A 144,179-nucleotide genomic window follows, 5' to 3' on the forward strand; every position below is an offset into this window, starting at 1 on the left:
GCACCGTGCAGAGGGGCTGTGGAATCTTGAAGGAGATACCTTGCTGTGGAGCCTATAGGCAAGACCAGAGTCTGCTGATAGTCACCTATGATGTACTACTTGCTTGTTATATTATTATTTGTTCCTGCTTCTTATTTCAGATTCTCACCCCGTTGTAATAAGTAACTGTCTTCCCAGCCATCATTCCATATTGACAAGTAAATGTCATCCACGTTTGATTGACATCTATTGCTCCTGAATGCAAAAGTGTGATTTAGGAACCAATTCTACTTATTTATTTAAAACCATTCTTATATGTCAAATGTATTTGCCAGTGGGGTAACTCCCCTAACACTTACTCTGGGGCCCCTCTATTAAGTATTCTAAATTCAAGTGGTTTCTTCTTCCAGCTCTTCCACTGTTAGAGGTGGTGGCCGTTCTTTGTCATAATTTCCCCATTTTCCCTCCCCTAATGCATATCTGGGAAATCTGCTATGGCACCTACAGAAAGAACTCTGTCTCATGAAAACCAGCACTTTCGAAAATACCGCTTGCTTTATTGTAAGACTTTCAAAGGCCTTTGGACAAGGGATGACTTCTCCTGCACGTTGCATTTTTAAGCAAATGCAACTTCAAGTCCAATGATGGTGTCTCCTGAAGGGCTCTGCAATTGGAAGCCTCTAAGTCAAATGCTCATGCATGCTCTCACAAGCCTGCGGCACTTGTGAAAAGAACCAGCCCTCCTCCTTTTGGGCGGTGGGCAAGTTCATTTAAATCAAGAAATGTCCTTTGGTTTTTAAGTACACGTCACTGTTCTCATCTTATTTCATCCAGAAGGCTGTGGAAGCAAATGCTAAGGTTAAAAAAAAAAAAAAAGCACGCACATCTACTGTCTGGAAAATTGGAGAGAGCCCTCCTTATGTTAAAAGTGGCATTTTGAAAAACACCTGAAGCACTGATTGTGGATGAGCCAGAGGAGAAATGTTGTCATCAAACCTCCCTCCTTTCAACCTTCACTTCCACCTCCAACAAGAGCTGTTGGCACTGGGGAAATAGATTTAGGTGTGACCCTTGAGTCCTGAGAGCAGTTGCGCAGCTGTCTCCCTCCCCCTAGTATGACCAGCTAGGGCGCTGCCATCGTCTGGGTTAGACAAGGAAGTATTCAGGATTTCACTGTTCATCCCTTGCTGAGAGGGGGGAGAGGCCGAAAAAAAAAAAAAATCCCACATTGTCAGAGTAATGCCAAACTCTGTGTGAGTGGGATGAGCAGAGCAGATGCTGCAGAGAGATGCCAAAGCGGCTCCCCTTCCTCTGTGCCTTGGGTTCCTATAAATTGCTCCGGCGCGCGTTTGTCAGCCTCCTCTTCTCCTGGCAGGTGGTACCCAGGCAGAATTCTGCGTTCAGCTCTCTCGTTCAGCTTTTCGGCGGTGAGGCTCTCGCCGCTGCTGGCTAGCTCCTATCTCCTCTGTCCCTGAGCTTCTCTGAGCCGCGGATCCTGCGAATTGCCATTGCTCCGCGCATCTCAGGGGCCGCCCGACCCCAAGCAACCGCAGCCCTCTAGGGTTTGGGGGGGGGGGTGCGCTTCTGTTAGAGTTGTGGCTGCAGAAGAAAAAGAAAGAAAGAAAACAAAAGACAAGGACAGACGAACCAAGCCAACGAAAGAAAAGCAAGAAGCAGGGAAAAAAAAGGCAACTTCAGACGGAAAGTTGGTGAGAACTGGCGCAGTCTGCAAAAAAGGAAAAGTCGATCGCGGGCAGCAGCGGCATAAAAGTGTGAGCTGCTCCGGACGAGCGCAGCAGGCGGCAGCTGGCTCTGCCCTCCGGGTGGCCGCTCCGGCACCCGCCGCAGCCACAGGTGCGAAGGGGCTGGCAGGAGACGAGAGGGCGCCCTGAGCACCCCTCCCCCCAGCCCCCACCCCCAGCTCGGGACTTCAGTTCAAGTCACTTGGCGCCCTAGCTCCCTCCCTAGCCGCAGCCTCAGCGGGGGGGAGCAGGAGCCGGTGAAGAGCGACCGGCGCGCGCCCGCCCAGGGGAGTTGGGGTTCGAAGGGGGATTGTTTTCGGCTCTGAAGAGGTCCCCGCCCAACCTTCAAAATTTTGTCCAAAAGCAGACAAGAGGATCGGCCCGCGCTGAGCCGGCTCGTGGGCAGCAGGAGGCGCCTGATCGCCGCCGGGGCGCTGGGGGTGGTGATGGTGCTTCTGCTGGTCATCCTCATCCCGGTGCTGGTGAGCTCGGCCGGCACGTCGGCTCACTACGAGATGCTGGGCACCTGCCGCATGGTCTGCGACCCCTATGGGGGCACCAAGGCTCCCAGCACCGCCGCCACTCCGGACCGGGGCCTTATGCAGTCCCTGCCCACTTTCATCCAGGGTCCCAAAGGCGAGGCCGGTAGGCCGGGGAAGGCAGGCCCGCGTGGGCCCCCGGGAGAGCCCGGACCGCCGGGCCCCGTGGGGCCCCCGGGCGAGAAGGGAGAACCGGGTCGCCAAGGCTTGCCCGGCCCGCCTGGGGCGCCCGGCCTGAACGCGGCCGGGGCTATCAGCGCGGCCACCTATAGCACGGTGCCCAAGATCGCCTTCTACGCTGGCCTCAAACGGCAGCACGAAGGCTACGAGGTGCTCAAGTTCGACGACGTGGTAACCAATCTCGGAAACCACTACGATCCCACCACGGGCAAGTTCACCTGCTCCATCCCGGGTATCTACTTCTTCACCTACCACGTCCTGATGCGCGGAGGGGACGGCACCAGCATGTGGGCTGATCTCTGCAAAAACAACCAGGTGAGCGCGGGCAGGCAGTGGGGAGGGCGGAGAAGGTGCTGACAAGAGGGAGGAGACCCCGGAAATGGGGGTGGGAGCCCGCGGAGGAAGGGTGCGGCAACCCGGCTCTCCTGGCTAAGGCGAGGGGAACTCTGTGACATGCTGGAGAGGCGGGGGTCGTACGCAGAGGAGGGCGTCTTGCAGCCCAGACAGGGTAGTTTTAGGGTGCCAGAACCGTGCTCGGCGCGTGCAATTGAGAGCATAACCCTCAAGGGGCGAGAAACTGGGATCTTGGCTCTGGGGCCAACTCGTGAACTTGCAGCAACTGTCTTGCAGCAGGCCAGGAATCCCTGGTCTATGGCATTATCTGCAGTTTACCGTCGCTTCCAGCCTTTCTCTGAGAATGTAGAAGGTTTCAGAAGCCCGAAATGGGCGTGTCAGGGCTCCAGATTCAGAGGAGATAGACCAGCATTCCGGGGAGAATGGAAGGACCCCAAGAGCGAGTCTCAGACAGGGCTGCCCAGGGCTCAGACAGCACTCTGCGCGCATGTAATGGCACGGCCTTTGAGAGGCTTTGGGCAGTGAAACTCAATAGTCACTTTACACTCCAGTTAGTTTCCAAAGGAAGAACTGCTGGGAACAGAAAAAAGTTGCATTTACACTGTGACAGTATAGCAGCTGGCATGCAAACACAGGAAACCCCACTCTTGGAGTAGGAAAAGGAACAAGAAAGTGGTCCGGGAAGTTGCCCGCTCAGAGCTCAGCCCTTTCACCACCCACTATCTCCAGGGCAGCGCAGCAGAGGCTCTTCCTAATCCTAGCCTTCTTGATCACAGCTGCCTTGCTTGGCTTTGCATTGGCTGCAAAATAGCCTCAGATGAGCCTGAATCAGGACCTGCTCTTCAGAGCTGGTAGGTGGTGCCACAAGGGTCACTGGCTTGCAGTGTGGGCCAGGACTACTTTGCCTTTGTTAGAGTCAAGTCAGTGGAAAACCGAAGAATCTTTGATCTTGTAGCCGCAGGGAGAAAATACACTTCTAACTACCTGAAAGTATAATCAGACCTTCAGCACAGTCCAAGTAGCAGGCACCCGGTGGTGAGGCCTTCTTACTGGTAGCCAACTGTGCTAGCTGAGTTCCTGAGCCCTACACTTTGCATACTGACCAACAAGAAGAAAGATCCGCGTCCCTGTCATCACCTTCAAGATACCTAGTTTCACGCAGTAATTTTGACTTATCAAGGGCTGGTGTGCTCTAGGTCTTTGGTCCCCTGAAAATTCAGATATTATCTAGACCCAATTTTCCACTGAGCACCTTTAGGGCTTTTCTTTCCTTCCTTCTTTCCTTCCTTCCTTCCTTCCTTCCTTCCTTCCTTCCTTCCTTCCTTCCTTCCTTTTATTCAAGACTCATTTTAGTGTCAGATTTTTTTCCAAAGGTAAAAGATGACTGTCCTAATTATGATACACTTTTAAAAGGTATATTCTTTTCTGCAAATCCCTTCAAGAACATCCAGGACACTAGGAGTAATACAAAATTTTAAAAAATTAAAAATGAAAAAGAAAAAGAAAAAGAAAACATGGCCACCAGGAGGCACTGGCAGGGTTGTTCATTACAGCTATTATGCATGAAAACAATATTAAGAGAAATAAAAATTGTTCCCTGGACAATGGGGCTAGGTAGTTGCAGGAATGTGGCTAAAAGGACATGACTCACTATATGAAAATAGACAGGCTGTGTCTGGCTGGCCAAATGACTTATGAAGTGGCCCCCAGCAGGTAACTCTCAGACTCAAAAGTTAGGTCTGTAAAACACTACTGTACTAAAAATATATTTTTAGAGTCACTCATTAAAATGTACAAATGTTCCCATTTTGTCAACAATATAGAAAGGGTAATTTAAAAAAGAGCTGGAGATTGCAAACGTAAGAAGCCCCAGGAAGTAGCACAACAGAGTCAGATATTGGTGGTTAGATTGTAAAGTCTATGCATGTACCAGCGAGTAGAAGTCCTCAGAATATGAGTTCTAAAATTAAAAGGTGCATGTGTTTTCTTTTTAAGCCACTTCATTAGGGCATAAGTTGCTTCCTGTAACACTTGAACATTCAGGTCTATGGGAATCAGAAAAGCAACTGGGTAAAACACCTCTAATGCTCTTCATTGGCTGCTTGTCTCAAAAAGTGGGTAATAGGTAATTCAGAAAAATATATGAAGAGTGGCAAACAACAGCATGCACCTGAGTTCAGTGTGGATCATCTTAGAAAGTGATTATTGTGATATTACAGCTAAGGAGTTTTGTCTTTAGAATAAAACACTTTTGTAAAGTCTGGCTGCAGCCAGTGCCAAGTGGGAAATCTTGTGTAAAAAAACGTTTTAATTAATTTTAAAATAAGTACTTTATTCTTGATTTTCAGTCATAGTCTGTATGCTTGTTTATTAGTCACAGTTTCCCCCTCTGAGATGACTTAATTTGTTTTATAAAACATCAGCTCAGAGATCCATGCCAGAGTGATGTTCTGTGGATTAGGTGAATTTTGAGAAGCACAGATATTAACAATGAGGGAAGAATGCAGTGTTTCAATCTCGGAGGGAGCAATGTCTCTGGACCACAACCATATGAGGGCCATTTTATTTATGCTTTGTGTTGAACGCAAGGTCACAGATGGAAACATCAAAGGGCAATAAATTAACCTGATGTACCACTTAACCTTTTGTTTATGGTTCCACTGGAGTACAATGAAAATCAAATTACCAGAACATCAGCAACGATTAATTCAATTAGTAAATGTTGCCATAAATATTTTGTACAATGATAATCCCTCAATAATAAGACAATGCTAAAACTATACAGCTTATAATATTCTTACAAACATATCACTCACTATAAAGCAGTACATAAACCCCATGAAACCATTAGCTACACTTCATCATATCATTTGTTGAAAGCCCATCACAGTGCATATAAAAGGTAAAAATGGAGCTCAGATAACTTTACATAAATACAGGAAAAATTTCTAATGCTTGGATACTTGTAGTTAAAAACCTGAAAAAATAGTTTCTGAGCACAGTTAGGATAATGTCATTACAGTAAACCACCATAATAAAAACTAAATTGCCAGAAAATTAGTCATATAAAATAATTAGTGATAAGCCTTTCACTTAGAATTTATTAGTTATGGTAACAATGGATGGGAACTACATTGGAAAGAGTAATACTGTGGGATTTTATATTTATTTTTCAGAAGGAGTGATGATGTGCCATGTTAAATTAGTACTCTCTTTAAAAGCAGAGAAATGCATACTGAAGATAAAGCCAAGAAACTATATAGTTAACATTCTAAAAAAGATATTAAAGTGAATTTAGGCAGAAGTAGGTATATTGGGCCAGAAAGGATGCATTATACTCCCCCGACAAAATGTGGAAATCGGTGCACATTTAGGAATCTGAAAATAGCCTTCAGGGCGAACACATTACCTTCCTCAATAGTCTGATGGCTTCGAGGAAGAATTGCTGAAGTCAGTGGGATAGATATCAGAGCTTGAAATTCCATGTCCCATTATACTCTTAGAGTGTGATGGGTGGACAGGCTACTGACATCACGGCCACTGGCAGATGTTGGGTATTTAACTGGGAAAGTCCTGGACTGCCACATAGGTTAAAATGTTAGGAAATTTCTTTCTATGATAAAGCTACCACACTGGTTTTATTCAACAAAGGAAATAAGAAGTGCAAAGGATAACCTTCTAATGTGTGGATTCACACCAATGCATTAGCAGGTTTCTCTGGTTGTGCTTTCTGGACTTAAAATGGCAACACTTACTTCATTTAGTCTAAAGAACAAAGACCTACATTGTATATTTTCAAAAGGTTCCAGTCTCCAAATCAATGAGTCCTGGGTCCTAAAGTTTGCGTGTAGAAAACAATGAAGATGGACAACACTCAGAAAGCATATAATAAAATTGCTGTGTAAATGCTATTCTTATTAATAACAGCTGGGAAGTACATTAGTTTGATAATAAAGCAACATATTGCTAATATAGATAGTTGCTAGTTTGCATTTTAATTTTTTCACGTCCATTTAAAAATCCACATGTTTTAATAGTCAAGCCAGAATGATGATATTCTCATTGTGTAGATTTCCTTCACTAAGAATTAGTAACTAGATGAAATGAGTAAATGAAAGCCTTCAGCTTCTACAAACTAAAGATTAATTCCTAAAAACATATTATGAAGTCCAAGGACATTGTTACATATTGGTTAAAATGGATCACCTCACCAGTGGCAAACACATTTGAATCAAAGCTTTGAGTGTAATCACGCAGCATATTGGTTTCATTATATTAATGCTAGCATAGTGATGAGCAATTCTAAATCCTTTAAGCCCTTCTCGTTTTTTTGCTATATGATACTCAGAAAGGAAAAAAAATGTTAAAATACTACTCAAATTACATTCCAAGCGTAGGGTGTCAAAGAGCCTTCTCCTTTTGTGGCATTTCAGCATTAATGTGAGAACATATCTTCTCATGAAAATTTAATTTGAAAACCCACCATTTACATTCTGAAAGACATATATGGAAATTCTTGACTTATGTCCGATTTCTTTCTTTCTGCCAAGTGATAAAACCTAGCATATTATACCCCAAGCCATACATTATTACATAGTGCAGGTTTACAAAAGCCACTAAATCATTTGCTCTGCTGTTCAGGGAAATATCATTACAGTAGAACTGAAATAAGCCACAGAGTAGAAGACATGTTACTGAAATAAACCACACACAAGCCTGCCTTTTGAAACATTTTCCCATGGCAGAATCAAAATATGTCTAAATGAGGCTGAGGCATAGCTTGAGGAGGGGTGGTGGCAGAATGTCTATATGATATGATATGATATGATATGATATGATATGCAATTTGACTGTTTGCAAATGTTGATCAACCTACTAATGAAACAAAGGCAGAACATAAGCAGATTATAGTTTGCTCCCATCCTCAAAGCCAGATACATTGACAGTCTCATAAAAAGGAAGAGCAATTCAACAATAACGTCCAGCAATCCTAGAAAACTGCAATCTTAGGTCACACATTTAATCCCTTCTATAACTTTTTGTAACTGGTGAACTTAAATCGTTGGTTTAAAGGCACATATAATTAAATAATAAAAAGACACAAAAGAAGTAAAGAGAAGTTTTTGGAAATATGAGAGATGCAAACAAATATGTTTAAGTGAGTCACGCTGCGTCTGAAGTAGCCTGGATAAAAGGGGCTGTGCATGTGTCAGATTTCCAAAGCTAGAAACCGAAAGCTTTCTTCCTTTATTTTCCCTAGGTCTTGTACCACTCGAGATATCAGATGTCTAATAATTAGGATGACCCATTGAAGTACACAGTTAGTCGGGATGCTGTTATTTGATTTAAATTAAAATGCAAAACAATACTGCTATTTCCATTTCAAAATGTGACTGGATGTGGAGATTCAAGGAATCAGAAAAAGCAGCAATTGAAGAGAAAATTAGATTGGCATGCTTTATTTACAAGGACAGAAAGGATGGCAGCAATGTCCCTTATTAAAGCAACATTTTTTTTTTCTCTTTTCTCTTTCCAGTAACATAGTTGAGTTGTTATGGAAATTCCTTCTAAACCTATGGGACCAACAGCAACATCAGTGTGCTACATTGTATGCTATGGCTGCAAGTCTGCTATTATGTAAAAGGGGCAACTTAAGGATTCTCTATTTACAAACTAACTCTTGTCTGTTTCACATAGGTGCGTGCTAGTGCAATTGCCCAAGATGCTGATCAGAATTACGACTATGCCAGTAACAGTGTTGTCCTTCACCTGGAACCAGGAGATGAAGTCTATATCAAATTAGATGGTGGGAAAGCCCACGGAGGAAACAACAACAAATACAGCACATTCTCTGGATTTATTATTTATGCTGACTGATAATGCAGAGACTGAGCTTGCTGTTCTGAGTTTGAATGCTGGATTCGTATGGCTAACGTCAGTGAATCAAGGATCCCAGGGGGTGCCCATTGCTGGGCATCTCAGTTGTGTAAATGTGGGGAGATCAAATGCTACCTGACTCACATCTGTATCACTCAGACACATTATGTAAAAAAAGTATTTAACGCAAGATAAGCAGATGTGTGATCCACTACCGCCAAAGCAAATACTCCTTATTGTTAGTGTCCATGTGAATGAAGTCCTATATAGACCACAAATTTTTATAGAAAAATCTAAGACACTGAGTTATTTCTTCGATATCTATGATACTTTGGTGTACTGTGATCTTGCTGCTTTATTCACGTGTCAGCTTTGGTTCTTGTGAGTTTACCTGCTTATTATTAAGCTACTTGGAGTCTATTTGTAGTATAGGGAGGAGTCATTTTTCCCTGCAGGAGAAGGTCTAATTGAAGTAATGCTGCTTGTCCCCAAAGATACTGTTTGCCTTGTACTCTGGTTATCTTTAGAGCTAGACCTGGGAATGATTCAACTTGAAGCCTTAACCTGGAATTTTCTGGATTTGTGGAATTCCCAAGCCTGTGATCATTTTTACATTTTTTTCTTTTCATGTGAATTTTCTTTTCTCTCTCTTTTCTGGTGATGGTCTCTCTCTCTCTCTCTCTCTCTCTCTTTTTTTTAATAGAGATTGAAATTGTATCATAGGATTCCCCTCTAAGTGTGAAATGTATAATTATGTACGGTATTTAGAAAAAAAACCTATGTGTCCATTTCTTCAATAGAATACATTTAGACTCTCTTGAACAGTCAGAGAAATTTATTCTTTGGTATGAAGTCAGATGGAGGCTTTTGCCTTCTTTGGAACAAAAGATCGTTCATAACCTAAGGCACAAAAGTTTAACTTGAGCTACTGCATGCATCACCAAGGGGACACTAAGTAAGGCCTTCAAACAGTTACCACAAATCTGTAGCCTGAGGTTATTTCAAAATTAACAGTTTCACATAGAACCAACATGACAACAAAGTGTATATATTTTATATAAATATCTGCCACACACTTATTTATATACATATATGTTAGATGAAAATATTATATATATATATGGCTTCAGTCCACTAGGCACAGTGGCTGTACAGCTCAAAAATGAATTTAAAAAGTATATATGTATACACACAGAACCATGCACAAATTATTTGACTTATTTTAGATCAAAATATATTTTAGATGATACCAATACATAGAGTAGCAAAATAATAAAGGTGACTTCTCTTTCAGAGTTATTCAGAAAGTCAAATCGCAGTAGATTCCAGTGCCCTGTGTCACACATGAGACTTAGTTGATCCCATGGTAACTGTGTTCCATATGCAATCCATACTTTATCTGCATTCTTTGGCAGACGACTAATACAGGACTTTAGGAAGCAAGCAGCTCTCTCTTACAATGGTTATGAAACATACACATTTGAGCAGCCAATTAATTTTTCTTTCTGTTGGATTGAAGCTGATAGTGTAGTGCGAACCCATTCTCACTAGTTAAAACACACTGCCAAGAGCCATCTCTTAAGTGTAAGGGGAAGATCAAAATGCATATGAACATGTCCTACTCACACACAATTCCCCCTCTTACAGTGGAAAATCTGTTCCCCTTTCAGTTGCCTTTAAACATTCTTTGACAAGTAGATTTCAAAACCAGAGATTTAAAAATCTGCTTGGTTTACTGGGGAAGGACATTTGCATTTTTCCCTTTAAAGGAACTGGGCTGTTCTTTTGGCTCACTCAACTTTGGTACTTTTTGTTCTAATATACAGAGAGCTTGATCAGCTATGATCAACAGAAATAGCTTTAGTTTAGCAAACCTTGACTTTTCCAAGAGTTATGCATGGTGTTCCCATCTAAAGGTGGTGTTTGCTGTATTTAAATGCCTTGGTCTGAGTAACTGTCGTGATTTATATGATAAAAACACTTAGATCATTCATCAAGAATAGTGACTAATTTGATTTGGCCCTTCTGATATGTAAGGTAATTCACCAATGATTTGCTCCACTTTTAACTTCTATTTAACAGCATATACTTATGGATTGCAACCAAGGGATTAGAGATTTGTCTTGGGTACCAAATCACATATCGAGGATTCAAAGGATTAACTTATAAACTACCGTGTTCATCAATTAAGCATTTTAACTGACATTTTGAAAAGGCTTTATTAGAACAGAACTTCATGGCTGGATCTCTTCTAAAGAGTAGTGTTTACAAACAGACTGTCATTTCCCATAGACCTGACCTTTTCTTTAGATAAATAAGCATTATTTTCTCTGTTTAGGCCTGAGGAAAAAAGAAATAAAAGGTACATGAAATAAAAGGACTATATATAAGGCAAGCATTTCTCTTTTTCTTTGCATTATAACATGAATTAATTAAATTGTGGCCTTTGTTATAATAACTGTAATGATTCATTAAACTATATTATGTAATATATTTTTACTTTTATAATTGCATTTTTTTATAATTCACTATTGTTACACGTTCTTAGACAGATTTTCAAAAACACAACATAGTTAACAGTAAAAATGGAGACCAGAAAGCCAAAGTCAGAAAAAAAACTGATATATTTTGTTTACATAAATAAGTGGAAAACACATAGGTAACCTTCCAAAATTTCTTTATTGTTGTGAATTGGTAATTTTATTGCAGTCTCCTTTGGGAAAAAAATGTCTCAAAATTTAACTTCCCTTGTTGCAAAAGTGATTTTAAAATGCCATCTTATTCATTAAGCATTAATTAAAGAACAGCAGGGTAATTAGTAGGATCATCAATATTACAAGAAACATTAGGTTGCTCCAGAAGGGGGCAACTTAGCTAGAAACACTTTCATTTTTCTCAAGTAGTGCAGATCACAGAGTCAGGGTTGGGGAAGACATCCAAAATGATTCTTACGGGATATAGTTTTAAACTACTGTTTGGAAACATGCTCTTCTATATTTATTTTATTAAGGAAAGACAATGGGACTCACTTGAGCCCTGTGGCCCCCACCAGAGATTTCCCTGTGGTAGTTATCCAGCTTCTCATAGGAGAGAAGTGACCAGTCACCAGTTCTATGTAGACTGGATTAATGTCTCCAGTAGATTTGAAATCACCAACTATTCTCTGCTCATTGTATCCTCCAGGTCTGGGTTCGTGAACAGCAGCCATCCTATTTAAAAGTCAGCCATTGTTTAGGGTTTTCTATGAGTATCTTATCAAGTACCCTCTCAGTCAGACCTCTAAGGAGCATCTTAGGAACAATGTTCGTGAGGATGTGTGAGTAGCCGTGACCTCCGTACTTCATCAATCGATGCTTTGTGTGTATGTCATGTGCCATGAGAATCCGATCTTCATAGCCCTCATCCACTAGAAAATGGACCCTGTGTAAAAACATCAACTCATTACATAACAGTAGTTTTTCATGTGAGATGTTACCTTTCACTCCTATACTTACTGTGCTTGTAAAGGTTCTGCCTTTCACCATGGCATATGTACCAGGGGATTCTAAGTGAATACCGAGGAGGCGTTACTTCAACCTAGTATGAATGAGATCCCCGTTCTGTGCACACAGAACTTTCTACCGAGTCGTATCTCTGACAGTGTCTCCTCTCTCTAAAATGCTCATCATAGGCTCAATGTTGACTCTCCCTCCCCCAACCCAAGTCACTGGGCACTTGTGATTAAAATATAGAAACAAAAGGAATCTTCAGATGAGTAAAGTCAGCTGATTTTCAAGTGCAGAGTATGTGCTATGTCATTATACAGTCAATGGAAATGGTCTGGCAAAGTTCTCTGTATTTGAGCCATATGCTCCTCTGAAGTCTACAGGAAGTTTGACTTAGTAGTAGTCTCTTAGCATTAGATGAAACTGACCAAAGGATCTTAGTCTGTCTTCCTTGTCAAAAGGCTGCTAAAATAGCAAGCTGTTCCTTTAAATCTATCGTCAGTTAACTAAAAGACAGCTTCCTCACTGTAAAAAAAAAATGTAATCCTCTTTGCCTAGTTAAGAGCTGTAATCTGCAGCATGAGTCACCTCCTGACAGCCACCATCTGTATATGTCTGCACTCTGGACAGTGTCTGCCCCTGACCGCTGTGGGCCTTTGATGTCAGAGGTACAACTTGCAAATGATGGTTTTTCCTTGGGATGCTTGTACACAAAATCTCGTGAGCATCAAGAGTACCACATGCATGAGGTGGATGGATCAAGCTCGTCTCTGGGAGCTGACTATTTGATAGGTCTTCTGTTTTAATAGGAAGAGAGAGCATTTCTTGGTATTCTCAGGCACTAGTCCTGTTTAATAACTACTGTGATACTCGTGGGACACTACACACAAAAATCCAAGGCACGAAAATCTGCCCTCTGAGAACCTTTAAAATAAGTTACAATTGAATACTAGGCCGATTTAAAGGTCAAAGGAATGGAAGTGCCAGAAAGAAGATCTAATTTGGTGCTCAGTAAAGAAACAGAGTTCACAGGCACACATGAATGCCATGTCTGTTTTACAGCTGTATGGCACCTATTACATCATTAATGCCATTATTTGGCTTCTTAAAACTGATCCTGGAGTCCTGGTCTGTAGTTACTTTCTAACAAACTATATTTCAGGTGTTAGCTAAGGGAGTTTGATGATCATTTACCATACAAAGGGAAAAGCCTCATAGAAAACCTGTGCCATTCTGAACCTCGGAATAACATGAACGGAATGGAATGGGCAGCTTCCGGGGTGCTCTTGCTGTCTGATTGATTTTCCTGAGCATTCTCAATGTTTTACATCTTCTCTTATTGTCTGAGAACTGTAGTGCAGATGTAGCTCAGCAAAACAAGGTAGCTCTCAGGCTTAATGTACCACAGGCACTGGGCTCAAGCTCCAGCACTGCCTAAGAAAAAGTGGTGGAGGCACACAATCCCACTCCAGAGGTTGACACTGGAGGAGCTGCAGCAAAGGGGGACTACAGGCTCACCATTGGCCTCCAGCTACTTGGGGACCTCCCGGGCTATTTCAGACTTCTTTTGTTGTTGTTGTTGTTGTTTTCAAAATAACAAAGGAAAAGCTGGGGCATTCCTCTTCAAGCTCAGGGCATAGCTCAGTGGTAGAGTAGTTACTTCTCTGAGGACTTTGATGCATCATTACTATGAAGACATATGGTCAGACAAATTCCTGTGACATGCCTTTGTTCCACCTTGACACACAATAGTCTTAAGTTGGGAAGTTGTAGGAGAGAGTATGATGGATAAAATTGTTGCAATTAAAAATAAGAACCCTACAAAACTGTAACACTACCCCAGAAAAGGAGAAGAGAAATGACTCAGAAATAGAATCATATGCTGACCATTGGAATGTGCCTGGACATGCCTATGCCAAGGGTTCATCTCTCAGGGGATGGCATCTTGCAGAAGAATGGGAGTTACAAAGAAGCTGCCAGAAGGGAGGAACCACTACAGACGAGAAGACAAAAAAATCATAGCAATTATAGCATTACAAATGAGTTCGTGTTTTGCAAACAAATATTAGAGAGAGACTCCAAAGTGTGAAAAGGCAGAGATATAATAAGATTTGAGAAATGGAGCGTAAGATTGAAAACAGGTGTTAGACACAGAATTTCTGGTGCTGAGAACCAGAGGTAGGCAGAAGCGTGTATCTATGTTCCTGCATTTTGGAGACTGCAGACTCCCATAGCTGAGAGAAGTCTATGGATGAACAATGAAAAGCAAGTGCTCAACTGACAGGGAGAGTGGGGCTGGGGCACACACACAACCCCAGAAGCCGTTCAGTTGTTACCATTAGCTAGGTACAGTGAACAAATGCACAGTATTGATTTAAGAACAACTAAGCAAGAAATACACAAGCATACTTACAGCCTATACATATATTTTTTTATGTATACACATACATATTATTCAATATTTAATACTTAAAGTGCTTACATTTGGCTCAATGAGAAATAACCAAAACTAATTATTGTTCTTAAATTAATAGCCCAAAGGAGTTAAGAAGGATTAATTGGGAAGCCATCAGGCATTTTCCCACCACCATGTCCCCCTTTACCAGCCCCCTTTCCTGTTCCAGAAGGCCTGGTCGCCTCACAGAGGGCACAGTGATGCAGAAGGCCCACCCCCACTCAGCTTCAGGAATTAAAGGGAGCTCCAGAGTGGAAACTCTCATCTCCAAACTGAATTAAAATTATACTGAGGACACTCATCATGAAAGACTTATAGAAGATCTATTTGAAAAACAATTGGTGTGTGTGTGTGTGTATTTTGCTGGGAACCAAACCCAACACTTTACAACAGAACCCTGCATAGTCATTGCTCTAGCACCACGTTTGCTTGTTTTGTTTTGAGATAATGAAAGATGATGACTTACTATAGCGCAGTATTTTAAAATCCAAGTCTGTGGACAAAAGAAGGTTCATGTATGGGTGTGGCACAAATTGGTAGGACCTTAGAGAAACCTGTTTGTCTATCCTAACGGTGTTCCTGACTATGGAGATTAAAATTATGATATGAAATCAACTATAAGAAGCCACAGAGTCTGAGGAGATGGCACAGCAGGCAAAGCACTTGTTACATACGCACGAAGAGCAAATGTTCAGATCTTCAACACCCACATAGAGAAGGTGGGCACATAAAGTGGTCCACATGTAGTGCCAACCTTGGAAAGTGGGGTCGGCGAATTAGAGTAGCTGAATCCGCAGGCTTTGGGATCAGCAACAGACCTGTTCAGTATATAAGGTGCAGAGCTAGCAAGAAAGACACTCACCATTGGCCTTTGACCTTGACATGTGCATGCACATATGTGCCTCGTAGGCATGCATTCTACACAGACATACACAAAGGAAACAAAAAGAGGCAAAAGAATTTGTTTGCCAAAGAACTTATGCAAGTATCAAAAACAAGTAAGACAGTTTCATTGGCCAGATTGAGGATGCAGTTTGCTTATGTGGCATAAGCTTCACTTTACACAACTAATGTAAAATGTAGCAACCGGCCCTCTCAACCTAGTGGCACTGAAATGGAATCGGATTTTACTGTTACTGAGATCACTGTAGACACATGTCAATACGTCCTAGTCTAGGAACGCACAAAGATATTAAAGGTCACCATCCTCAGGGAGCAGCCTTCAGCTTCTTTGCTATAGGCATGGGTTTCAGGTATTTCCCTCAATGCTGCTGTGGACCTGTCCGATTGGTGTTACCTCTCTCTCTGCATGGGCGTCAGTTCTCAAGTCTAGTGTTTCTTACTCCCATCCCAGTAGTTTCCTTCTCAGATCCTACACTTCTGTCCTTGTTATCACAGGATCTCTGTTTCTGAAATCTTAGCCTTCCATTTCCCATGTTTCTGTTTTCTCATAGCTCTAACACTCATTCACTTCTTAAAGTTTCTAGCGTAACTTTTTCATTACGTCATTCCTAAGTATGTACATATTTCTTTATATGCCTTACCTCCAGCTTTGACTTTCTGAACTTCATTTCAGCCCTTCCATTGTTCCCCTGGCTATCAACTACACCTTTCAGATAAAAGCCCCAATCCTAGATTCCTTTATGAGTTCTCATTTAGTGCATCTACCCACAATGTTCCATGAACACTATCATCAATATTAAAAATATCTTTTGGCTAAATGGTCAGTAAATCATACAGCCATGCAGCCATGATTTCCAGCCTCACATAGGTCTAAGAAACACGCATCAAACCCAACAACTGTTCCTGTTCGTCCTGACCTCAGCAAGATCCTGCCTCTCATCTAGTCCTCCTTCCTATGGAAACAATCATGTATGCCTTGCAGGAAGATTGGCAAACACAATGGTAGGTGGCCCAGTTCTTGATCTTCTTGCTAAGGTATTTATCCACACCAACAACATTGCTTGTCTTCCGCTTTCCCTCAGCTACCTTCCTAAGCATCCCCAGCTTCCACCTATTTGTCTCCTTAGGAGTCTGGATTGATACTGCTTATCTTTTCAGTATTTTTGAGTAAATATTCATTTAATCTTTGTATATTCAGTACCAGACATTCCTATAAAAACTGCATAGTCCATTTTATAGAAATTCTATATCAACATCTGTGGATTAGCTTTCTTTCTTGGGCCCATTCTCTCTCTCTCTCTGTCCCTGCCAACTTCCCATCTTAGCTTCAGAAACCGTCCAACTTTGGAATAAGCTTCCCTGGGTTACCTGTTGTCTTCCAACATCGGCTTCACCTCTCTTCTCTCCACTGCCTTACTGTGTAGCTTTCACATACTCCACCCCTTTCTCAGCTCCTATTCTTCCCTCAAGCCTTTGACTAGACCATACTTACTGATTATGAGTTTCTTAATCTGAAATCCAGTGTTGAACCTTCAGCCGTGATCCTTCCTGATATCTGCTGCATATGGTAGGTGTTCAAGTCTTTGACTTTAAGCCTATTTTCTCACTGAGATCCATCACATTTCCCCTGACAGTATCAGCTTGAAAATCTTTCTACCTGTCCACAAGACATTGCTATTGGCTGTCTATTCAATATTGTGTCCCCAGGTCTCTCTTTTCTTTCTTCTCTCAATGATCTTATCTATTCCCAAGATTTAACAATCTCCTAGAAACTGATTAAGTCAACTCTATGTCTCAGCCCAGATGATGCTCTGAACTTCATGCTCCAATGTTAGCTATTATTTTAGGAATAGCAGTACTTAGATACTCCTAAACTAAAGTCTTCCTTGCCAATCTCAGATGGATTTCTCCTTTCAGATATTTCATCTTGGTTTATTTAATCTTCAGTCTTCATGCCATTCTGTTACCAAGACCAAACAATGTAGCTCTCTTTGACTCCATTGGAAAATGATTGCAGCTGTGGTTTTCCTCATTACTCTTTAGACAATGTTGGGAGGTTACACTGTATGGTGTTCATATATGGCATTTCATCATTTAGCTATAATTACCACTTTAATGGATACTTTTAATAAAGAATTTTCAATATCAGTTGTAGGAAACCTTGGCTTTAGTGTGATCAGCCCGAGGAAGGAAGAGTAGATTTCATTACAGGTAAAGGGGAAATAGCTTTCATTCTGCTCTTCTCATGGCAAACATGGGGTATTATCTGTTTCTTTTCAGCTGTCCATCTGCACGGAACATCTAAGGCTCTTCTTAGCTTGAGCCTACTTACTATGACTCATTTTGTTCTTGAAATAATATATAGAGATTTTCTCCATGGACCAGCTCAGACATAATTTTCTCTGCCGATGCTGCTTCAGCCTGCTTACTATGTTCCAAATCTTTGCTAATACTCACCCAGCTATGACATGCCAAAAGGGCTGGTAAAAGGGAATGTGGTGAAAGACTGAGAATATTTACCTTCTAATTCTTTTGTTATCATCAGGCATATCAATATCTGGGCTCAACTGGTAATTAAGAAGCTCCGTACCAAAGAGATCATATTCCAAGTAGCAGCCAAGTTGAGCAAACTCCAGCAGCTCTTTCTTATCAAATATAGACCTAGAGACAATAAGAGACATTGATGTTATTAACAGCATATTTTCTATGTTTATATATGCTGTGAATATGTAATGAATATATATATATATATATATATATATATATATATATATATATAAACTATAACTTTAGGAACTGGAGAGATGACTCAGTGGATATCATAAACAGTTGCTGCCAAGTGTGTTGACCTCAGGTTAATCCCCAGAATGCATGTGGTATAAGAAAGGAACTGATTTGCACAAGGTGCCCCCTCTGAACTCTGAATGTTCTCCACGGGATGAGCATGCTCACACAGACACTAAATAAATAAATAAATAAATGTCATTTAAAAAACCCCTATGAGGTGACCTTTATTCTGTTCAATTTCAACTGAACAAGGTCAATTCATTACCAGAAATATGGAAACCTATCTAGCCAAAATAATTTTACCATTCTAAAGTCCTTAGGAATTCCATGCTTACACTAATTTTTCAGATATTATCCAAGCAGAATTTTATAACACTCCAACAGAATTTTTTAGGATATATTCCATCTTCTAAAAATCTTTACTAGCCTGTATCTATCCTGAAGCTATCAAAGATATTTGATATCAGGTCTCACCAGACCAGTTAGACCAGTAATGCCAATCTGGCTGAATCAGGAAGCTCTTGATGCAAGGTGGCAGCAGGGTGATTTTCTTGAAAAATGGTTCTGAAATTAATTTCAAAGTGTATGTGGGTATCATTCCAACATATTTCAAAGGGGCAATATTCATGAGATTAATATGTTTAGGGGATTGGGGAGAGGAATTAGTTTGTGAAGTACTTGAAACAGAAGAATGAGGTCTAAGATGGCCAGCAACAAAGAAGGCTGAGTCCTGATACAGATGATCTGTAACCCCAGACCTGGGGGCAGGGAGGGGAGAAGCAAGGATAGATCCCTATGTCTCAGTGGCCAGTCTGCCTCCCTGAATTGATGAAGTCCAGTTCTGATGAAAAACCATGTCTCACAAAATAAGATGGAAAGCAATTGAGGAAACTCCTTAACATCAACCTCTGGTCTCCACATGCCCGTGTCCATACATACATGCCCAATATGTGCACACACTCAAATGACCACATACATACACCACTCACATATATGAGTATGTTCTCTGATGATTAATTTTGAAATAAAATTTATTACTTGTCAATATTTTATCAAATTAAACAGTATATTAAATGTCTCTCTAGTCTACGACACAGCCATGTAAATGAAGGGCAAGGAGAATATAGAAGCAGAGAATACAGACAAAGCATCAGAAAGCAGAGTAACATATCTCAAGAAATGTAGATTATAACAGCTAAGAAGGGATGCATTATAGCATCCCCAAATACCTTTGTAGACATTCAATCACATGTGGAAAATCAGGAAAGAATGAATACGTCCTGACAGAGTGCAGTGTGGGAAATAACTCAGAGAAAGAAACTCCATTCAACATGGTGTGAACGCCTAGAGAAAAATCCCAGAGAACAGAAGTGTTTGCTTGGGGGCTCAAACTTGGCCGATTATCCTTGTTTTGTAGGTTCTTACACACTCTGGCAACTTCAGGATCCAAGGATTAGTGCATGATTACACGTCTATGAATCTACTGCTAAGCAATCAGAAGTATTTACAGAGCCTTTCTCCCAAGCAATGGGATGATCAGTGAAGGTTCCATGAACCACATGTACAAGAGGTGCCTGCCTGCTTCCCTTGGGGTTTCCAGGGAGTAGACCGGACAGCTATAATGGCTGGTTCCTTTTTCTTCTTTTCACCAGTTTATCACAGTTTCATAGTATTGATTTAGTAGGGGACATGGCTAGGGAAATTTTCCTTTATACTTTGAAATGTGAATTGCCACTGTGCTAAGTTTTATTACTATAACCCCTTTTCCCACCTTCTTACCATGGAGACAAACTCATGCTTCCAAAATTACTAAGCTAAAGGAATATATGTTTTTCTGTAGTAAACATATTCTGTTTTTCCCAAAGAACCATGCTTAAAAACAAAATACTCACAACTAAAATAACTGGAGGGAGAAACAATTAAGTTTAGTGTTTTGTCTTTCGAGTCAAATCAGAATTAATTATACAACATGGGCAAGCTACTGAATGGGGAAGCCAGAGGGAGATGGAGGCATGGACAGGTCAGATTAGACTCTTGTTTCCATTCCTAATATTCCCCCATTTTCTTTTGGCCCAATGCTCTGGAATGAAGTTTTGTATATTTTAAGTGATGTATTAAGGCATATACTTAAACACCAACAATAAAAAATGCAGTAGGTTGGAACCACAGGAAAATCTTTAGTCTTAGTACCAGTTGAAAGTAAAAACCTATAGTCTGGGAAGGTAGCTCAAGCTGGTGCCTTGTTTGCCGAGCAAGCATGAGGATATGGATCTGATCCCCAGCATCACATCAAATGTCATGCATCATGGCAGATGCTGGTAATCCAGGGCTGAAGAGGTGGATGTAGACAGATGTCTGGAGCTTGCCATCTATCAGGCCTAGTCTAATGGCAAGCCCCAGTTCCAGTGAGAGATTTGCTTCAAAAAGCAAGGTGATCAACCCTTGAGGAATTACACCTAAGATTGATTTCTGGCCTCACATGCATGAGCATACATGCACAGGAATATCCAGATGTGTATTCCCCAGCAGCTGTGCTATTTTATAATCTTATCTAATGTTTTCCACAATTCTATCAGTTCTTGAATTCACAGATTAACAGGATAGGTGAAGACAATGTAATGTACTAATGTACTAAACTCAGTTCAAAGTTGGAAGCCATTCTCTTAGACATCATTATGTATGCATCTTGTCCCATTGCCATTATTTATTTACTTAGTGGAAAAACTAGGAACTATATGGAATGAATGCACACATAGCATTTGTCAGTTTTAAGCATGACATCTCATTTCTCCCTGACACCATCCTTAAACTATGTAAGGAAATCATAAACACCAAAGGGGAGAATATAGGTAAGAATGGGAAAGCTCTGGAAAGAGAAGAAAACGTGAGCTTATAGAGCACTCTAATTCCCAATTAGGAGCATAATTAATATGGTAAATATAATAGGTAAAATTAATCCTTTCCAGTTATCTTAGACACACTTAAGGGAGGAGAAGGAACTTAGTCATGACTATTGCTTTCTTTCTTTTTATGAGTCTCACATCGCTCTATATTCCTTTGAAATGCATCTACTTTCATCAGGCTAGACAAGATGGCTGTTTGTGATAGATGTACCACCCATATTAGCTGCCCCCACATCTTTCTCTGCCTCGATCAATGTTAACTCTACTATGGTTTGATTCAAGGGCATGCTCCCTAAAAGCTCATGTGTTATAGCTTGATCTCCAGTAGAAGTCCAGAGAAGTAGAACCCAGCAGGAGGCCTTCTAGTCACTGGGTGTCTTCTAGGCATTGTGGTGATGCCTTTGCAAGGAATATACTGGGATGTCAATCCCTTCTTCTTCCACTCTTAACATGGCCATGAGTTGAAGATCTTTGTCTTGCTAAGTGCTTCCACCATGGCATTCAGTATTCACAGAAGAGGAGTTTCAAGGAAATATATCCTCCTGAATGTGGACTCACTATCTTCATAACTAAGATCCTCCTCCTCCTCCTCCTCCTCCTCCTTTTTTTTTATCCTGCGACAGTATTTCACTATGTAGATCTGGCTGTCTTGGAACTCACCAAATATACCAGGCTGGCCTTGAGCTCACAGAGATCAGCCTGCCTCTGATTCCCAAGTGCTAGGATTAAAAGTGTGTGCCACTACATCTGGTGGACCCAAATTCTTTATAATTTGATTCATTTCACACTGTTGCTGTCTGTCATCATAGAATGAAACACAGAGAGAAAAATAAAGGGTCTAGAGACAAGATATATTCATTAGGAAATGTCCCAGTAACTTATTTCTTCCAATCAGTTACCACCTTCTGTCAGTCCATCCAGCTGTGAAGTCATCAATAGACTATGGGTGAAGTTACTCTCCTAGAGACTCTATCACTTTCCAATGGTTTCAACACATGGTGATCAAACACATGAGCCTTTAGAAGGAACATGCATATCCAAACTATAATATAGGCATTTGATAAAAAATGTATGTAATAAACACATCTCCATTATACAGACTGAAAAGACATATCTTCAAAAAGATAATCAGCTCCCAGTGGTGTTGTGAAGAAACTCAGACTTCTCTGTGTTCAGGAGTCCTGGTCTACCAGCCTCACGAATCCTGAGAATATCTGCAACACCAGAGAAGCCCTGCTCCATGCCATTGATTCTTACTCTGTGGAGAAACAGGCTCACCTACCTACTGCTCCTTGAATGTAATTTTCCTGTGTGAAACTGATGTTCAGTTAGTTAGATGATTTCCAGTGACTGGAGTTGTGTTATTGCAGTTTTGTTTGCACAAACAATTTTATTTCATTTGAAGAAGGGTTAATGCCAAATGTCAATATGGTTCCCTGGAAAAATGGACTCTACTTGAAGTCTGTCAGGTGAGATCTCAACTCTTCCAGCCATTAGTTATCGCAAAGGATCATTTGCTAACCTCAACCAGTCCTCCTCATCCCATAATTTATATCCATGAATAATTCTATATTCTTTTCTATTCTAACAGTCTTAAAATTTTAAGATAAGTCATCCAGAGTAACTTAAGGTCTATGGAAAAGACAGATGTTTTAAAGTAATAATTATGATGAAGTGTTTCAGAATTTTTATAATGCAGAAAAAATACAAGGTATTATGAAAACAGTGAAGGAAGGGATTCACTTGAGCTGAGTCTTGAAGTATCTCATTTACATAAAGCTTGGTTCAGGTGTTGCATAAGAGGTGCATAATACAGAGGAACATCTGTTAAGAGTTAAGAACAGAGTTTATTGCTCTTGAATGTAAGGCAATAGTTTATTAGATGCAAAGTACATCCATCCATCCATCCATCCATCCATCCATCCATCCATCCATCCATCCATCCATCCAATCATCTGTCTATCCGTCTATCTATCCATGTACCCATATGCCCAGTAAAACATCCATTTATCTAACCAATTAGTAAGAAATTAATGGCTTTCAAAGACAAATAGCACACAGTTCCGTCCTTTGAAAAAAATTTAGTATCTATAAAGGGAAAAAAAACACCTAAACAAATAATTGTTTTACAGAATTTACAGAGAATCATGATAACAGTACTTCTAAGAATGAGGCTAGCAAGAAAACAAAAGGCATCTTGACTGGTTTGGGGAAAGCTTTGATGAATTGCATACTGATGGAATATTCTTCCAAGTAGACACCAGGAGTGGAATCAGACAGCACCCTAGAGTGCCACATTTGTATGAGAGCCTGGAGGCTCAGGACACTTGAAACAGTTATGGGGAATTATGGGAGATCATATAGAGCATGAGGTCAGCACCAGGGACCAAGATGTTTAGGGTCTTTTTCTGAGCAGATGGTCCTCACTAAAGGATTTTAAGTCAGAGGGCAGGAATATAGTCAGGTTTGGATTTCGGAAGATGTGTCTAGTTGATTGTGGAGAACAGATTATGAAAGCAGGCTAAGGAATCGAGTCCTTTTGGGAAACTCACAGTAGTTCAGGGGACAAAAGAAGACAACAAGAGAGGAGTGGATAGGAAAAGCTGTGTTTGGAGATCTTCAGGAGGTGGGTAAGTGGTAGCATGCCCAGACTCCAGAGATAGAAAGAAGCAAGCAAGTATTGAGAGGGAACAGTAATGCCACTGGTCAGAATAAGCCAGGAGCACACAGCAGGAGTAAACCATGGGGCCCATCAGTACAGTGACTGGGATGAAGAATGAACTCAGGGCAGCTAACTAGTTGAATTAAGTCATTCCAGGAACATGGGAGGAGCAGATTTTGAAGCACACAATACACTGAAGATATAAGTATGCCACATGAAAATGTCATTACACAAAAAAAGAAACTAAAGTTTGGATCCTGCAACACATGGGAAGCACCTAGTCCCGTGCTTTCTCTGTACCAGGCATTCAGATCTATGGATTCCTGAGCCTAGAGATTACGAACTGTGAAAAGGACTCGGTATTGCTCACCAAGCCAGTACATAAGGAAGTATGGGCTGCATTTTCCATGAAAACATATACTCTTTTTGTTTGTTTGTTTGTTTTTGTTTTGTTTTGTTTTTTCGAGACACGGTTTCTCTGTGTAGCCCTGGCTTTCCTGAAACTCACTCTGTAGACCAGGTTGGCCTTGAACTCTTGATCAAATAAAGTTAGCAAGCCAATGCAAAAATAGACATTTGTATCTACAACTGATTAAAAACTGAGTTTTGATGAATGCCCACTATAAAAACTAATTACCAAAACAGTTATTTATTTATCCCCAACCCCTTGAACAGTTTAAAACCAATGGATACTTTGTACAAATAGAATATGTGGAATATTTAATTATTTTACAAAAGTTTCCAATAGCTACTTTAAATTACTAAACTCAACTAGAAATATTCATTTAATAGACTAACACAAATTTTGACATCTATGATGATATTTAAGCAAATATATGTTATTATAATCCAATGATAATAATCTAATAAGTTAATACTGAAGTCAGGCCTGGTGGCTCATGTCTATAATTCCAGAGCATTGAAGGCCGAGGCAAGAGAATGAAGACTTTAAGGCCTCTCTGGGCTACACAATTGATTTCAAGTTAGCTTGGGTAGGCTACATTGTGAGACCTATCTCAAAAAAAAAAAAAATCCTCAACATAAAGTAATTTGTGAACATTGTCCTCCTGTATGTTCTATAATGCTAAGGATAGCCTTACCCCAAAGGAAAGTTGGAACAACCTTTAATTTGGGGCAAGGTTCTGGGGACTGAACCCAGGGCATCACACATGGACTGTATTTTTCTTCCACTACCACTGAGAGGGTAGATATCAGTTGATGCATTTTAATTAATTAAAAGTAAATGTCAAAAAATACGAGGAACAAATACTGCCAACAGATTTTAAGACAATTTTCTATTTCCATTGAATGTTTACCAAGAATTTGAGTTTCATTTAAATGTATCATTTAGAATGGTACATTAGATTAATATATTGGTTTATGGTTATCTTTGGAAGTATTTAAAATATCAATTTACATGATTTTTTGTGAGATTCATTTTGGCATTCTATTATGGGCCAGCGTGATCAATGTTAGTGACTAACTGGGGATAAAAGCCAAGAGGAAAATAATTCCAACTGCCATTATCTCCATTTTAATAAGCACCTTCCACACTTCGCAGCTCTGACTGGTTGAGTCACTGTTTGATGACATCATAGGAAGAAGTGATGTCACTTAAAGCGTTATTTATGACTTAAGGTTTCAACAACAGGAATGGAAGGCCACCCTTGCTTAAATTAGACTAAAACCAGAAAGTGGCTCTGGATTGCAAACTGTAATTAAAACTTTTATTTGAAAAGACAACTCATAGTTTATAAACCCAAGGAAGAGCTTTGTGCCATGAACTTTCCAGCTGCCATACAGCACAATAAGAGGCTGCATTTTTCATGTTCAGGAGAATATGGTTAAGGGGGTGACGGTGTTGAGGACAGGGAAGATAAATCTCATAGACACGGCTATCCTATTTGTTAAAATGTCACCTTTCATGTGAATGGTGTCAGAGTCATGACAAATCACTTCAAGGAAAAAAATTACTAGTGGAAGGTTTGGGTGCGTAGAATATGCTGAGTAGAGCACATGACCAGGGATGCCTTTCACTCAGATATTGGCAGATCTACAAACAGCATTTAGAATACTCAAAATCGCCAAATGCCATTATAATATAATTTCATTTTATTAGACAATATGTGTACATGCTGGGATGAAAGGATGGACCATTTAGAGACTGCTGTATCCAGGGATCCGTCCCATAATCAGCTTCTAAACGCTGACACCATTGCATACACTAGCAAGATTTTGCTGAAAGGACCCAAATATAGCTGTCTCTTGTGAGACGATGCCGGGGCCTAGCAAACACAGGAGTGGATGTTCACAGTCAGCTATTGGATGTATCACAGGGCTCCCAATGGAGAAGCTAGAGAAAGTACCCAAGGAGCTAAAGGGATCTGCAACCCTATTGTTGGAACAACATGATGTACTAACCAGAACCCTGGAGCTCTTGTCTCTAGCTGCATATGTATCGAAAGATGGCCTAGTCGGCCATCAACGGAAAGAGAGGCCCATTGGACTTGCAAACTTTATATGCCCCAATATAGGGGAATGCCAGGGCCAAAAGAATGGGAATGGGTGGGTAGGGAAGTGGGGGGCGCTATGGGGGACTTTTGGGATAGTATTGGAAATGTAATTGAGGAAAATATGTAATAAAAATATAAAAAAAAAAAAAAGAAGTTGAGATGCCTTTCAGTTTGTGAGAGGCTTAACTGGACTTCATTCTTCTTTTCTTCTTCTGTGTGCCTTTTTAGTAGGCACACCTTAAATGGAAATCCACTATAAATAATAATAAAAAGATACTTGCATGGCACTTTAAGAATTAAAATAGTTGTTTTGTCTGGGGAAATGGCTCAATGGGGAAGAGCTCTTGTTGTGCAATCAAGAAAGGTTGAGTTCAAATCCTGAGGACCCATGTAAAAGGCTAGGTGTGGCAGCACACCTATCTCTGTGTATGGTGCTGTGGGGGCTGCAGACAAGAGTGCTGACTGCCATCTTAGTGCCATGTTGAGTGATAGACCCTGTCTCAAGGAGTACAGGCCTCCATGCTCACCTGGGCATTTGCACATACACAAATAATTTTTCTTAACCCCTTTGACATAGGAACAAACCGATGTGGAGGCATAACTAATTTACTGAAAGTCACTAAGCAAGCACATGAAACATGAGACCAGGATCCCAACCTCATCTCCTCTCCCCAGGGTCCAATCTATGTTGCATGAATGAAAGACTCTGGAGCCAATGCTATCACATAATTTTAACTTAAAATATATTCAAGTTTTGTATCAGTATGGGCTCCATTAAAATGTTTATTTCATGCAAAATGTATTACTGCAGTCCACATACACGTAAAAGCAGCAAAGATGTCATGTTAAAAGGTATCTAGTTTACCATGTATGTGATTCACACACACATACATTACACAGTGATATCCCACGTTACACAATGAAAACAGATGTGTCAGCAAGCATTAGTCATTATAGGAAATTGTTATTAGTAAATATTTTCTGCTAAAAATTTTCACTTGCTCATCCTTTGTTGTCTGCATCAATTTTTGACTCTGGCTAGATCCAAGCCAAATTGAAGGATTGTTTTCCCTGTATGTGAGCTGCCTATGGCACATGCTACACTTTGCACACTCATTTTTCCTGATGCGTTTTGTACAACATGTCTGCAAAGCATGTACATGCATCCTCCTCATTATAAGTGGTTAAGAAATGAAGCTGCAGCCAGGCGGTGGTGGCACACGCCTTTAATCCCAGCACTTGGGAGGCAGAGGCAGGCAGATTTCTGAGCTTGAGGTCAGCCTGGTCTACAGAGTGAGTTCTAGGACAGCCAGGGCTACAAAGAGAAACCCTGTCTTGAAAAAACAAAAAAAAAAACAAAAACCAAAAAACAAAAAGAAAGCCCAAAAAAAAGAAATGAAGCTGCATTTATAGGATTCTAAATGCCACAGACGATGGTGGGTGCACAGCCCTCCAATTATTCTTTTAAGAATGTTTCTGTACTATTTAGCAATACAAAGATGTTTTGTTCAATTCCCATTTGCTAGACATTTACTTGGAACTGTTTCTGAATGACTTCAAATTAATTCATTAGAACTTATGGGAATTAAATGGGTATGGCTCCCTGGATCCTGCAGAAGTATTTTTTTTTTGTGCTTTTCAAAGAAAATCTTCAGGTTAAAAGTCATCATAATTATAATTAAATAATCACTTTGAAAGGATTTCAGCCCAGTGTTTGATATATACATATGGTAATTAGTCACTCAAATATTTGTTGAATGAATGAAGTGATATTTCACTCTTTTCATTTAATTAACAGCATGGAAGGGGAAAAAGTGTCGGACTTGTATCCTTCCAAGAGTTCAGCCAATTTGGCATGTGTGATCAAAGGCAAAGAGAACAAAATATTTTTGGCCCATTCCTGAGTTTTTCCTTCTGGTCTTTCAGATACGCTTGGGTCAAATTCCTTTACCTTCCCCAGGGAGCAGTTTTCAAAGAGATTGACTCACTCTCTTGCTACCCTCAATTATCATGCCCCTAATCAGACCCTGGATGTCCATCAAAATTCTCTGGCTTGTTAAGTAGATATCTACAAAGATAGAAGATTTAGGCATAGCACCTGCCTGTTGCCCTCCAGGAAGTTTAGAATTTGAATTGAATAGTTGCTAAATATTTGTCATTTGGGCCATGGTTTGCTTGTTTGTTTGTTTTGTTTTAATTTTTTTCCACTGAGCTTGTTGCATCTACTCTAATATGGCATTCATGGTAAGCCCTGTTTGAAAATAAATGACAAAAAGAATAGCTGGGAGTGGGGAGGGCCATTCTTTAAAGCACTCACAACCTATAACAGACCCACCCAAAGGTGGTGCTGCCATCTAGAAATGCAGGTAGAGTTTTAGAAGGTGAAAAAATTATTATAAAGGTTAAATGGTGCAAAGCCATTCCCATAAAAAGCCCAAACAAGAACACAGGGGCTGCTGTTGTTGTCTAATATATTTTGACTTAGGTTGGCTATCACTGTCAAGACAGTCCCCACTGGTGTCCCAAAGGGTCAAATTCACTGCAGTCAACCTGTTTTTCAACAGACTCATGTGCCTTAAAGGAAGCAGATGGATAGGGGAGGCTTGGAACATAACAGACTTATAAAGTTGTTGCCTGTTTAATGACCTTAGGCTTGTAACCAGTGGTCACCTGATAACAAAGTGGTTTGGAGGTCTTTATGGAGATGGTCATCCATTAACTCTTTATTTATTTTATTTTATTATTTTATTTATTTTTATTTTTTCTTTTATTGGATGTTTTCTTCATTTACATTTCAAATGTTATCCCCTCTCCAGGTCTCCCCTTCAGAAACCCCCTATCCCATCCCTCCTGCCTCTATGAGGGTGGACCCCATCCATCCACCCATTCTTGCCTTCCTGCCCTGACATTCCCCTACACTGGGGCATCAAACCCCCACAGGATCAAGGGCTGGTCCTCCCTCTGATGTCTGACAAGGCCATCCTCTGCCATATATGTGGCCAGAGCCATGGTACTTCCATGTGTACTCTTTGGTTGATGGTCCAGTCCCCAGGGTCTCCATTAACTCTTCTTTCAGCATCTCAACTGCCTCCTTCTGATAATTGTGTAACAGGTTCTTATTGTGGGTGTGTGCATTTGTGTGTGTGTGTGTGTGTGCGTGCATGTACATCCTATCTATCTCTCTGATTTCCTGCCTGTCTAGATAAATCCTATGCAGATTCATAAACCTTCCAAAATATTTGACTTCTTCAATAGGATTGTGAACACACTAAAATATTTTTATGTTTGTGTTCTTCTAAATTAAATATACATTTGAAGGGAAAAAAAATCAAAGTAATTTTACAGGTAGTCAAAGCTGAAGATTACCCCACTCACTTCAGATCCCTTGTGTTATGAAGGGAGTCAAAGGCACAGCGGCCACCCAAAGCCACCACGTCCCAACCTTAACAGAGCACAGCTTCTGAATCTCCTGCCTTTGCCTAGAAATATGGGGGAGAAATGACATGGTGTTATGCTTGAGCATTTGATTTGGGGATGGGGTAGGGGTTAGAGGCGTGTTTTAGGGAATCTTTTTCTTTTTAAATGCCTATTACATTGTGTCCAGGCTCTTTTATGAGTTGTCCTCATTACAAAGAGCTGAAGCCCCTGCTCTTTCCTCACAGATCATATTGTATGCACTGTCCAGCTGAGCTCAGACAGCCTGTGGAAAGCTGACCTAGTCAGACTTCAGCCTGGTGACTCGTCTGCTCTGAACAGTCACTTCAAATAGTTCCCACTTCCTACATCTGCCTCCTGATCTTTTCTTGTTACTTTATTTGGTTTGTTTTCAAAAGCCATTTCCCTGGTTGCTTCCCCATGAAAATATATATATATGTGTGTGTGTGCATATATATATATATAGTCACACACTGGAATCCCAAATAATCCATACAATCTCTACCATGGGTGCAGAGTGGGTGACTGTCTAGGGATTGCCTCAGGATGTGCCAGAGTGCTAGGGTCTTGTGTGGTATCAGGCCAACAATTCCATTCAATTCTGGGCTATCTAAGAGGGAAATACTGAACTTGTAGTCAATGGATATCAGGTAATATATCCCTATCATTTAAATAAAAGTATACACATGTATGTATATATATAAAATGTGTATGTAAGTCTAGTGAAAACATATGTGCATACCACTAGGAAATAAATAATAGTACTTTTTATATTGTTTAATTTTTCATAAGCCAGGAAATATTATTGTGGTAACACAGGTTTATTTCACAATTTACAATGAAAACTTATTTTCTATTTGTGCCAAGCATAATTTTCTAACTTAATGTCTAACTGTGAAAAAGTAGGGATAGTTAGAGTCTGCTTTAAGGAGCATCTTGGTCCAGTTTCAAGCAGTGTGGCAGACTAAATGTTCACAGAAAACCTTTCCAACAGAGAATAAAACTGAAGGGAAAAAAGTCTCTGTTTTTAAATGCTTGGTAGCGACTACTGGTAAAGTTAAGACTCTTTCAGAGGCAGAAGCAATAGTGAGGTGAGAATGAGCAGCAAGGGAGTCAAGCAAGCATTATGGGAAGGGCTTGGAGAGCCAAGGATCTTGGGAACAAATAAGCAGGGAGATGGGCTTGGAGATACACAGGAAGCTGCCCCATCACTGACAACAGCATCTCTCCCTGTCCAGGAACAGGGAGAAATCTTGAGGCAAAGAGTTCTCTAGACTATATACTTCTCTGTCGAAGCTGATGTAGAGGAAAGATGAGAGACAAGTCTTGAGACTCTATAACCACAACTTTTATCCAGAAAGTGCCAGGGTGGTAATTCCTAGTGTCTGTCATTTTGACAGTCTCTCTCACCAAAACGGTAATCACAAAAAGCTACTTGTGTTTCCATTCATTTGAAATATTTTGTGTTCAGATTCATGGAGAGGGAGAGTAGAATGTTCTCCACTACAATCTGGAGGAGAAAGTCTCCTAAACTGGATGCTTCAAATATTTAAGGTAATAAATGTTATGTTATGTGTATTTGTAAGACAAACAAATCATCACCATCATCACCATCACCATCATCACCATCACCATCAGCAGCAGCAGCAGCAGCAGCAGCAGCAGCAGCAGCAGCAGCAGCAGCAGCAGCAAACCCCAGCAAAAGCATAAAAAAAGGGCCAAGAACGGATGTGCATGGCTGCAGTCTAAGGCTTGGAAGGCTGAAGTGGGAAGGTCTGGAGTTCTTAAGTCAGCTGAGCTACACTGTAAGAGTGCTTCAAAACCAAGTTTGTCTATGTAATATAGTTAACCTAAAGGTTTAGGATTAGCATTGGCAACATTGTTACATGTTAGTGTACTAGCAGTAGCTAAGCATCAGTTTACATAGTCAAGCCTCTAATATGACAGTTGCATGGCACACTAGAAAATCACGTCTGAATTTTAACCCTAGGAAGCTCTGAAAGTGACTTTAATGAGAAAAGGGGTTTTATAGATATCACTAAGAATATTTACCCAGTCTCATTCTGCTACATGAGTGGGTCCTAGATTCAATAGCAAATGTCCTTAGAGATGAAAGAAAAGACAGCCATACACCCAAGGCTGTGGGAAGCAGAAGTAGAAACTAGCCATGCAGCCATAGGTTGAGGGACACCAAGGCTGCCAGACAATGGAGTGAGTAAAGTGAGCATTCTTCCTGCAGCTCTGAAGTCTCGATGACATTTGATTTCAGACTCCTGCCTTCAGAACCATGAGAGAATAAATTTCCACTGTTTTTTGGGTTGCTTGGTGTGCTGCAGTTGTAGCAGCCATGAACACTATTGTGCCGTAATGGAAATACAATATTTACCACTATAGTAATAATTTCGGTTTCTGAAACCAAAAGCAGGCAGCAGTAACATAAACGCTTACATTTTTGTTTTCCTTTTAGGGTGAAACCATTTGTCCTTCTCTGTATTAATATTTCTAGATGCATTTATGCCCCAATTGTTGGCCAATACTGAACTAGCAGGAGTGACATGCTCATGACATCATAAGACAAAAAAATTGAAGCAGACAGTATTACCTGGATGATCAAGTACCAAAGAGTTATGGATGATCAAGAAAGTGCCTTTAAAAAATGTCTCAGATTGGATGTGACACACAAAAGGAATAGACTACAGCACTGATTTTCATTTATGCTCATTACAAGGATTCATAGACACTGTCTTCTAGGGAACTGTGGGTACAATTCAGTAGTAGTGTGTGATAATTGTATGTGGGGAAAATCATCTTCCAGGTAGCCACTGCAGATACCTACCAGATTAGTACTTCATTACTCTCACCACCAGTGATTTCCCACTTGACAATCCCCCAGTTGTACACTGGTCTACTCTAATTTGTACGGTGACCCGCTTACCTGTCAAGGTGGGACATGACTGTTTTGGAGATGTCTGCTCCTGCTTCTTGCAGTATACGGATGATCTGGAATGGTGCACCTGGATTCCGTCCAGGATGGATGATGACAGGACAGCCAAGCTGAGCCTGGGCATGAGCTGTAGCCTCAAGTACCTTTCTCTCGCTGTCAGTCAAAGGCCAGGAGCAGCCAATTTCTCCAATAACTCCACATTTGATGCTGGTGCCATCAGCTCCATGGAGAATTTCATTAATAAGGACATCTGTAAGCTAAGGAAGAATGAGAACAAGTTTATTTAATAGATTGTGAACTATTTCCAAATAAATTCATACTATACAAATTTTGGATGTGTTTAGAGCTGGGGAGGAGGAGCAGGAAGGATGAAGCCTCACAATTATGAAGATCCTGGTTCTATCCCTAGACTTCCCAGAAGAAAGCTCGGTGTGGTGGTGTGAGCTGTCAATCACAGCACTGGGGAGACAGAGATAGTTGTATCCCAAGGGCTCACTGGACAGCTGGTATAGCATTTTGCTGATTAGCTCCAGGCCAGTGAGAGACCCCGTCTCAAAGGAGATGAACAGTTTTCCTAAAGATGATACCTAAGGTTGTCCTCCAGCTTCCACATGCATGTCCCCTGCCATGCACATGCACATATATTAACACTACACACAGACACACTCACTCACACACACACACACACACACACACATACACACACATGTATGCATGTATGCACACACATCCACACTTAGACACACAAAAACCAACACTGACTTAGTGAGTACTGGATAATGAACATAGAATTTTTTTCTAATTTGCAAATTCAACAAGTTATTACAAGATTTATGATCTTATAGCTTGAAGATGCAGTACAGATAAAGAGAAAGACTGTGTGTTAAGAATGAAAAAAAGGAAGACTATACTTCAGGGATCATTTCTATAGTTTGTTACTAGAGAAGTTTTTCTTACTGTGCAGAATGAAATAAAGGGGGTTTCTTTATTTTAATCTGGGAACAGCACCTATAGATGCCACTGAATCTGTCAACTGAATCAAATACTTCTTTAATTCTATCCTACATTCCGCTTAGAAAACTCATAACACAATATTTACATTACTTGCTTCAAAGCATGGTTTGACAAGTATATTACCCTTCTCATTAGCTCAGTCTCCAACTAATATAAATGTATATATTTAAAAGCATATTGGGATATAACACAGATGAAAATATTTTAAAAGTCTTTCTAAATACTAACAGATATTTTACCAAGAGTTTACCTGACATTTTATGCCTGTGAAACAAGTTATGGGAGATAATATAGGAATACATACTATATGTAACTGCATGTAAACTGACACACATGTTTAATAAGAGAGCACACACATGTGCAACAGAGCCCTGAAACTTCTTTCTTTGGGTCCTTGCAAACTTTGTTCCTTTCTGCCCATTCTTACTTAATATTACAAATAAGAGAACAGACCTACTCCCATCCCTCCTGGCTCGTAATAAGAGAAGAAGATGTGTTGGCAAATGTACCAAGTCTCTGCCTGCCAAGTCTCACCCTACTGTGAATTTTCATTGCTGGTTATTATGAAAACCTGAGGGGAAAGCTGAAGCAGCTGATGGTGGGAAAACGAGGTTTACAAAGAGACTGAAGCAGAACCACTGAGCTCTGATAGGATTCATACAGACTGAGCATTAACACATTGGAATTGTTAATGACGAGTGTGTCCAGAGCTCCTTCCTCAACACTGGGAAGATACAGAGTCCGAATACTCTGGGGTCCAGTTACCAGATGTCTTGGAGAGCTAGCTATTTTTTTTCACGTATCCAACTACTTCTGAACCAATCGCATTTAGGGTGTCCTAAATGTATATACAAACAGCATTCTAAGTAGTGCTTTTTACCTGCTCCACTGACATGGCTCTGGTTGCTGCAGAGTGAGTTGCATCAACATAAAACCCAGCTCCAGCTATGATGTGGACTCCAGTCTGCTCTGCCAGCCACTTCAGTGTATGCACGTCCCTGCTGAGTCCAGTTGTCGTGTTCTCCACCAGGGCTCCTCCGCCCTTAGCCTTGAAATACAACAGTTCTTCTCTTATGGCTCCTACCTCCTGATTCAACTGAAGGTTCTCTCGATGGGAATAGGGATTTTTCTGAATCCAAAATAAATTTTTCATCATGATAGGTTCTTTGGAGGTGGCTTCGTGGCATGGAGGAGGTGGGCAGTAAAAATTGTCAAAGGTCATTGTCAGATGCTCATGGGTCAGGGTGCGTCCCAGTTGGCTGGGTTCTACAAGACCCAAAACTGTTTGTACTTTCCCACTTAAGGAAGACATTCCTGATAGTGTCTCAGGGATTTTCTCTAAAGAGGAAAAGGAAATATGGAATTAGAAAATTTAACACAAGCATGTAGTCTGTCAGTGGAGAGTGGGGGCTGTGGATATGCCAGTCGAAAGAATCAATGAAACTAGAGATATGACCTCATTTGTCATCTGCCCCAAGTGGGATGCATGAATAAAATGTCCCCAGTCCTTTCCATCAGGTCTCCTCTGACAGATCAGCTCTAACCTTATTTATTGGAAATATTTCTTCAGTTCAGTTCACATTCATATTTCATTTTTTTGGTCTCAGTTTTAGCTATGCTTTTGTGGATACTTGAACAAAAATCATATAAATTCCTCCTCTCTTTGTTACCAATAACTTCTATTAAAATCAGCCATGCATTAATACCATTTCCCCCTTCTTATCCAAATGAAATATACTGAGGCTTCTACTCATGGTACTACCCATTTGCTACTGAAGTAAATGAACTTCTGCTGACCGCCTGCTATATGCCTGAAGCATAACACAGGACCTCTAACCTGCCTCACTTCATAGGGGATGGCCACAAAATAATTGAGGAAAGAAGAAATGCATAACTAGGTTTATTAATGTCAAAAATAAGAACAAGCAAGCCCTTTCACTTTCAAGGGGGTTTATTGCATAGTGCAAACTGAAAGTGACCTTTCAATACATAAAAGAAAAACTTCACTGTTACAATGAAAGTGACTATGTTATCTGTGATGGTTAAAAGCTGAATGTCAACACGATGCAACCTAAAGGGAAACTCAGTGAGGAAGTGTCTTCACTGAGTTTGGGTATTTCTATAGGGAATTATCTTTATTACATTAATGGGCATGGGATGACCCAGACCATTATGGATGGCAACACCCATTCCCTAGGTAGGGGATCCAGAACTTTATGAGTGGAGAAATTGAGCTGAGCAGAAGCAAGCAAGCAAGCAAGCAGATGTTAATGAGCTTGCTTCTGTTTGCTTTTGACTGGGTATGCTGTGACCAGCTGTCTCTGCCTGTCTCTGTGACTCCTCTACAGTGATGGACTGTCATCTGGAACTGGAGTTAAAATGAACCTCTCCCCCTCTAAGCTGCTTTGTGTCGGGGTATTTTATCACAGCAACAGAAACAAGCCTAGAATGCTGCTGAAACAGGAATCAGCTGCCATCTCTAGAAGGAGCAAAAACCTCTTTATTGCTCACTTTATTGCTCATTATAATTATTTATTTATAATTTCCTTTCAGACACAAAGAGTAAGTATCTGCCCAGGTTTTTCTCTCAGTGACAGCAAGAATTCCTATTCCAGCATTCCCATGTTCAATGTGTACCCCTTATACAACAGACTAAATGGAAAAGGTAACAGTGGACTTGGTGAATAGACACACTGTAGCTGACGCCACCAGAGCACTGCCGGAAATGAAGCTCCACCCAGAGGACCAGGCAGACATGATCATGAGACTGGAAGAACAGAGTAGCTTTGAAAGCTTTCAAAGTGTTCCTACAACAGACATTCTAAAATTAGTTCCCCCATATCTCTGGAAGCCTTCTCTGTATGTGGGGAGGGGGGTAGTGCATCATTTTGAGCCTGTGCATGTGGAGATCAGAGGTCAACCTCGGGTATCAGTCCTCTGAAGCCATTCACCATGTTCTTTTGAGACAGAGTCTCCCCCTGGACTAGAGCTCACAGAGAAGGCAAGCTGCAGGATTCTACCTATGACTAATCCTGATTATAGGATTCCTAGTGTCTACTAACATACCTTTTCAGTCCCTAGGACCCACATACAATGTATTTGGGTTGTAGGGACAGAATTCAGGTCCTCATGTCTATAAGGAAAAGACTTTAACAACTGAAGCATCTTCTAGTCCCTTTCTATGATTAGCTGAGCATCTCGTTTCTCATAAATAAATTAGAGAATGTGCATCACTTAGGAATCAAAACAAGTAGGAATTAAGGCAAATGCAAGCGAATACTACACATAAAAATATTGTCAAAAGTGGAACATAGTCTATAGTCAACAGAGAGCAGAATTATTTTGCACTTTGACTACATCACTTCTTTCTACAAAAGAAAGGTTGTGGATCTGGTTCTGTTTTCTGGTTCTGTGGAAAAGGTTCTGTTTTCCCTGTAATAGGTCAGGGAAAAAGGAAAAGGTTTACAAATTATAGGTCAATCTTTGTCCAGCCACTTCAACGACATTGAACTTAGCTGTCTGGGATAGTTTACTGACAGTCATAAGTGCCTCATTCATATTTTTCACAGAGAACACGAGAGTTGTGAACAATGTGACTACTGAGCTTTGTTTGACAGTGTTCTTGTGCAAGCTATGCTCTGAACATTAGGCTGGACACATGGAAGCCAGGAGGAACAAAATGGGATCTGCTCAGAATTACCATACAATTGCCAGTCCCTGCCCAGGCAGTATATTTTTTACTGATGACCTCACTGTTCAGAAAAGACGAAGTGCATTGGAGGTTCCGAGCTTTATTCTTTTCTACTCAAAATAATCAGTATGTGATTACTCCTTTGGTAGAGGAGATCTCAGTACCATTAATAATAGATTCAACCCTCTTGGTGGGTTAATTTTCTGTTTTCTCCCTTCAGCATTACAGATGTGTTCTGGAAAGCCACAGATGGGGGCAGAAATTAGGATGAATTGATAAAACACGACCAAGTCTGCCACAAAAGTAACAAAGTACACACTTAATTGATGTGTATTTGAAAGAGCAACATGGTATGTTTCATCCTTACAAGCTGTGAGCCTTTGTAAAAAAAAATGTTTTTAAGAAATGTCATCCCTCCTGGGACACTCCTCTAATGCTCTCAGACACAGTTGGCTGGCTCTTCTGTGATCACATACGATGTAACACACGCTTAGAGCATAAGAAAAGATTAAGGAACAAAAAGCAGCCAGCACCCTTTTAAGGGAGAATGTATCTTTGAATGGAGCAAGACAAAGGTCTGGAAATTTTTGGTTTCAGTGTGGCTAGGGAGCCTTTTTTTCCTGTGTTCCATCTGGAATTCACTTTCCCTACACAGGAAGAGGGTTTTCATGCTCCTTCATCATAAGGATGCACACCTGTAGAACCAGCAATGACAATGGATGAGAATGCCACTGCCCATCTGTGCAGAGGGGAATGACCACTGACACAAAAGGAGGCTTCCAGCATTTTCCAGAGCTTCCCACAGAAGGTTCAGTATTGAACCTGTATTAGACAAGGATAGCAGGAACTATCAACACATTTGACAAAAGTTTTGTCGCACATCAACTGTGAAATCAGTGTTATGTGTGAAAGGATAGTCTGCAATTATTACAACAGCCCAGCCAGAACCCAGAGCCTATGGTAGTTAATCTTCAACTTGGAGATCTAGAATCATGGAAGGGTCAAGCTTTTGGGCATGTATCTGAAGGATTGCCTAGATTAGGTAAACTCAAGTGAGAATTCCAGGTCCAAATGTGGCAGGTCAAGGATGAACTAGCTGAACAGCACCACCCAGCTTTCTCTGCTTCTCTACAGTGGGTGCAGTATGACCCATTCAGGCACTTCTGCCTTGATGAATGGTATCACTGTAACCCAAATTAATCCTTATTCCTCAGATTGCTTCTCTCATGTTCTTTGCCATAGCAACAGGACAAGTAGCAGACACATAACACTTCTAATCTTTTGAAAAGTTTGTTTTTGTTTTATGAGACCAGTTCTAATAGCCTATACTAAGTTGAACTCATGGTGATATTCCTGCCTCAGACTCTCAAGTTTCAGAAATACAGGTATGTCTTCTAGCTCTTCTAGTCTTGTTGGACCTAGAATCAAAAGAGAACATTGAATAAAAAATAAAAACAAGAAGAGAATTAGAAAAGGGGACAACACTGTTGTACTATGCAGCTAAAAACTGAAAAATAAAAGGGATTTGATTACTTACAAACATATGCATATATTGTCTTTTATAATATTTATAAATAATTTGCTTGGTGAGTGAAGATCTGGTGAGGAGGAAGTTTCCGTTTACCTTTGGTTTCCATTTAGGTTTTGAGAGTTATTTTGGTCTGACTACTATGATTAAGAGTATTCTGTCTACTCAAGTTGAATATCCTCTCCAGTTACTCTGATGGTTAATTTATCAACTTAATTGGACTTTGAAGCACCTAGAATATTGGTAAATCACACACCTGGGTGTGTCTTTTAGGAACTTTCCAGACATAATTAGATCATAATGGCTGTGGCTCAGTAAACAGATTAAGCCCAAAGGGATTCATAAATAGTGGCATTGGGAGAGTTGATGGGGTGGGGCCAACATGGAAGAAGCAGGTTACTGGCTTCATGTTCTTAGAGGCCATAGCTTACCCTGGCCCCTTCCTGCAACTCTTTATGTCTGCTTCCTGGCCACAATAAGATGAATAGCACATTTTCTCAGCTGTGGAGTTCAGCATTACCTTGGTAATTGGTAGTGCTGTGGACGATGTGGTTTGAACTCTCTGAAACAATGTGATGTGTTGAAACAAATGATTCCCCTTCCTTGTGGCTTCTGTCTTGTTTTGCCACATTGATGAGAAAGTAATGGGCACAGTTGCCTTCTCATAGATTTCAGAGGAGAGAGGATATCTAGAAGTCAGGATGCCCTGTATGTGCAAGTGGGAGCTCTTAAAGCACATCCTATGCATGTTGTAGGCAATCATACTTTGCCCTGGACCTGACACCAGTGTGCTAGTCTTAGAGCTGACTGAAGCTGTTAGTACTTCAACTTAGATATAATGGCCAAATTGGCAAACTGACTTTTTTTTACTGACATGATTTAAAATTCCTCACCCCAACTTCCTCACAACAGTGAAAGGTCTGTTGCCTTTTATCAAACCCTCTGCTGAATTTCACTCACTTTCCTCTGTGAATAAACCTTTACTGATGAGGAGAAGAGATGGAGCTGAGGCCATGTCCCTGCAGAGACCTGTAGGGTGTTTCTATAATGTAGGGGGAAAAAATTCAGATGGTGGATTGGTCTGAAATGACACCAGTTGAGATGGCAAAAATGCAGAAGAGCATATGGGACTTTCAAACTGGACTCACTGGTACTAAAAAATACCCTGCAAATAAATGGCCCAAATATATCAACATTTCTATTTTTTATGTGTTACATCACAGTTCAGCAGTATACTCTATAAACACCACACTTAAAGATGACATTTGAGTTGCAATAAAAATATTTTAACAACTATACAATATTTTTTAAAGCTTGTTTGAATACTTCCATCATGTACAGGTTCAAAAGATGACACCTCTTCTCTCAAACAGCATGGGTCTGACTGCTGAACAATGGCAACCACAGGAGTCCATCTTGCAAACAACATTGGTCTTTTCTCTATTCCATGTACTGATGCTCGAGTAAGGAAAGCTTTAGTAGGGCATGGTGACTCAAGCCTGCCATCTCAGCTACTCAAGAGGCTGAGGCAAGAGGGTCTTAAGTTCAAGTCCTGTCTGGGCTGTAGTGTGAGTTCAAGGCCAGCTTAGTTAGTGAGACTTTGTCTCAAACTAACAATCAAAAAGAGCTAGAGAGCTAAGTCAGTGGTTGATAGAGCTCGAGGATGAACTAGCTGAACAGCACCACCCAGCTTTCTCTGCTTCTCTACAGTGGGTGCAGTATGACCCATTCAGGCACTTCTGCCTTGATGAATGGTTTCACTGTAACCCAAATTAATCCTTATTCCTCAGATTGCTTCTCTCATGTTCTTTGTCATAGCAACAGGACAAGTAGCAAACACATAACACTTCTAACCTTTTGAATAGTTTGTTTTTGTTTTATGAGACCAGTTCTAATAGCCTATACTAAGTTGAACTCATGGTGATCCCCCTACCTCAGACTTTCAAGACTCTGAAATACAGGTATGAGCTACTATGTCTGCATGAGACCTAGGTATCATGTCCTGTGCTAGAGGTGGGGGAGGAAGTGGGGAGAGAGGAAGAGCTGGAAAGAAATGCTATCAAACATAAGGATATAAATGGAACCCAGCACTCTTCAAAGAGATAAATAAAAGAAAGTAGCCCACAAAACAAATGTAATAGCTTGAGGAAAATAATTTCACTCACAAGCACATCTTTTTATTACCTGTAGACTTAAAAAGTTGACAATGTAGAAATATTATGAAAGGAGGAAACCATATAAGGGTGCATAGCTGAAGATGTTGCTTGGGTCTTAAATAACTCTAAGTCCATCAAAATGGGCCATGGGTCAACCCTCCGTGTCCCTTGTTGCTAGACTGTGGTAACTGTGTTGTTGATTTTTTTTAGTTCACTGTTCAGTGAAAAAACTAAAAATGTACTCTTATGAAGAAAAAAAAAAAAGATGAACAGTGGGGATGACAGGGGAGGATGGAAAAGTAGAGAAAGAGGGGGAAGAAAAGAAAATGGCATCTTAAGTCAAAATGAAGTATGACTTACACCAGTGACATTCTAGAGTCTGGGGAGTGTAACAGTCTGTCAAAACACTGTCTGGCAGACTCATCTTATAACCTTGCCTTTAGAAGAAGGCTCCATTGTGGATGCTGGAAGACGACTTGGGGGAAATGTTTTGATTTCAATACTAACATTAGTCCTGAAAGCAAAACATACATCAGTCACCAGACAGGCCAGGTACATCATTCCTGTTGCAGAGTATGCTTCATACTGGGACTGCAGGCTTTCGTTCAGTAAGTAGAATGCTTGCTTAGCAAGCAGAAGGCCATGATACTCTGGTGTAGTTCCTGTGCACACATGCTTGCACGCACAGGCACACCAAAGAAAGAAGGAAAGAGAGAGAGAGAATGTAAAGAAAAGAAAAAAATCTCTTCATTGAATTTAGTTCTCAGATTGTATCTCAGTCACTAAAAAACTTAAGTGTTTACACTTCATTCCTGGAAAACCACAAATTAATATCTAAAATGTGTAAAATATCTATATTCCTTTCTCTATTTTTATTCTTCTTTCTTTTATTTTATAAACCAGGATCTTAGTAGCCCAGTCTGGCTTAGAAGTCACTATGAAGCCTAGACTGATCTTGGACTCATGGAGGTCTTCCTGTCTCGGTGCCAGGATTAAAGAAATGGGATGCCTCCCCAGCATCTTCACACCACTTTACTTAGAAATCTAGTCTTGAAGGGAACTAATGAAGGTGGAAGATCAGTGGATTTCAGAGTCTGTAGTTTTTGGCTGTTTCACTAAACAATGGTGTTGCTTTGGAAGAATGGCATAAGTACATTGAATCTACTTTCCCAACTGTGAAAGATGAATTCCCAATGCAGCCCAAGCTTCGAAGGGGATGACTTTAAAATATATTTATACACACACACACACACACATACACACACAGATTGTAGCAGGATGGATTTCAGTGCCAGGCCCTTCAACATGTAAGAAAACTCCAGAAGAATGGGTTCTGGTCTCATGTTTCTACTCTGTGTGCTTGAGGAAAATTTAAAAGCTTCTGATGAGTTAGTTTCCTCACTTAAAAACTCATTCTTCTGAACTATGGCCTAAGATTAAAAGGAAAGGGCTAGCAAGAGAATACCCCAAAGCACTATTTAAATTATAAAGCACCATCTAAATGTTTGGAATTAGTATGAACTTTGAATTATTTCCCAAATATTTGCTTAGTATCCACAGCCAAATGGACCTGAACTTATTCTTTTTAAAAACTAACAATAGGGGGTTGAAGTTTATGAATCAAACTAAGGCTCTAATTTGCTTATAAATGAATTCCTGCACTTGAGACCGGGATTGTTGGACGTAGATTGACTATTGCGATTGACATCAGGGCTCATTAGGTTTTTGGAAATGCCCACCAAAGTGATTAGAGCCGCGGGAGGTCCTCATTAGCCACAGGGAAGTGCAAGTAGAAAGGCCTTTAAAATGAATGTGTGTACTACAGTGTTAGTTTCCACAGATGGCCTTCAGTGAGCATGCCTCCTGATAGCACCACGCCTGTGCAGTCCCCAAACACTCTGAATCTGAGCTGGCCTGACAAACTGTGACCTAAACAATACGGGGGAACTTATGGACTGACTGGATGGCAGTCTGATACCAAAATCTTACGAAGCATCTTCCATTGTGTTTTGGGGAACAGGGTTATAGTGTAAGAAGTCTGTTTAAGTTTGCATGTGAAGCAGCGGTCCCGAGAGTTCATGGAAGAAGGAGGCAGTCAGACAGTCTGCCCCTGTGAACTCAGCCCTGTGGAGGTAGCAGACAGTTGCATGACTGCCATAGATGCTTTTTTCCACAAAGATCCCAGTTGACTTCAGGACCAGACTCAGTAGAGTATGCTAAGCCCAGAGAGTTGTGGGAGATTATAAAATGACTATTGCTTGAAGCCTCTGCCTTAAGGTAGTGGGCTGAATCTTGAATCATTTGATCTCCAGACCAAACTTAAATACTAGAGTCCTCATCACCAGTGGTGGTATCCTGATATGGTGAGCTTTGAAGAAGCCATGTGGTCATGAAAGTCAGGCCCTCTGGAAGGAGACTAACTCCTTTATCAAGAGATCACAGGATCTTTGTCTCAGTTACCATGTAAAGGGATAGCAAGATGATAGGCCATTTACGATCCATGAAGAGAATAAAAATCTGCAAGGACTGTGTCTTAGACTCTAGGTTTCTAGAGCTATGAATTCTCATGTGAGACTCCATGCTTATCAGCTAAGACACAAAGTCTGTGTTACTTTGTACTTGAACACTAAATTGATGAAGAGAGGCAGTATGTTTTTCTGCAAGAGATAAACACATGTGGAGAGTAATGTTGAATACAGCATTATTTAAAAAAAAAAAAAACAAACTTTAATCAAGCTGTGCCTGGTGCCATGCACCAAGAATCCTAGCTCTGGGGAGACTGAGGCCAGCCTGGGCTATACAACAAAAGCTTGTCACAGAAAGCAAAACAAATCAATAAAGGGCTTCAAAAAAGATTTCAAATCTGAAGAATAAAAATGCCATCCAAATACATTATAATTAGAAATTTGACCTAGTTATAATAAAGATTAGCTGAGTGTTGGATATGAAAAAGGGTTGGGGTAATTTTTCTGATAAATATATGGGATATTGAGTTCTTAACTTATGCAGCTCATTGATGAAAAAGGTTAGCTTTGTAAAGTTTGCTTGTGTCCTGTCAAATGTTAAATATTGTCACTGACACATTTAAGAAATGGGGGGCCAGAAAGGTATCTCAGCAGTTAAGAACAGTTTTTACATTTGTAGAGAACCTGGGGTCAGTTCTTAACACCCATGTGAGGGCTCATGATCCACTGCCACTTTAGTTCCAGGGGATGTGGTGCCCTCTTCTGACCTCCTTGGGCACCAGGCACACATGTGGTACATATACATTCATGCAGGCAAAACACTCAAACACATAAAATACTTTTTTAAAAACAAGAACAAAAAAGTCCAATATAGAGATCAGGGTAGTGCCAGATAACATTCTGATACACGTATACATTGTATGCTGTTTAAATGAGGTTAACATTTTATCATTTCTGTATGGTGAAGCTATCGAGATTCCTTTCGTCAAGCTTTGTGAGAGATACACTAGACTACTGTTGTCTTAATCACCCTAGTGTGCAGAGGCACACGATAGCTTCTGTCTCCTTTCTCACTGCAGTCCAGCCCCTACTGATCTGTTTTTCTTGTCCCTCTGCTCCCCTTTAGTCTCCCCAGCTCCTGGTGACCACCTTTCTAATCTCAACTTCCATAAGATCACCTGTTTTGTATTCCACATATGCATGAGATCTTGTGGAATTTATCTTGGTTTTGGCTTTAATATGTTTCCACATCTGCTACCATGAAAGACAGGATTTGACTCCTTTCAGTGTTTGGATAGCACTTTGATTCCTCTGTGTTTGGGTATCTGAGTTTCACTATGCCCACATGCATTTCTTCACCCATTAATCACTTGGGTTGTTTCTATTTCTTGTTTATTGCAAACAGTGCTGCAATAAACATGGGGTTGCTGACATGTCCCCATATCTTGATATCACTTCCATTGAATATCTACCCACCCATAAGATGAATGCCAATTTTAGTCTTGGGCTTGTTCTTATGTTTTCCACCACGGTTGACTAATTTCCATGCCCCAACCCCAGCCATAAACCAGAGTCCCCTTTCCTTCCTATCCTTGCCAGTAACTGCTTTGCCTTTTTGATAATAGGTATTCTAACTGGAGAGAGGTAGTATTTTATTGCAATTCATTTACATTTCCCTGATGATCAGAGACATGGAGAAAAAAATTTTCATAAATCTGTTAGCAATCTGCACATCGTGTTTTGAGAAACAACTGTTGACATCTATCACTTTCAATCAGATATTTTAAAAATCTTCAGTTCTTTATACATTCTGGGTACCAACCACCATCGATAGTTTGAAGACACTTTCTCTTACTTCCAGAGCTCTCTCTTCATTATGCTGATCATTTCTTTCGCTATGATAAAAGTTTTTCAGCTTGATGTCATCTCACTTGTGAATTTTTGCTTTTGTTCTGTGCTTTTAGAATGTATCTTTAAAAAAAAACAATGGTTTCCTGTTTCAATGTCCTGAGGAATCACTTCTGTATTTTCCTACAATAAAATCTGGTCTTACAGTTTGACTCCCTTTTTGATTCCTCTATATTTGTGGCTGATTTTCATAGCATCATTCATTGAAGACTGTTCTTTGCCCAGTGCACATTCTCAGCAGCCTTGTTGAAGATCGGCAGGCTGTGGACATGTGGGTTTCCTTCCAGACTCTCTGACCCATTACACAGGTCTGTGTGTCTGCTGTCAGGCAAGCACATGCCACTGTAATTCCGGTAGTTTGTACTGTATTAAGCCTGTAAAGTCTCCTACTTTGTTCTTTTTCCTCAGAGTTGTTTTGGTTATTGGTTTTTTTATTAGAGTTGCCTTCTTTTAGTTCCATGTAGGAAGTCATAGATATTTTGAAAGGGTTTGTACTGACTGGACAGACCATTTTGAGTAGTATAGATGCATAACAGTATTTTCTGAGTTTCAAAAGACATGTTATATTAAAAACAACTTCCAAGGAGGGGCCAATATATTGTAACATCTCCTAAATTAACAGCTATTCAAAGGCACCATTGACAGATAAATAGGGCATTGAATTGGGATTGATGTCACCAGATAAAACCTTAAAACATGATAAGAGCAAAAGGCCATGGAATTTCAGTTTGGTATGAACATTTCTAAAGAATATTCAGAGCAGGGAGAAGACTCGGGGAGTAAGAGGACTTGTTGCCAAGCCTTATGACCTGGGGCTTGTGAGGTAGAACAGAGCAGATTTCTAAAAGCTGTCCGAGGACTTCCACTTGTATGTCCTGATGCATGTACACAAATGGCTGTCGGTGATTTTCACAGATAGAAGTCTTATTTCAGGCTCCAGAGAAAAGCTTTCCATTCCAAATGGTAACTTAGTTCTTAAACATTGGCAAAGCGGGCATTGTAGGATTCCTTCAGAAAAATTCCCCTGGAAGAAAGTTACAACTAATTTGCCATTTCATTGAGGAGTTTATAAAAATCACCACCACCACCATGAAGTGAGACATGGCACAGCCCCTTTTCTGTAGTAATGCCGCAGAAGGGAAGGTTTCCTTAGCAATATCATCCACAGTCTGAAACATGTTACTTTAATGACAGGAATCAGTTTTAAGGAGAAGTTTAGGTGCATGTAAACAGCCATTGACATACAAAGATTTCATTGATGTCATTATCTAGAACAGCACCAAGTTCTTGGGGGCTGGAGAGTTGGCACAATGGTTAAGAGCACTTATGCCTCTTGTATAAGACTAGTGTATGGAAACTCACAACTGCTTGCAACTTCTAGCTGTCTTCTGGCCTCCCTAGGCCTTGCAATGAACATTATACACATATTCAACTACACACAAACACACATTAAATGAATATACATTACAAGAGAACGAACGGTGATATATACTATGGCATTTTATACAACCAGTGAAAGCATATTCAAAGAATATTTTCCCACAGTTCTGTGTGTGTGTGTATGTGTGTGTGTGTGTGCACAAACATGTGGGGGCTCAAGTTTGATGTCAGGAGTCATTCTTCATTACTCTGCTACCTTATTTACTAACACAAGGTCTCTCAATCAAACCCAGAACTCACTGATAAGGCTAGTCTCCCTAGCTAACTCTCTCCATGTCTCTTTTCTGAAGTAAGGGTGGTCTGCCATGCCCACTCAGCATTTACACAGGTTTGGGAACCTGAACTTTGGTCCTCATGCTTGTATAGGCAGCACTTTAACTACTGAGCCATCTCCACAGCCCACATTTTCAAAGAACATTGAATGACTTAGAAAGATGTTCATATTATAATATATTAAAAAGAAAACTAAACTATACTAAGTATGATAAATGGATGCACAGTCAATATATTTGCATGAGAGATTACAACTAGACATATTGAATTATTGTGTTTATTGTAGGCTTGTAGAATACACAAAAATAGTTCATATTTTTCTCATTACAACAATATTTTCCTAGATTTTTTATGATTTATATTTATAAATCAGTAAAAGGAAATAAAACAGAAAAAAGGTCAACACCTATACTAAAATCAAATGTAAAAATCAGTTTGTATCTTCCAAATTGAGCACGAAGATAGAGAAAGGTTAATTATGTCAAGCCATTCTTCCCTATTGTTGGGTATTGTCTCTTACAAAATATTTCAGATTAAATCTCTACCTTTCACCTGGCTGTACGTAAGTCTGACTAAATTCCACTGGTTTCTTTGAGTGGACTGTCCCAGAAGTCACCTTGACATGAAAATCCTGACCACTAATTTGAAAGAGTCAAAGCTTTGACTAATTTTTTTGCCTTTTTATTTTTTGAACAAATAATAAATATTCTTTTTATTGATTATACAAAATAGTTTTAACTTGTGGATGAGAATGAAGATTTTCAACTCAAAGGACCAGCAAATATCTTCAACAAAATTATAGAAGAAAACTTCCCAAATCTAAAGAAAGAGATGCCCATGAACATACAAGAAGCCTACAGAACCCCAAATAGACTGGACCAGAAAAGAAATTCCTCCCAACACATAATAATCAGAACAACAAATGTACTAAATAAAGATAGAATACTAAAAGCAGTAAGGGAAAAAGGTCAAGTAACATATAAAGACAAGCCTATCAGAATTACACCAGATTTTTCACCAGAGACTATGAAAGCCAGAAGAGCCTGGACAGATGTTATACAGACACTAAGAGAACACAAATTCCAGCCCAGGCTACTATACCCAGCCAAACTCTCAATTAACATAGATGGAGAAACCAAAGTATTCCAAGACAAAACCAAATTCTCACATTATCTTTCCACGAATCCAGCCCTTCAAAGGATAATAACAGAAAAAAAAAACAGTACAAGGATGGAAACCACGCCCTAGAAAAAGCAAGAAGATAATCCTTCAACAAACCTAAAAGAAGACAGGCACAAGAACAGAATGCCAACTTTAACAACAAAAATAACGGGAAGCAACAATTACTTTTCCTTAATATCTCTGAATATCAATGGACTCAACTCCCCAATAAAAAGATATAGACTAACAAACTGGCTACACAAACAAGACCCAACATTTTGCTGCCTACAGGAAGCTCATCTCAGGGAAAAAAGACAGACACTACCTCAGAGTAAAAGGCTGGAAAACAATTTTCCAAGCAAATGGTGTGAAGAAACAAGCTGGAGTAGCCATTCTAATATCTAACAAAATCGACTTCCAACCCAAAGTAATTAAAAAAGACAAGGAGGGGCACTTCATACTCATCAAAGGTAAAATCTCCCAAGAGGAACTATCAATTCTGAATATCTATGCTCCAAATACAAGGGCAGCCACATTCATTAAAGAAACTTTAGTAAAGCTCAAAGCACACATTGCACCTCACACAATAATAGTGGGAGACTTCAACACACCACTTTCACCAATGGACAGATCATGGAAACAGAAACTAAACAGGGACACAGTGAAACTAACAGAAGTGATGAAACAAATGGACTTAACAGATATCTACAGAACATTTTATCCTAAAACAAAAGGATATACCTTCTTCTCAGCACCTCATGGTACCTTCTCCAAAATTGACCACATAATTGGTCACAAAACAAGCCTCAACATATACAAAAATATTGAAATAGTCCAATGCATCCTATCAGATCACCATGGACTAAGGCTGATCTTCAATAACAAAATAAATAATAGAAAGCCAACATTCACGTGGAAACTGAACAACACTCTTCTCAAAATGTGTCTTTTAAAATAAACTTACTGAGAAAAGGCTTTATTCTCAGGTTCTCTAGCACACTCAGGATCTTGGGATCAGGGGTGAGTAGGACAAACATCTGTTCCAACACCACCGGGAGTAACTGAGGCCAGCAAGATCCAGAGATGAAGGAACCTGAGACCAGTGGCTCAGGTTCCTTCTGGTCTGCACCAGTTTACCTTGAGCACAAACTCAGCAGCCAGTCTCATAGCATTCAGAGGAGGCTCAAATCCCAGGCACTCTAACCTTTACAGTGTACTTCCATTTTATTTCTCTATTGGACTTTGACCTCTGCAGATAAGTCTCTATCTAATCTGCTCTCAACTCTTTTCATTGCTTGGCTCACAGGAGCAATTTTTATCTACATGCGTTTATTATAACCAAGCTGTAGCCTATAAATGACTTACATAAAGAAAATATAATGAAGAAAGGCAATTTTAGTAAAGCAAAACCAAGCAAATTTTAAATAGACATACTTAAGATCAGAAAAGGGTATTTTAAGCTGATTGTGGTGGCTTGTTTTTATAATCCTAACACTTGGGTTGGCGAGGCAAGAGGACTATCTTGAGTTTGAGGCTGGCCTTGGCAACCTGATCTATACCTATAACCAAGACTCTATCTCAAAATCAAATAAGACAAAACAAAACCAAAGCACGAACTAAACAAAAAAAAATCCAATATATATAGTTCACAGATGTTAAAAACTGTTAATAAGAGAATATGCTTTTTTCTAAAAAGAGTATTAAGTATGATTCTGACAATAGAGAATTCTCAGGTAACAGATTCCTTTCTTTGAGAATTTCATGAGTTCTCTAAATCACGTTGAAAGTTAATTAAGGGAATGGAAAATGTTTTCTATCAGTATCTGGGTGACAGATTTTAAAACCATGTTTGTTTCTTCAACTTGCCTGTATCTTCACACTCTGAGTTCTTGGAAGACAGTGAACACAACTTTCTTGCTCATTCTCCTATGCCCCACACAATACTATATAGAGATACATGACTTTTGTACACTTAAAAATAACAGTAAGTGACTTCATCTTGATTTCCAGCTAAAGTTAGTGGAAGCCAACTGTAAGCCACAAAAGCACAAAAACCAAGGAAAGTCTCAGCGGTGGTGTCTGACCAGTGATTATGTTATAAAGAGAAAAATGGGACCTTGACTTTTAGGCTTACATTTGGTGTGTGCATTTAGGTGGGTGCTGGAATGTTTACAGGTTGATGCTGCTGATCTTCCTCTGTGCCCTTCCCCCAGCCTTGAGCAGGCTACACAGACCTTAATTGTTTGCCACAGTTGGTCTTCAGCTAACCTAGCTAACCGAGGTGGAGGTCTTCCACCTTGCAGCACCTGCAATTTCCTACAGGAGCAGATTGCCTGCTGAGCTTCCTTTGCAACATAATCCAGCTGAAACAAAGGATGGGTCTGCGGGTTTTCCCTATATAAAAGCAGAGCTGAAAATTAAACTTTGAGCCTTGATCAGAAAAGTTTGTCTTGGCTTCATCCTTCTCTCGCCCACCTGTCCTTTTTCATTTCCAGCCTCCATTTCAGGTAACCCAGTTCATCCATGGCTGCTGGACAGCTACATTCCTCCATCATTTTCTACCTTAGCCTTTGAGACAGGGTCTCTCAGTGAACCTGAACTTAACTGAATAGACCAGACTGGCTAGCCAGTAAGCCTTGGGGATCTGTCTGTCTCTATCTTCCCAGCCCTGTAATTACAAGTCTGTGTGACCAAGTTCGGCTGCTTTATGTGAATGTTAGGGTTTGAACTTGGGACCTCATGTTTCCACGGCAAGCATTGTACTGACTGAACCATCTCTCAAATGTCCCTAGATTGATGTTTATCAACGTATTGAACCTAGACTACACCACTAGTATCTCTTTGAGCCAGTTTAATTTTGAAAGTTTTCTGTGAATCACAGATTCAACTGCATAGCTGTGTATTAAAAGATACTCCCTACAAAATCTTCCCACATCTTTTAATTTGAAGATGAGATTGAAAAGGCTTGAAATTTGTTACTCTGTTTAGCCGATTTAGAATTTAATAAAGAATCAGTGCCAGCTACATGGTTTTAGGTAGTCAGGCTGAGGCAGTTTGATGCAAAATTAGTAATAATAATAATAATAATAAAAACCAGCATAGTTATAGAGAAAAACATCTAAGAGACACAGCGGGGAGCCTTAAAGACCCTGCCAGCCTTCTTCTAGCCCGGGATCTCTTTATCTGGGAGCTTGTCTGCTTCTTAACTGGACAATTATTAGACAAACATCATGGAATGCGAGAGACTTGAAACTAGACTTGGATCTGTAGATACTAGTGCTGAGCTATAACTGTGATTGATAACTAATAGGCACTCAATAAGCAAAGAGCTGATATTTAGGCTTATATTTACTATCTTTCAGTTCCATTGCAATGGCATGTATTTTAGGCATATGCTCTTTAGTATTATGTTGTCTTTGCAGGCCTATTATCAGCCATTGCTAGTCTTAAGATAGTAGGAGGTCTTGCTATAATTTATAGCAGATACCTTGACTCCTAAGTCCATAGCATCTAAGAAGACAACACGATGAATCCAGGATTTCCAGACACTAAACAATTTTTACCTGAGTAAATTTCAACTTTCAACTCCATGGAACAGATGTTTGCTGAGGATCTCCCACGTCCAATGGATGATATTAGGGAAAATGAAATGAAAGTGATAATGTTACCAAAAGGAAGCCACAGAACCTATGGCACAGTGCTGGTACATGGCAAACAATGACGAAAAGTTAATTGATTGTTTGTATTAATAAGGCATTCATGAAATGCTGCAGTATGCTGACATCAGGAAGGAGGTTCAGGGCAGATTCCCTGTTGGGTGTGCCTGGACAACAATCACAGACATGAGAGGCAGCAAGAAGGCTTCCAGGAGGGGGAGGGGGAGGGGGAGGGGGAGGGGGAGGGGGAGGGGGAGGGGAGGGGGAGGGGGAGGGGGAGGGGGAGGGGGAGGGGGAGGGGGAGAACCTGGCATGATCTTAAAAAGGCATACTGGGATCTGCAAGCAGCCTGCAAGACCTCAAGCATGAACTGCATGCCTGGTTCATTATGAAAACCAATGACCCATGGGCATGGCCCAAAGATGAGCCCTGTGTTGGAATGGCAACCAAATAGGCAATGTAGGGCACGGACTGAGTGCTGGAGAGAAGAATGCAGGAGTGGCAAGTTAGGAAAAGACACTAACAGATTTGTCTTGTACCTCGGGGGCAACATTTCAGGGTACAACAAGCTTGGATGGGCTTTTTCCAGTAACATGGAAAAGTGTTAAAATTATTACCATATAAGACAAAAACTGCTAAGTCTTAAAAGCTGACTCAAACCGGCATTACTTGGTGATTAAATCATCTCTGAAACATGTTACTTAGTGTTGACAGAAGATAAGTCACTTAAAATGGCCAGAAAGTTCCTAGTAATTCAACTCTGAACTCAGGTTCAAAGTGACTTAACTCTGAACTGAAAACCCACTCATTAATATAGCATTAGATGAATGAGTGTATTTTTATAAAACTATATATTATAACCCCAGCTTTCTATATAGCGAGTTTCATTGCCTTTAAGAGCTTACTGAGCATCAAAACAGTTATTTACAATAATAATTTCAGGGGTTTCTCTGAAGAGCTTAATACACTCCTGCATACTTTAATTAACTCTCCTAATGTCCAGGGCAAGCAGGCAAGGGATGAAGGTGAGTCATGGAAAAGTACCCAAGAGTGGAAGACTGGACCACAGGATGTGCTTTGAGATGAAACCCTCTTATTATTGCTCCCATTTCAGCAATGAGGAAATGGAGTTCTTGTTCAGACAAGGGTGAGGAGCTACAGTCCATTTTCACTAAAGGCAAGCACACTGCTGCAGGCTCTGGAAGCGTCCCCTGTGGGACCTTCAAAAATAGGATCCCAAGCATGACCCCTGAGGCTTGTCTTTTGAGAGTCGACCAACACTTATTAACAAAGACCTAAAATGTGTGCCAAAGAGAATATACATCAGTTTGCCCTTGGAAAAGAAACACGGAACAAGAATCTCATCATGTGGTACACAACCTATCAGCTTTGATTGATTGCTTCTGGTAGGTGTCTTAAGTACCCCTCCCCCCCCCCTTTTTTTTCAGTACAACAAAAAACCAGACAGAAAGGATTTACAGGAATGGAGATTCATTTTGACTCCTGATTTCAGAGGAATCACTCCATGTTTCCTGGTCCTGTGCACTTAGGTAGATCGTCATGGCAGAATATATAGCAGAGACCATTCTTCTCACATTGCATTGAAGGAGCGGGAACATGAATAAAGCAGGGCACATTGTAACTTCTTGCCAGTGGGATCCACTTCCTACATTTTACCACTACCCATTAATACCATTATTAATGGTCCAACAAGGGACTCACTATGTCAAAGTCCTTCAGCTGTATCATCACCCAAAAGGCTCATGCAGACACTCCTACCAGTAGGCTCTACCCATCACTAAAACAATCTTCAATCCAGTAAACTTGTCAACCAAGACTACGCAGCACAGGTAGCTTATATGACTTCATCTGTCTAGAGAAGTTCTTATTCTCTCCTCGTGTTAACTTCAGCTCCTGGGAGATGACTGTGTATTCCTTGGTACCAAGGATTGTATTAGGGGTAGGGTTAGTTTTTGTTGCAAATGCAGTACAGATTGTAGGGCTAGACATTGGAAAGACTATGGCATGGTTTGGCTATGGTTTAAACATATCCTTCTAAAGTTCATGAATTGGGAACCTGGCCCTCATTATGCCAAAGTGAGAAGCAGCATAGCCTTAAAGAGAAGGAGCCTAGGGAACATAACTGGCTCACTGTGGGGAGTTCTCTTAGAATCTCTTAGTTGGCATATGATGGATGTGCCAATGAGTAAACCTGGAGCCTTCCTAGTCTCTTTGGCTTTCACTCTCACTAGGAAGCTTTCCAAGTTTCAATGATATCATGATAGCACACATGATAATGTAACAGTCATGGGGATCCACATCCAAACCACGCAGATTTGGGGTCATGCTATTGAATCTCCAAAACTGCAAGCTATGTAGATTTATTTTCTGTGCAAATCACCCACTTTCATGTACTTTGCTGTAGCAACAGAAAAATGGTGTATTGCAGACTAGAAAACTGAACAAGTCCTTCCTATTACTTCTTCCTCTGCTATGCTGGTGCCAACTTTAATTCAGGCTTGAAGAGACACGTGTGTGCAATTGTCATATATAATCTTGTACAAACCAACTTAGCTTCTTATGAAGAAAATTAAGGACCCTAACTGCTTTATCAGACCAATGACATTCACTCAATCCAATGCTCCCTGTAATGTTCCAAGAGAAAACTGTGAGCTATTTCCCATAAACATAAAGGATACTAAGTCTCTTAGAAAGGTTTGTTTATGGGGTAGAGATGGCCTAGCGGATAAGAATGCTTACATGTTCCTCATGAAAACCAGAGTTTGGTTCCCAGCATGCAAGCTTAGTGGCTTACAAACACCTGAAACTCCAGTCAGGGTATCTAGCACCCTCTTCTGTTCCCCTAGGCACTGCATGAATGGAGTACACGAGTGCATATGCGTACACACACACATATGTACACAAGGCATACACCCAGACACATACACATATACACATGTGCACACACACAGAAACACACACAGACGCATGCACACACATGGCATACACACATTCATATACACACAGAGGCACATGTGTGGGCACACACACAAGACATACCCACAGAGATAAACACAAACACATACACACATACACAGACACATGCACACAAGACATATACATAGACTCACATACCTATATACACAGAGACACACCTACACACGCATGCACACCCACACACATCTTGAAAGGTTTGTTTAGCACAATATTTTATCTTGTGCATTTTTATTCATGCTTCCTAAGATGTTGTAGACTCATATATTTATTTATTCTTATTACTGAACATAATTATTTAGCTATATTCTTAAACAATTGCTAAAGAGAAAGTTCCATTAGTTATAGCTTATAATACGCTTTATCAAAATCATCAAAATACCTAAGGACTATAATTTTAATCTCTTTTTTGGATTTGATTTATGTCTGTAACTTTAAGAATTTTACTATGTTTCTTGAATAAAAAAAAAGTTATTTTAAGTCAAATCACAAATCCACTGCCAAAACATGTCAGATGCTGAAATGCCATCCAAGCAAAGTATGGTTTTGAATTTAGATCAATGATTTCAAAGTAACAAAAATATTGGATATTTTTTATTATGTATTAAAAAAATCTGTGTTTACAGTGATGGTGTCTAAGTTTCAATCAACCTTAAATGTTATGTGCTCAAGAGTTTTTAAGCTGAAAGGGACTACGAGGGTATTTCAATCCCATGTCTTTTTTTTTTGCATATATGAAAACTGGACCCTTGCTCTTTCAAAGATCCAGTAATCTAAACCAGAACCAAGTCTCTCAGCCTCTCAGCCTCATAATCTTTTTTATTAAGCCATAGGAACATCTGCTATGACTGTCACAACGAGTTTCCATGGTCTTTTTTAATATGGAAGTGCTACTCCAAAGAAAATATCATTTATTGTTGTAGAAACACTGCTACAACAATCAAATCCCAACCACACTGCTCTTGGGGTGCCATGAAGCAGCCACTGGATAGCCATGTTAGCCTTTTCTTAATTATAAAAACAGGGATTTTAGTAATTTAGACTCACCTACTTAATTTGGTTGTTGCAAGAAGCAATAATAAAAATAACCCTAAAGCATACTGCATAGCTAAATGCAAACTAAATGCTTAACACAAAAGCCCATCTCAACTATATTTAAACCAAGAAGCAATAACCAGTTGGAGTCATAATTAGGAATGAGTAGCATGAAGCGTCTCTATGTCCTTAGAACCTCAGAATGCGCTAACATAACTGCACAGCGGAGAGGCTCTGGAGTTCCTCGGTTTTCCTGATTCTCTGTATTCCTGGTTTGTGTTTACCTAAGCCATGTAACAAGTATGGGTTGAGACCAAGTTAGAAGTCAGTGCCTCCTCTCAGACACCATGGCCAGGCAGGAGGCAGTGTTAAGTCAATACCTTTGGCAGATTTAAGTAAGTACCTTTGTTGTTGCTGATGCACCCTGAAGAATCTGCCTTGGATTTCTCCTGCAACAGAGCAGAAGCTCCGTCAAAAATCATTTGCTAATAGTAAAATATGGCTTCCCAGGTGACATGCAAAATTGTCTAGCTTGAGCTGACCTTTAAAAAAACAAACAAACAAGAACCTATTGACTGGATTCTCTTGGATAAGAAATAGACTTCATAACAGGGAAGGGTGGAAAGGAATAAATAATTATATTATAAAAGTATTACAATTGCAAATTTTTGAAGAAAGGTGAGGATATTGGGCATAGAAAACATGGCCATGCAGGAATGCCTGGATAAAATGCATGCCTAGCATGCCAAAGTACCTGGGCTCCATCTCCAGCAGCAGGGTGTGTGAGAGTCATCTGGGGGTGGGGGTGGGGTGAGATTTGTCAGTCATTGCTGGGAACTTAACTCAGTGGGACAGCACTTGTTTAGGAAGTGCAAGGTCAGTCCTCAGCTCCAGAAAAGCAGGAGACCAATTTCCCAGCTAAGCTCACACTGTAGCACTGAGCTACAATCTCGGGCCTCATTTATTTAAAATAACATATTTTATTCTATGTGCACTGGTGTTTCACCTGCATGTTTGTTTGTGTGAAGGTGTTGGGTCTTGGAGTTACAGACAGTTGTGAGCTGCCATGAGGGTGCTGGGAATTGAATTGAACCTGGGAAGTATAGTCAGTACTCTTAACACCTCTTAACCTTGGAGCCATCTGTCCAGCCTCAGGATGGGATTATTTTTTAAAGCAATTAAAAAAAGAAAAAAAAAAAGGACAAAAAAGGGGGAAAAAAGTCTCTTTCTCCTTTGTTCTTACCTCTTTCAAACATGGATTGTTTTGGGTCTAGGGATCACCTACCTAGCATGCATGAGATCTTGGGTTCAACCCCCAGGATCACAAAATAATAAGTATAAAGAAACAAACATGGGTTGGTGTTGCGTTTCACATACAGATGCACATATGTAATTTTCTGTTAAAAAAAACCAGATTGCTTCACTCTCTTCTACTTGGCAACATAAAGTATGATGTCTACAGGAGAAATGAAACAAGGGAGTTGGGAATGTGAATGGCTGGGGGTGACCCCAGGGCGGCTGGAGTCAGTACCTTGGATTGGATGCTTGGTTTCAGTTCTTGATGATGCTTTCTGAGAGAAGCCACTCCATGCAGTTAGTACTGAGAGGTACAGCTGAGAACGGCTCCTAAACATTTTTAAGCTTACGCTCAATATGCCTTTTTTTTTTTAAAGCCCACAGTTTTCCTTTCTGAATTGTATGTCTCCATCTCAAATTTAAACAAGCATTGCTCTCAGTGTTTAATTACAATTTAATGGAAATGGTACTTGCATTCCAATTAGCTTTTAGTTTTCACATCACGAATGTGCATCCAAGTTATTGTGTCATTATAATCTCATGTTATAATGGCTTCATAATGCAAGTCCCTGCAGGGTTGAATTAGTAGTTTCCTATGGTAATCGCCCATCACTATAATATCATAATCACATAAGCACAGTCCCCGCATGCTCTGCGGCAATCATTCTGACATTGTAAGAGCAGTTTAATAGTATTACCATAGATCCTCTAGAGAAATCATCTCACCGTCACTGCATCGCCACACAAGATTAATTACGATGGAGCCAAGTCACTGTGATATAAGAGCTTGAAAAGGAAAGAGTGTCACTCAGCATCATGGTGTCTACCTTCTTCAAAGGACAGTGCATTCCACAATAAGGCCATCAGACAACCCTTGACTATTTGTCATTTCCTAAGACACTAAGGTTTGGGTTTGTTTGTCAGGACTCAAGCAACAGTAGCAAGCTGGATCAGTACTTTTCTGGCAGACGAAGTAAACATAGACAGGGTTCCTCTCTACAAGGAGTTTGCAATCAGGTTTGCAATGAATGCTTTCATGACAAAGGATGTACTCTGAAGTGACTGGCTGAGACTCACTGAAGAACTCATTGCTGTTGTTTGTAGTGTTGATGGAGCCCAAGCCCTTCGGCATGCTAGGCAACTGCTCCATCACTAAAGTACATTCCCCAACTAGAAGAAATGGCTAATAACTAGGAAAAGAGTTGAGTGTAGTGAGTACAAGCATCATGGCAGGAAATGGAGTGCTTGTTATGAGCACCTGGATGGTCTTTTTGTATTCACTAATTCTAGGAAGAGAAAAGAACTCCAGCAGAATACATAACCCAGGGTATCTAAGGAGTGTTGTGGGCATACCCCCACATTTAACAGTATGTAAGGGGGCTTGAGACCTTGAAGAGTGGGGCTTTTGTTGGAATGCCTGGATCAGGACAATCCTATGAAGGAACTACTGACGGCCGAGCTTAGAGGAGTAGGTTAGTTTCTAAGAGGATTCGTTGTTTAAAAGAGGTGAGCTAGGGCTGGAGAGGTGACTCAGTGGTGAATATGTACTGCTCTTACCAAGGGCCTAGGTTTGGTTCTCCACAGAAGCTCATAATTGACAGTAACTCCTATTTCCTGCTACTGTATTCAACACTCTGGGCTGCACACATATGCAGTGAGAATTTTGGTTTCTTAAAAAAAATCACACAATAATATGTTCTATATTATATTTTATATTATATTTTTAATAGTATTACATTTCCTTTTTTATCCCAGGTGTTGGAAAATAAGGCTGCTTCAGATAGTCTGCAGTACCTGACTATGATTTGCCTCGTGCTCTAGCAGAGGCATGGTTCTACCACCTGTATATAGTTTGTGTGATGTTTAGCATTCATGGGACTTTTTCTAGGGTATATCAGTGCTATGGCTCCAGAGACAGTGTGTATTGATTGTTGGTTGCTGTTGGTAGTGGATTGGTTAAGTAATCATGCACAAAGAAGAAAGAAGAAAAAATTAGATATTCTGGCTGCGAAGATCAAACTTGCCTCAAGGAACTTGATGCTCCTAATCAGCTGGAGTATTCTAATGATAGTGCCACCCCCTTCCTCCTCTATCATTTTTATCACCTATATAGTGTTAGGGGGTTAAAAGAGTAGAAAAAGGGGTAGAGAAGGGTGGAAGAATGAACACACAAAGGAGCCAAAGATAGTAATACACGAACACATTGAATGAATGAATGAATGAATGAAGTAAACTAAATTCTACCTTATTCTTTACTTTTATTTTATACACATACAGAGACAGACAGACAGACAGACAGACACACACACACACACACACACACACACACACACACACACACCTGGCTACAGCCAGGATGAGTTCCCTCTTCAGATGGTGTAACAGTGCTATTTGGGTTTTCTAGTGACCAGTATCACAGGCCAAATAAACTCTTTAATCTTTTCCTCCTCTAGTGTTTTCCATGCAGGGAATGGAAATGGCACTGTTCTGGATTGTTAGGGGAAGAAGAAACAGCTTTGCGCATGTAGCATCCGATCAAATACCAGGAAAAATAAAGTATCATGGAGAAAAATGCTGCCCATCCCCCCAGAAGTCTCCTTGGTTTCCATAGTTGATACCACTGTGTAAAATGACTGTCATAGTGTCAATGACAAATGGCACACATGGCAGGGACTGGCAGAATATTGTGTTCATTGGAGGGGCCTCTAATCTCCTAGTATTCTCGGGGGATCCCACAGGAGAATTGCAAACAGATTCTCATAAGTCATGAAGAATCTTCCCTGCTCAATGCTGAAGTGAGAACAACGTCACTGCAGCACTTAGCACCATGCCTGGCCCAAAGCAGGCATTCTATAAATGTTTATGGATGGATGAATAAATTAACTTGACTGGAAAGGATGTGCTGGGTTTCAGAGCCACTGTAGGTCTGAAAACACAGGGAACAGAGTTGAGATCTGTATTCTCTGATGACATTAACAGTAGAGGAGCTACCAACTGTCAGTGCCTCAGATTACTGCTTGTCTTCTTGGTCATGGAACAGTGTAGCATTCTGACCGACAGTGGTGTCTAATCTTCCCTTTCTGGGACTGTGGACACCCGGAAGACCTCAAAATTACTCCAAGGCTCGACTTTGCAAAAAGAAGCAATAACACTTTTTTAATTGGAACACAGAAAGGATAAAGATATATTCTCTAAGTACTCAAAGCTACTTTTACCAACAAGCTGTGGAGCAATATAAACCGATTACATAAACAGAATTAGCTGTCCTTCCTTTGAAGTTATTTTTAACTTTATAGGTAAAGTCTTTACAGCCCTTACCACCCCAGGCTGCTTTGGGCCTTGTTTAGGCTTCCTATGAAATTAAATTTCATTTCCTGGCTTATTCTTTCCAGTAAATTTATCTCATGAATTTTCCATGATGTACTGGTATAAAATGTGCCTTTATTACATTTGGTTATCAGTTTTTATAATTTGCTCTACTACTAGATATAACTGAAAGTTTAAAAAAATCAATAAGTTGGGGGACTAGTAAGATGGCTCAGTGAGTCAGGGTCCTTGCCACCAAGCTTTAGGACATGAGTTCAAATCCCAGGATCTGCATGGTAAGACAGAAATGACTACTGAAGCAGCTCTCTGATATCCACTGCAAGTCATGTCATGCTCACACACAGAGATATAGATACATAATAAATAAATAACTGTAATTTTTCAAATCATGTTTAAAACCATGTATACTTGATATAAGAAGAGAAATCTATTTGTTATACATATCTTGCCATTTAGAAAAGTATTCGATTTTGTCCTCTCAGGAATTCTGAAAGCAATGGAAATAATTCTTGATTTATTAGGTGAATTCCCCCATCCAAAAAGTTATAGTATATAGCACATATTAAATGATGAGAGAGAGAGAGAGAGAGTCAGAGATAGAGACAGAGAGATGGAGAGACAGAGGGAGAGAGAGAATGAGATAAGATTGGGAGAGAGAGACACACACACAGAGACAGAGAGCAAGGCATAGAGTGAGAAGAGACAGAGACAGAGAGTATATATGTAGTAGGCAACTATATATCTTCTCTACAAGAAATATGAAGCCTACTGATGCCTTTCCCTAAAATTCTTCTTTTATAGTATGTAAATCACACATTACTACTAACAGATGAATGAAATCAAGTGACTTTACAACCCAGAAGTTCCAGGCTGTTAAGTATCTGTTACCGTTTACACTGCTCATAAGAATAAAGCAGAAGTAAGGTTCACATAATGACAGCTCCATTAGCCCTCAACTAAGACATTCCAGGGAAGCACGTCAACACTATCATTTCCTAGGTACTGTGAAAGTGATCCGCGGCCTACCTACGTACGTGTGCGTGGACGCATCGCTTAACAGCAATTTCTGGTCATTATAGTAGAAACACAGAAACTATTCTGAAGGTTTAGCTTCAAACAACAAATAAATGTTTTATTATTAAGTGGACAGTGATGTATAGTTTTAAAAAGCCAATACAATACAATCATCCACTTGGGTTTTGTTAATGTTTTATGAATGTTTGATATTTTTCTCATTGCTGTTTTGAATTGACATTAGGTGATACATGGGCATTTTAAAATGGTTTATTCGAGTATTTATTTCATTCTATTCCAGGAAAATATATAATAAGTGCAATTGTGTGGCAATTTCATATATATTAAGGTAAAGCCATAGTTAAATAGTGTATTGGCTGACAAACAATATATAGAAATAATAGTCTCTTGAAGGTGATAGGACAATGAACCCAGTTTCATTGGAATGGGTAAAACTTGCATTGTTTGTGAAAATTCAGACTGACAACATGTCTACAGCATTTTATAAGGTTCATTTTCAAGCCTGTTACAGAAATAACTACTAACACTGCTCCCAACTCATCAGAAATATAATCTTGACTTCTATCTAGGCAGAGAAAGCTATTATCCAATTTCAACTCTCAGACCTGTTTATTGATCCTATAATTGTGGACATTATTTTAAATGATGTTTGTTTAAAGACATAAATATGATATATGATTTAACGAATATGGATTAAGGCATTATTGTCAGACACAATAGAGTTACTTATTAAGCTTTGTAATATTTATAGACTAAAACTCCCAAGTTTTGTCCATCATTCTCTGTACAGAAACTACATACAAGAATTTGTTATAGTGTCTGAGGGTGAGCGTGTAACACTGTGGTAGGCATAATCCTGGTCTTGATCTCCAGCATCAAAAATAAAATCAAAGACAAAAAAATCAAGCAAAATATAAAAATGCTGTGAAACTATGGAATTGAAAGTAGTAAATAATATAAACTTATTTTGGATAGGGTGATACAAACAAAAATGTAATAAAATGGAAACATTCTTACACACACACACACACACCGTACAATGCCATTATATTGTATTTTCAATAACATATTGCAAAATTCCATTTTTTTAACCATACTATAGAAAAGAGAAGTAGTAGCACAGGCTCCTAAAGATCCTCACTGTAACAAAATTGAAGATTTTCTTACATATGGCACAAGTCTAATGGTTAAGTGAAATTTAATAGAAGAGAAATCTACAGATCCTTCAAGAAAAGTAATTTAAGCCTGGAACTGTAACTTTGAACTGTTTTCCTCTGTCTGCCCCATAGAAAGAGGGAAAAGATCCTGCTGAGGAGAATGAAGGGTGACTAAGCCAGCCGAGTGACACTGCAATACTGAGCACAAGAGCTGTCCCTTCTGCCTCATCAGTAGCATAACAAAGTCTCTGTAATGCCAGTAGTTGAAGTAGAAGATCCTCCATTACTAAGGAACTGAGTTGCTATAAGATATTTAGTTGAGAGGAGAAAGAGGACTAGCCTTGAAAATGTGCTTGACTGAGTGCTAATAAATCAAGTTCAAAGCAGCATAGAAATCAATGGAAGCCTACATCAGGCATGAGAAACAGGAGACCGAAGCGGACTGGGCCTCAGAAAAATCGCCCTTCTGAAGAACACACTCTTGCCTAATGTCAACCTCTAAGACTGCTCTTCCTACAGCAGAGAGTAGTTTCTAGACACTGCCCTGGGCAGAAAGCTCAATGGTTGGGATGGTGGTGAATGAACAGGCTGCTAAGTCAAAGACTGAATTCAAGAAACCACATCCCAAGACTCTGAAAAGATGGCAGAAGAGTACTGAGTTGTGGAAGTCATGGACATCACATTTAGCTATGAAAGGCATTATCAGAGCCTCCTTACATAAGGGTTCCAGCAGTGCTTTCTAGGTGGGGCAGCTGTTAGTGTGTACTGGTTACACACTCTTCATTGTTGTGACCTGACCAGAAGCAATGAAAAAAGGGAAGAAACATGGCTCATGGTTTGAGAGTGCATATAGTGGAGAAAGCATGCCAGGAGAATCGGGAGGCAGCTGGTGACATCATGTCACAATCAGGAAGCAGAGAGCGATGAATGCTGGTGCTCAGCTTACTTTCTCCTTTCTCTCTCTCTCTCTCTCTCTCTCTCTCTCTCTCTCTCTCTCTCTCTCTCTCTCTCTCTCTCTCTCTCTCTCTCTCTCTCTTAGATATTTTCTTCATTTACATTTCAAATGCTATCCCGAAAGTTCCCTATACCTTCCCTCCACCCTGCTCCCCTATCCACCCACTCCCACTTCTTGGCCCTGGTGTTCCCCTGTACTGGGGCATATAAAGTTTGCAAGACCAATGGGCCTCTCTTTCCAGTGATGGCCGACTAGGCCATCTTCTGCTACATATGCAGCTAGAGACATGAGCTCTGGGGGTACTGGTTAGTTCATATGTTGTTCCACCTATAGGGTTGCAGATCCCTTTAGCTCCTTGGGTGCTTTCTCTAGCTGCTCCACTGGGGGCCCTGTGTTCTATCCTATAGATGAGTATGAGCATCCACTTCTGTGTTTGCCTTTACCTCTTTTTATTCAGTCTGTGACCCCAGGCCAGGAGATGGTGCTGCCCACGTTCAGGGTGAGTCTTCTGCACTTAAGCTTCTTCAGAAATTCCCTCAGAGAAAAGATGCTTGAATGCCTGCATATTAGGTGATCCCAGGTTCAATACGGTTAAAAATGAAAATTGACAAAGAGATCTGCAACCCTGTAGGTGCAACAACATTATGAACTAACCAGTACCCCGGAGCTCTTGTCTCTAGCTGCATATGTATCAAAAGATGGCTTAGTCGGCCATCACTAGAAAGAGAGGCCCATTGGACATGCAAACTTTATATGCCCCAGTACAGGGGAACGCCAGGGCCAAAAAGTGGAAGTGGGTGGGTAGGGGAGGGGGGGTGAGTATGGGGGACTTTTGGGATAGCACTGGAAATGTAATTGAGGAAAATACATAATAAAAAATATTAAAAGAAATGAAAATTGACAATCACAAAACTAAAGACAATTCTTAATTATGTAAGAATTATTTGACTTATGCATGTAAACTTCATCTCATTCAGGCTCGTAAGTATCATATCTTGTATCACTGAGGGCTACACATATCATCCCTTTCCTTTTCCCTCCTTTTGTTTTCTGTTTATTTACTTAGGCCCAAACTAGCCTAGAATTTACTCTGTGCCCAAGAGAACATTTGATTTAGAGAAAATACTTGGATAAAAAAATGCTTGCAAATTACTAAAAAATAAAATAAAATAAAATAAAGAACCGTTGCTAAGGCATAAAGTTGACTATATATATATTTTGACTGTCTAATAAATTCTGCCTAATCCACTGAGTGATACTGTTTCATTTTTATCTAATTACTTCAATGTTAAGTCACAAGCATAAAGTTTCCTTTCAAATAACATTCAAGAGAAGTTCATGAATAAAGTACACTCCAGAGATTTGCATTCGTCACTTAGCAGCTTGCATTACCATAGTACACTGGAATTACCCTGTCCCCCAGTATTCACACATTTGAATTTCTGACCTGCAGTGCCTCAGAACAAGAGTACTTGTTGAAAGGGTCTTACAGAGGAACTTTGCTGAACAATGTTGCCAAGGTAGCACTAACCCAACGGGACTAGGTTTTTTTCATAAGAAGATATCAGAACACAGACATGCAGAGGGGGAGGGGGCAGTGCACAGACACAGGAAGAAGTCTGCCAGCCAAAGAGAATGGCCCCAGGAGAAGACAATCCAGCTGAGTGGAGCTTGAACTTCCAATCTCTTGATTGTGAGAAAATCCATTTCTGTTTTTTAAGGCACCCAGTTTCTGGTATTTTGTTATGGTAGAGTGAACAAACAAATGTAGTCCAATACTGGGGGCCATCTAATCTAAACTATAGAAAAGCCCTTTAGCTACTGCTGGAGGTTTAGAGTTCTATAAATGGAGTGGTGATGTTGTAGGAAAGGCAGGCCAGACTGTGTCATTCAATGGAACACAATGTGACAGATTTTGATGGCTTCAGGTGGGAGTTGAAGGCATGGCCTCAGACAAAATAAACCAGGAAGCTAATTAGAAAGTTAAACAGCTATCACATAATGTAAGTATCAGTGGTATGATGGGAACTGGCCAGAACTGGGGTGAGGACTATAGGCTATTAGAGACAAGACTATTTAACTTCCCAGATGTGTAAGCTACTAAAAAAAAAGGAGATGCTAGCAGTGTGATGGGGTGAGTGAGAAATAGATTTGAGAGTTCAGGAAAATACTTAGAGTGTTTAAAGATCAGTACATATATAGTTGATATACAGAGTTAATAGTAAGCAACATCAGGATAGAAATTTTAGTTGATTCTCAATAATATTGAAGATTTTGTGGAGGCATGGTTTAAATACACAAAAGAGCATTAAATTAACAACAATATTTACCAATATTCTGTTCAAAATGCTTTTCAAACACTAAATAATTACCCAATTAAGCCACTGTAGGATAAACTGTTACTACTGCAGATTTAGTGAAAAAGATTAATAATTATTATTTTAACAGTTTCTGTGAGTAGGACAGTGTTTACTGTATAGAACTGAGCACACCTCACACCATCTTAATGAGGAGGGAGCAGAAGAAACAAAAGGCTGATTATCTACATGAACTCAGTAAAATAAATAAATAAATAAAATAAAGAATTGCTTAAGAACCAAGAGCCATGGCCTGTAACAGAGAATTTAATATGCAAAGCTGAGATCAAAGTTGGCAGAAGGCTGTTTATGAATATTGTCAATACTGGACATCACAGACTGACAATAGAGAATCTTTGGTCATTCCCTGAACAACATAATTCATCACAACAGTGCTCCGGGCACTCACGTCCAAGCAGTTTATCACTATCACATCACTCGTTTGAATACAAGAAGGGGGAGTGTTGATTTTTGACCCTAGGGAGGATGGATTTATAGCTGGCAACCCTCAGAATGCAGCCAGGCTCTGCCCAAAGCAAACTGTTCTTGCTTTACTTCTGTTTAAGTTCCAGTCAAAGAGAGCACAATGCCTACAGGATTCAAGGAGCAAAGCCCAGATCTGACACTCTCATATCCAAGTAAAGGTAGTCAGGAAATCATATTTTAAATGCCGTTTAAACTGCATGGGAAAAATAATATTAGTCAATGGTGAGTACACATGATTCATTTCAAATGTCCTTTGGTGACGAATCAGTTTTGGAAATGCATCCACTGGTAACTACATTTGGGAAGGACTTGCTCTTCACAATTCATCCATGATTATTCCTCCCTATTGGAAAATGTGGCAGCATGCTAAATAAATAATGTGTGTGTGTGTGTGTGTGTGTGTGTGCGTGAGTGTTCAAATAAAAATGGGAGCCTTGATTTCTACCCTTACTGGGTATTGAGTCTGTATGTATTCTTACTTCAACCTGGTTATGCTTGCAGAATATAACTAAGCACCTAAATGCTGTTCACTCTACCTTTGTTTACAATCATGAAGGTGACTAGGGCACTGTGGGATCCAGTGCACCCATTATTCTCCCAACACTGAAATGAACAACTGTCACAAGAAAAGTCTTCTACAGCACCTTCCATGAGGCTCTCTGGGAATCTGGTAAATTGAGTACAGAAATTCCTGGATACATGGGGCTCGGACCTCCTGCAGTCTTAAAGGCAAGGTTCTCTGGGTGAGGGTGCAGGAACACATTCTCCAATCCCAGAGGTCAAAGACAACAAAAGTGTATTTGCAAGCCACTTCATATATCTAATGCTATGTGACAGCACATGTTGTCAACTTGATAAGAACCTAGGACTGCTTAGAAGACAAGGCTCTTTTAAGGCACATTTGTGAGGAATTAGTTTGATTCGATTAGTTGTGGTCCATGCCTGTCTGGGATTATTTTGATGACCGCCTCCTAGAAGTGCTATCGTTTCTTTGGCTAAGATGCTGACTGAGCACCAGCATCCCTGATCTGTGTTCTGCATGCTGACCATAGCTGCAACGCAACCTGGGATCTTTCTGCCCTGCCTTCCTCACTGTGATATGAAGTATCCTAAACTCTGAGCCAAAAGGAGCCCAGCTTTCCTTCAGTTGCTTTTTCCAGGGTGCCTCAACAATAAAACTAAGCAATTCCAGAGAGTAACATGTGACTCAATGAATCTCTTTCATCTTAATCTTGCTCTGTGAGGGTGTTTCCAGAGAAGAGAAACTGATGGGCGAGACTGCCCTGAGTGCAGGCAAGCAGATTTTCACTGGCTAGGGTCGTAGACTGAATAAAAGGAAGAAAGGGGAAAACCAGTTGAGCAGCAACATTCATCTCTCTACTTCCTGACTGTGACCACAACATAACCAGCTATCACATGTTTCTATTGCCATGCCTTCTCTGTCTCGATGAACTGTACACTCAACTATGAGCCAGAAAAGAAAAAGGAAAGCCTCCTCCTGCAGCAGGATTTTCCCTGTCCAATTATATTAGGGCAGCAGGAGGCCTGTGATTGGACAGGGAAAAGGGACAGAGTTGCAGAGTCAGAGAGTGTCTTTGGAGAGAAAAGAAGGCCAAGGTAGAGGTGGATGTGAACCAGCATGGCTTTAATCAGCCACAGGTAGTTATGATATCATTAAGGTTAGAATAATTTGGATTGGTTCTGAAATTATTGTATTGGCATCTTGTAATTGAGAATTTATTGATACATAAATCTGATTGGTTAATTATACACTTTAAGAGTTAATTATAAGCTTTAAGAGTTTTCATTCTACCAGATAAATGGGTGTTGTGATGGCTGACTGTGGGGTCATTGTGTGGGGCTGGCGGCAACGGCTCAGGACCTCTGGTCCAGAGAGACTGCCAAGTTGAGATCACCCAGCTGGGGCAGAAAGTACCTCTACCTAGTGCTGGAACTTGTCGTGATTTTTTAATATTTCCTGCAAAATCCTTCTTTAACTTGCTTCATGTCTGGTATTTGGTCAAAGGGACAGGAAAAATGAAACCTACACACTACAGGTCTTACTATGAACCACATGTCTTCTATCTTTTCTCCTATTGGTCCAGCTTCTTAATCATTATTAGCCTGAATATCATGGTTTTTGAAGTGGCAAACTAAGACTAATCTTTGATTTTCCCCATTTTCTTTCGCAACCACACTCAACAGCAAGTTCAATGGAATCAAGATCTAAACCACTCAACAGATGCACTTATTCAGTAAATCCTTAAGAGCCTCATTTACTTATGCCACAACATCAGTCAGGAGAAAACAGCACTAAAGGCAACCTGCAAAAAAAAAAAAAGATGCAGCCTCTTTCCTAACTGTGCTGACACATACCTGAAATGCCAGCTCACAGAAAACACAAGGAGACTTGAGCCTTAGGCCAGCTTGGGCTACATAGTAAAGTATCAAACATCAGGGGCTACACAGAGAGATCCCATCTCTCTCATGCCTACTACAGTCCTCAAAACAAGACGTTCTTATATGAGGGAATAAATAAATAACAAGGTTATAAATGCAGTGTGCGGTGTGGGAGTTAGCAATACGGAGGGAAGGAGGTCATCAGGAAGACAATGAACGCTAAGTCACAAGAGGGCACAGTGGGGTTAAAGTAAACATGGCGATGCTCTAGCGATCATGTGACACTCCACCTCCACCACCACTGACATCACCAGAGCCACCCTCAGCTTCTGCTTTTTCTTCACTATACCCACCTTCATGTCACTCCTCTGTGCCATGATGAACACTGAAAGATACAGTCCTTTCCAAATGGCCCAAATCCCTACCTAACCTGCTCCCACTCGAATCTCCAAGTTCAGACGCTGAAACCTTCCAGAAGTTCCTAGAATCCGTCATATTTGTTCATGCTTCTCCTGCCCTAGTAGGTCCCAGCAAAAGGGATATCTCTAAGTCCTTCTGATCTTCCTACATCTGAATCTAAGTTGGTGAGACCATTCCATCACCAAACCTAAAGCACACACTCTGCTCTTACCCATCACAGCCCCTGACTTACAGGTTGTAGCTGTACACTAATTTAATCTGATATTAATACGTACATTTATTTGGTGGCTCCTTCACTCCCAAACAGAATATAAACTCAAGAGTCTGCTGCCTTTATTTCTCTTGCTCTCATTATAACCCCCAGGAGCATTCAGGCACAGAGTACATATTTATTGATTGAATAAAGTAACCCTTTCTGGCCACCTGGTAACTTCAACACCAGATGTGACCAAAACACCATTAACTAAAAGCAGTATCTTATTTTCATAAATCCATAGAGTATTAGGTTGAGTAACAACTTGGAGATCAATGACGTCTATGTGCCTAGGAAAGATAAGCAATGTGTACAGAGCTCTGTGACTACAGAGCTGGAACCACAGAGAGCCCTCATAGGTCCAAGTTCTTCAAATCAGCAGCCACTTCCTTTCTTTTTAAAATAAGATTATTTTATTCTTTTATTGTTGGGGTTGCACACCGGGCTTTGTGCATGCTAGGCCAGTACTGCACAGGGTCTTACTCTGTAGCCCAATCTGGCTTGGGGCTTGAAATTCTCCCTCCTTAGCCTCCTGAGTAGCTGGCATAGGTGTGCCAAGCCAGAAATGATTCTTATGTTGTATCCCAATTCATGATATATATGTTGGAGGGAGGACCTGTCAATAATATTCAAGGTAGAGATAGTCCAAGAGATAAGAGGACAGGCTTTGGAGTCAGAATAAACAAAACAAAACAAAACAAAAATCACTCCTTCTAACACCTTCCAGCTGTATTGCTTGAACATTCTGTATATGATTTTGCTCATCCATACTATGAAGCTATCTGGCAAAGCTGTGTAATTAATTAGACTTTAGAGCTTAGGTAAATTTCAAAAAATAAGTACTTGGACATCCCTAGGATTCAGGAACCAGGAACAGAAATAAAATCTGTTTCCTCTTTGACTCCAAAACTACATATTCTATGTTTTAGTTACTTTGATAATTGTAATGTAACATCCAGCCTCCATAAATAAAATCATAATTTCATAAAGACACACTAGCCGAATCTGGTGTTCAAATTATCTTTTTGAAAATTGTCATCTGACTGATTGACAGTCAGAAATAATCTGATCTTTTTCTTTTCCGTACGCACTACGATTCTTTCTCTCTTCCTCTCTCCCTCTCTCCTTGTCTCCTCTCTTCTTCCCTTTCCTTTTTCTTTTTTTGGAGGGACTTGATTATTTATAGAATGGCACCAGGCCTCAAGGATACTGTTGGACATCCATCCATCCCTTCTGTCTATGTAAACTAAAATGGAATGGTCCAAGTGGTTGTCTAGTCCCCGGGACCACTCTTATTCTTTCTTCGTCGCAACGAAAGCAGTATCCTTGAGTACAAAAAGTAAACGCTTGTTAGTCACTCCATGTCGGAGGAGGAGATTTGATGTCTGCTCTGGCAGGTATCACTATATCTAAGGCATCTTTACAGCCACCACTCAGATTCAGGGCGTATAAACTTTGCTCAGATATCGAAGGAGTCACATTTAAGTGTTGCAATACAGCTACAAGAAGGTAAACAATCCAGGAGAAAGTGGATTCTGCTGTTAAGGTTTGTTAAAGAAACCGGAGCAGGGAACAGACGCCTCCACCTTCCATTTCAGCCCATGAAGGGAGAGCTCGGCTGCTGCAACAGGTCCCTAGAGTTCAGCAGTCAGACAGAACCGAGCAAGTAAACCACGGGGACCTGCTCAGGGCCTCGAGCTTTCAAATCAGACTTTGGGAGACCTGAGGTTGGGGAAGATCAGCGCCCTTTGAGCCCAAGTCAGTTCTCCAAGGCCCGAGCTCCTGAAGCCAGGCCCTATGGTCTTTGCAACTCCGGGACCCCCAGAGAAAGGTCTGGGGCCTTTCCCAGGGTGCCGCTCCACGTGGCTGCTTGCAGGACAAGCCCTGAGTTCCAGGCCTAAATCCTCACCTTTCCTACCAGGTCCACAGCTACTTAACCAGCTCCGGGGCTTCCTTCCTCCCGCGCTGTGCGCCGCCTTCTCCCCTGGGAACTTGAGCTAGGTCCGCTTCCCCTCCCTTTCGGTTGTCTCTCTTCCACCCCCACCCCCACCCCCACCCCACCACCGCCTCACCCTGCCGCCGTCCCCTCCCTCCGATCCTCCCACTTTGCCTGTCCATTAGCTTTTTCCCCGCCCACTGACCCTAAGTCACTCCCACTCAGATTTAAAACCACTCCCTGCGAGCCCACGCCAGCTCTGAGACCCCGCCCATTAGGTTTCTGCTCCTACAAGGAGGTTTTTTAGGTCCAGGCTGAGCTCCCACCAGCTGGCGGCCCTATTCAGGAGCAAGCCTTAAGTTTGCAGCTAAACTGCTCTCAGAGGCTGAGTTAAGAGCCCACCCAGTCTACATCCTAATTACCCCATTTCTCTTTGGCTCAGCTGATGTGAAATCCCCAAGGAGAAAGTAAGCTACTGGATTTTTCCCAGGTCTCAATTTTCTGTAAACCAGCCTGGAAATACAGACTCCTTGAGTAATTTTTTTTTTTTTTTTCTGTGTCTTCCAAGTCAAGCACTGCCAATTTGATGTCATGCTGCGTTTTGTATCCCTATGATTAACACAGGGAATTCTGGTTTTCTCTTTTGTTGATTGTTTTGTTTTGTTTTTGTTTTGTTTTGTTTTGTTTTTTCCGTTTTCCTGAACCTGCTTGCTTCATTTAAAACTAGAGTGCTGTTCTAGAGCACCTGAAGCAGCCCTAGTACTTGGCATCACTGAACCAGGCTCAGTCAATATGCACTAAGTCTGCATGCAAATCATGGTCTTAGGAGCTGCTCTCACGATACAAAGTCTTACCTGTCTGCATTGAACTCCCATTTCATTTTAATCTGAAATCCGAGGAAGAGGAAGAACTTAGAGCAGTCATTTCTAAGGAAGACAGGTTTAGAGCTAAGAATCAATGGCTGATGAAGGCAGTTCTGTTACACTTGGAAACCAACCTATTTCTGCTTAATGTTTAAAAATAGAGTTTTATTTATTTAAAGGTTGTTACATTGTATTGTGTGTAGGTGAAAATGGTTTTCCTCGCAATTTCTTTCACTATATGGGTTCTGGGATGGAATTCAGATGGGCAAATCCCCCTTATCTGTGAAGCCAGTCTGCAGGCAATTTTTCTCTGATTACAGACAAGGAAACAGACTTAGAGAATGCTCTTCAAGTTCGAGGCCAGGACTAAACTCCAGTTTGGTTTATATCAACCATGGTACCATATCTTCTTAGGAAGCTTTGATCGGAAGGCAGAAAATACTTTTATTTAAGTCAGAAGGAAAGAAAGAAGAACAGTTACACAGTTCCCTTCTACTTCTTTCCTCGATTACTTCTCTTTTTAAGCAATGCTACAGTAGGAGAAGCCCTTGATAAGGGGGTTAGTAAGGGGCAGATATTGAGAAAAATTTAACTAGGTAAATCCTAGAATAAACATAGGGTCTCAAACTAAGAGAGGGGAGAGTAAATGTAGAAGTTAGGAAGAGCAGAATGCCCTCCCATGAGTAAGTCTTACTTATGCGTACTGGGAGACTTGACTATTGTTCCCATGAGTGGGGCTCACACTGGGATTATATAATGAATAGATGGGTCGAGGGAGGCTTCTGGAGTGATTTCAGTGCTGGCTACCACTGTTCATTGATCACACGGTAACCATGAAGCCATATAAAAGTGTGCCTGGCAATGGTTGTTACAGAGGCCTAAGAGTCCATTACTTATAATGTTCTGTATTTTAGCAGTCCACGCTGCCAGGGATGAAATTATGCACAAGGTTCATGTTAAAAACTGACTTCAGTTTTTTTTCCTTTACGGAAATGATAAAGTTCTCTACCGCCCACATTAAACCCATCGAGCAGCATTCAGATTTCACATGCGGACTCCTTCTTCTGTGGCATTTTACACCTTAAAAAGATCGCATTAAAGGAGCATGACCATAGGCTCTCATTATCAGTAAGGGAAACATGAAATTAATATGTAAACCATTTACTTATATTTAAACACTCCTCCCCTCAGTAAAGTGAGACCATAGACAACTGTGAAACACTCTAGCATGTTGGGTCTAACTGTATAGTGTTGTCTGGATGTATATTGTATGTTATTTGTATGCTGCTGCAAGTTGAATAACGAATGATGTCGAAGTTTAAAAATAAATTAAATAGTGGCTGGAGAGATGCTCATCTATTACTCTTATAGAGGAGCCCAGTTCAGTTTCCAGAACCCAGGCTGGGCAGCTCATAGCTTCATGCAACTCCAGTTCCAGAGGCTCCAACATCATTCTCTGACTTCCTTAGGCACCTTTACTGACACGTACAGACCCATACACAGACACATATGTGTAAGTAATAAGATATTTATTTACTGTGATTACATATAGAAGTATTTACATTATTTCCCCTGTCTTGTTCTCCCTACAACTTCTCCCATATACTCTCATTTCCTTCTCAAATACATGGCTTCTGAATTTTTAATGATTATTTTCATACCTCCACATACATTGTAAGTACAATCTGCTTAGTTTCACTCATATGTGTGTAGGGGTGACCACTTGGGTTGCATCAGTTTTTGGGGAGCTCTTTCCTGGAAAAGACTGGTTCTTCCTCTCTCAGCAGTCATTCATTTTCACACTTCATCTATGAGTAGGACCATGTGAGATTTCTCACACTCATGTGGGCATGTCACTTGGTATTGTCATTATTGGGCTTTGTTTAGGCAGCCACGCTGTTGACATTTTATGGGTGGGAGCAACTTCCCTGTCACATGTAGAATATGCTATGTCCCAGCAGATATCCTGAATCTGTTTAAAAATGTAAAATTAAAAAAAAAAAAAACTCCCTTTTGCTGACCTCAGAATCTATTAGCTTTGTATATAATGAAACAAGAATAATAGCCTGGAAATGCTGTGCTGTTTAACACTCAATGGTAACCTAACATCAGCTTGGGCTCCTCTTCAGTGTTTAGTCTTTCTTTCTGGGGAAACTTCCCTTGGAGATATGTTTGAATCCTGGGGTAACAATGCCCATGATGAAATACTGAAGTTTAAAAACTCACATCATTAAGGAACCAAAGGTTTTAAAATCACCCTCCCAGTTAAGGATTTAGTTCAAACACATTCTCATTTCTACAGTGTTTGCTTTCCACTTTTACCGGGTCTTTGAATTTCAACCGTGCCTGTACTCAGCCATGCTAAATTGGCAGAGAGAGGATGAGATCAAACCCAGACCTTCATAGCCCCTTGCTGTCTGGGTTAACATGCAAGAAATACTCAGGTTTTTCATAATCCTGGTGAATTGTTTTAATTATGTATACAGTTTCTAGAAACACACAGAAAGACAAAACCTAGAGTAATCCAGAAAAGTATCAGGAGATGAGATGGCGAGCACAGACAGGGTAAAGCGCATCTGCTGTCAATGCTGCCGCTGTAGAGCGTCATTGTTAATTAGGCATTATCGTCTACGGCAGCTTGAGATGTTCTTAGTTTCAATTTTGATCATAGCGTGTGAACCTCATGAACCAGTCCTATCATTTCTAGGAAACGTAGTGGTGACCAATGCATAAAAGGAGCAGAACCGAACTCTCAGCATGTAATTTTTATGTTCAATTTCTATTCATCACATAATCTTCCCCAAAGTAAGTACTTAATGTATTTTTATCTTCCTATTTAATAATGAAGTAAGGCTTGTGTGTTCAGGATCCTAAATTCAATCACCAGTACTTCAAATAATAATCATCATAACAATGAAATAATGGAAAAATAAATTAAAAATCATTTTGGGTATTAAAATTAAGTTGAAAACATATAATCTTCCAGTTGAGTGAAACTTTTACTGAGTAGAATGTCTATAGGTAATTAGACAATCTTTCTTAGGGATCAGTGGCCAGTTTGTATTAAAAGATATTTTGACACAGCCAGGCACGTCAATCATGCCTCTAATCCCAGCACTCAAAAGGCCAAGGCAGAGAGAATCACAAGTGATTTTGAGGTAAGCCAGGGCTGCCTTGGAAAACCGAACCACACCCTACTGTGAAAAAGTTCCTTAAGAAAAGAAAGAAAGGAAGCAACATTACCACATAGTGCAGCAAGTTCTCTTCTTGGTAAATAGCTGTACTGGCTAGTTTTGTGTGTCAAGTTGGCACAAGCTAGAGTCATCAGAGAGGAACAGGTCTCAGTTGAAGAAATGCCTCCATGAAGTCCAGATATAAGACATTTTCTCCATTGGTGATCAGTAGGAGAGGACCCATCTCATGTTGGGTGGTTCTGTCTCAGGGCTGATGATCTTGAGTTCTCTAAGAAAGCAGGCTGAGCAAGACATCGGGAGCAATCCAGTAAGCAGCACCCCTCTGTGGCCTTTGCATCAGCTGCTGCCTCCAAAATCCTATTCTGTTTGAGTTCCTATCCTGACTTCCTTCAGTGATGAACAGCAATGTGGAAGTGTATGTGGAACACTTACAGATGGTGCCACCTCTGGCTGAACTTGGCTTCAATGCCTAGCTCCTCTATTTGCTTGCTGTAGGACTTTACTTTTTCTTACTGTACTACCCTTATAATGTTACAGTTAAGAATGGAATCCACCTCTGGAAGAAGACATGTTACTGTTTTCCTCCATAAAGTTAATGGAGTTGGATCTGAACCAGTCAGTCACATGGCAAAGGGGCCACTCCTCAGGAAAGCAGGTCCACCTGGGATGAATAATTATACCTTAATGTTTGTATCAGGAAATCTGCACCTTCAGTGAAGTTGCTTCCTTCCTGAATCCTGACACTGAAAGGTGTAAATTTACCTTCTTCTCTTCTGTCTTTTTGTCTTATGTGCTGGCCAGAGCCTCCACGTTTGGACTTTTCCATCCTTTTGCTAATGCTTTCCTCCCATCATTCAGCTATTTGTCTGCCATGTGGCCAAACTCCATGTTGGCTTAACTCAAATAGCTGGACCTTTTTTTCTTTCTCTTTTCCATCTTTCTTCTCTAGGCAGCTGCAGAGATTTATCACTGTCTGCCAATGGGGTTTTCCTTTTAAACTCTAATAAAATTGTCTTAGAACTTTCTTTTGAATTTTTATGGTAAAGTCCATTATTAATGAAATTAGGAACCCAAAGAAGGGACCCTAATTTCCCCAATAATGTGTTTTAACTCTTTTGGGACTCCCCAAAATTCCTGATAACATTATAAAATGGAAGTACTATTTGGGATAATTTCTGGTTGCCTTTAAGATTCATTCTTCTTTTCTATCATAATGGTAATATAGTGCATTTCATGGCTGCTCCATTAAAGATTCTATTTTCCAGACTTTGTCCACTTAGACCTGGCCATGCTACACAATGAGGAAGATTTTATATGTGCTCCAGCTTATGAGGGATGATGAGAATCTAAGAAGCTGCCCTGGGGCAACAGAGAAACTTTACATGTTGAAGCTGGACAAGAGCTTATACCATTAGAGACTGGTGCATAAATTAACTGATAAACTATGTACAAGCAACTTGTCTGGAATCATCAGGGCTATATCTGATGTCTTGTAGATGGGAAGAGCAATTACAGTTTAAATTTAAAGAAGTTGAAAAGATCAAGCAGGATTTCATAAGCAATGTGGTTTGAGAGGAACAACTGGGCAATCCTTGAGATAGAGAATTCCAAGAAAACACAATGCAAGGAGTGGCAGACAGAATCCCAGGGTCCAAGGACCATGAGAAGGTACCTGACACCTAGACCAGGCACAGAGAAATTACAGATTCTGGACTAAGAATACAGGAGTAAGGGTTTAGGAATACTGGCCAACATGTTTTCAGTACAGTGGCATTTGCATAATGACAATAAGAGTAATAAAAATATCATTTATTGACTACCTGTATCCCACTCCATATTCTAAAAATGATAGCCTTGGAGGATGTCTTACAAATACTATTAAGACTTGTCTTTTACAAATTATCAGAGATGTAGTTTTTTTTTTTTTTTTTTTTTGCCTAAAAATCTTGTAATTAAATTGAGGTTCCAATGTAGGATTTGCTGAAGCTATAGTTAAATCCCCAAGAGCTAGTCAGAAATTCTAGTAATGTGTTCAGCACAGTGCACAGCAGAGGGTTCAATAAAAGTATGTTATTATTTAGACAGGGGGTTGAATATCTGGTAGAGAAGGCCAGAAGCAAGGTAAGAGTTAACCTTGAGACACAGTGAGGTCAGGCTCCTAATACCCAGTGTGTGAGGTATGGGGTATGTAGAGGAAGACGGATGATGAGGGGTAGGAGTTGGGACAGGTCCATCAGTAAGGAAGGTTGACTCACATTAAAGAAGCAAGGAGTCACATAGCCAAGCAAGTATTCTTGCTCTTCAATACTATAGAGCAGAATCTTGAGATTTTGATAGCAAGGATGTTAGAAAGTCACGCTAACACTTTCCTTGATTGTCTCAGAATTGGTCACTTTTAGAGCCAGAAGATTCAAAACCAAAACCAAAACCAAACAAAAAACTAGTACGTGGTCATTTCCTCATGGCAGTAAACAAAGAACATCTTTGGGATTTTTTTTTATTAGGTATTTTCTTTATTTACATTTCAAATGTTATCCCCTTTCCTAGTTTCTCCTCCGAAAATCCCCTGTTCCCCCTGCTCCCCAACCCACCCACTCCCATTTCTGGTCTTGGCATTCCCCTATACTGGGTAATAGAATCTTCACAGGACCTAGGGCCTCTTCTTCCATTGATGACCAACTAGGCCATCCTCTGCTACATATACAGCTAGAGCCACAAGTTCCACCATGAGTTTTCTTTGATTGGTGGTTTAGTTCCAAGGAGCTCTGGGGATTCTGGTTAGTTCATATTGATGTTCCTCCTATGGGGCTTCAGAAGATGGAACGATCTCCCATGCTTATAGATTGGCAGGATTAATATAGTAAAAATGTCCATCTTGCCGAAAGTACTCTACAGACTCAATGCAATCCCCATTAAAATTCAAACTCAGTTCTTCATAGAGTTAGAAAGAGCAATTCTGAAATTCATTGGAATAACAAAAAAGCCAGGATAGCAAAAATGAATCTCAAAAATAAAAGAACTTCTGGGGGAATAACCATCCCTGAATGCAAGTTGTACTACAGAGCAGTAGGGATAAAAACTTCATGGTACTGGTACAATGACAGACAGGTAGATCAATGGAATAGAATTGAAGACCCAGAAATGAACCCACACACCTATGGTCATTTGATCTTTGACAAAGGAGCTAAAACCATCCAGTGGAAAAAAGACAGCATCTTCAACAAATGGTACTGGCTCAACTGGCGGTTATCATGTAGAAGATTTCGAATTGATCCATTCTTATCTCCTTGTACAAAGCTCAAGTCTAAGTGGATCAAAGAACTCCACATAAAACCAGAGACACTGAAACTTATAGAGGAGAAAGTGGGAAAGAGCCTCAAAGATATGGGCACCGGGAAAAACTTCTTGAACAGACAGCAATGGCTTGTGCTATAAGATCAAGAATCAACAAATGGGACCTCATAAAATTGCAAAGCTTCTGTGAGGCAAAGGACACTGTCAATAAGACCAAAAGGCAATTAACAGATTGGGAAAGGATCTTTACCTTTCCCAACCTAACTAAACAACCCTATTAAAAATGGGGTACAGGGCTTAACAAAGAATTCTCAACTGAGGAATACCGAATGGCTGAGAAGCACCTAAAAAAGTTCAACATCCTTAATCATCAGGGAAATGCAAATCAAAACAACCCTGAGATTCTACCTCACACCAGTCATAATGGCTAAGATAAAAAACTCAGGTGACAGCAGATGCTGGCGAGGATGTGGAGAAATAGAAACACTCCTCTATTGTTGGAGGGAATGCAAGCTGGTACAATCACTCTGGAAATCAGTTTGGCGGTTCCTCAGAAAATTGGACATAGTACTACCAGAAGATCCAGCAATATCACTCCTGGGCATATACTCAGAAGATGCTCCAACATGTAATAAGGACACATGCTCCACTATGTTCATAGCAGCCTTATTTATAATAGCCAGAAGCTGGAAAGAACCCAGATGTCCTTCAACAGAGGAATGGATTCAAAATATGTGGTACAATTACACAATGGAGTACTACATAGCTATTAAAAACAATGAATTTATGAAGTTCTTATACAAATGGATGGACCTGGAGGATATCTTCTTGAGTGAGGTAACCCAATCAGAAAAGAACACAGATGGTATGCACTCACTGATAAGTGGATATTAATTAGCCCAGAAGCTCAGAATCCTTCTTAGAAGGGGGAACAAAATACCCATGGAAAGAGTTACAGAGACAAAGTTCGGAGCAGAGACTGAAGGCATGACCATCCAGAGACTTCCCCCCTTTGGGATCCATTCAATAAACAACCAACATATCCAGACACTATGGTAAATGCCAACAAGAGCCTGATGACAAGAGCCTGATATATAGCTGTCTCCTGATGGGCTCTGACAGTGCCTGGCAAATACAGAAGTGGATGCTCACAATCATCATTGGACGGAGTTCAAGGTCCCTGAAGACGGAGCTAGAGAAAGTATCCAAGGAGCTGAGATCTTCTTCAATTTCTTTCTTCAGAGACTTGAAGTTCTTGTCATACAAATCTTTCACTTGTTTAGTTAGAGTCACACCAAGATATTTTATATTGTTTGTGACTATTATGAAGAGTGTCGTTTCCTTAATTTCTTTCTCAGCCCATTTATCCTTCCAGTAGAGAAAAGTTACTCATTTGTTTGAGTTAATTTTATATCCAGCCACTTTGCTGAAGTTGTTTATCAGCAGTAAGAGCTCTCTAGTGGAATTTTTGGGGTCACATAAGTATAGTAACATAGCACCTGAAAATAGTGATATTTTGACTTCTTCCTTTCCAAATTGTATCCCTTTGACTTCCTTTTGTTGTCTAATTGCTCTAGCTAGAACTTCAAGGACTATATTGAATAGGTAGGGAGAAAGTGGGCAGCCTTGTTTAGTCCCTGATTTTAGTGAGATTGCTTCAAGTTTCTCTCTCCATTTAGTTTGATGTTGGCTACTGGTTTGCTGTATATTGCTTTTACTGTGTTTCGGTATGGGCCTTGAATTCCTGATCTTTCCAAGACTTTTAACATGTAGGGATGCTGAATTTTGTCAAATGCTTTTTCAACATCTAATGAAATGATCATGTGGTTTTTTTCTTTGAGTTTATTTATATAGTGGATTACATTGATGGATATTTTTTTATATTGAAGCATCCTTGCATCCCTAGGATGAATCCTACTTGATCATGTTGGATGATTGTATTGATGTGTTCTTGGATTCGGTTTGTGAGAATTTTATTGAGTATTTTTGTATCAATATTCACAAGGGAAATTGTTCTGAAGTTCTTTTTCTTTGTTGGGTCTTTGTGCAGTTTAGGTACCAGAGTTATTATGGGTTCATAGAATGAATTGGGTAGAGTATCTTTTGTTTCTATTTTGTGAATAGTTTGAGGAGTATTGGAATTAGGTCTTCTTTGAAGATATGCTAGAACTCTGCACTAAACCCCTCTGGTCCTGAGCTTTTTTTTTGGTTGTGAGACTATTAATGACTATTTCTATTTCTATAGGGGATATGGGACTGTTTAGATACTTTATCTGATCCCGATTTAACTTTATTGCCTGATATCTGTCTAGAAAATTGTCCATTTCATCCAGGTTTTCCAATCTAGTTGAGTATAGTCTTTTGTAGTAGGATCTGATGATTTTTGGATTTCCTCAGATTCTGTTGTTATATCTCCCTTTTCATTTCTGATTCTGTTAATTAGGATACAGTCCCTGTGCCCTCTAGTTAGTCTGGCTAGGGGGTTATTTATCTTGTTGATTTTCTCAAAGAACCAGCTCCTGGTTTGGTTGATTCTTTGTATAGTTCTTTTTGTTTCCACTTGGTTGATTTCAGCCCTGAGTTTGATTATTTACTGCTGTCCACTCCTCTTTGCTGAATTTGCTTCCTTATTTTCTAGAGCTTTTAGGTGTGCTGTCAAGCTAGTGTATGCTAGCTCCAGCTTCTTTTTGGAGGCACTCGGAGCTATGAGTTTTCCTCTTAGGACTGTTTCCATTGTGCCCCATAAGTTTGAGTATGTTGTGGCTTCATTTTCATTAAACTCTAAAAAGTCTTTAATTTCTTTCCATATTTCTTCCTTGACCAAGTTATCATTGAGTAGAGCATTGTTCAGCTTCCACGTGTATGTGGGTTTTCTATTATTTATATTGTTATTGAAGATCAGCCTTAGTCTGTGGTGATCTAAAAGGGTGCATTGGATTATTTCAATATTTTTGTATCTGCTGAGGCCTGTTTGGTGACCAATTATTTGGTCATTTTTGAAGTCGGTACCATGAGGTGCTGAAAAGAAGGCATATATCCTTTTGTTTTAGGATGAAATGTTTTATAGATATTTGTTATTGGGGAATTGAGTCCATTGATATTAAGAGATATTAAGGAAAAGTCATTGTTGCTTCCTCTTATTTTTGTTGTTAGAGTTGGAATTCTGTTTATGTGGCTATCTTCTTTAGGTTTGTTGAAAGATTACTTTCTTGCTTTTCCTTGAGCTTAGTTTCTCTCATTGTGTTGAAGTTTTCCTTTAATTATCCTTTGAAGGGCTGGATTTGTGGGAAGATACTGTATAAATTTGGTTTTGTCATGAAATACCTTGGTTTCTCCATCTATGGTAATTGAGAGTTTTGCTGGGTAAGTAACCTGGGCCAGCACTTGTGTTCTCTTAAGGTCTGTATGACATCTGCCCAGGATCTTCTGGCTTTAATAGTCTCTGGGGAGAAGTCAGGTTTAATTCTGATAAGTTTGCCTCTATATGTTACTTGACCTTTTTCCCTTATTGCTTTTAATATTCTTCCTTTGTTTTGTGCATTTGGTGTTTTGATTATCATGTGACAGGAGGAATATCTTTTCTTGTCCAAACATTTTGGAGTTCTATAGGTTTCTTGTTATTCATGGGCATCTCTTTCTTTAGGTTGGGGAAATTTTCTTCTATAATTTTGTTGAAGATATTTACTAGCATTTTAAGTTGGAAATCTTCCTTCTTATCTATACCTATTATCCTTAGGTTTGGTCTTCTCAGTGTTTCCTGGATTTCCTGAATGTTTTGGGTTAGGATCTTTTTGCATTTTGTATCTTCTTTGATTGTTGTGTCAGTGTTTTCTATGGTAGCTTCTGCCTCTGAGATTCTCTCTTCTATCCCTTGTATTCTGTTGGTTATGCTTGCATCAATGGCTCCTGACTGACTTCTTTCCTGACTTTTTTCTATTTCCAGAGTGGTCTCCGTTTGTGATTTCTTTATTGTTTCTACTTCTATTTTTAGATTCTGGATGTTTTTGTTCAATTCTTTCACCTGATTGGATGTGTTCTCTTGTATTTCTTTAAGGGAGTTATTTATTTCCTTCTTATTGTCCTCCATCATCATCATGAGAAATGACTTTAGGTACATATCTTACTTTTCTGGTGTGGTGGTGTATCCAGGACTTGCTATGGTGGGAGAGTTTGGTTTTGATGATGCCAAGTAGCCTGGGTTTCTGTTGTTTCTGTCGTTATGCTTGCCTCCAGCCATTTGATTGTCTCAAGTGCTTGCTGCCCTCAATATAATGTGATTGGAGCCTGTCCTTCCTGTAATCCTGATTGATTCAGAACTCTTTAGTGTCCAGCTTTCTCTGTGATCCTGTCATTCTGGGATTCTGTGAACCTGAGATTCTGGGTGTGTCAGAATTCTTGGAAAACAAGCTTCCTCTGAGCCCCTGAGATCCTGGTGTGACTAAGCTCCTGGGATTCTGAGATCCTGGCCTCCTAAGATCCTAGGCATGTTACAGCATCTGGAAGTGGTGTCTCCTCTGGGAATCGTGGGGCTGTTCACTGTGTTCAAAACCAAGGTAGACCAGCACCGACCAGAAGGAACGAGAGCTGCTGGTCAGGCAGGGCTTCTGTGTCCTTGCTTCTGCTGTCACAGGCCCCTCAAGATTGTTTTGGGACAGATGTTGCATTCCACTCACCAGTGATCATAAGATCCTGGGTATGCTAGGGCACCAGTGGCATGGAGAGTCCTCTGGGAACTGGGGGACAGTCCACCAAGTTTGCTCCCAAGGAGGCCCGGGGCTGATGCCTACTGGAAGCCATCTTTGGGACTTAAAGCAAAAAACAAACAAAACAAACAAACAAACAAACAAAGCAGACTCTACAGGACTTTTAGCTCAAGGAGCTTGGAGTCTCAGCAAAAGGTTTTGATCTTGGAGAAGCAGGATGAGCCAGAAGGGACCTTGCAATCAACAGTGAACAGCTTGTTTGTCAATAGTAAGCAGAGTGCTATGATAACTGGAGGATTTGAATGTTAATTTTCTGAAGATTCTTTTAGACCACCTCTAAACAGATGTGTGTGTGTGTTTTGTATGTATGTTTGTTTGTTTGTTTGTTTCATTTTGTTTTGCTATTGTGTTATTTAGATAGTAATTTAATGTGAGGATGGTTTGGAAATTTTCATAAAGTACTGTTTTTTTAATATAAGATATATAGGTCTATGAATGCTTTGATAGTTAGTCATATGTGAATACTGGACAGTCCTATGTTTGACATTGTACAGAAGAATGTATCAAATGCATGGTAAGTGTGTTACAAAGTTCAGCAGTGAAATGAAGCATCACTAATTTCACTGATACCATTGATATCTGTGATCTGCCTCATTCTGCTCTCACTCCCCACTCTACCCCACCTGCCACGGGAGGTGATAAGTCTTCTGAGTTTAGTGTCAATTGTTCTTTTATAATGCTTGGAGACATCTCTGTACTTCAGGCACCTCTACTCCCCTCACCTGGTGCATGTATAGTCCCACAGAGGAGAAAAGTATTGCCAGTAGAAAGCAAACCAGCAGAATGATAGCAAATGTATATATATTCTTTCATATCATCTTGCTATTACTTAACTTCTCTTTAAAATTGATTAATGGGAGATGATTCAGTGGGTGAGAGCATGTGTCCTGTCAGCATAAGGACCTGGGTTGAAATTTACAGGTATGGCCACTAAACTTGATCTGTAAGCTCAGGACTCTAGGGGCCAGAGACAGGGGGAACTGGGGCCTCCTAATCACTAACTGTCATAGTCTAGCTTCTATCACTGGGCTAAAAACCATGACTGAAATTAACGTGTGGTGGAAAGGGTTTACTTTACCTCACAACCTATAGTCCCCCGTGGAGGGAAGTCAGGGCAGGAATTCAAAGCAGGAACCTGAAGGCAGGAATGGAAGCAGAGACATGGAGAAACACTGTTAACTGACTTGTCCCTCCTGTTTTGCTCAGTTTGCTTTCTTATACATTCCAGGGCCGCCTGGCTAGGGGTAGCACCATGTACAGCAGGAAGGGCCTTTCCACATCAATCAAGAACTTACTCCACAGGCTAATCTGATTTGGGATTTTCTCAGTTGATGCTCCTTCTTCTCAAATGACTCTATTTTGAGTTAAGATGACAAAAACCCAACCAACCAAGCAACCAAATAATAACCCCTCACCCCTAAGTCCCTAAACAACACATCAGCCCAACTCCAGGTTTAAAAAGAGACTCTGTCTCCAGGAAGCAAGTAAGAGAGTCACCAGGCAGGATACCAATCACCCTCAACTATTCTAAGTGCAGTGGTGTGTTACTGACACACACAGGCACACACATACACACACACACTCACATACATACACAGACATACACATACACATCAGCTATTAGCATTTTTCACAATGTGGGAAATATGACAGAAATGACATTGTTACATGACCTTTATGACCTCTGTTACCCCTGAGGAATGCAAGAAAACCTGTGGATATCAGGTCCTCCATCTGCATAGGGCTTGAGTTCTCCAAATGTCTTGGTTTTAGTCATGGGCACTAGAGACCTAATAGAGCCATTGCATTTCAGGGTAAGAAGGTGTGTGATGCTGCCAGACAGTGAAAAGGATGGAGTTGATAAAGGGATGACATAAGAAAGTGCTGCTTTCGCCTATCCCTCTCCTAATTAACTCAATAAAGACAACACTGTTAAATAACCTATTTATTCTTTTGAGTGAACAAGGGTTTTAAAATCCAGGGTCTGAAAGTAATGTTGACTCTAGTTTTGCAGCTGAATTTGACACACCTCTCTCTGCCTCTGACAGTGTGTTCTAGATTCAGAATCCCAGGAACAACACTGGTAGAGTTCTCAGAGTGAAGGTTCTGACGGCTGCTCTATGTCTGCCCCAATAGGGTATACTGTGCTTTAAACAGCCACGTGCTAGTCAAAGAGTAGACACTGCATTTTTTTTATCGGACCAGCAGAATGGCTAGAAGTTTCTTGCCTTGCTTAAGCATAGGATTTTCTCAGAGCTTCATGGAGACCTTACATGTATGTTTATGGTTCATGACCTGTGGTCACACATGAACTGAGGAATTCTTGTTCAGATTCAGGATCCTCAGAAGGCATGCCTGCCTCAGCAGTTTGGGGTGGGAGGGTGCAGATAGAAAAGCAAAGAGAGTGGGTTGGAAAGATGGCTCAGTGGTTAAGAGCACTGACTGCCCTTCCGAAGGTCCTGAGTTCAAATTCCAGCAACCACATGGTGGCTCACAATCATCCGTAATGAGATCGGACACCCTCTTCTGGAATGTCTGAAGACAGCTACAGTGTACTCACATATAATAAATAGATCTTAAATAAATTTTTTAAAAAATCCTCAAAAAAAAAGAAAGAAAGAAAAGAGAAAGGTTGAAAACATGCAGTTTGAGATGAAACGGGGCTTATTAGAAAAGACCAGCTTCTTCCACCCATGTCATTAATTAGACTAATCAAGACACTTCTTTCTGAACACTGGACAAAGTTCAGTATTTTACAACAATAACATTTCACAAAGACTCCTCGGTAATAGGATTGTTATTTTCTTTCAGCACGGTTAGACTCCTGGAAATGTTCATTTCTCCAACTTTTTGCTTGCCTTCTTTCCTTTTTCAGATAACAGGACAGCCTGACTTATCAGTATGAATAAGATTTCTGTCAGCATCCAGAGAACATGGGTAAGTGTGAAAGGATACCGACCGGGTCAGCCCGTGCTTTTAACCTAAGCCCAGAAACCAGTAGCTTAAGTAAATTTTTAAAAAAAGAAGAAGTTACAAGCTGTCGTGTTAATTAATACTTGATAAGGTACAAATATTTTAATGCATAATCTAAGGGGCAGATTGCTCCTTTTGACAGGTAGTAGAAACTTCTTGTGAAATATTTCCTTGAATGTGAGTGTTAGAGTGGAAAACATGACTGTAGGTGGGAAGAAGAAAACTAAAGCAAAAAAAAAACATCTGATTAAAGCAGGACCTACTGCCCCTTCAGTCAGAAAGGGATGTGATTTAAAAGCACAGCTACATAAGGAGGCTTTGTTGAATCACAGTGCTAACATGATGTTCTGCCCACCCAAGCAAAGCCATCACTGCTCCCATAATAGTGAGAGCGGATGCTGAACGTGTTCTTAGCATCAAGGGAACCCCCAAATGCTTAAAACCAACACATTTGTACATATATATCCCATCTTGATTGAAGCTCTACTTAACAGAACAAATTAATACTCTGTGGCAGGGTGAGGTGGGAGCTGCTTTGGAAGTTACTCAAAGGAAAAAAATCTTCAAACACTCATTATAAGAGTAAAATCATTAAGCTTGTGTGCATTTGAGCAGTGGTTTTGAAAACCACAAAACTTAAATATGTTTTCTGGCAAGAAGGGGGAAGTTAGTGTTTGATGCTGGGGCTGAAGAAGTAGCTCAGTGTGTAAGCTTGGCGTGCATGAGTTCTGGTCTCCAAGCAGTCGCTTAAAAATCAGGCCTGGCTGTGTGTGCCTACAACCCCAGCATGAGGATGGGGGAGGACAAGAGGCTGCAGGGGAGGGCAAGAGGCTGCAGCTGCTGGTCTGCCAGGACAGCCACAATATCGAGCTTTCAGTCCACCAAGAGACCCTGTCTCAAGGTCATAAATGTAGAGCATTTAACAGAAGATACTGACCACCCTGTTCCGGCTTCCACCTGTGCATGCAAGGGGGTGCACACCTTCACTTGTATGCTCATGCAACGTGCACACACGCACGTGCACGTACAAACACACACACACACACACACACACACACACAAAGTAAATTCATTCGGAGAGTCATAGTGTTTCAGGTGTTAGTATTCTTCAACATCTCTTCTATTTTACTCATTGCAATTATGCTCACTTACATTTGACTTATTAAAAATATTTTTATGGAACTCTCCATGAATTAGTGAGGGCTTTAATGACTCACTGAAATAAGAAATAGTATTTTTTCTTCCTGGCTAGGCTGTTCCCAGAGAAAAGATTTTTATGAATAAAAATTGCTTTTTACTGATTCCCGTTCGTGCTTCTTCAATTTTAGTCTTTTGGTGATTTTCATGCACATACTTGGGAATCTCTATTATGTACTCTTCCCTCAAGGTAAAAGCTATTTAAAAATCTTTAAATTAGATTATGTATATGGGTGGTTTGCATACATGTTTGTCTGTGTACTGCACGAGTGTTAGATTCCTCGCAACTGTAGTTGAAGATGGTTGTGAGCCACTATGAGGCTCCTGATGCTCTTAGCTGCTAAGCTATCACTTCAGCCCCTCTGTGAGATATCTTGTAACTTACTGAATAGTGCTGCTCTTGAGCTCAGTTGCCCAACAGTATTCCTTGCCTGCCTTCTACACACATATGTACCATTTTGCTCAAGCCAAAACAAAAATCCTTGTTGCTTCAAGTATATGTACTTTGAAGCAAGTTATTTTGATAAAAGAAAAAAGAAGGAAGGCAGGAAAGAGGGAGGGAGGGGGGAGGGAAGGAAGGAAGGAAGGAAGGAAGGAAGGAAGGAAGGAAGGAAGGAAGGAAGGAAGAAAGAAAGGAAGGAAATCCACACCCAAGTGCTCATGTGCAATCATGGACTCACAATCCATTCTGTGATATTTGCAGATGCATACCACCTCCTCCCATGATCACACACATGCTTACACCAAGATATTTGCAAATTGTTATGCTGTGAATATTTGTGTCCCACAAAAATTCAATCACTGAGCATTTCCTCACAATGTGATCAATCACACACATTGGTGGGGACTTTTGGATGTGATTAGGTCACAAGGACCACTTTTAAGGAGATTTAGTGCTTTTACAAAAGAAACCACAGAATGGTAGCTCAGCCCTCCCATAGTGTGAAGACACAACCAATGCCATCCACGAATATTGAGCATCCCAACCGCTGGGGACCAAACATATGAACCTTTCAGGGGCATTTCATTTGAAAACTACAAAAATAAAACAAACCACCACCAACAACAACAAAAAACAAAAGCAAAGTCTATACATTTCACAAAGGTTTTCATCAATAATAATTGAAATAAAAATTAGGTTTTATCTCTAAAAAAGAGAAAGTTTATTGTTAACAAATTAACAAGGATGTCCTAAAGAACTTTGTACCTGCTGGCAGAGGTTTACCCAGAGGAATAATGTCCTTTACAAAGAGGGTGCCAAGTTTCCAAACCTTTGCTTCTAGAATGCAAAATACACAGTACTCTTTAACTAACTATGCCATTCTCTGTCATCTAGACATGAGCTTTTGATGGATTGCAAAATGGGACAGAAATAGCCATGGGATGAAGTGTTTGTACAGAAACACTGAAAATTCCAGATAATTTAAGCTTTACAATTTAGCAGATTAGTCATGTTAGTAGGACCTGTGTTTTGCAAGAATTGTTAAGGAATTTGTGTAAAACTTTAATGAATCTAAGCAAAAAAATAAAAAAATCCATGAACATGGGTAAACCTCCAGTAATCAGGAGAACAGGAGGAGGAAGATGATTGAGAAACAGAAGGAAGACCACAGAGTAGGCTGGAATTCATCACTAGTTTGGAGCATTCTTCCATGGTTGCTTCTGAGACAAGTTGCCTTCCTATCTTTGATACCCTTAAATCTAGGCCAGGGTCCCTGGGTCCTGCTCTTTAAAAGGACCCACATTCATAAACACTGGGATATTTTGATATTTAGAATCTTGCACCTAGTGCTGGCATATAATGGAAAGCATCTGTTTCAGGGACAAACATATCCAAGCTCCAGGAAAACACCTCTCCATCTCTCTTGCACCATGTCTTTGAAAGAAAAAAAAAAAAGACAAGAGCTAATGCTGTGAATACCTATGGGAAGCATCCTTACCAAACCAAGGGATGGCTAGGGCTTCCAAAGACAGACAGAATTTTAGCAACAACTAGTTAAATAAAGAGGAAATTGACTTCTTGATCCATCAAAGGATTCTTTCATTGAGAAATCACACTCCTTATCAGTGCCCGGCATCCCTTTTGATGCTTAGCTTTGTATTCTGACTTGTATTCCTAAAGATACTGTACTTGTAGTTTCATGTGATGTGTACTACAATTACACATGAAAGTTTGGAAAAATGTCTTATGAATTCATTGATTTTGCATTTTATATGTGTTGTTCTACTCAGTCATTATTGTTTCAAGAAACAGAATATTGTTGTTCTTTCCAATTCTAATCAAGATTTTATGTACTGGCAGATGAAAGATGCATATAACCAGTACCTCGTTGCAAGGGAGGCTGTAAAGTCAAGTATTTGTCATCATTAGCTCAGTAGTAAGAGGTAGACTTGGAGTCACACCAATCCCTAAAGGCTGAGTACTGCCCATATACAAGAAAAGGTTGAGATACTGGGTAGCCAAAACCAAGTCAAAGCCAGGTGACAAGAGAACTTTCTGGTAGTCATCTACATTTTTAAAAATAGAATTATGAGTTATTGTGAGCTACTAGTTTGTACTTGGGTATTGAATAACTTTCTTTTACCACTCTTATCAGAAGACATTAGTTTGTTACCATCATAAACACAATATTTTACATTTCATGACGTTTTGCTATTTTCTATTATCAGTATGCTTGCTGGTAATATCATTTCCGTTTTGCTTTGAGAGTAAATTTTCTTACTCTTTGATTAAAAGTTTGTATTTTATTACTAAATGTGTGTGTTAATATTAAGTATGTGCATTTAAGTATAGGTGTCCATGGAGGACAGAAGGGTTGGGTCCCTGGAGCTGGTGGTTATGAGCTACCAGATGTAGATTCTAGGAACCAAATTTGGGTCTTCTGGAAGAATTATAATTATTCTTAGCCACTGAGCTATCTCCCTAATGGCTTCCTTATACATTCTTTTATTTTCTTTCCCCTTCTTTCTCTCTTGATTTCTCCTTTGCTCTTCACCATCACTCCCCCCTACTCACTTACTCTAGACCTCACCATCTCCAACTTCTTTATTAGTTGAGAGGTTACCTAGTCATATTATTTGGTATGGCTTTGAATTTATTCTGTAGACCAGTCTGGTCCAAAGTTCTCAATATTCCCTCCTCAGCCTCATGATAAAACAAAATAAAGAATATTTTGAAGAAAAAATATCATCTGTCTCTTTATTGCTGTTTTAGGAAATCCCCAACTTCATTTGTTTTCACTAATGAAGCAAATTACAAGCATGTAAAAAAATACTTTGGCTTTTTTTTTAAGTCCTACTCATAGCTTCTAAGACCATTTTGGACTTTAGTTTCCCACACAATGTACGTGGTAATTTTATTTTCTTTGTATATTTCCTCCAAGTAGATGGCTGAATGACTGGTTCCCCTCTATTATGAAGTTGTTTAAAGATGTGCATGCCAGATTCCTTCTGAACCCTTCTAAGTCACTCTCTTAGGAGGTCTGATTTCCAACTCAGAATTTCTAGGAGATTCTTGTACAAACCTAGGCTAGAGAGATTCTATTTTTCTTTCTTTAACGTATGGTTTTACACCTGGTTTCTTTCAGAGCAAATGGGGAAAAGCAAATATTGGAAATCCACAACTCTGAAGACAAACTAACTAATCAAAGACATAAAAATTTATCATGCAATGAAGATTATTGTGGGTTTCTTTTTCACTCTAAGACTTGGGACCAAAGCAACTTTGATGTGAGCCTACACATGCTTCCTTTTTGAGATGTTTCTGAGAAATAAAGACGGTTCCAGAGAGTGGCAGAGTGTGACCTCTTCTTCCTTCTGAGGCCATGTGAAGTGGGGGTGTGTAGATGTTCCAAGGTTTTTTGCTCTGAAAAACTCTGTGATCCCTTTGGGGATCAGAACAGTCATTTGCTCACATACACTGGAAATGAGTGAGCAAAATTATGTCAAGATTCCCTATCAAGGCTGATAATCAACACACCGTTCAGATTTTCTAGGGAAAGTGTAAAATGAAATCAGAAGCTAAAGTGAAAACAAATGAAGTTGGGGATTTCCTAAAACAGCAATAAAGAGACAGATGATATTTTTTCTTCAAAATATTCTTTATTTTGTTTTATCAATTTAACTTAATAATAAAATGCACCATTTTTATTATTTTGAGAATTTCATACATACATACAATGTTATTTTGATCATACTCACCCTCTGCTCCTCCCCTTAACTCCTCTCAGATAAACTACTCAGTCCTCATCCCCTTCTAACTTCATGTGTTTTCTTTTTATATGTTCCACTGATTTTAATTAAATGTCCTTTCTTAAAATAGAAATGTAACAATAAGCGCTGGAAAAATAGCCCAGTGTGAAAGCACCGGCTGCGAGGTCCAGTGACCTGAGTTCTACACCTAGAACTCATGTAAAGGTTCAAGGAGAGACCAACTCATCACACACACACACACACACACATGCACACACACACATGCGCACAAATGCACAGACTCCACACTTACACACGTGTCCATGCACACATGCAGGCATGCATGCACGCATGCACAAAGACACACACACACAAAAATGTTTAAAACAGCAAAAATACTACATAACAGTGATAAAGAAAAAAAGCTACACTCATCATAGTGCATGCATGTCAGGAAACAGGAGACAGTATTGTGTGAAAACAAATCAAGTTGTAGAAGAATTCAAACAGTGGTTCCATTTATATCAACTGAAATCAGCCAACATTGGCACCAAGCTACAAGGAAAAGTAAAAGAACAACAAATCAAAATTCAGGGCAGTGCTTTCTTCTGTGGAGTAAAGGTATGCCACCATGCAGAGGCAATTGATATCCTATTACCATATACATCTCCTACCAGTAGCTTGGTAGTTTTGATGTTTTATAAAGTGATTACTTTACTGAAGCTGGCCAGTCAGTTATGTGAACATAACGGAAGATAGAAAGTCCAGGGATGTGGAGAAATCCTCATCATCTTCTTCATCTTCATCAATATCATCATCATCAATAACATCATTATCACCATAACAACAACACAGCAATGATCCCTGGGGCTTTTGAAGCTGAAAATCTTTCTTACTCTAAGGGATACCAGCAATGGTACCATGTTTATGTATAGACAGACATATTTACTTTCCTCTTCACCAAAGCTCTTCTATGGTTGACAGCCTGGAGTCACACAACTCTGCACATGTGACCAAGTTCCTTCATTATCCATATACCTTTTCTATGTCTATCTCTAAGATTTTGTAAAAATAAATGAATTCCATGTCTCAGGCTAACACATTAAAAAAAAAAAGACATTTGCCTTCCTAAAATTTAATATCTAACACTGATAATTAAAAATACAATACTAACATGGAAATCATCTAACTGGTTTGAGAAGAGCACTAGGAACTTTGGGGTGTGTCTTCTGAGTGTTACAAAAATGCATTCAAAACACAAGCATCAAAGTATCTCATCCCAGAAAATGCAAGAGAAGCCAGATCCTCCCTTGTATGCATTGCCTTGGAGCATTCTACAGTTTGTATATATGCTCTAATCTGTTTTCAAAAATGGAATAGACAATCCAGCAAAAATGAAAATTGTTCCTATCATTTAAGGCAATGGTGGCCTTTAAAACAGAAAGTACAGGATTTCTCTTCTGCCGCAATGTCAAGGAGTTGAGCACATTGCTGTATTTGATAGGGATAAGATCTCTTCTGTAGGTGTTTGGAAACAGTGACACCTAACAGTGCATATTGTGGGACACATACAGAGGTGCATGGGAGATGAAGAGCCATAGAAGAGAACTGAGCAGAGAAGCACCAACAGAGGACTCACTGCTAGATACCGATTTGTTGAAATCGGGACAAGATCGAGTGAGCCCTTATGAATAGAGAAATGCAACACTGCCAGGTAAGAATGCAGCCTCATGCCAAGGCAAGTCCAGCAGCCCAGGAGCCAGCATGGTCCAGAGAAGCCAACATTTCTCATTCTAACCTGTTCTGAAGCTCAGTGAAACAGTTCCTGCGGTCACGCAGACTCCCAGAGAAAGATCCTATTAAGTCAAACTAAATTGTACCAAGTGCCTTAAAGAGAGGCCTGTCTGCTTTAATTTTCTCAACATTCCTCATGGAAGCCTGGTCTAATAGTGCTTGTATAGGCTATTAGGAATGCATGAGAGAGAGAAACTCACTTGTCACCTAATTTTTTACAATTCTGATGCCATATAATAATATTTTTCATGCCCATTGTTAAGGTAAAGGCATATATTGGCCTACTACCTCAAGCCCCAGTTAAATAACAAATTTTATACTTATACTGTGTTGAAGGGGCACACAGGCTAGGGTGTTTACCAAATTTTACCTTCTTACTTTAAGTGTTTGCTATTGTGAACAACAAGTATTGTACTTTGTAAATGAGATTAACAATGCAAGATGCATATTTTGGGAAATCTAATTCTTTAAACTAGTTTTAAAGACTTATTCTCCTTTGATGATACAGGCATTTCATGCAGTGAAGAGATGTCTCTAAGCATCTTTTCTTTTTCGTGTGTTACAATGACAGATGCAATGGGAAGGTGAGATTTCATCAATAGTGTGCTTTGATTCCGAAATGGCAAGCCAATCAGAGAGACAACAAGCAGGTGGCATTTACTGGAAACGGAGAGTTCTTTTACAAACTCACAAACAATTAAAAAACTAGCAAGAAAATCAATGAGGTGAAAATACTTGGCCACGGAAACACAATGAAACAGAGAACGGTTGGTCATCAATCTCCTGCGTGATTGTGATTAATTCGATTGTACTTGGGACTCATGACTGTTTACTTTCAATGTGCCCACTTAGATTTTTATCCTTGAACATTGATAATTTTATATTTTCTGGGATAGACCCTTATAACCCTTAAATTATTTTTTGAATTATTTGTACGTATATATATGATTACTTATGTGTATGTATGTTCATGTGTACATGTATGTGTACATGCATGTGTACATGTATGTGCACATATACATGTACATGTATGTCTATGAATGCAGGTATATATGGAGACCAGAAGAGGGCAGCTCATCTTTAGGACCTGGAGTTATAAACTGTTTTAAACCATCTAACTTGGGTTCTGGGATCCAAACTACTGTCCTTTGTAAGAGCAATATATTCTCTTAATGTTAGAGCCCGATCTCCAGCCCTCACTGTAATCACTAAGCTGCCTGCAGACACCCAGGTAGTCGGAGTCTGTTTACTTTTCCTGACCACTCTTCACTTCTCAGCAGTGATGATTTTGATTCTCATCCTAGTTCATCAAATGCTCTCAAAATGGACCTTCATTTAAATCTTAAATTGTAAGCAACGTGCTTCAAGTTCTCATGAGATTAGTGTCTCTTGACCTCAATTAATCAGCAATATTGCCATAGGGTATTGTGATTATTCCATCTAAAACATTTTTCAGATTTAAAAAATATGAGAGAGGGTAAGACTGGAGAGATGGATTAGTAGGTAATAGCACTTGCCACTCCTAGGGGACCTGAATTTGATCCCTAGTATGCATGCCTGTATAGCCACCTTTTCCTCCAGTTTCAGGGGATCAAATCCTTTCTTCCGTCCTCTGTGGGTACCTGCACAAACATGTGCACATACCATTTACCATTTCCTGGCACACACATTCATACCATTGAGTTAGGCTTCAATGTGTGAATTTTGGGAGAGACACCAAAGCTCAGAGGATGGTATTGGAGTTGTTAACCATATGCTTAAGAAAACAGAAATGGTTTGTAGAAGGGTCATCTAAGGGGACACAATGACTAGAGTCACTAGCTAAGGAGAAGGTGAGTTGGCCCACTAGAAGTAAGTCCTGAGATACTAGAAAAATTGGTGGTGTTGCCATCAGTGGAGAGAGCAGTTTGCTGCTCAGTGGAAAGTGTGTGTGTGTGTGTGTGTGGGGGTGCTTCATGGTTCTGTACTGGGGTTGAGTTTTCATATCCCTGTCTCTGGAAACCATTGACAATTCTAAAGACATCTTTGTGACATCTTTATCATAAGGTGTGTGGGTAGTGACATCAAATTGCTAGTGGTTAAGTCTTTGGAAATGGCTGTGAATACTCCATTATGTGCAAGAGAGTCCCTCTTCTCAACAACAAGGAATCATCAAATGCCAACCATCAGTAGTGCTGTGGTTCAGAAACTCAGCAAGAAAGACAGTAAGGTATCTAAGTGAGAGACAGTTGGCCCATTTCACTGCATTGATACTTCTTTGTAGAATCTCTATTTTGTATGAATTCTTAATGTGTGCGCTCCTGTGTGTGTGTGTGTGTGTGTATGAGAGAGAGAGAGAGAGAGAGAGAGAGAGAGAGAGAGAGAGAGAGAGAGAGAGAGAGAGAGAGAAGTGTACATATACTAGAGTGCTCACGTGAGAGTGTAGAGTTCACAGGACAATTCTGTAGAGTTCGTTCTCACTTTCCATCTTACAGTAAACTTGAGCCAAACATGTTTCGCTGAGCCTTCACCCAGGTCCTATCCAAACTATTTTTTTTTAAGATTTACATTTAAGTTTGTTTGATGCAAATGGAAAAGTTTCCAGCTTAATCATTTATGATGGGTCGATGACAGCTAATTAAACAATAGATCCAGACTTCTCAGGAGTCTATCTTCCCTAGATCATCATGACTTGGCTATAACTACACACTCAAAATAGCTAACAACTTTCTGAGAGGTAACATCTTCACATGTTTAAAAATTCCAACAGGGGGTTTATGAAAAGAACAAGCCCCTTGCAATCTCCAGAAGCTGCTGTTTCTGTCAGACCCCATACAAATCTTGGATGCTCTGAGAGCTGCTAACAGAGACGGCTCAGAGTGAGGTATCACTCTGGCTCATCTTAGAGTGAGGACAGTTGCTCTCTACTCTCTGGAGGCTTCTTTTCAAAGCATCACAATGAGATCATTCCTTTTGCCTCCAAGATGGAATCTCAGCTCTGTTGTAGCATAAGCAGCTCATATATTCATCAGGCATTTTTTTTCTGCTTTGGAAGATAAGGCTTCTTCTGTGTTGGGTGTGAAAGGGGCTTTAACACTATCTCTCCGACTTATTCTCCTGTGCCCTTCCCTTTGCATGTTCACATTATCCGCAGGACTGCTCCCTGTCTCTCCTTTCTTTTTAAGTGGCATGCCTTTTAAGCTGAGCAGACCCTGGTGGAAATGATCAGAAAGGATTGCACAGAAATGTTGCTTCTACAACAGGCTTTTGTTTTCCCTCCTAACAGGAAAAGAGCAGTTTTTGTCTTCTTGCAGCTGCACCATAGCAAGAATGTTTACTCCTCTTCTTTATCATGATCCCCAGTTCTGGGATGGTGCTTGAAAGGCAAGTCAGAAATAAACTATTTTTTTTTCCATTTCAGTTATTGATAGGCCATTTGGCGATAAGGAATATTGATTACAATCTTGGTTGGAGAATGCTGCTGAGGAGAAGGGAGCAGCCAGTCCCTTGCTACATTGCTCATTTTAACTCAGATGAACTGAGGCTTACACAAACAGAGTCATTCAGTAGCATTGCACTGGGGGCCACAGTCCTCACATGCTGGAAAGATTAAGTAAGCACTCCCCTCTCTTAACCTATGTGCAAGGAACTGAAAGTTCTGTGGAGAATGGTGGAGTGGCTACAGGATCACCAGAATACCAGCTTTGACAAATGGTTATCAAACACCAATAAATACCCAGTATATTGAGGTCTAAATATAAAATTTTCTCATTTACTGTACACTGACTGCTGCTGATCAATGCCTATTCCTGTCACCATCAACACTATGAATAAGTTCCAAGCCACGAATGATATTTGAAAGATGAAAGGTCAAATGGAATTAGACTGTCCCTCTCATTTCTGGCAAACCCTACTACTTTAATAGATATAAAGAGCTCAAATCTGTCAGCCATGTGGTAGCTTATTTGGCTCATCCACTCAACCCTGATAAAAGCCTTCATACTATGGTTCTGTTTCCTTACCTCCTCATGATATCTGTAGCAGTCCAAACAAGACACACTCTCCCCTCTACTTATGCAGCCTCCTCCTCGTTTGACTTTCTTTCATATGTGTGTGCAGGTGCTTGTGTGCACAAGCATGTTTGCAGGTGAGGTATGCATGCATGGGTGTAAAAGAACAACCATGAGGTTGTTCCTCATTCCTCTGGGACTGTACAGCTTTTATTCCCCCCTCCCAAGATTAGGGGCTCTCCTTGACCTGGAACTCTCCCAACTAGATTGGGCTAAGTAGCCAGTGGCCCCAGGGATCTGGCTGTCTCCACTTCCCCAGCATTATGCCTGGCTTTTTGTTTGTTTGTTTGTTTTGTTTTGTTTTGTTTTTGTTTTTGTTTTTTTCAAGACAGGGTTTCTCTATATAGCTGTGGCTGTTCTGGAACTCACTTTGTAGAACAGGCTGGCCTCGAATTCAGAAATCCGCCTGCCTCTGCCTCCCAAGTGATGGGATTAAAGGCACGTGCCACCACTGCCCGGCTTATGCCTGACTTTTAAAATGTGGGACATGTAGAGTTTACTTGGGTCATTGGGCTTGCAAGGCAAGCACTTTATTGACTGAGCTATCACTCGAGTCTTGCTTGATTCTTCTTCAGAAATGTTTCAACTTTGTTCTGATATTGATTGAACACCAAATACCCTTTAGACTTAAATACTGAGTCGTTTCCAGCAAGAGGAAACTGTGATTAGTTCTCATCTCATGGCTAACGGGCTAAACGTTGGGCACATGCTCCACCACCCAGTGTCACCCAGGAAACAGATGACCAGGGCCTTTCTCAGTCTAATGATTTGATTTGGGCTCAGTGTTATGTGCTGGATCTGACAGTCTGACTTATCACTTTCCACCACAGCAGTGAATCAGGATCTGGTGCACATCTTGCACTTTGAACAGTTCCCATCATGATTACCATGGGGATCCAGAAATAGTTTCTGCCTTCATGGATATTTGAAAGTTCTCATTCTCTCTCTTTGATTTGTTAGCAAAAAGAACTAAATATTGAATTTCTCAGGCAGGGACTAAAGAATATAGGAAGCAGTCATGAAAATTAGCATAAAATTTTTTTTAAATTGGAAAAGTATAAATCTTTTTTAAAAAAAGTAAACATGTATAAATTAGGGATAATTGCATTTATTTATTCATTCATACTTATCTTTATATAATTGGGACATGGAATCCTGATTTGATTCTGGATTCTTTAATCCTTCCATTACCAAGAGAAGCATGAGGTGGCTTTGTTGTGTTCTTTCTAAGAAAACATGTATTCTTCCAAGTGACCTAAACATTTTATTTCGTAGACCATCACTGGGCTCCTAGTTTGTTTTCATGACACTTATATTCACCTTTTCCCACATTTCTAAACGGCCATCTTACCAGATCATCCAAATATTGCATTTTCCTCATTTGTAACTTAAAGTAGTTACCTGAAGTTTGTAGTTTTAGGTGGGTATGTGCTTTTACTGCACACTTGTCTTCTAAGCACTTTGATACAGTATTTTGGGGGACATTCATCCTGCCTCAATGCAACTCACATGAGAGCTTTTCTTCTATGATGATGCCAATTCTCGTGCATTTAAATTTTGGCTTGGGTCAAGGCTCATTCTGGATTTGAAGCCTATAGTTTTTTACTTGTAACAACCATACTTTTATTGTTCTATATTCTCTAACTCCCCAGTCTTTGTCTTCTCTTCTCCCCCACAGCTCCACTCATACATGGAACCATTTTATCAGAAGAGACACCTTGATGGAAAAAATCAGAGTGGGAGTTCTGAGCATTCACTCGTGTTTTCTCTAGAATAATTAAAATGGAAACCAACCCAAAACTAAATAGTGCTCATCCATTATTATTGTTAGTATTATTATTGTTGCTTCTGTTGTTTTTACTACTACTACTACTACTATTATTATTACCATGTCTCTTGTCTTGCATCAGTATCTGGAACTTCAGTTTGTTTAGGAAGTGTAACAACATCAAACTTCTTTGTTTCCCGGGAAACAAAGAGAAACTGCAATGAATTGAAGTTGAGAATGTGAGTACTACCTTGCTCACACATATTCTCTAACTGTGGAATCCCCATGTGCCTTCTGTGCATATATACAGTACCAAGTCCAACAGTACAGGGAACGGGGCTCAAGGCCCTGGCTCCATCTTTCTCCTCAGTAGCAAAGGCTAGACTCCCTTTTACAACACTGCCCAGTAGCTGCACCCAGGTTCTCCAATTCCAAACCAGACATCCCATTGGACACTGGCCAAGACAGGGATGATAGTTCTAGCTTCTTGTGGAAAAGACAGATTTTCTTTTAAAAACACAAGTAAATCAACCGTCTGTCTTTTCCAAGATGGCCGACGTTATGGCTTTCTACAGTTGGTGCTTGCTTAACTCACTGACAGTGCTATTGTTGTTGGCCATGACAGGATTTCCAGTGTGGTATGTTGTCAAACCTCATTCACTCACTCTCTCAGTCCCATTCAACATGTTTCACACTATTTGCTTCTGAGTTTTTCAAAGATTGGAGATTTCCAATGTGTGTGTGTGTGTGTGTGTGTTTGGTATCCTCAGACCATCAACACAATGGTACCAGACTGGTTTTAGCTCTCCAGGGTCTTTAGCTCATTCATTGTATGTAACAAGGGTCTTTGCTTTGTGAGTTTTCCATCTCTACCTTCAAATTAATAATTTATGGACCACTGGACTAACTTCTCCTACTTATCACCTATTGCTTTTTTGACATTTGTTTGGTTTTCATCATGCTTATATGAAATGACTTACATTTTATTTTATTTATGTCTCAGTCCTTGGGTAGACCTTCCTTTTGTTTAGAGAAAATTGAAGGCTTCTATTGCTAAAAACAAGGAAGATAAATTGATAGTTGGATATATTAAATAAAAACATTATGCTAAGCTGAATATGAGAAAAGCAAAACATAAAAAGTACCATCATAATATATTCTACTTCCCTTAATTTGACACTAAACTGCTTGCTTTCCTTCATCCACAGTCAACATCAGCTCACCATAAGGTTGGTAGTTAAGAAGCAAGCTGTTAAATATTAAAGCTGTATCCATGTAATTGAATGTTTGGGGTATGGTTGTGTTCTAAATATATGCTATTAAGAAACCGTTCTGCAGAGATATTTAATTACTGACATCTAATCATGTTACTGCTGTTTCTTTAACCAGGCAAAAATACGGAGTACTGGAAAGAAAACAATTTCATTTTGAACAGCAACATTTTATTAATCTCAGCAATAAAAAGCAAACTCGAATCTCCAAATGAAATCATCTTTTTTTTTTAAGACAGCTTTTTTTCAGCTTGATAATCCTTGTGTATTGTTGAGAAGTATGGTCTTACTTAAGGTAGTAAAACATTTTCACAAATAATGCACACAATAAAAGTTAATTGTCCTCATTTATTACATCAAAATAAAATCCAAAATCTGAAATGTGCAAGGATACTTTCATAATCAAACATGGAGCATGACTGTAGATGTTCATAACCGACACATTTTTAGCATCATCCACAGTTAGGAAAGATGTCAAGATCAAAATCATAAAATAACATTATCTTTTACTGGATCACACCCCCAGCAAAGTCAAAGCCGTACCTCATCTCCTCATGGCATCACACTGTGAGCTGAATGGAGAAGACATTGACATAATCATTTTCCATATGGGGAAACTGAAAACATGGAAATACATTACTTGAGTTTATGCGACAAGTTAGTGAGTAACACGGGTAGGGGCACAATACACTCACTCCAGTTTCTGTGACTCAGAAGCCATGGTAAATGTCACCAGGGTTAGAAAAGTACGTTCAATAATCCATTTTTTAAAAATGTGAAATGGCTCTTAGATAAAAGATTTTGTAAAAGACAAAGTAGGAGGTAAAATTACTGGGGTGGGGGAGGGGTGTGGTGGAAGAGAAGGGAATAGAGACTGAATATGGCCAGAACGCATTAGATGCATATGTGCAATTATCAAAGAACAAATAGTAGTCATTTGAAAAGTGACTTGAGCAATAGATGTTTGCTGTCTCGTCAAACATGCTAAAACCTCCATCTTTATTTGAATAGCACAAAATAGTGACGAGAAAAATAGTAAGGTAATTGTTCTACTGAGAGGGGAGACAGGCCCAATCTTGTGCAGGTTGTGGGCAGATAACCATAGCTAGTGACTTCCTGAGCGCAACAGCTATTTAATGTCCAGAAGTCATGTTGGTGTAGACCTTGCTGTTCGTATGCTTACATTTGTTCCCCCACCGCTTTTGAGGCTTAGAGGAGCTACTAGGGATGTTCAAATTGGAACAGTGCACTCCAATATCATTGACCCTCAATGTCAGCACTTACTGGGGTGGAGCATCATATCCTTCAGGGATAGAGGCATGCATAAATTGCCCTTTCTTTGCCAAATCATTTTCTCCCCTTGCTCTGGCAAGTAATTCTAATCAAACTTAGCAGGTGGGCTGCCCACAGCCAAACATGTGAAAAGAGGAGGAGGATTTGGTGAGAAGGGAGCCAGGGGCAGGGGTTGAGGAAAGGGGATGAAGTGAACATGGCTAAAATTCATTACATAGGTGTATTTAAACAGCTTGATAGGGAGGGTAGCACTCACTTTTAGTTCTAGTTCTCAGGAGGCAGAGGTCACTGATCTCTGTGAGGTCAGTGTTAACATGTTCTCTACAGTGAGTACAAGCATAGATAGGATTACACAGCAAGACCCTGCCCCTTGCCAAAAGTGAAATTGTTAGACAATTAAGCAAAGGGGGTGGTTCAGGTACCCAATCAGCCCAAACCTATCTATCCAATTAAACCAAAAGACCATAATAAAAACACTTGTAGCTGGCATCAGAGTGTATGCCTATAATTGAAGTACTTGAGGAACTAAGGCAGGAGAATTATGAGTTACAAGCCAGTCTTGAACCATCACACAAAACCAAAATAATCAGTTAACCAATAAAAGACTCCCACATGACACAGTCATCCTTGTCAGAGTGCAATTTTTATCAGCAAAGTATGCTTCCTGATTTTTCTCTTCATTGTATTTCCTCTTACAAATCATTAATGTCTATCAGGGAGAACTAAGTGACTATTTTCTCTCTAATGCCTATAAATACTTCAGACAAGGCAAATGGGAAGCAGATGTGATGCACAATGAGTGCTTAAATAAATTTCTAAAGGTGTTGTCACTCTGTACTGACAAGACAATCTTGTCCATATTTGTAATGAAGGAGTGGGAAATAGGAAGCTTGATCATAGCCTAAGAAATTGACGTACCATTGTGCTATCTGGGCTACAAGGATATATAAAGCAAACCAATGAACAGCAATATAATTTCATGACTTATATGATAGCAATATAATTTCACTATTAAAACAGTGATCAGCCCATTAACTGAAATGGCATGTGAAAGGTCACCAACTGGACATACTGCACAGCCACAAGAGCCGACTCTACATCCAGCTTTCAGAACAGTTAAGCCTACCACCTTTAACAAAAGATAATCATCTTGACTATTTAGACCAAAGATAGGGGGGCCATTTTAATAATGGACAAGGTTATTAACTTGACCAGGCTTTAGTATATACGTTCTCTGTTGCAACAGTTCAACTCTATTATATAACTCAATGGCAGCCACAGTCTGAATGAAGACAGACTCAACAGAGAAAGCTGTTCTTAATAAATGTTTACCTCTCTAAAAACAGGAAGGTTTGAGCTGACCTCTCATCTAGATGGGTTGGATTTCATTACTTTATCGTGATATGTGAGACATTATCCCCCAAAGCCCAATTAGATTGCATTTTCAAATAAATTTGTTTAGTTATAAATGTAGATACAAACTTTTATTCATCATATATATTTTTAAAAATAGTAACATATAATTAAATGTTCCTCGATCTGTTCTTTTTTTCTTGATAGGTATGAAAACTTGGTGATTTGGGGGAAATTTAGAGAAATTTATTATTTTATGGTTTTTATTAATCTGGGCTATGCTGAGAAATTCTGACAAGATTGAAAAGGAGAAGGGATTACATTGTAAATCACTGTGTTGGTTGATCATTATTATTCATAGAGACAATATGACATGTTTTCCAAGTGCTCAAACATCACAGGGGCCAGCACAGTACCTCTGCTTCCTCACCGGGAGTGGCTCGAGCATGCACATCTAGGGCACAGATGTCCCCCAGTCTTCCACTTTCACCAACTCTTTACTGGAGCTTGCAGCAGGAATGGAAAGAAATGCCACAAGCGGTGCAGTCATGGCCTGGAGGATGACTGATTTAATATCTGTTTCGGACCAAACACTAGACCACTCACACAAAGTGGGAATAGTCACATGCCTAGGCAGTGCTTACAGAGTTGACCTACCTGCCCTTTACACAGAAGAGACAAAAATAAAGATTACTTCTAATTGAGCTCCACTTGAGGTTGACATCAGGTGTCTTCCTCTATTGCTTGTCACCTTGTGTTTCGAGCCCAGGTCTTTGGATTTGCAGCTCACCATTTCAGCTAAGTCAACTGACCAGGAAGGCCCAGTGAGCCTCCTATGTTAGCAAGCCAGGCACTGGAAAGGCAGTTGTGAATTGCTATGCTTGACTTCTCTGGGGTACTGGGCAACAGAACAAAAGCCCTCAGATCTGTGCAGCACGAACCTTAAGACTCTGTTACCTTGCAGCCCCAATACACTTTTTGAGAGAGGGATTTTCTCTGCAGCCACTGACTGAAAGTTCATTGTAATCATCCTGTCTCAGGCTCTTGAGTACACCACCAGGCAGAGCTTCAACTATTTCTTAAAGTACCATTTCCTGTTCTAAGTACATCATACCCAAGAAAAGGATTCTTGATTTTTTTGGGGGGGGCGTCATATATAGAGATCTGTTTCCAGACAGGTATGCCACTGGCCATTTCTATTTTTGACAAAACTAGATCAAAAGGAAAGTGTAACTTTTATTTGAGAAAAGACTTCACTCTGGTTATATTGTTTCTAAAATGTTCTTCAAATTGGGGACTCAGCTCCATTGCGATCAGTTCTGATTTAGTCAGACACATCAAAATGGAAGGATGTGATCAGGGATAATGTATCAATCAGTGTTTTAGACTGGTGTTAGACTCACTTTTTCTTTGTAAAATTGGACTGCAGTTTCCCAAGGATTAGTCCAGAATCACTGCTAGAGTTGAGTAGAAGCTATTTGAAGATAGAAAACACACCTAGTCGTCATTGTTGCCTCTCCCACAATTTTTTGCTCAGTACATGGTCTGGGATACAAGATAGTGAATGATGAAGAGATAGATTAAGACCAAAGGGACAAATAGTTTGCCTGCTTTATATAGGGAGACTTAGAATAGAAGCAGGAATAGAAATATCAATGCTATTTTTATTCCTGTTACTTATTGCTATACTTTGCACTTTTTCCAAATTGCATTAGATTTCTTTTATCAACCCCTATTTTGTGAGAGAAGCACCCTTCATTTTCTCCCAGGGATTGGAGAAGTAAAAGCCCCTCTGGATCATAGCAAGTTGGGAGGTCTCTCACTAGGAATTCAACACGTCTCTGGTAAAGTATTGAAATTCTTATCCCTTTGCCCACCCAAGCCCACTTTGAAAGAGGCTATCATATTGCAGAACTTGTAATAAGATTCAGTCATTCTTATAAATATAAATTATTTATCACTGACTTCCTGTTTTATGGGCTTCATGGTATTTTGAATTATATTACCCAGCATCATCTAGCTCCCTTCTCCACATCTCACAGTACTGAGACCCTCAATTGGGACAAATTGGCAAATTCAGCCCAGAAATGGCAGGCTTTCAAACAGATAGATGAAGTGATTGCATAATTTAATTCCAACCACTTACCGAATTGAAGCCTTTATGAAGGAGAGAATTACAGCAACATTTTATGCAAGGTGGTATTAAACTGTAGCAGAGCTACCGGTTTGACTGGATGGCCAGAATGCAGTAACCTTCACCAACATGGAAACACCATGAGCTCTTGAGGTTTTAGTCTTCTCTAACAGCATGACAAAGAATCCTCAGCTAGGTCAAATCAGAACTAATCTGGGAAGAGGTCCCCTGACAGATAGCTGAGCATCTAATCCCAGGGAGAAAAATATGAGTGTTCTAGGGAACCAGAGATCAATGAGTGGTGGCTTGCTGAGGTTATCAGCATAAACATAGAGTTGCCCTCCAGAGCTCAGCAACTATATTCCTGGAGGTGAGCAGAACTAAGCAGAAACTAAGCATAAAAGCACAGAGAACGTGAGGGGTTATCTGATAACTGAAGGCCCTTCGAGGTAGAGCCTTTCACTGCCAAAGATTTTTATTTGCAATGAAGCCAAAATGGCTTTGAAAATGTAAATACAAGCTGAAGAAACCTCAACTGGGACTGCACAAAGGATTCACATTTCCCCTAAACGAGAGCATCAGACACAGGATGCATGAGACCATTGAAGCAGGCACTGGAATGAGCAGCTGCAAGAATCAGGCAGCTGAATTTGTAATTGGGTGGACAGTATGGTCTTGTGTCTACACTGATAGAATGAGCAATACATTAATTAGAAGGGAGATTCTGGCCACAAGACAAGAAAGATGAAATAATCAATATGTCAAGGGGTACTTGTTTGCCTTGATGGATGTAACATCTGGTTAGTGGTGACCCTGGAAAGCAATCAATATTGATGGAGTTAGATGGTCATTTGGGGACACTTAAAGAGGGGGATGGGGCAGAAAGGTGCTGCCCTCTGAATGAATAGACTGCAGAGCTTCAGAGAAAGCCAGAGAAATCTTAATGTGGAATAAATTTCACTGATAAGCAGTCTTGGGATATATTTAGTCCGAGTTACATTCATTCTACAAAGTTCTTCCTGGCAAAATTATGCTTTCTTTTTACTGTCCACTTTTCCCCTTTATGCTCTGTTCTTGCCGCAAGAGATTATGTCATCTCATAATGGCTCTCTTCTAGGACATAAACTTTGAGGATGAAGATTTGGGTGGAGTACCTCAGCCCCTGTACCTCCAGTGGCAACAGTAGAATCTGCCTGTTTGCTCTTACACATATCTGTGGAGTGTTTACACGACCCTCTGCAGTTTTCTTTCCACTCCTAGTTGCTTTCTGCTTATTCTCTTGCTTTAATTTATTGCCTGAATCCTGAGCTGGCTGGATTAAAAAAAGGTGTAGGAGCTTCTATGGTGCTGAAAGCATCTTGGATCTATCTATTCTGTACTCTCCGAAGAAAGATTTCATCCAGTAGAAGGATTGGCTGCATCTCCATTTAATTCTTGCTTGATAACCCTTTCCCAGCTGTCCCTCCCACAGGAACTTGTTTACATCCAGGATTCTCAGTTGTATTTCTGGAGTGACCTAAGTGTTCTTTCAACCATCTATCCTTATATTTAATTTAATACTCCTTAGAACCTTTTTAGGCCAATAGTCTTACCAAACCACCCAGAGCAAGTTTCCAAATGATCCATTATTGAAGAAAGATATTTTTTTTTCCCTCCAAACTAAGTGAGATGGTTTCAAGATATCTTCCTTATAAATCGATTTTGTATCACTGGTAATTTGAGGATATGGCTTCCTAAATTGTTATGCTCAGAAATGAATCTGTTTAAAAAACATAAAAATAATGAATATTGTAGGGTTCTTCCCTTTGAAACACTAAGGGGAAAATGTTCAGGTAAGAAAAAAGAGTATGAAATTCATGGTGTCTCATTGTTTATTGGGGTAAAATCTGTGTCGGTGACATGTTTCTCCAGCTGTCTTGAGATCTCCTCTTTCCTTTGAGAACCCTTTTTAATTCATCCTATGACCTAACTCACCTAATTCTGACTTGCAACATGCCTAAATGTGGTCCCAGATTTAAGACTAAAATTTAAATGCACACATTTCCTGAGATTGGTACCTGTGTTTCTGCCTGGATGTATGGCATGTTTTAGGATAGTTTAAACATTAAACAAACTGTAAGCAATATTATGTGGTAACCTTTTCTGTAGTTAGTGCAGATTCGAATATGTAACCTATTAGCTTAGTTTCCTGGCAATAATACTATTTATGGAAGAATTACCCTTCTTTCTAATCATCAAACAAGGGCATATGCAGTATTTAACTGCAAACTAAATTTTGTATACAAAATTTAGATTAGTTTAGTAAAAAGTACAAAGAGGTATTAGATACAGGGCCTTGGAAAAGATTCACGAAATTGAGCCATCTAAGAGATTGAGCTTCCTTATGTTGGCAAGGCCGCTCTTTGTAATTTTTAAAGACAACTGCGATTTAATCTGTGACATGTTGAAAAGGAAGAGACTCCCATAACTTTCAACACTTTCTAGAGACCACACGATGAGTATGCAAGAACTGGGACCACAACACCTGTAAGGAATTTCTTCAAAAGCCACAGGTCCGAGTTTGGCTACAAGATGCTTTTGGTTGATGTAAAGACATGCAGATCTGTAAGCGGTTTCATTCTTCCTCCGTTTCTCCAGGACTCAATAAAACACAAGCCCAAAGGTCTACAAACTACTTCTTCTACACTTTAAAAATAACCTAGCAAATAGAACTCTGTGATTTCAGCATATTTAACACAAAGATTTGAGAATAAAATTTTTAGTGAATGGAAAGGAAGGGAAAAATGCCATTGATTTTATTTTGAGAGAGTATTATGTCGCAAACATATAATTCCTATCAGAAACCTTTGAAATAGACACACACACACACATCTCAAATTCTTTGAGCATCAAGGAAGTCGAGGTTCACAGATCAAGTGTGTAGATTAAGTTCATTCCACTCTCCTGTTAAAGAAGCTGTGCATTTTAGATAGCGTCAGTTTTAAGCACAACTATGTAAAACATCCTGCTAATTCTACCCTAACTGAGTACAAGTTAACCCAACATAACACAAAGGAAGATGGGTGGGGTTTAGTTTTGAAAATATAAAGTATGATCTTTCCTACACAGCACAGCATCACGGAATTATTTAATTGCCATCTATTTAAGGTGTTAGTTAGGAGTTGGAAGGACCTATTATCATCCAATACAAAAAGAAAAAAGTGACAGAACATTAAGAGAACAGACAATTGCAGCTCCTAATTGTGGAGTCGTTCTGTGTTTAGGTTCAGTGCAGCAGTTTCTAGCAAGCTCATTAAAGTCCTGCAAGCGACCATCCTTCTACCCAGAGCTGATTGCATGTGCCCCCCTGAGAAGTAGTTTGACTGTTAGCCCACATCTTTCCTGCCTTATGGCACTGCATGTCAACCTCTGACCCTACAAGAATAAGAAGTTTCAATTGAGGAATTAGGAAGTATTTCGCTCCCTGGATGATCTTTAGAAAAGTATTCCTAGATTATTTTCAGTGACAAAGGAAAGGAAATCTGTGAGTTTGTCCCAAAGGCCTTTGTACTCATAAAGTCATTCAAGGAAGTGTATTTCACCTCCTGTGATAATAATGAGGATGCACACATTCACAGTGTCCGGTCCAGTGCTGTTCATTGAGTCTGACTTCACAGCATAGTAGTAAAAAGGATGCTTTGTCCTATGTGGCACAAATGTAGGTTTTATTATAGTGATTAAAAACCAGAAACACGTTTTCTTATACATTATTCTATTCGTATATATATTTTTAGTTAGTGATTTTTCTTTTTTCTTTTTTTTTCTTTTTCTTTTTGCAAAGGGATGCTTCAAATAAAAGTCAACAATCTATTTGGGGTCAGTATAGCAGAAAAATATTTAAATTAATATAGTTTGCTCTTTAGTAGTTAAGAGTTCCACAAAAGTATCTTAAAATGTAACATCATAATGAGAGTTAGGTTAAGATTTGGATTCTTGTTGCCTTTAAAAAATTTGTTGTTGTTGTTGTTGTAGGATCAGCTTGCCTGGATTTTCCTCCTACTATATTGTCAGTGGAGTTGCTGACTGGTTGCTATCCAGTTGTATTTCTGGTAATATTCATCAGGAGCCTTTCCTGGGGCAGCATGCATCCTACTCAGTGCTGACCCAGACCACTGTAGCAGAGGCAGCTGGGCAGCCTCAGAAGTTGGCATGTTTTCTCTGCTCAGTTTCCAACCATATGTCTCTCTCCACACTTTGGCACGGACCCTACAGTGTGTGTGGGAACCGCCTAATCGGCGGTAGCAGCCTACGCTGAGGAGGCAGCTCTTGAGATAATCAGATATGCTTCTTGCAAGGCTCTGTGGATTTTACGTGTCCCTCTATAGAACCAGAGCCTCTGATCATTACCATGGTGATCAATTTGTCTCCTGGGAAGTAGCCAGAGACCATCACACTGATTCTATGCAGGCCATTAGGTGATACTGAGACTCCTGGAAAGAACTGCATTTTTTGTATGAAAAGAATCCCCATGGATGACCAGAGCTAGGCTTAATTGGCCTGTGTAGTTAATTCTTGATGGAGAGGCAACAACAGGCCTAGGGAAATAGTCACCCAAGTGAACTGAGTGATGGGTTAGGTATATTTCTTCCATTGCTCCTTTCTTTCCTTTTTAGGTATTTAGCAAGAAGGAGATGAATCTCTGTATTTTGGGTCCAGAAACTATAGGCTGCTTTTAAGTAATGAGTTTGAACATAACAAATAGTTGCGAAAGTTTTACAGTGCAGGATGCATTTAGGTCTTTATTGCCAGATACCTGAAATGTAACTGCTGCTTCTTAGAGACCAATTACTAGGCATCTGCCCAGGTAGAGAACATATCCACGCTTTCTCCTTCCCCAGTTTTGGCTGAGATTTTGGCATAGGCAAACTAACCATTCTTGGGATCCTTTGTGAACCTTAGGAGCCCCAGTCTTACGTTTGCTGGCATTTTCTTTTTTTTTTTTAATTAGGTATTTTCTTCATTTACATTTCCAATGCTATCCCAAAAGTCCTCCAGACCCCCCCCCCCAACTCCCCTACCCACCCACTCCCACTTCTTGGCCCTGGCATTCCCCTGTACTGAGGCATATAAAGTTTGCAAGCCTCTTTTTCCACTGATGGCCGACTAGGCCATTTTCTGATACATATGCAGCTAGAGACACGAGCTCCAGGGGGTACTGGTTAGTTCATATTGTTGTTCCACCTATAGGGTTGCAGATCCCTTTAGCTCCTTGGGTACTTTCTCTAGTTCCTCCTTGGCGGCGCTGTGATCCATCCAATAGCTGACTGTGAGCATCCACTTCTGTGTTTGCTAGGCCCCGGCATAGCCTCACAAGAGACAGCAATATCAGGGACCTTTCAGCAAAATCTTGCTAGTGTATGCAATGGTGTCAGTGTTTGGAGGCTGATTATGGGATGGATACCCGGGTATGGCAGTCTCTAAATGGTCCATCCTTTCGTCTCAGCTCCAAATTTTGTCTCAGTAACTCCTACCATGGGTGTTTTGTTCTCAATTCTAAGAAGGGGCAAAGTGTCCACACTTTGGTCTTCGTTCTTCTTGAGTTTCATGTGTTTTGCAAATTTTATCTTGTACCTTGGGTATTCTAAGTTTCTGGGCTAATATCCACTTATCAGTGAGTACATATCGTGTGAGTTCTTTTGTGATTGGGTTACCTCAATCAGGATGAAACCCTCCAGGTCCATCCATTTGTGCTGGCATTTTCTAATCAGCACTGTTTGGGACCAGGACGTCTTTGTTGGGTTCAAGCTTTGTAGGCCCCTCTTTTGGTTGTTAATGCTGGCTGTGGTTGAATACTCAAACCATTAATGAAAATTTATGTGGTTCTATAGGTTTGTCCAGTTGGTTAATTTCTCTTGAAGCTTGGGCAATGCTATGCTGTATTTATAAACCTTGAAACAAAAGTGGTTAAGGTATCTAACCCTGAGGTCATTAGAAGAGGGGGTAAGACTAATGTTATAATCCTTTGTTAGATCAAACACATATTATGGGTACAGGCTTCTTGGATTTCTTTCACAGGCTGTTTCTTTCTGTTTGGATACTGACTTCAGTGTACTCTGAGATAATCTTCCACAGATCGCCTATGCTAACTCCTACATTCAAATGCTATCTAAATTTCCATGATTTCTATGCCTAGAGAATGGGAACTCCATAAGTCCATCACATTCTAGAATATTCCAATCTAAAAGCTACAAACCCTTCTTTGCTCTCTTTCGAATGCAGGTTTTTCAGAGTCAACTCAATTTTCTTTCTCTGGAAATATTTAGGGCTCTTTTTTTTAATTGGCCAACATCTTCCCATAAGCTCTTCCATGATTCCACTTATCTCCAGTATATGTCAAGAATGTTATGGAGCTAGTGGCTGTCTAGCTCAGATTCCTCTATCTTTGCCTATTTCCTACCCACCTCTATCAGTATATTAATATCTTCTCTTGCTCCTTATGTGCCTTTCTGGAGATGAGAGTGAAGTTTTCCTTATCATAATTCAGTTAAACTCTGTAGCTCCTTTCCTTCATGCTACCTTGAATATAAACATCTCAGCTTATTTGCCAAAAAGTACTCTTTGGATAGCTACTAAATGATACACTAAAGGCCATTTCTGATTATTGTCCCCATTCATATTCCTATACTTGATGCTCTTTGTCTTCCTAACAAAACTCGTGCACCCTATGTGTAAGGGAATAATGTCGTAGGGAGAAAGCAGAAGTATGAAATTATTGTACAATGCAAAATCTGTAATGACAGAAACAGTCAGAACATACCAGACATGTGAGCTTAACGCTTCCTGGGTGCTTCTGGAAGACAAACAGGCAGAAAATGACATTCCTGTGAGTTCAGCATTTCCTGAGTGCTTCTGGAAAGGTGATGGTTTCTGACAACTGGTTAGCACATCACACCTGCCTGAAATGTGCTTGAGAAACTACCTACTTTGATGTCTTCAAAATCCTTTGAACCATTGGATTACTGTTACTTCCACATCATATAGGAACTTTGTATTTTATATTACATCCATAAGGTCTTATTCTTCTTAAAGGTCAAACTTTCTTCAGTTTCCTCCCTCTTTCCTTTTCTAGACAGAATTTCTGTTTCATATTTTTTTCTTCTTAGCTTCAGTACTTCCTGAAAAGAGTTTCCCCATCCCAAAATTCAGCAGCATCCCTCAATCACTTCTCTACATCCTGGTTGCCATGACATCCTCTTTTGGTGCAGAAACTAAGTAACCAAGGACGAAAATTCTTGACTCATTAATCTTTTGCTTGATAGGTATATCAATTGGACCTGAAGCAGTTAATCATGAGACAGATATCCATTTGTCCAGGGCAATGATGTGGACAGTGGTCACCAATGACTCATCTCTAAATGAGGAACTTCTGTGGATCATTATTTACTTTTCAAATAAAGGTTAACCACTGGGTTTATGTTAAACCACTGTTCAGTCAAAGTCCACAGAGTAACTTCACAGATCAAATGGTTAATCAATCTAGTAAAAAATAGTTTATGGTGGTTCTAGGCCTCACTACTATTTGGTCAGGTTTTGTTCTTTTTGTATAGTTTTTTTCCTATTTCCTTCCCAGAGAATTCTGCAATGTGGTTTCAAATGACACTGGAATTTTCATTAAAGTGCATTTAAGTCTGTTTTATATCTTATGAGTTTCTACCTTATGAAAATTTCATCACTTTTTAAAGTTAATCCCATTAATCTTCCAAGTCATCCCTTGATCTTCATAGGAGATATGAACTAATATTATGAGTTCTCTGTGAAGAAATACATTTCTATCTGTTTAAACTCCTTGGTAACTTCTAATGAAATGTGCTTAAATGTTATAACATTGAAATATATCTAATTTTCTTTTTAAAAAGTATATTAATGTCAAGACCATATTAGGTTTCAATGGGTTTAAACATTGTACGTAAAATATAAAGTACTATGAAAAGAATAAGTTGAAATATAGAGTTGAGGTAGAAATGAAGCTAATAGAAGAGATGGCAGCTTAAGAGATACAGATGTTTACAGCAATCAAAAAAGGGGGAAGGTGGAGATACTGAGCCTTGATGTCCAGCAGAATAGCCACATGGGTTGACCACATCAGTGCCAAGCTTTGTGACCCTGGACAGGTGAGTTAAGGGCTTAGAGTTGTTCTTTGTTAAATCCAAGGATATGGAAATGTGTTCTAGTCTTCAATGAATTCTGCAGAATAAACAAATAGAATGTGATTATCACATGCTTAGCTCATAATGTGTGCTAAGTATTTCTGTGCTTTGATGGGCTATTATTCATTTTCTGCTCCTGTTTATGTTTAACAACTGGATAAATGGTATTTGATTGCTCAGAATGCACTAGTGTGGGAGGTGGAGATGCACCTTATGGGGTTCCTATTCATGGAAAATTAAGACAGCACAAAGCAGGACTGAGCTATAAAGGAAGCAATATTTTACATAGCTTAAGTGAACCTTAAGTCAAGTCTTAGTTAGGCCTATATGGAGACGCTGTAGAGTAAATTAGAAAAGTTTGTCTTTCTCAAGTCAAGAAATGTCACCAGGGTCAATATTAGCAAAAATCAATAACAGTTCAAAGAGATATATTAGTTTTTAATTGACTCTTAGCCTATGATAATAAATACTGTTAAATACCATCTTGTACTGGACAAATTTAAATGTAAGATGCTGAAATGTAAAAAGATATTCTGTCAAGAAAACAGAAAAATAAATGAGCTAAAATATTGAACTCATAGAAAACAACATGGCTGTTTGAGATCCTTGAGATCTGGGGATAGGCCTGATGAGAGATGGTAACCAAATTAAATCACAAGTCAAACTGGACATACCAAATTAAAATTTTTGGAGCTCCAATTATGCTCTATAATAAGTGAAGTGACAGTCTACAAATGGTAAAAGGAAAAAAAAAGAAGTTATTCATGTCAGTCAGACAGTTGTTTGAATCTTGGCCTCATAAATGGGGCACTATTTCTTAGCTGGTGACAATGGTCTTGAATTTCAGAGACAGCATCTATGAAAACATAACAGCATCTGCAGAAATATTCTAGAAAATCCAATTCTAGCAGGGTTTTCTAAAAGAGAGACTTGTTAAATAATAAGAGAACACTTGAAAAAGACCCAGCTTCAGGGTTTGATTTTAATGTGTTTTTAGGTTGGCACAGACACTGTTCGCTATTTTCTGAGTATTCCCCAGTAGCCAGAGGGCTGTGATGGTCAGATGGGTTGCAGAACGGGCTAGTTATAGTCTCAAAAGACAGTGGACAGTGGCTTCTGAACAACCACTCACGATGGTTTGATTTGGCTTGAACACTGTGCCTGGCAGGTTCCCACAAGTGCTTACAGCTTCTTAGAGATTCACATGCCTCCACGTGCGTTTGGCCTTTACTTTCTGTCCATCATTTTCTTTTGTGAGATCCTTCACTTAGTCCCCAAATCTGCCCTATGCTTGATCTGCTGGTCAGTGTGAACTGAGCGCAAGAGCTATCCTTTACAATGCTGACTGAGGAACTCAGTCACTTATTTTATAAATATGTTTAAGTTTTAATTTCATTTTTCAGACTCAAATATTTAAAATTTTCAAAAATTAAATAGTTGTTAAATGATTTTGCTTAAAATTTAAATTTAATTAATTAAAAATTTGGATATACATTAATTATGTAACTTATTTTTATTTTAATTAATGATTCTATTTGAAAAATATTTTAAAGTACATAGAAATATTTAAAATTTTACATTTACATCTTGGATGAAAACATTAAGTTTTAGTGGAAAATCTAGTAATGACTATGTAAAAAAATTCCCTTAAATGAGTTGAGTATTGTAATCAATAATGACAAAATTTCATATCTATCTCTATTACAACACAATTACTCTTTTTATGGGAAGGAAATAAAAGTTAACTTTAAAAATTACATATAATCATTATTCTATTGCTTGCTTAAATACCACTAATGTATCTACAAAATTTGATATATACGTCAGTAATAATTGAATTCACCCACATATTGAGTTTAGTGATTTGTACTTACTTGAAAGGTAATTACTTTTATAGACGTTTATGTTTTTATTTTTAAAAGAGATACACATCAAGATGAGGAACAATTTAGCTCACAGGAGGCAACTGGCTTTTTTTTTTTTTTTTTTTGCAGAAGTGCTTATGTGAATTTTACTCACCTATATTTGTAAACTTGAGGCCAAGTCAGTGGTGGAATGGGCAATTGTAAGAAATTACGCAGCCCTAGTGAGTCTAGAAGAGTTGAGAACTGAGCCATGCTTTTACAAATAATCCTCCCCTCACACTCAGGGCTCCTTGATTCCAGAGCCTCCCTCTGTATTGCTCACAGTCCTTATTTACTGAGGCGTGACTCTTTTGGAAAAACTGTATCAAATACTGATATATAAAAATGAATTAAAAGTGAAATTAGTAATAATCTTTGTTAAAATGTCAGATTTTGGGAAAATCATAACCATTTTAAAGATGTCTTTAAAGATGTTTTACTTATTATTATGTTTATCTTTTTATAAGATTTCCATTAAAGATCCATCCACCTACTTACTATGATAGTCACATGAGAAAAGGTTTTCAATGGGTCATGACACCTCAAATTTCTTCTGTTCTAAGCTCTGCCCTGGACCAGCTCCACGCGATCTTTAGCCACTACCAATTTCTATTCTAGAATTTTATAACAATGGAGTGTAGTATATACTCGTATACTTGCTTTCACTCTGACTGTAGTATTTCTAAGACATGGTTTTATCTTTTATCTGTCATTCTTACTGATCATCAGTGTGCCAGTGTACATATAAATGAACACTGTTTTCTTATCCATTTATATGAAAACGGACATTTGAGTTAGTTCCATGTTTTTGTTATTATGAAAAAGATGTTATGAATGTTAACGATGGTCTTCATATAAATATGTATATATATTCACTTTTCTTGGTAATTAAATCTGAGAGTAGAATTGTTGGATAAGGAATATGTATGCTCAGTTTCATTAACTAAAATCATTATAATATTGAACTTGTAAGCTGTGGTAGTTTGAATAAGGATGACCCCCAAAGGGCATAGATTTGTATGCTTGGTCACCATGAAGTGGCACCTTTAGGTGCTCTGACTTTGTTGGAGGGAGTGTATCACTGGGGTGGGCTTTGGGGTTTCAGAAACCCAAGCCAGGGGGCTGGAGAGATGGCTCAGTGGTTAAGAGCACTGACTAATCTTCCAGGGGTCCTGAGTTCAATTCCCAGCAACCGTATGGTGGCTCCCAATCACCTGTAATGGGATCTGATGCCCTCTTCTGGTATGTCTGAAGTTAGCTACAGTGTACTCATACATAAAATAAATGAATCTTACAAAAGAAAAAAAAAAAAGAGCAGTTTAAAAAAAGAGTAAGAAGAAACTCAGGTCAGTTACACTGACTCTTTCTTCTTGCTGCCTGCAGATCCAGATTTAGAACTCTCAGCTTCTCCAGCTTTATGTCTGCCTGTTTGCCGTCATATTTCCCAATATGCTGATAATGGACTAAGCCTCTGGAACTGTAAGCCAGCCCCAGTGAAATGCCTTCCTTATTACATGTTGCTATGGTCATGGTGTCTCTTCACAGCAGTAGAACATTAACTGAGACATAAGCCACTAATATATTCATTAAATTATCTATGCCTTAATTCTACTTAATAAAGTTTTATAGGTTTTAGTGTATAAATTTTATATAGCTGTCCTTAAATTTATCTCTGACATATTTCTTGATGATATTTTACACGGAATGATTATTGTAACAAAGTTTTTTTAGTTTATTAAGTTGAGATAGTACACACTTTAGAATGAGCTACAGAGTTTTAGAGAGACAAAGACACTCAGGCATCTTCACAGTGGCTTTTGTGTCTCTGTGTGTGCATGTGTATGATTCTGTGGCTCTTTAAATTACATAATTAGGTTAGCTACAGAATATAATGTCAAACAAAATTTATAAACTAAGTAAAGCTTAGAAACTAATAAAATTTAAAATTTAGGAAAATCTGAGATGATTTACCTTTAAAGAATTTTCTTCAAAATTAAAAAGAAATAATTTTTATTTTAAGTGTAGGAGTATTTTGCCTGCATGTATGTATATGTATGTGTATGTGCATGTGTATATGTATCTATCTATATCTATATTTACCCATACACACATACCATTAGCCTGCCTAGTACTTACTGGAGGCAGAAGAGAATGTTAGATTCCCCAAGGTTTACTGAATTAGAGGCAATTGTGATCTTTTATGTAGGTGCCTGGAACCCAGGTCCTCTGCAAGAACAGCAAATGTTCTTAACCATTGAATCATCTCTCCAGAAGCTTAAAGAATTTTTATTTGTAAACAAAACAATGAGGTGGTTTTATGAGGCACCCTGTTTAGATTTAGGATGCTAGAGGTATAAACTCTAAGTTGGTAATAAGTTGAGTGCAAGGCTACAAACACTCTGATATTACCTAAGCAGAATTCATCATCTGCAATGTCTTGAGGACAAAAGCTTTTTCTGCTGACTTTGCAACTGTGCCGAGGTTTCTGAAATGGCAGGTCCTGGGTGAGGGCATGGGGAGGGCACTTTCTATGCCCACACCCCTCCATTTTTCATGATTTTTCCCATTCTGCCTCACATTATTTGCCAATTTTATACCTTCAGTTTTTATTACTTACCTTATGTGTATGGGTGTTTTTCCTGTGTGTGCATCTGTGTACCACTGAAGAGGGGGTTTGGATCCCTGGATCTCTGAGTTCAGAAGGTTGTGAGCCACCTACATGCAGTAATTTTTTTTTTACATTTATATTTCCCTTCTTTTTTATTTATGACTACACTTTCAAAGTTTTCTAATATAAACATGTATATATACATAGAAATAATTTAAATGAATGCTCATAAAAACAAATATAGAACATAACTCAGGATAAAAGTATAAGCATTATTTTGAGTGTATATTTAATATAAAATAGCAACATTTCATTTCCCTATTAGAATGGCATAATACGTATCAGATTGTGTAGTATATGAAGCAGAGCATTTCTAAGCTGATTGTGTATGAAATGTCCTTGTACTTATCCTCTTTCTTTTTTGGAGTTTGTAACTATGTTGTATTGTCTTTAAAAAATTACCAAAACTAAAAATTAGTACAACTTTATCAAAATAGGTTTTCAATTGCATTGATACATATTTTCTAGACAGGTTCATTATTTTATCATTTCAATATCAGGATTGCTTTTTGGAAATATTTGTTAATTTTTATAGTGAACTTTGACTTGAATTTTTGCTTTTTTTATTACATATTTTCCTCAATTACATTTCCAATGCTATCCCAAAAGTCCCCCATACCCCCCACTTCCCTACCCACCCATTCCCATTCTTTTGGCCCTGGCATTCCCCTGTATTGGGGCATATAAAGTTTGCAAGTCCAATGGGCCTCTCTTTCCAGTGATGGCCGACTAGGCCATCTTTCGATACATATGCAGCTAGAGACAAGAGTTCTGGGGTACTGGTTAGTTCATATTGTTGTTCCCCCTATAGGGTTGCAGATCCCTTTAACTCCTTGGGTACTTTCTCTAGCTTCTCCATTGGGAGCCCTATGATCCATCCAATAGCTGACTGTGAGCATCCACTTCTGTGTTTGCTAGGCCCCGGCATAGTCTCACAAGAGACAGCTATATCTGGGTCCTTTCAGCAAAATCTTGCTAGTGTATGCAATGGTGTCAGCGTTTGGAAGCTGATCATGGGATGGATCCCTGGATATGGCAGTCTCTAGATGGTCCATCCTTTCATCAGTAATTTTTAAAACTCTTATTTTCTTCCTTGATGCCAATCTTTAGAACCATAATAGATTTTTATATCTGACCTTAGAACTAATGACCTTGATAATTATATAATTGTTTCTAATTTTTAGTGCAAAACATCTTAGTTCTGTTCTTTAATTCTTGATCCTGTTCTCTTATCCATGATGACTATAACTGTATGACATTTAATATAATTTCTAATGATACCTTTGTTTTTTCCCAATTTGGGGAAAATTTGAGCATTTTACAATTAAATGTTTAATTTCAGTGAGCTGTAAGATTGGTAATATACCATCTACTAAGTTTTGTCTATTCTTTGTTAACATGAATGAACAGTAAGTTGCCATAAATACCCTTTGCTGGATTTATTTAAATGTTATCTCACTATTTCTTAGGAGATTGGTTACTGCAAGTTAATTTAATTTTTAAGAAACCCACAATTGTGATCTGGGGAGATAGCTCAGTTGGTAACATACTTATTCCACAAGTAAGAGAACTGGCTTTAATCCTCAGCTCCCTGTAATAACAAAACCCAAGGTCCAGTGTTGCTCACCTGTACTTCAAGTGCTAAGAAGATGGAAATAGGAGGATCCCTGGAACTTGCTGGCAGCTGATTCAGAGCATCACTGATCTCCAGGTTCGGTGAAAGATTCTGTCTAAAAAAATTGAACTGTAAAGGACAGCCAACATCAACCTATGCCATCTACACCAAGCCACATGTGTACATCTGCATTTGACATTCACATGCAAACATTCATCAACATATATGTACACACACACATACACATGCTCATATATATACACAATAACCTTTATTTTATGTTTTAACCTTTTATTTGAATAATTATTCCCACAGAGAATTTACTGGATAACTTCATAATGTCATACTTATTTGCATATTTCCCAAAGTTTGAAGAAAACTTATTACATCACTGAATTAAAATAGATTGAATGGTTATTCAATTCACATTTAATGTTTCTTTATGAAATTTGCTTAAAATAGTTTCATTTCATGTGCTATTTATGAATACCTTCAAACATGGTATAGAGAGAATCTTTATGCAATGTGTGGAAGCCTCACCTGTCAATAAAAAGCCAATGGTCAATTTGCTTAAGGCAGGATCATAGGCAGACACAGAGAGGATTCTGGGAAACAGAATAAAAGATTAGCCCCAAACACTGATGAAGACAGACACATGAACCTGAGGCGAGGTAACTAGCCATGTGGTAGGACTTAGAATCGAAGAAACAAGTATCTAAGTTACGAGCTAGTTGGTGAACAAGTCAAAGCTTTTGGCCTAGACATCTATTCATGAAATATCAAGTCTCAGAGTCATTATTTCTGGGAACTTGGGTTCTGGTCAAAAAGTCCATGGTCACACATGTGTTTTAAACTTAAATCTACTCATTGTTTTTCAGTCTGTTACAACACCTAAGAGTTGCTTCATTTCTGGTGAAACTATATCATGAATAATTTTACACCTAATTCTAGAACAAATAAAACTAAAAATATATTTGAAATATATATGATTCAGCTCAGTGATATATGATTGGTAAAAATGTTTAGAAAACTGCATGCACATGGATATTTGTTAGGCTCATATTTATTATATGCTCATTGTATTGGCTAGTTTTGTGTCAACTTGACACAGCTGGAGTTATCACAGAGAAAGGAGCTTCAGTTGAGGAAATGCCTCCATGAGATACAACTTTAAGGCATTTTCTCAATTAGTGATCAAAGGGGAAAGGCCCCTTGTGGGTGGGACCATCTCTGGACTGGTAGTCTTGGTTCTATAAGAAAACAAACTGAGCAAGCCAGGGAAAAGCAAGCAAGCCAGTAAGGAACATCCCTCCATGGCCTCTGCATCAGCTCCTGCTTCCTGACCTGCTTGAGTTCCAGTCCTGCCTTTCTTTGGTGATGAACAGTACGGAAGTGTAAGCTGAATAAACCCTTTCCTCCCCAACTTGCTTCTTGGTCATGATGTTTGTGCAGGAATAGAAACCCCGACTAAAACAAATTGGTGCCAGCATAGTGGGGTATTCCTGTGACAACCTGGCCATGTTTTAGAAGGACTTTGGAACTTTGGGCTTGAAGATCCATTCGTTGTTAAGAGCTCTGTCAGATGTTGTGTAGGAGCTTGGAAGATAATGTTGAGAACAGTGCAGAAGATGGAGGTCTGGCATGTGAAATTTCAGAGGGAAAATTAAAGACTCTTTTCAGGGCCATTGCGGTTTTGATTGTGAAGATTCTGTGGTTCTGGTTAGCTGGGGCTGAAGTATCAGCTGTGGTTAACAAGATACCAGAACTACTAAAGCAAAAACTTTGCATTACTGGGACTATTGATGCTGGTTAGCTGGAGCTAAGAAATTATCGGTGATTAAGAATTGACCAGCATCGTTGAGGTGACATCTTCTGGGAAGTGTTTTCTGAAAGTACAAAGAGGCTGTGTTCCAGAAATAGCCAAGGTTGTACTCCTGCTGCAGCGGGAGTTGGTAATGTGTAAGGGTCACCTAGGTGGTACTGGTTTTGAAGGCATGAAGGGTTCATGCAGAGCAGCTGAGGTTCGGCACTGTGAGAGGCCATGGAAGGCCATTGGTGAAGGTGCAGCCTCAGTTGCAATTGATGGCCCTGGACTGAAGGGGTCATGCAGTGTTTCAGAGATGCCAGTACCATGAGATGACCACCAAGAGCAGCAGCAGTAGAGTACAGGCATCTGGAGCCTAAAGGACGACGCATGAGCTACAAAAGGCATGGATGGAGAAGTGACCCAAACCCTTGGAGGAGCCCAGAAGATCGTGAGTTGGATCCCAGACATTGGATGGTTGGAGATTGATTTTTGCTTTTGATTGTGACTGTGCCCTGATATTTTCCCTCTTGAAGGAAGAAACTATTTTAGTGGAGCCCACAGTTAGGAGACTTTTAATTGTAAAACGACTTTGGATTTTAAAAGACATGGATAATTTAAAGAGATTGAAAATTTAAGAATATGTAAAGACTGTGGGATGTTTAAAGTTATTTAGACTTTGGGGATAAATAAGAATGTAAGGGTTGAGGCTTACTAGTGATGTGCTTGTGTGTCAAGTTGACAAGGGGTCAATTGTACTGGCTAGTTTTGTGTCAACTTGACACAGCTGGAATTATCACAGAGAAAGGAGCTTCAGTTGAGGAATTGCCTCCACGAGATACAACTGTAAGGCATTTTCTCAATTAGTGACCAAGGGGGAAAGGCCCCTTGTGGGTGGGGCCATATCTGGACTGGTAGTCTTGGCTCTATAAGAGAGCAGGCTAAGTAAGCCAGTAAAGAACATCCCTCCATGGCCTCTGCATCAGCTCCTGCTTCCTGACCTGCTTGAGTTCCAGTCCTGCTTTCCTTTGGTGATGAACAGCAGTACGGAAGTGTAAGCTGAATAAACCCTTTCCTCCCAACTTGCTTCCTGGTCATGATGTTTGTGCAGGAATAGAAACCTGAACTAAGACATTCAGAGTATGATATTCTTTCTGACTTCTAGGATCAAGTTCATGTGTATAATCAGAGGTTACACTGTTTAGAGAACAGTCAGTAGTTGGAGATTAGGTAGCAGGAGATGTGTCAGGAGTCACATGTGAGGACATGAGGGAAGCCAAACCTACTTGATGGAGAAAGACAAAGGTGACTCTCTTAAAGCCTTAGGATTCCCACAGAGACTTCCAAACCAAGCTGCTCTTCTAAAATAACCCAGTTGCTGCAAGGTGTAAAGACTTAACTCTTCCTTAGGCCAGCCGTAGGATATGGCTACCCTCTGGAAAACCTTCCCTGCAATTGGACTGTGCTAGGGAACAAGCTACTAACATTTCCAGCAGTTTAGGAATGAAAGTCACTTAAACAAACAGAAGATCTGGATAGCACACTACACTGCCCATCATACCGAGTGTTTAAGAAGACAGGTATGCAGGGTGTGACTTAGTCATAGAGAACTTGCACAGGATGCTTTGGTTTATTCCCAGCATTACAAGAGCCAAAACAAACAAACAAACAAACAAACAAACAAACAAACAAACAAAAGCTACTTTAAGCCAAAGAATTTAGTTGTGGTTAGTTCCATTAGTTCCATCTTTCTTGACAGTGTTTGGACTTTGTCTATAGATAAAAACACCGTGTCGGTGGTAACAAGAATAGTTAGAATTTGGACATCCAACGGTGTTTTATGGCTTAAGTTCTGTGCATTTGTCACTCTGTACACTTGTGGATACAATCCTTAAGGGTTCTTCATCCTGACATCTTAGTCTATTAACAACAACAACAAAAAATCATAGCTTCAAGTTTACCATGAAGAACAGACTTCTTCGTGGTCATGCTTTCTGTAGTGTTGCTGAAGAGTTTTCCAAATATACAGGTTATTTATCTTAGATACCTTGAGAAAGACTAAAAAAAATGACTGCCTGATTTGAAGTACTTCTGGATATCCAAACTAGTGTCATGTAGAGTTGACTTTCCCTACATCACACTGAACCTTTGAACCTAACTTCTCATGAATCCTCTTCCTCCCCCATGGCTCCTCCTTGAGGAGCATTCTATTTACTGAGACATTTGAGTACAGAGGGGTATGTGCAGTGGGGAATCCATTGGGATTAAATAACAGTGATGAGTTCCAAACCCTCAAGACCCCATCCTGCTTCACCGCCTTCTCTTCTTGGCCCTGAAATGACATTATGAGATTTCCTCTTATATGCAACTTAGTTAATAGCTAAATTCTGTCAAAATCAATTTGAATGAATAAAGACCCCTAATAAACAGTACACTTTCAAAGCACATTTTCTTTGGATTGATCTAACATTATCCCATAAGTCCTGCCAATATCATTTCAAGTTAACTTCTGTCATGTGTAAATGCATTTACAGGCTAATGGAGCAGTTTGTAATTTCACTAAACCTACACACTGCTCAGATATATAGCATATAGTGGATAAATAAGATGTCTGAAAAGGTATCTGCGTTGAATGTTCATGAAGGGTTCCCTCTCTTACTGCCCTCACTTGCAGGAGCTATCTGGGGAGATGAATGTGCCAGGATAAGTTATCTGAGGCTCATAAAATCTTTTCCAGAGATTGAAATAAAGTCAGTGCTTGCAGAAGACAAATCAATTGTGACATTTCTGAATAGAGTGCGATGCATTTAATTAGCACAAGACATACTGGCAAATGCTGAATTACCCAATAAATCACTGGATGCTGGAACCCGTACATAGTGGGAATCAGCTGTCTTGTGAGACGTACAGCAAGTGATAATAGGTGGCTCTGGCCATTTGTATTGTCACTTTGACCCATTCTTTGCTATTATTTTTTCCTATTTTGACATTTGCACACAGGCCTCTTTTAAATTATTTTAAACCATCAGAGGTCTCTGTCCCTATCCGTTTGGAGAATATTCAACAAATGTTTGCCTTTATAGAGAACCTTCAGATCTGTTGATGAAAAATGGCATGTGGAGTCTTCTGTAGAGGGGGAGTCAGTGCAGATTAAAATCCTCAGCACAAACCTACCGAAAACAACTAATAGGGTCACTGTCCATTGAAAATATTGAAGGTGTTACTTTAGTCATTTCTGAATCGCACAACACCATCAGTTCAAGCAGAAAAATGGCCTGCTTTAATGTTTGACACTTTAATTTTTTTTTTTTTTTAGCCTAGAACTCAAATGCTACTTCAGCCTATCCTTGAGATGCTGGAGCTAAAGAGCACCCAGGCTTAAATTCAATGTTTTGGCTTTTGTAAATCTGGGGAAAAATTGAGAATGAATTCCAAATGAGTCTTGCTGGCTTTGCAGGACAAAATAGAGCATTTCATCCTACAAGGGCTGTTTCATAGATAAATTGGAGATTCCACTAGCAATTCTCTCAGTGTCGCTTTCCATGACATGAACACTAAGGCCCCTCATGCCATAAGCCCCAGATCATATGAATGACTTCTGCCGCACACTGCTCCACATAGCCTTTGGTGCCATGTTAAGTGGTAACATTCAGTGGTAGACAGGACTCGGCAAGTGGTGCATAGACATGCTCCTGAGTAAGGAAATGTGAAGAATGCAATGTGAAGAAACCAAAGGGCTTTCATTTATAACCCTTGGGTCAAGCTGCAGTGTGCTTTTCATTAGGAGTTGAAACTCTAGAAATGCTATCTCTTCATGTCTGCAGACTCAACAGTCCCACTGTATCCAAGGTTTTTCTTATCACAATGTGAAGGGTAAAGGATCTCAGAATCACCCGGGAGTTCTTTTTAAATTAGCCAACGTTTAATTCCTTCTTTTCCCTAGGAACCCTAAAATGGGTACAGGGAAGGACCTTCCTTCTCCAAGGAATTTTTCCTATTTCCAAGGAAATAGGGATGTAAACATAAAACACAGCAGCTCAGTGATGGGCATCCAATGCTGTCTGCTCTGCAGAGACTCCTGAAGCCAGCAGCACCCACCTTTCTTCGTTGTTGGCTCCTTACTGTACTGGGCTAGAGGAAGGTGAGTGTCTCAGGTGGCCGGATCTTCATTAGGATGAACTGCTTATGTCCACTTCCGTTTCTATGCCAGTGGCTGGTTGAAACAGAAGAAATAATAGTGTTCTAGCCAATGAGGCATATTTGGAAGCATACTGGACACTATCTAGGACATCTTATGGCTTTTAAATAGAGGCACACAAAGAGAAATGTCCTCTTCTGTTTCCAAATACATTTGCATGAGGTCATTTTTTAGCAACAGAAATACAGGCTTGGGGATGAAAGTATAAGGCATCCAAAGGATGAAAGGACTCATGTTCATAGCCATCCATTCAGTTTCGTCTGCTACAGAGGGGTTCCCAGGGCCTCACAGTTTGAGTATCAAAACTAAGAAAGTCTCAGTGGGTCACTTCAGAAGAGAGAGTGGACTGTTGGGCCATATAACCACCCTTTTAGAAGGGAAATTAAGAAATTCTGTAAAGCTCAACCCTTGGACTCCAGTCTACATGATAGATGCCACCAAAATCTATTCCACTTGAAGATGTGCTTTGTTTCATAAAGTTTAAAGTATGCTTGATGACCAATATGGAAAAAAAGCATATTTTAAGTGAAACTCAACAAAATGAGAGGTGCTTTTATAAGAAGATTCAACCTCCCCCAAATTCCCTTCCTCCTTTCTCCTTTGTGTTGTATGTGTGCAGTCTACCTGCACATGCATATGTGTGTTGGCATTTGTGTGGGCACACACAGATAGGTGGGAGTCTGAGGTTGATGTCAGGACTATCCCTGTGTTACTTTTTCACCTTATTCTTTGAAGCAGAGTCATACAGTCAAGCCCAGAGCCCAATGACATGTCTTGTCAGGCTAGCCAGCTAGCTTCATGAAGAAAGTATCTCCACCTTTTGAGGCTGGAGTTATAGGCAGGCTGCCAGGACCACCTGGGCTTCTGTCATTTGAACTCTGATCTTGTTGCATAAGTGACCAGTACTTGGACCAGAGTCATCCCCCAACTTTCTGTTATACTCATTAACTAACTAGACACTTATTAAAAGTACTTTATTAGAAATTAACAATTATTCTTTATCAAGCATATAATTTTGAGCCCTTTCTATTTTATACTGAATTCCCAGGGAACTAGTGGTGGCCACAACACAGATCCAGATCAAGCACTTGCTAGTTGGGAGCATCTTTTTACTGAGTGCCAAGTGTGCAGGCGAAAAGATGGGAAATATAATAAAGCCTAAATAGTTTAGTGCTGGGAAAGTTTCAACTGTCTGAAGATGGAGCACCCATTCTGTGCTTCCTGGACCAAGGTTGTTTTGGAGGTCTGTCTCAAGGTTGTAGACAGAGTTCTTCAACTCCCTCCGTTTTTAACTCCATCACAAATACCATTGGGCCTTAGTGGACTGAGTACTACTCTGCCACATGACTATACTCTCTGAACACTAGGAGAACAGCATAACTTTACACCAAGAGCATCACTTAGTTGAGGGTAGGTAAAAGAGTTCAAAGGTTAATAGCTCTTGTTTTGTAGCCATAAGGATGGAAGTTCGGATTCCAGAACCCACACAAATAGTGATGTGGTCCCCCAAACGCCTGTAGCTCTGGTGTAGAGGTGGACTGAGACCAAACATCAGGGTTTCTGTGGTTTACTGGGTTACATCCTATCTGAGATTCAAATTATGGGTTCAAGAAGATATCCTGCCTCAGAGGAAATGGTGGAAAGTGATGCAGGAGAAACCCTTAAGTTACAAAGCAATGTTGGTGATAGCATTGCTTACACGCTGAGGGTACCACACTGTCTTTTCTTCCCAGGTCAGACCTGGGTGGCAGTAAGTTTCAACTGAGGTGATGAACCAAATGGAACCAGTGGGATAGTGCTGGTGGTCATTCATGATGCTCACCTGGAGAACAACTTCAGTAGATGGAAGATCTTGTGATTGGTGGGAGAATCTATAATTGTAGTATGTCAGTTTCATAATGTTACTGGACAGTTCTCTCTTTCTCTAGAAAAAGGAAAGAGTTTTGAAAGGGATAACCACCAAGCCTTTGTCTAGCTCCATATTTTCTAATTCTCAGGCCAAATAAGCCAAACAAGAAACCTAGTGTTCCTGTTTTCTTTCTCTTGCTATGAAAAAACATTCTGATCAAACCAACTTAAGGAGGAAAATTTCTTAGAAGGCTTACATATCCAGGTCACAGTCTCTTAGTGATAGAAGTCAGGGGAGTAACTGAAGCAGCAATGAAGTGGAAAACATGGAGGAACTCTCTTTGCTGGCTCCATCCCAGGCTCACACCTAGGGCTTTTGTTGTTGTTGTTGTTGTTGTTGTTGTTCTGTTTTTCCTTTTATTTTTATTTTTTAAATAAGCAAGGGTCTACCTGCCTGTAGATGGTGCTGTTCATTGTCAGTGGGGTCCCCCTGCATTGATTTAATAATCAAGACAATCCCTCACAGACCAATGTGATCCACAATATAATTCGACAGTTGGGGCTTTTCTGTAGATGAATCTAGATAGTGTGACATTTATAGTCAGGATTAACCAGAATGCTTAGCAGGACATCCATTCCCCATTTTCCATCTTCCACATTGTATATATATATTTAAAACATGTTACTGATTTGTACCTTGTACAAATTACTTTGTACAGATTCACAAGTTTTTCTGTCTTCAAGTATGGTGGGTTTTTTTCTTGCTTTTTTAATTTTAATTTTTATTTTTTGGTAAAAAGATATGGTTCCAAACATTTAGTTATATCCATTTGTTAATTCATTTCATTTTTCTAATGAAGCTTCACCTTGTACTTCCAAATCTCCAATTATCCTTAAGAATGGACTAGATCAAGCATCTACCCCATAATAAGCTGTTTTATATCTCTGTAAGACAATGAAATTTAAGAATTGAATTTCAATTTAAATGTCAATTTAGAAAGATTCTTGAAGATAGCATAAGTCATTTATAATAGCCTCCAAAGAAGAGGAATGCTAGTCTCCTATTATAAGAGATGGGGAGCTGGCTCAGTAGTTAAAATCATGAACTGCTTTTCCAGAGGACCCTAGTTCAGATCTCAGCAACTAAGTCAGGCATTTCACAACAGCCTGTAACTTGATGTCCCCTTCTGGCTTACAAGAGCACTACACTTATGTGCACAAACCTCAAACAGACACACATACATACACATAAAGCAAAGCAAAATATACCTTAAAATAAATAGGAATGATATCTAATTTTTCTCTGTGTCTAATATAATTTTAGAGTACAGGATTCAAGATTGTGTAGGATTTGAATTCAAATTCTCATCTTGCCACTTGCTGGTATGACACATATCAAATTGCTTAAATACTCAAACCTTCAGTTTTTGCGTAGGCTTTCAGAATATCATCCACAAAAGTTTAAATTAGATGGTATGCTGGTGGTGGGATGGGATGGCTCTGTGGGTAAAAGTGCTTAGCACTAAGCCTGACAGTCTTAGGCTCAAAACAGAGAGAACCAACTCTTTCAGGTATTTCTCTGACATTCATATGTAGGCTCTGGCACCCACCCCTCCTACAATAAAATAAAAAGACTAAATGTGGAAGAATAATTTAGATAATGAAAGATCAGAGGAGTTAATAATTCACATCATAATAATTAGCAGTAATTTATACTTGTGTTATTTGTGCCTAAGTGTACATTGTTCTCATGAGCTCAGACATTCTGTGTCCTGCTAATATCCTTGCCACAAAGCTTTCTTTGCTTAGTATTTTATGTGTGCGAGTGTTTTACATGTATACTGTATACATTTAGTGCCTATCAAAGCCAGAAAACAGCATCAGATCTCCAGTAACTGGAAAAGATGGCAAGCCACCATGTGGATGCTGGGAACGGAAACAAGGTCCTTAACAGCAGCAGCTCCTGCTCTTAGCCACTAAGCCATCTCTACAGGCCTCTACTTGTTATCACTAAACATTTTCTTATTGTCCCAGATTTCCAGGCTAAGCATTCTGTTATCACCTCAAGTCGCTATTATTTATTTACTTATTCAGCTTTGTTTCTGTACTTGGAAGTGATACTCTTAAAAACAAACAAACAAACAAACAAACAAACAAACAAAACGTCTAGGATAAAAAATGCAAACAAGGAATCTTTTGCCCACAAAGTAAGTCTTGTCAATGTCAATATTAGAAATTTAAAGAAAGAAAAGCCATTGGAAATTCTTGCTTCCTTCACATTGGTTATTTTTAAGAGAAAGGATAAGCTCTTATGTTGGTTTCCTGGAGTTGCTATAAAAATTGCAACACCCTCCAAAAACCTAGGTGTCCTAAAACAGCAGAAATATATACTGTCACAGTATAGAATAGAGAAATTTGAAATGGACATGTTCCCATCGGTGCCTTCTCGGAGACTGTCCCATCTCGGTCAGCCTCTGGTGATTGCAGTTATCTTTGATGTCCATTAGCTATAGAAACATCATTCTAATCTTTACCCCAATTTTAAATTTTATTTTAAATTTATTATTTTATGGTGTGTGTGTGTGTGTGTGTGTATCTGCATGTGCATGTTATTGTATGTGTGTTCGGTGGGCATATGTGTGTGCACTTAGAGATCAGAGGACTTGTTTGGATATTGCTCTCTGGAAGCCACCTCCCTTGCTTTTCTGACAGGCTATGGGGCTTGCTACTTGGCATAGTTGCACTGTGTGGCCAGGGAGCCTCATGTATCTGCTTGTCTCTACCATGTTGACACTGGGTTAGAAACACAACCATCCCACCCAGATTCTTTCTTTATAGGAGCCGCAGATTGAACTCAGCTCCACATGTTTGCAAGGCAAATACTTTAACAATGAAGCCATCTATCCAGCCCTCTGGCCTCATCTTTAAAGGACCTTATTCCTCTGTGATTCCTCTGTGTTTCTGTATATATGCTAATCTCATATACCTTCTAAAGATGATAATCATTGGAATTAGGGATAAGCCTAATCCACTGTGATTTTATTTTGAGCATCTGTCACTACAGTTGGAGTTTTAAATATTTTTTGTCTGAGGAAAGTACAAAAAAGGTGGAATTGGGGGAACAAAGGAAGAACTAGTTTCAGTTTCCAGAAGTCTTCATAAATTCATCATTTTTATTTATTTTCCTCTTGTTGCCACATGCTCAGCATATCTTGAACTAAGGTAGCTTCGAGGTCATGATCATGTATGTGCCTTGTCACTGGCTGAAACATCTACATATGGTACCTGACTGTTCTAAATCTGGCAGTGTTAGATAGTGGAGGGTTATATAGTAATTCTGGTCCTGCCACTTGATGAAAGCATCCCATATTAGGTCATTAGAGTTCTATGATTTGGAATATATAATCTGATCTAAGGTGGATTAGGTGTGTGAACTTTGCTGTATTGGCTGGCAACATTCATCTTTGGGGAAGAGACCCTGGGAAAAGAAGAGAATCAAGAGAATCAGGGCTCATGCTTGAATCTCACTAAGAAAGCAAAATAGAATGGATATCAGTGGTAGATGGATGAAGGGAATTCAGTGGAGGAGGGGATCAAGATGTAAAGGAAATTAAAAAAAATAAAAATAGCATGGGCCTTTGTTAGTCAAATTACTTCTTTTCAGCAGCACTATTGCATTATAAATCTATCTATTTGTAGAGGAGGAATTAACTAAATTCTTTTGGAACTAGTGTCTATGTTTAGGGAAAAATTGTAAAGCCAGGGATTTGGGTCATCAAGTACTTTCACAATATATAGAAAATGCAATATTCATGACTAGTGTTTCTCTAGGCATTTGGAATTGGAAAGAAGGAGCTGTAAAAGTGTTTCTGTTTTCCAGTTACAAGAAGGACATTAAGAGATAATGGAAAGGTGTTAATCAAGATTTGGGTCACAATAGTATCTGCTAGGTAGGATGAAAAATTCATGACAGTCCATTGTTCCTGCCATGGCAATCTGTGGAAAGATGCTGGTGTTTAAGACACCACATTCCAGAGAAGGCACCACCTTTCTAAGGTAGACAGACAAGAAATACCCTCTAATATAAAGATGGTGATATATGAAATGGAATAAGGGTAAAAGCCATATGCTCTGCAAATAGTGACCCTGATAAAGTTAGTGTGCTATGTCAGATAGTATGCTTCAGGATGGAAATCAGTTTGTAAGCAAAGGGGGGTACTTTAAAGTAATTAAATAAGAAGATGGCAGAGCTGAATGCATACTGACTCCTCTGAAGAGGAAGCCAAGGGAGGAAAATCCCTTGAGCCTCAGAATTTGAAGCATCTTGGATATTCTGTCAAAAAGGTGTAAAGGGGGGGGGAATAAGAAGGTTAATTATTCTAACAGCATTGAGATCACTGTGTCAGTGATCTAAAGGATGCAATATTTTCATGTATCAAGTGTTACATTCCTTTGGCTGCTTCAATTAGCAAAAGACAAAGTAGCTACGGGTGGTTATTTCAATCCACCTGAGTAAGTGATGAAGAAAGGAGTTGAACATGAACTGGGTCACACTAAAGTCAACAGATTAACAAAGAGCTTGAGACCCATGCCATCAGAGGGAGCCCACCCCTGACACTACTGATGATATTCTGCTGTACTCGTGGACAGGCACATAGTGTCACTGTCATCTGAGAAGCTTCACCCAGCAATTGATGAAAACAGATGTAGAGACACACAGCACACATTACACAGAGCTTCAGAAATCCTATGGAATAGGGGGAAAATATGGAATAAAGTGCAGAAGTTAGAACCAAACAGAGACTACAGGTCCAGAGGTTTCTGCACTGGCAGGAGGATATGTGAGAAGTAGTCACAGCTGAGAAATGTACACTTGAATTTGCTGTTACATTTGGTCCTGCAGTTGCTATGCCATGGAAGTCAACGTGGGTAGTCGAATACCCATATCAGTGGTTAAGAACCTTCCTGAAGGCTCTATTGCAAGTTTTCCCTAATTCCATCTTACTCTTACAAAATAAATGGACTCATCCCATTGTTGGTTGAAAGTTAATGAGACAGATCTCCAATGGAGTTCAATGATTGTGTAACATGTAATTTAAGGTGAACATAAAGTAGAGAAACAAATTCAACCCCAAACCCCCAGCACTTGCACCACACATACTGCCATTCTAGCCACACCTTGAAGGAAAAGATGTCTGTAGGTTTTTCTAACTTCTATGATACTGCAGTAATGGGTTTTTGACAAAGGAATGATGGTAATGAAATGTTTATGATTACATAGAGACTTTTTGTGCATTTGAGCTCATGCTATTATCCTTATTTGAGACAAAATGTTAAAGATTGTGAAGATGCAGGACAAATATGTTGCTGTTAAAATGGCAGCAATTTCTTCAAAAGAAGATTGGCCGAAGAGATGGCTCTGTGGTTAAGAGCACTGACTGCTCCTCTAGAGGGTTATAGTTCAGTTTCTAGCACCCACAAGGTGCACACAAATGCCTGTAACTCCAGTCACAGGAGATCTTCTGGCTTCTGAAGGCATCAGTTATGTAGATGGAGCACAGACATGTATGGAGGCAAACACATAAAGTAAAAATAAAACTTGATAACTTTCTAAAAGAGCTGAGGTCTGTCTTCTTCTGCAGCACTGAGGATTTCTCTGACTCCACTCCTTCAATCTTCATGCCTTAAACGTTCAAGTAATTCAAGCTTCTTGGGGATTCAAAGCCTCAGGTCAAGCACACATGGATGCAGCACTACTCAATCCTGAGGAGACCGTTCAACAAGGAGAAGGTGGGGCTCAGCTCAGTATTCTTCCTTTCTTTGGGATTCCATGGAAGTATAGGAGTGCAGGAGTGTAACTTCCCAACAAAAACACTTAAAAGCCATGCTTCCTTTTATTTTTCTTTTCTTCCCCCCACCCCACCATTTCTTTCTGCCAGAATCTCCTATGCTTCAAACTCTGGGGCTCAGGGGTCTTCCTGCCTCCATCAGCTGAGTCTAGCTGAGGCCTCACATATTCACTTGGTAATGTGCCATCCACCATGCCTGACTTTAGGAGGGTGGGTTTTTTTTTTTTTTGTTTGTTTTTTAAACAATGAACTTTTAGCTCTGGTGAGTTCAATTGTATATGCAACTGTGATATAACGTCACCCACTATAGGGAGGGTGTGCCCCATGAATCTTACTATTCAAACAGCAGCAGCAGAAACAATGTAATTGCAAATACTGATCAGTCTTTTCATCACTGTGGGACTTCTACTAAAAGCTAGGGAAGAGAAGGGGACGTCATGGAATGGAAGCATTCTAGAACAAGTTCAGGAGACTATTACAAAGAGCAAATCTAAATCAACAGCAGAATGTTAAGACAGAAGGGAGGGTGGAAGAGACACAAACCAAATCATTCATTCATTCATTCATTCTTTCATTTATGCAACTTACACACCTACTCTCCCCTGGAAACTGAAGTTACAGTGGTGAGGCAGGAGTCAGCTCCCATTTATACAACCACTATTGTGTAAATAGAATGAATTACGGATTGGATAGTGTGCATAACTCATCCAGGTGGTATTCACTGAGTAGGCATAGTGGCTCTACTCTGAACAGGGACCTAGCAATCAGACTGAGCTGCTATGCTACAGCCTGGCATTTCACTTGCATGCCCCAGCTAAAGAATTCCTAGCTAACTTTATTGCTTCTATTTCATAAAAATGACTCTTGGATGCTGAAGAAAAAGTTATCTTTAACTTTGTCTGGATGTGCTAAATTTTTGGGCAAAATTCAGGGCCAGGATCACTTGGCGATGTTTTAGTTCCTGTACATTGGCAAAGCAAGGGATTTCTGTGGGTGATTGTTCTTCTGAACATATTTTTCCTGGATTAGCCATGCCACCTACGCTGTCCTTTTATTAACATAGACTGTCCTATTAATTTTTATTTTAAAGATGTTAATATGTACAAATTATATTTCCCTTGTTTATATGTGAGATTGTCTGTCATATGCCCCATTATTTATAATAGCACAATGTCCTATATTCCTTTCTTTAAAGCTCTCAGTCTTCTCAAACAGAATTTCAATTTGATAATATAAATCTTTTGGCACGAGGTAAAGGATGTTTAATAGACAAATAGCATTTAGACAATTTTATATTGGCCCAGGAAGCTTGTTGGGATTTACAAAGACAACTTGAGTTATAGTTTGCTTTGGCAAACTGGGACCAGGAGATTTACTAATTGGAATCATGATTCAAAGCTGTAAAGAGTGACTATTGATTCAGGTCCTGAGAAGCATCTGATCTGTGCGATGCAAACCACACACTCACCTTCCTCTTCATCCAGGTTCACAGGGTTGAGTTGAGTTTGTCTCTAACCCCATGTATGAATTCCATCGTTGCGGCTGAGAAAAAAGAGCATCGTCTCTTTGATCTTCACTGTTAGGCTGTGGCATATTCATTAGGAAAATCCCTCAATTAACAGAGCTGGGTGACATGCATAGCTTGATTCTCACCTTTCCTCTTGTTTGAACACATGAGCAATCGTCACGCTCAAGATTATGTTTACTGCTCTGAGAGTGGATTCAACTGCATCAGCAATTGGATTGCCTGATGTTTAAAACCAGGAGCAACACAGCTTGCAGATAGTGCTTTTGTTCATTGCTATTTTAATTATATTGAATGACATCACACAATTGTAAGCTTGTATCCATCACTTGGCATTTTATACATCTTAAGGCTGTAGAAATGTTGTGTAACGATGTAAAAGCACACCACAGCTGTAGCTAGTACTGAGGCTCAGCTCATAACTTAGGACATAAAATCTCTGAAATCTGTATTTTTTGTTTTTAAAAAAATCTACATGAGGTAACCTTGCAGGAATGCAGAAGTGGAACAGAATAATCAGAGTCGTGTTTAAATCTTTATGTACCATGTTAATGTTAGTCATTTTAGCATTATTTAAAATGGTGACAAATTGGAAACAGCATAAAAGCCCAACAATTGAAAGCTGTCTAAATAATTTATGGTACAAGGGAACATTACTCCATCATTAAAATCATGTTTTCAACAAGCACAACCATTTGCAGATATTTAACACGAAGCTTGTGAGTCGGCAGAGGGTCATGAGCTGACTCTTTAAAAAAAAAAAAACAACCCACCTGTATACACATACATTAGAAAGCACATTCTAACCTCAAAAGCAAAGACATGATTTTAAAAAGTGTGTGAAGAAACAAACCTGGAAGTAATAGATGAAAATATGATTGAGAGCTTCTATTTTTTCTTGATGTTAGAATGCTGGGAATCATAGCCAGGACCTCTCTCAGGCCAGGTGAGCATCCCACAATGGGCATAGATTCCCAGCCCTAACACATTCCCTCGATTTAATCTGAGAAGTGATGTTAATTCTCTTTGGCACACTAACCTCCTTCAGTGTGTCAGCATGAAGTGTAGCTTACAGTGTTGTGACATGCACAGCAAGATGAGTGTTACAGGAGAGCAATTCTACACATCCATTATCTTCCATAGAACCTCTCTGTTATGTATGTGGGAAGTGAGCCCGAAATCTCTTCTCAGCTGCTTTCCACCTATGAGACAACATCCTAAAGCACGGCTCTCCTGCTGCATGCTATGTCTCAGGGGTTATTATGTTAGGTAACTGCAAACTCATACCCATTGGTCCACATCTTCTTATTTCCTCTCCCTTCACTAATAACGATGTTATACTCTTAGCAGTGAGTATGTCTTTTTAAAAAATGAAAAGGATAATACAGTCTTTTGGTGCTTGGCTTATGTTATTTAGAACAATGTTCACAATTGTCCATTCATGCTGTTGTAATAGCAGGATTTCTTTCTCGTCATTTTACTTTGTCTATTCTTCTCTCTCTCTCTCTTTCTTTCTTTCTTTCTTTCTTTCTTTCTTTCTTTCTTTCTTTCTTTCTTTCTTTCTTCCTTCCTTCCTTCCTTCCTTCCTTCCTTCCTTCCTTCCTTCCTCCCTCCCTCCCTCCCTCCCTCCCTCTCTCTCTCTCTTTCTTTCTTTTTCTTTCTCTCTTTCATGTAGGCTTGGAATTGAATCCCCGGCCATTTGCATGCTAGGCTAATGATTATTGACTACTGAGCCATATCCCTAGTCCTTAGATCTCCATTTATTTTAAATACTGAATAATGCTATCAATACATATACACCTTAAATTCAATATCGACTTACTCACTGATAGGCATTGAGGTTAGATTAGAAATATGCACCACCACGAATTGTTTTCAATAGCCACCATATAAAGTAGAAAAATTATAATAAATATTTGAAGAGTGAACACTAGTCACCTCAAACTCTTCCAGAGAATGAAGAACAGAGAGTATTCCACGCTTGTTCTATGTGACTTTCATTATCCCCCATTAGACCAAATGTGGAGGAATCTGTTAGACAGAAAGACAATCAAGGCCTCATAAAATGGAAGCAAAACGTCCCAAGAAAGTACAAACAAACTAAATTTGCAGTACATTAAGTGGATCATGTGTCATAAGCAATAGGGATTCATCCCCAGCATGCAAGGATGGTTCAATACACACAAATCAATATCCATGAAGAATGGAAAATACATGGTTATATCACCAGATGCAGAAAATTTTTGGCAAAGGTTGACAACATATCATGGTGAAAATTCTCTACAAACTAGTTGTGTTAGCCATGTATTTCAACAGAGTACACACCTGCTAGATTTACAGATCTATAGAGGTCATGCCTGTTAGATTATAGATAACAGCATGCTCCCAGGTCATTCTTTATACAATATTCTGCCACAGTTTTTTGTGGTTTTGTTGTTGTTATTGGTAGTATGTCACACTCCACTACTAATATTTTGCTTGTTCATACATGATTATCTTTCTGCAATATAGCAAACTGTTTTATCTATCTCATTCACTACAATAAGACTAGTACTTATGGGAGTGGGTGGTACACAATGATTGCTTAACCAATGCTTTATATTAAGTTCTATTAAGTTTGAGGAAGAAGGTCATAAGAAAATCATCCCTTCATGACTTGTAGTACTCTATGGTAATCTTGAATATTTGTTAAATGAAGTAAAGAGTTCTTCAAATTTACTCTCTGCTAATATTTTTTCATGTATCTTCAAATTAATTGCTCTGTTTTCAAAGAAAACTAGAAAAGAACCCTTGTCGTAAGAATTTAACATCTGTGGTCATCTCTTTACAAGTGATGAGGAAGTTCATGGTGTAAAATAATCAGCAATTTAGTTGGGACGGATTTGAAGGCTGTGGGTGAAGAGAGCTGAATCTGTTGGTGATTAGCATGGCATGAAGCCACATGTGCAGTCAGGTGTGTACCTTCGAGTGCAAGCTGGGGATCACCATATGATCTCCTGGGCATATGAAAAGACTTTGTTCTTTCAGAAAACCATCTCTTAAATGAAGTCAGCATCAGGTGTTGATGTTGCCATAAAGAAAATAAAATTAAAAACCATTAGTTCTTAGCAGGAAAATAGACCTTTTGGATAAAGAGTAAAATGTTACATTCTATGCTATAACAGGCCAGCCATATGTTCTTTATGTAAATTTTTAAAAGCAAACATTTTTAAATGGGTTTAGTGAGTGTTTCTTCCAGGACAGAACTATCACCAAGTGAGAGTTGAATAATTTACATATATATATATATATATATATATATATATATATATATATAGTTATATTACACTATTGTATAAGGAAGCTGAAATGATCTCTGTGAAGTTGGTAATTTTTTCAAGAGTTTCAAAAACGTTCCTTCTGGAGTTAAAAAAACAAACCCATTGTTCTTTAATGATCTAATAGGGAGTTGGCATCTTTACAAACAGGAGACTGAGATTAACCTATAAAAGGAGTTAATTATGTAGAATAAAAACATTGTCAGGCTTTGTGGAAAATGCTACATTCCTAGTGTTGATGTCTCTGTTCCTTCTTTTCCCAGAAGCCCCTTGCACATCTTACTCCCATCACCGTATACTCTTGTTTCTGTCTCTAATTCCCCCACCAGCCATCTTCCCCTGGAATTGTCCTGCCAACAGACCTCTTGCTGTTTAATAATCTCCCTGCAAACAACAGAGATGGTGTCTAATTATTAGCTTGCACCACAGGACCAGTGAGGACCTTGTTGTGTCTCATATAATTTCACGGGCAGAAGCTGTTTTACTTAAATATCATCAGACTAATTTACTCTGGACCAATGAGCAGGCTAGTGACAATCAAAAAATCATTAATGTAGCCCTAGCCAAATCTATTTCATCCTACATTATCAAGATGGAACAACTCGGGGTTTTGTTACGTTTTATGTCACTTGTGTTCTCTGGTGTCTCTCACCTTCCCTTCCCTACTAAGTCAGGCAAATATCATACCAAATATTATCTACTCACAATTGGCTCAGTGGGTATAATCGGGTATGATATTCTTAACTTTGGTGCTTTGAAAGATGAAAAGCATGTATTAGCTCTCATGATTTGGAAGACTGTAAAACTGGTCTGCAAACAAAGTTAGTATGGAATAGGATGTGGGAAAGAATACCTGGAGAGGAGGCAAAGTAAAGTAACCTCTGGATCTTTACAAACTGACCCAGTGTTCCATCCTTAAGCCAGTCTGAAAATGCCTAAATGGCGATAAATGTGGTGGAAGAGATTCCGACTGAAATTCTGAAATCCGAGAGAAGTTTAGCCCTGTGCTTTAAAGAGCTCAGGAGCGCCATGAGACTTCAAGTTGCTCTTCTCACATGGATGTTTTTGATAATTCATTCATCCTCTTAGTTTTCCATTTCACACATACTTACTGCCTGGCAGGAGGGAGGTGCTTAGCACTGGGGTAGCAATGGACACAAACATGGACCGGGAAAGTGTGAAAATGATCTTTTCCATAAACTTGTTTATCCATATCTGTTCCTATTAAGCTGATAGTATCTTCATCAGTGCTCAAAACTAAACCTGGACATCCATCACCTGCCCCACCCCCTTTCTCTCTCATACTGGAATTCACACAGGGAACATGATCTGGTATTGGGTTGGGGGGGAAAGTACTGAAGTCCTGAGGGCCATCAGAAAGAATGGAAAAACAGGCAACTTCAGGAGGTAGGAGGTTGGGGGGACCCTCCAGAATATACCAGATACCTGGGAAGTGAGTGACTCTCAGGACTCAAAGGGAGGGACCTTAGATGAAATGTCCTACAGAGGGGAGAGGGAACTCATAGAGCCCACCTCCAGCAGAAAGACAGGGCATCAAGTGAGGGATGGGGTTGCCATTCTACAGCCAAAACTCTGATCCATAATTATTCCTGTCTGAGAGAATTACAGGGATGGAAATGAACCTGAGGAAAAGAAGGTCCAATGAAAAGCCCAAAGTGAGATCCAAGTCAAGGGGAGGTCTCAAGGCCTGACACTATTACTGAGGCTATGGAGCGCTCACAAAAAGGGACCTATCCTGAGTGCCCTCCAAAAGACCCAACAAGCAGCTGAAAGAGTCAGATGCAGATACTTGCACCCAACCAATAGATAGAAGCTGCTGACCCCTGTGGATGAATTAGGGAAAAGCTGGAAGAAGCTGAGGAGGAGAGAGACCCTATAGGAGGACCAGCAGTTTCAATTAACCTGGATCCCTGAGATCTCTCAAACACTGGACGAGCAAACAGGCAGCATACACCAGCTGATATGAAACCCCCAACACATATACAGCAGAAGACTGCCGGGTCTGGGTTCAGTCAGAGAAGATGCACCTAACCCTCAAGAGACTGGAGGGCCCACAGAGTTTAGATGTCTGGTGGCGTGGGTGGTGTGTGGTGGGGACATCCTTGTGGAGCCAGGGAGTGGGGAGGAGGTATGGGATATGGAACAGTCGGACAGTGGACCTGGAAGGGAATAAAATCTGGAGCATAAAAAAATAAATAAAAGATAAAAAGAACATCTTTTGGCTTTATTTTAAAATGCATTGAGAATCCAATCATCTTCATCTCCACTACTGTCAAATAATTCCTGATTTTTCCCCATAAGATGTCCTCAACATAGTCTCTGGAGCAATCCCTTAGAAAACTGCCAAATCATGATAGTGTTCTGTGAAACGCTTCAGGGGATTTTCATTTTGTTCAAAATAGGAGCCTAGAGCACTCTGTGCCCCACCCCCCCTTTGCTGCTCTCACTGGATATCTTGCTCTTGATTTCTTTCTCCAATCTTGCTCACTTGATTTTCCTACTTCAGACTCCCATGGTTCTTTGACCAATTCCTTGTCTTCTGCCCTTTGCATTTGCTGCTTCCTCTGCTTGGAATTTCCTTTTCCTGACTCCCTTTTCACCAGTTAGAATGAGTTCAAAGCAAGAGGTTGTTGGTTCCTGAAGAACAGGAACATGGCAGCAGAGAAAAATGAATAAGTGGTTGGACCTGTTTCTACAGGGTGACTCAGTAGAAGGCAGAACAGACAATTGGATACTGTATCAGATAGGGTTCTCTAGAGAAATAGAACCAATAAAATGTATGCATATTAGTAGAGAGGACTTATTACATTAGCTTACATGTCAGGAGCCTACCAATTCCATGGTGGAAAAACTGAGATTATAGAAATTTCTATATCCCAAAGATGGCATATGTTATCTGTCCTGGTCTCCTGGAGATTCTCTGATATGGAGTCTATGTTGAAAGCTCTGAAGCTGTGTCTGATGTCAGTGGGGGCTAATAGATACAGTAGCAAACAGAGATACACTAGAAGCAGAGCTATTCTCCTGAAACTCTCTGAGACACTATCTGGGCAATGCCACTTACTCTGTGGATGGCATTAGCCCTCTTGGTCCATCTTTGGAAATGCCCTCTCAACACATGTACAAGGATTTTCTAGGTGATTCTAAATCTATCAAGTTGACAGTCAGGACATCTCAGCCACCACCAACCAGACAACCAACCAGGCAACACTGGTATTTATTTACATGTTTCCAATTCTAGTAATTCATGGATAAACATAAATCTTTACTGTGAAACAAAGTTTATTGGTATTTTAAATAAATGTTTTGAAATGAGTTGCAAAGTGAAAACACTATACTTCTTTATGATATTCAGAAAGCCAGACCTATAGCAATCTTTTAGTTGCCCTGCACTGCACAGTTATCTGTTTATTATAAAATTCTGGGCAGTGGTACACTCAGACAGTGATTGCTGGACTTCAAGACTCCCACTAGCACTTTCTGAAGGAAATATGACCTAGTCCACAGCACAAATCATTTGATTCACACAAGAAACTGACATGTCCACACTGTGAACAAATTTATTCAAAGGCTGTCATAGTTTTCTATAAAATCACACACACACAATATTACGTATAATATATACATAATAATGTAGTATGTATTATATTACAAATATATATGGATACATGTATATGTATGTATAAAATCTATGACCAATGCATAGACATGAACATGCAATGTTCTGATAAAACTATATTTGAAGCACATATAGCATTTACATTTTATATATAATGTATTTATGCAATACAAGTTTGGCCCATGTGCTAAAACCTTTCCACCACAGCATTAGTCAGTTCTTACAATATTTAATTATCATAAAGGATCTAGCATCTGAGAAAGGATATATATTGCTAATTGCTGATTACTATGTGGACTGGGCTAGTCACCTGACATTATTTTTTTTATTTTTTTACATCAAGAAACAGGAGCATCTACAGGGTAAATGTTTAACATTAGTCAACTTGGCAGAAGAGAAAGATGACACTAAAATTATCTAAGTAGTGTGAAAATATTACATATGCAATAAAGATGATTCCTCTTAAATGAGATTGAAGTGATTAGAAAGCTCACATTAAAAATATTATCTAGACTTCAGTGTCAACTGATGCTTTGAGTTGAGAGGTGCAAACAGTGTCAAGTGTCACCTTCAGTAGTTTGTTATCAGTCTGGAGGTGTATTGGCTGTGGCATTAAAGTCCAGTCATAAAAGGTGCCTTTCATGCCAATACAGGCAGGGAAATACAAAATATTGTGAAAGTAGTTTAAATTTTGTGAGGTTAGTTTATTTTCCATAAAAAGAAGAATACAAGAAAGGATTACACCCAACTAATTGTTCGTCCTGAATCAGTGAGGCTTGTTTCACGTAGTTCTCTTTCTGAGACATAAGGTAAGACCCTCAACCACGGGGGTATTCCTGTGGACCTTGGTTTCTTTTCCTGTTGCTGTGATAAAATACCATGATACAAGCACCTTAAGGGGCAAGGGGCTTATTTTGGCTCCCAGTTACAAGTTACATCCCATCATAGCCCAGTAAGTCACAGTAACAGAATCTTGACGTTTCATTTCCAGCGAAGAGAATCACTGACTGATGAAGGCATCCATTTTAGTGTTCAGCTCGAATGGTCTACTTCACAAAGCTCAGGAATAGTCTTGCCCACAATTAAGGTATGTCTGCCCATAACTGTTACATAATCAAGATAACCCATCACAGGCATGTTCAGAGGCCTTTCCCAGATGTTTCTAGAGTCCGTCAAGTTGACAGTTAACAGACTATCACACTTGGTAACCATGGTTGATGAGAGAAGAGAGGAGAAGGTCATGCATTACACTAAGGCTTTGGTGAAAAACAAAGACACATTCTCTCTGTTTACCCTTCAGCAGCTAAAGAAAATCAGTGGGTTTGGTTGTTGCTGTTTTGGTTTTTAAAAACTAAATTCAAATGAGGGCATTTCTCTTTCCATGTACTCTGGACATACTGAACTAAAGATAGGCAAAAAGAACACAAATGACTCCCAGTGCATTAGTGGGGAAATTAATTTTTGGCTAAGTAAATTAAATATCAAAAGTTTTAATGTCTGAATTCATGCCAGTTTGTGGGGGTGGGGGAAGAGGAGGTCTAGATGCCTTTAGAACATATTAATGTTAATATCACTCTATGTGTTAATTATGAAAACACCCTTTCTGGCTCATTTACTTCATTGTATATTTGGATATCAAGCATTCTCTCTAAACATCCTGGCAATGGGAAACAGAGGCATTCTACAAACTCATGGGCAAACACTGGTGAAGTTATTGTCAACTTAATGGTTTAATGGAAATTTAATAATATTAGAAGCATTTACATGGTGAGGCTCTTCTATGTAAG

At 39.6% G+C, this 144,179-nt stretch overlaps 2 protein-coding genes and 1 pseudogene across 3 annotated transcripts; 2 read left to right on the forward strand and 1 right to left on the reverse strand.

Annotated features, from left to right (window-relative positions):
• The first annotated feature begins 1,193 nt into the window (after positions 1–1,193).
• C1ql3 (complement C1q like 3) lies at positions 1,194–11,125 on the forward strand. The gene is made up of 2 exons (XM_021156501.3): positions 1,194–2,755; positions 8,492–11,125. The coding sequence occupies exons 1-2, from the start codon at positions 2,168–2,170 to the stop codon at positions 8,669–8,671; spliced, it is 768 nt and encodes a 255-aa protein (XP_021012160.1). The 5' UTR covers positions 1,194–2,167; the 3' UTR covers positions 8,672–11,125.
• A 9-nt stretch (positions 11,126–11,134) lies between these two features.
• On the reverse strand, positions 11,135–71,795 carry Pter (phosphotriesterase related). Of its 2 annotated transcripts, XM_029470377.2 has the most exons (6): positions 71,675–71,795; positions 34,653–35,110; positions 32,750–33,015; positions 18,035–18,175; positions 15,474–15,529; positions 14,052–14,149 (listed from the first exon to the last, which is right to left on the reverse strand). In XM_029470377.2, the coding sequence occupies exons 2-6, from the start codon at positions 35,082–35,084 to the stop codon at positions 14,067–14,069; spliced, it is 978 nt and encodes a 325-aa protein (XP_029326237.2). In that variant the 5' UTR covers positions 35,085–35,110; positions 71,675–71,795; the 3' UTR covers positions 14,052–14,066. The 2 variants fall into 2 exon arrangements, with proteins under 2 accessions (XP_021012158.1, XP_029326237.2); XM_021156499.2 differs by lacking the exons at positions 14,052–14,149; positions 15,474–15,529 and adding an exon at positions 11,135–12,091.
• Positions 33,660–33,743, forward strand: LOC115030561 (small nucleolar RNA U3; annotated as a pseudogene).
• Positions 71,796–144,179: the final 72,384 nt, after the last annotated feature.

This window comes from Mus caroli, unplaced genomic scaffold, assembly GCF_978045245.1.
Source record: "Mus caroli unplaced genomic scaffold, Mus_caroli_1 scaffold_2, whole genome shotgun sequence".
NCBI lineage: Eukaryota > Metazoa > Chordata > Mammalia > Rodentia > Muridae > Mus > Mus caroli.

Coding starts and splice junctions, on each gene's coding strand:
- C1ql3 (XM_021156501.3), top strand. CDS start 2,168: ATGGTGCTTCTGCTGGTCATCCTCATCCCGGTGCTGGTGAGCTCGGCC. Junction 2,756..8,491: donor ATCTCTGCAAAAACAACCAG/GTGAGCGCGGGC, acceptor TGTTTCACATAG/GTGCGTGCTAGTGCAATTGC.
- Pter (XM_021156499.2), bottom strand. CDS start 35,084: ATGTCTTCCTTAAGTGGGAAAGTACAAACAGTTTTGGGTCTTGTAGAA. Junction 33,016..34,652: donor GAGCCATGTCAGTGGAGCAG/GTAAAAAGCACT, acceptor ATTCTTCCTTAG/CTTACAGATGTCCTTATTAA. Junction 18,176..32,749: donor GTCATGTCCCACCTTGACAG/GTAAGCGGGTCA, acceptor TATTGTCTCTAG/GTCTATATTTGATAAGAAAG.